This window comes from Propithecus coquereli, unplaced genomic scaffold, assembly GCF_000956105.1.
Source record: "Propithecus coquereli isolate 6110/MARCELLA unplaced genomic scaffold, Pcoq_1.0 Scaffold2, whole genome shotgun sequence".
NCBI lineage: Eukaryota > Metazoa > Chordata > Mammalia > Primates > Indriidae > Propithecus > Propithecus coquereli.
Genome location: NW_012144966.1, coordinates 9132177 through 9276355, shown reverse-complemented (window position 1 = coordinate 9276355; position 144179 = coordinate 9132177). Strand labels below are relative to the sequence as shown.

General features: G+C 42.1%; 1 protein-coding gene across 1 annotated transcript; it reads right to left on the bottom strand.

Annotated features, from left to right (window-relative positions):
* Positions 1-74081: 74081 nt before the first annotated feature.
* Positions 74082-136696, bottom strand: CDH17 (cadherin 17, LI cadherin (liver-intestine)). The gene is made up of 18 exons (XM_012643561.1): positions 136599-136696; positions 124927-124997; positions 119328-119426; positions 107703-107837; positions 106655-106793; positions 104569-104727; positions 104271-104470; positions 101828-101959; positions 101371-101521; positions 97160-97375; positions 93486-93562; positions 91364-91555; positions 86987-87231; positions 83859-83989; positions 81299-81538; positions 77089-77205; positions 76841-76954; positions 74082-74601 (listed from the first exon to the last, which is right to left on the bottom strand). Exons 2-18 carry the CDS (start codon positions 124975-124977, stop codon positions 74501-74503), a joined length of 2499 nt encoding a protein of 832 aa, XP_012499015.1. The 5' UTR covers positions 124978-124997; positions 136599-136696; the 3' UTR covers positions 74082-74500.
* Positions 136697-144179: the final 7483 nt, after the last annotated feature.

Sequence of the window (144179 nt, the reverse complement as noted above, 5' to 3'; positions counted from 1 at the left end):
CCTAGAGGTAGCAAAGGAGGGCGTTTCCACAAGGAGGGAGCTGGCAGCTGTGTGGAGCACCGCAGACGGGCCAAGCAAGGCCGTCACAGAGGAGCAGCCGCTGGATTTTGCCATGTGCAGATCGCTGGTGATCCAGGAAAGGCTAAGGCAGCCGTGGAGTGTTTGGGGACCGAAAATCAGCTGAAGAAGGCTGAGGAGACACAGTGAGATACGAAGCTGCAACAGACTATGGACAACGTCTTCCAAAAGTGTTGCATTATGTTATTTAATTGTCGTAATCACGATATGAGGGAGGTGTTGTTCTGCCCCGTACAAAGATCAGAAAATGGAGACTGAAGATCACAAGGTCGGTAGGGGCTGGAGGTGGCTTTTGATGCAGAGTTTGTGCTCTGAACCCCTATTTTCTTATTCCTCTCACTCCACTCCACTCTCTAATCCCACAGCTGCCCAGGGTAAGGATTAGCCATATAGGGACATCTCCAGAGGAAGAAAGAAAACAAGTTAAGGGCAATTTCTCTTTAGAATGGCAGTAGCCAGGCTCCCCGCCCCAACCAAGGGATGGTGTCATCTGTGCCAGTACGGGTGGAGGTTGTGCAATTGCCTTTCCAATCTTTCCTTTAGTAACTCCAAATTCAACCTGTCTGTCATCTCCTTATCTTAAACAAACTGCCCCAAAGTCTAAAAAGAACAACAGCTACATTCCAGAGGATTAGATTTTGCCTTGTGGAACACAGACATCCCAGCAGGGAAAATGACTGAGACTATAAGTGTCCAGCTTTATATGTAGCCTTGAAATAATAGCATTAGATCCTACCATGCCGTATTTTCCATCTAAGTTATCTCAAAAGAAAGGAAAGAGAGCCAGTCAGAAAGGTGCCCATAGGGAACAAGGTGTGGGCCAGGGACCCAAACATTACATCACATTCTGGAAGGAATTGCAGCCCCATTCTTTCTCTGTATAAACTGCTTCATGGGTTACATGAGGCTTATTTTATTTTATTTTTTTTTTATGAGAAGAGTCTTGCTCTGTCACCCAAGCTAGAGTGCTGTGGCATCAGCCTAGCTCACAGCAACCTCAAACTCCTGGGCTCAAGCGATCCTCCTTCCTCAGCCTCCCAAGTAGCTGAGACTACAGGCACATGTGACCATGCCCGGCTGATTTTTTCTATTTTTAGTAGAGACAGGGGTCTCCCTCTTGCTCAGGCTGGTCTCGAACTCCTGACCTCAAGCAATCCTCCTGCCTTGGCCTCCCAGAGTGCTAGGTTTACAGGCGTGAGACACCATGCCCAGCTGAGGCTTATTCTTCTTTTGTAAAAGGTGAGCTCAATAACCATGTCAGAGAAGTCTCACCTCCTACTCAAATATAAAATGAGGTCCAAAGACTTAATATCTGGTTTCAGACTTTTTTTTCCCTAAGCATGGGCTCCTTTTTTGAAACCAAAATTTACATGGAACACCAATAAATTTATGTCCATATGACGAGCATATGGATATATGCTCCCCACCTAAATTGAGGGGAGATTTGGAATACTTTTTACAAGTTCAAGTACAGAATCCAGCACCATTCCTCCTGGATGTAAATGAAGGTGCACTTACAGCGACTGTGGCTTCACACGTAAGACCCGCAGTCTCAGGTCAGGCAGGGGAGGCAACGCACCCCTGAGCCATAATGGTGGGGCCCAGTAGGGCCCAAGTGGCAAGGCCCATGGCCTGGCTTAGAGGGGAAAGCTTGTTCCAAAAGGTGCAGGGTCTGCTTAAGAGGAGAAATAGCCTCCTTTCATACAAAGCTGCATGGTTTCCAATAGAAACTAGTAACTAGTGCTCTCCTTGGCAAGGGTATTCTCCCACTCCCTCCCCCAAAATAGCTCTTTCTAACAGAAGGCTGAGCTGCAAGAGGGGTACCCAGTGCACCTGCACAGGCTCAGCGCCCTCCCAGCTCCACCTGCAAAGCTCAGAGAAGAGCCTCAGGGGTCCACAGCAATTTGAGGGCAAGTTACCAGAACAAGGGTCAGAACCTCATCCTCCCCATTTACAGATGTTGGGGGGCAGGAAGTGGGGCAGCAAGGCCCAGAGTAACACTTGAGGGCAAAGGGGGGGTTCTCTTAGGAGAGGAAGTGAGGTGGGGATGAGGGTGACACCCTGGGGGTCCTCTCTTGGCAGAGGGAAGGAGTTGGAGGGGCCTTCTCTGGGAAAGTACAGGAGAACACCTGAGCAAGAGCGCAGGCCAGCCTTTGTCCCACCTCTGGTCGACACTGTGACCTCCCTGCCCTTTTGCCTTTCAGAAAAGAGTCTCTACACTGTGGCTCTGCCTGTTTGGCCCAGAGGAGAGCAGTGAGGCCGGCTGCCCAGGGAGGGCACAAACTGCCTGCCCCAGTTGTCTCTGGGGAGGGCTCCAGAGGAGAGGGCACGGCACGGGCATCGCTCGGCCCACCCCTCCATAAGGAATCATAAGTAGACTCACCACTCGTTTGTGATGGCACAGAAGGCGACAGACACTTGGAGATAAAAAAGGAGGGGCCTTGCCACTCTGGGAGGGGCTTGGAGGAACTGTGGCTGAACTGTAGGATGGGAAGTCTTGAGCCTCGCTCATGTGGCCAAGGGGACTCTCGAATGCTCAGCAGCAGCCCGGAGGGTACAGTAGCACAGTGGTGAGGAACGGGACAGCACAGTGGTGGAGCCGGGGCTCTGGAGCTGGGCTGCCAGAATGCAGGTCCCAGCTCAGCCACTCATGGCTCTGTGACCTGGGACCAGCTCCTTGGCCTCTCTGTGCTTCATTCCTCATTGGTAAGAGGGGCATAAATCTACCTCACAGAGCCGGTGGGTATGAAATGGACTAAACATGCAAAGTGCTTAGGAGAGTGCCCAACAGGAGGAGCAGACACCACGCATCGCCTCGTGTCTCGATGCTGCGAAGCAAGTGCGATGCTAACCAGATTTTATGTCCCCCGACCACCGTACCCCCAAGCCACCACCTGGCTCCATCACAGTTCTTGCCTCCCGCCTAGTCTCCTACTGGATCCCCTAAAGAACCTTCGGGAAGCCCCAGAGCTCTGTGAAACAGTTTGAAAAGCTCTATACCAGATGGTCTTTTGTGTCCCTGTCTGGTTTAAGGGCCTGTGTAGTCAAGAATTCTTCCATAAAGTGTCTTAGTCTACACCACCCTTTTTAAAGAAAAAGTGTGTCTTCTTGGTCCCTCATGAAAAAAGTCATATTCAACAACCAGACCTAAGCCACAGGGTGTTTTCTAACCTTCCCTAGGTCGCTACTGAGTCCCCTCCTGGTTTGTCCTGAAGCCCCCAGATCCCTGCATGCCTCCAGCTGTCCTGAGCACCCTGCAGCGCCCCCAGACCTTTCTCCCTAGTTCCATTTCTTCAGATGTTCGGGGGTCTTATCCTCCTCCCCGGCTTGCAGTCACACTGGGGTAGAGGTCAGTCTAACCTTTATTAACCACCCCCAACCCGCTCCTTCATATCCTGCCCAGTGTCTGTTGAATGCCACCTTCCCAATGAAGCTGAACTGCCTACCCTATTTAAAATGCCAACCTCTGCTCCCGCCTCCAAAGGAAGTTTGAGCCTCGATGGGTTTTCCCTACATAGTGGCTGCTTCTTCAACCTTGAGGAAGTCTGTAGTGGTCCTCTTTGTTTCCATGAACATGAAAATGCCTCCAAAACCCTCCTGCCTTAACATAAGTGGATTCAGATCCTCTATTTCAAAACCCACTGAATAGGAGAAAAGACACTGTCCCTGAGGTTGCTGGGGTTGACTCTGAAGCCCACACGCCCCCTCCCAGAGCTGTGGTGTCTGCTTAGTGATGAAGGTCCTGAATTTCAGGAGTTCCCAATGCCGCCAGCTGCGCATGTGCATCACCTGGTCGTAGGTCTGAGGTGGGGGAAGCCTGGCCATCAGGATTTTTAAAACTCCCCTGGTAATCAAATGTGCAGCCACGATGAAGAAACACAGACCTAAACTGATTCAAAAGCACTGGCGTGACAAGTGTTCTTCTGAGACAGGCCTAGGCATTACGTTTTTAAAAGCACCACAGGTCCCTCTAATGCGCAGCCAGGTTGAGAGAATCCTTGTTTTGACCATTGGGTCTCAAAGCGGATCACCTGGGAACTCGTTAGAAATGCACATTCTCAGGCCCGCCCCAGGCCTACTGAATCAGACTTTGCTCCGTGGCATAACACAGGTGTAGCAGGGGCGACACACAGGTATGTATTTACTAACTGCAATGTTTTCTTGTCTAGGCTTTTCCATAAATAGAAAAATAGGTGGGCTGGATCTCGATTCCCCCTTCCTCCTTTTCTAGAGCAGGGCCCACGGTTTTTTTACTTTTTAGTTTTATAGAGATGCAAAACTGCCACTGGGAAAAGATAAAATTAATCATCAGTGACAGGTAAAGGGCTGTTTGGCAGAACACAGACGGGTTGCCCACCCGTAGGCGAGTGACTCGAGGGTTAGGGGAGACAGCATAAATGCAGAGATCTGTGGGCGTTGAGTGGGTTTCATGCTCATACCATTTTCCAACTCTGGAAAGCATCAGCTGCCAGGCCTGTCTAAACACTGGAGTACGTCTGGCATTTTTAAGTTTTTAGTGTCCAACTGATTTTCTTGGAGTCCAAGCCAGAACCTTCTGGTAACTAGGTAACAATTCCAAACCAAGGCTAACAAGAGACTCAGGCCAACGTGTAAAATCCCATTTTGGGTCTCTCTTTTGCATTACTATCTTTTGAGACTCTGTAGTGAAAGCTAGGGGAGGAAAATGAGGGGAGGAGGAGAGACAGAGACAGCGTGGAAAAGGTTCCGGTGACACCATAATCTCTGAAAGCCAAGTTGACCTTGAGCCCGTGTCCAGGAGAGTTGCTTCTAAGAGGTGGGCAGCGGGCAGAGGGGCCTGCACATGCCTTCCCTGCCGATGGTACATTTTTTAGGAAGACAAATCATAAGAGTGAATCCCCAGGATGTAATGGACCAAGCTGTGTTAAGGTGCATCCAAAATCTCATGTTTCACAAAATCGCAATTAAAGCCAAACCTGAAAATGACAACCCCTTAGGGATGCAAACATCTTCCTTGCAGACCCACTCAAAGACATTCTACAAAGCAGAGCTTCTTAAAAGGGCTTTTGGCACCAGGAGCTTGTGTTTTGACAAAGGAATATGCCTGGAAAACAATTCTTGGGCTCCTTTGATGCGTGGGGCAATCTGCCCCTCAGTGAGAAGTCTGTGAAGAAAACAAGAGACCGACAGAGCCCAGGTGGTCCTCACAGAGAAGCCTCCCCATCCCGATGGTGGGGAAACATCAGTCACCTGAGGAATTCATTAATGCGGGTTCCTGGGCCCCGCCTCAGTGAATCTGATTCAATAGGCCTAAGGTAGGATCTGAGCATCCACGTTTGAAGTTCCCAGCTGATGCTGGTGGTGTCTACAGACCTCCCTTTGAGAAGCACTAGTGTATGTGAATTCTACAGAGTTGGCCCCAAACATGTAAGGGGATCACCAGATTACTTGGTATTTCATTGTGTTTCTCATGTCATCTTGGGGATAAAACTGGGGAATCAACATGTACCATTGTCATCTTCATCATCATCAGTGTCTCTCTGGTTCTGGCATTTATTTTCCCTCTGTTGCAGGGCCTTTCCCCAGTCTTCCTGGAACCCTCGGGAGGATCCCTCATCTACCTGAGCAGCCCGCCACCTGAAGATCAGAGCCCTTGCTCTGCTCCCTGCGGGGATGCAGCCCTGGGAGCCACCATCACAGGTAAGGTGTCAGGTGTGGGCTGTCGCCTATCTCCCAACTGACGCTGGTGCCCCTTTAATGTTGGAGCACCGCTAACTCTTCTGATTCACACTGTTGACCCTGCTGTGCCCAGCAGGTGCCTGGCTCTGGCAAGGCCCACTGCTGGCTCTGGGGTGTCTCTGCAGAGGGAGCTGGAAATCCCTTCACCCACCTTTGTGACATTCACCCAGAGTAGAAGCACCTGGAGCAGCCAGGTGGCGCAGAGGCAGCAAGATCCCCTTGCGCCCAGTGCCCAAGGAGCCAGGGGCAGATCTCTCCTATGGAGACTTTGCTTTGGCAAAAAAATTACATGAAGGTGAAGGCAGCCCTTGGTCTGGAATGTTGCTGTGGATGCAGCGAAGAGCCAATCTGCTCTGCCTTACGAAGTTAAAGGAGAGGAGGGACATTGAGGGCAGCTCTGTTTGCTCTGTGCTGGGTGCTTACCCCCATTGATTCATTGGATTCTTGAAACCTGCCCAGGACAGAGCGCCTGTTGTTTCACATTCTTTCAACAGCTGATGCCGTTAGACTCTCATTTTGCCAGTCTGGTGGGTATAAGATGGAGGTTGTATTTGGTGTTTCTCTGATTGCTAGTTAAATTGAGCTCTTTTGGAAGACTTGGTTTTTAAACGTTTCCTTCTTCTCTGAAATAATGTCATGTTTTTACTGCTAGCCTATCATGGCTTTGCCGATCACTGACTTTTGTTTTTTTCTGGGCCAGTTAAGGAAAATGGAAGGGGGAGGGGTGAGAATGTTTCCAGACTTCAGGGAAAGAGAAAATTCGAAACGTTCTGAGGGAACAGCCCCACCAGCATGGTGAAGGGCTAGCGTCAGAGGGAGGCCTCTGCAGAAACTGGCTTTGGTGGATTTGACCCAGGACTTTGGAAGGTGAGGCCTGATGCCCAATTGTGTTCCTTGTTCAGTGGTGTCATTCCATTTGAGACAGAGTCTTACTCTGTCACCTGAGCTAGAGTGCCGTGGCATCAGCCTAGCTCACAGCAACCTCAAACTCCTGGGCTCAAGGGATCCTTCTGCCTCAGCCTCCTGAGTAGCTGGGACTACAAGCAGGCACCACCACACCTGGCTAAATTTTTTTTTTTTTTTTTTTAGTAGAGACAGGGTCTCGCTCTTGCTCCAGGCTCAGGCTGGTCTTGAACTCCTGACCTCAAACAATCCTCCCACCTCAGCCTCCCAGAGTGCTAGGATTACAGGTGTGAGCCACGGCACTGGCCCAGATCTCCCTTTACTTTTTTCTTCTTTTCTCCTCTACCCCGTCCTGACTGTGGGCAATCATAAGACTTCAGTGTGCTTTTCATCAGGAAAAGGTTGGAGAGTCTTGATTTGATATAAACATATATCACTGAAGCTGAAAGAGAGCACCTCTTGGTACCTCATTTTCCTCAGATGTAAGCCCCATCTTATGATATTGTTAAGAGGATCTGCACCAGATAATGCATATAAACTGATTAGCACAATGCCTCACACAGTATAAATATCAGATGCTGTTATTATTATTATTCAGACTCTTATCTGTCACCTCTCCCAGTAGAGACAGCACTAAGAAACAAAGATCTGATAATTCCCTTTGGAAACTTGGGCTGCGATATTTAGATGCCATTTTGGATTAGTCTCAGGTTCTTCCTGACACCGTATCTGTGGTATCTTTTCCAACATCAGTTCTCCAACTCTCCAACACCAGCTGGGTGCCCAACAAATCAGTTCAATCCTGACACTAATTCCTAAAGTTAACACCCGAACCCGCAGGTTAGTGGCTCAGTCCCACAAGACTGCCCCCTCTTCAGCTGCAAATGGGGTGCCTAAGCTACCCACATTTCTGCCTGTCTGACTGCAAATTCAGGGGTTCCCATGACTCTGCCTCAGTTTTGATAACTTCCTAGAATGACTCACAGAACTCAGGAAAGCACTTTGCTTACTAGTTAATTATAAAGGAATCAACTCAGGAGCAGCCAAATGGAAGACATGCATGGAACAAGGGATGGGAGAGGGAGCTTCTGTGCTAGAGGACTGCTGTTCGCTTTTGGGGGTGACCTTTCGCTCTGATGTTTCATACTTCTGGAGTTCTTTTGCTAATTCCTTCTCACCTGGGGCAGCTGTCACTTCTTATTTTTGGATTTTCTTTTGTTTAGATGGGGCTTCCTCCCTACTCCCACCCCTTGTAGAGGAGCGTCTGTAGCATATGTTGGGTAAGAACTTTTGTCTTTGCTTGTGGGTGCTTTGATGGCAATCTAGGTTCTGGACAGATGCCTTGGTGATGGTTATCCTTGGTGTGGTGGTTTTCTCAGTGGCTAGTCATTTGTAGGCTGTAGCCGTAGTGAGCTATGTCGCATCAGGACTCTTAACCGCCAGCTTTATCTTTGGTTCCTTAAGCGAGCTGGGTTTGTAATTCATTTCACTCACTCGGGATCTCAAAAACCTATTACTCTGTCCGAAGTCTCTTCTTGCTGGCACAGAGGGCAGGTTACTACTGGGGCATCAGCTTGCTTTCTTTTGCCCAAACACTAAACGGTTCCTCCAAATTTGGTGGAAGTCAGAACACAAGTGCCCTCTTGGCCCCCAATGTTGTATTTGTGCTCATATGGAAGCCTGCTCCGGCCACCCTACTTTCATCCCTGAGTCTGTACTTTGCGTGTTGAAGCATTTGTTTTGCCCTGTTCCTCACACCAGAGGACACAGCCCCATTCTTCTGTGCAGATCTGTTTTCTGTCTTCTACTCGTTATGCTTTCTCAGCTGTGCCTGCTTCGATTCTGCAAGGCTTAGCTGCTATTGCTTTGTTAACCTTCCTTAATGAAAAGGGAGAGCAGGAGTGGGAAAGAAAAAATAGTTTACCACAAAACGTCCGAGGACCCCAGTTTCTAGTAAGGACCCTTTTTCAATATGGGGACAGTGGCAAGCATCTCGGGGGGGCTTGCCATAAAGGTGACTTCTGAGCAATCAGGACAAATTTAAATTGAAAGAGTTAAAGGAAAAGAAACTTATTTCCTATTGTAATGCAGCTTGGTCTTAATATGAATTAGGAGATCTGGAAATTTGGCCAGAAAATGGTTCTCTAAATCGGCAGTCCCCAACCTTTTTGGCACTAGGGACCAGTTTCATGGAAGACAAGTTTTCCATGGACCGGGGAGTGGGAGGTGGTTTGGGGATGATTCAAGCACTTTACATTTACTGTGCACTTTATTTCTATTATTGTCACATTGTAATATATAGTGAAGTAATCATACCACTCACCATAATGCAGAATCAGTGGGAGCCCTGAGCTTGCTTTCCTGCAACTAGACAGTCCCACCTGGGGGTCATGGGAGACGGTGACACCCGAAGTGTGTTGCTTGTGTCCAGTCTACTCCGTAATCTCGTTTTGGTTGCTGTCACTGCAGAAAACTCTACTTCACAAAGATAGGATGTTGGAAATGGAAGCAGACTTTTCAGTGCTTTTGTGGCAATCTCAGGATATTCTGCCTTGACTTTAATCCAGAACATGTGCAGATTTGAAGTCGACTCAAACATACTTCTAAGGCCACCATCATTTGCAATCTCAAGCAGTCGATCCTCTTCTAGCATGGACAAAGTCGATTCACATGGCTTATTCACAAATGGGTCACGGGTCCATTCCTTCACAGTTCAGGGGTCTTTTGTGATTGGGAAGTAATGCTCAAACTCTTTCGAAAGCTGAGATAGGTGATCATTCACCAGCTGGGAGAAAGAAGGCCCCGGCTCAGTCTCTTTCAAAATCTCTGCTAATGTTTGAAACATGTCAAAAATCCCAAAGTTCACTTGTTGCCCCCATGATTCCAGTTTGGCTTTGAATGCAGCCACTTCATCTGCCAACTTGAACACAGTTGTCATTCTCCCCTGCAGTGACAGATTGAGTTCGTTGAGGAGGTTGAATATGTCACACAAGTAAGCAAGTTTTGTGACCCATTCTGTGTCTCTGAGATGTGCTGCCAATAGTGACTGTTTTTGTAAAAGAAATCTCTGGAGCAGCTCTTATAACTTAAAAACTCTGCCAGTGACCTGCCTTTAGAAAGCAGTCTCACTTCTGTGTGTAAGAGAAGACGTGTGTGGTCTGCGTCCATCTCCTCACAGAGCTGCGTGAACAGACGTGAGTTAAGGGCATGTACTTTAATGTGGTTGATAATTTTAATCACATCCTGCAAAATGTTGTTTAGTTCAGGTAGACATTTTTCGGCTAGCCAGCCTTTCTCTGTGGATGACACACTGCGTAGACTCACGTTCAGAAGTGACCTCCTTGACCTGAGTAGCAAAACCAGAAAGCTGTCCAGTCATGGCAGCCGCTCCATCATGCATATACCGACACAAAATGACCAGTTCAGTTTTCCTGGTATGTAATCATTCAAAGACTTGAATGGTTCTGCAGCTGTGGTGTTGGTTGGCAACAAAAGTGCATATAACATATCCTTATGCACATCCTCCTGAAAAACAGATTGCACAACAACAAGCATCGTTGCCTTGTTGTCAGCATTAGTAGACTTGTCAACCTGGGTTGTATATCACAGTGACTCATCAATCCTCTCTAACCATTGTGCCTCAATATTCTCTGCTATTTCATCAATTTGTCTAGTTATGGTGCTAGTTGAAAGAGGAACACATGCCACCTTTTGAACTGCAGCCTCTCCTAAAAGTTCATGGCAAATGTCCTTAGCAGCAGGCAGGATAAACTCTTCACGAACAGTAAAGAGCTTCTTAGCTTTAGCAATGTGGTTGGCCACTAAGAATGATGCTCTCAGTGCAGACACATTTGATGAAGTGGTGGCCTTCAATAATTGCTGCTGTTCTTCATGTTTTTTTTTTTCTTTTGAAAAACTCAAAAGGCTTGTCTTTTAATGCAGGGTGCTTGGTATCCACGTGCAAAGCAGTTCTGAAGGTTTCATGGCTTTGTTTGATAGCCGGTCACCACGTATCATACAAAGCAGCTTGGAGAATGTGAATCACCTGTTGCAGTGAATCAGTAATTTAAGTAGGACTCTTGGTATTTTCTTTTAAATGCAGCTTTCGTTTTGTTGGCAGTCTTAGAGTCTTCTGCTGTCTCGTCATTGGGTCTTTCCCCCTTTTCAAACAAGCTCTCCAATGATGTTTGTTTTTTACTCATTTTTTTTCTAGGGTTAGCTTGTGGGCTTAGCAAAACTGTGACTGAGACAAGTGCACGGTGTGGGAAAGAAGTATGGTAAAATAATGGGCGGGCCACAGATGGACTAAAATAAGTGTCGGATTCTGACTTAAAGCCTGCTACCAGATGCAGCTGTACAACTGAAGTGCATCAACTCACTTGCCACCAGATGCAGCTTGTCACTTGCCATTCAGATAGGGTTTTGATATGAGTCTGCAAGAAATTGATTTATTATGGTCTCTGTGCACTCAAACCTCTCTGCTAATGATACTCTGTATTTGCAGCCGCTCCCCAGTGCTAGCATCACCGCCTCAGCTCCACCTGAGATCATCAGGCATTAGATTCTCATAAGGAGCACAACGTAGATCCCTCGCATGCACAGTTTACAGTAGGGTTCACGCTCCTGTGAGAATCTAATGCTGCCACTGATCTGACAGGAGGTGGAGCTCAGGCGGTGATGCGAGCGATGGGGAGCAGCTGTAAATACAGATGAAGCTTTGCTCTCTTGCCCACCGCTCACCTTCTGCTGTGTGGCCCAGTTCCTAACAGGCCACAGACTGTTATTGGTCAGTGGCCCAGGGGTTGGGGACTGCAGCTCTAAATCATCATACCATAATGCAATGAGATTTGGTTTATAAGAGAGAGGGAAAGTGGGTGGAGGTCCCTTACGTACAAGCTTTTATGGCCCTTTATCAGGATCCTGACTTAAGGGATAGTTGCAGGATGTGCGTAGCTCCCATAACCTTCAGGCATCAGGAAGTCACACCTGATATTCTGGATGATCCCCTTCTGGCCTCCCTTCTAGATGGGCTGTGCCACCCCCAGAGCCTCCTCAGTCTCCCAGCTCTGTGGAGGGGGTTCCATTAGCTCCCTGGCACAGGATTCTACCCCAAGGTCAACGGACACTCCTCTCCCTTACTCAACTAGCACTAGCCTCTACCCTCCATGACTGGAGGAAGTGAGCCCTACCGGCACCACCAGGAGCAGGGCCCCATATCAGCCCCTGAAACCAAACCTGTGCCCACTGCAAGAGGTGGCTAACAGAGGCGGGGAATAAGTAGAGTGTATGTGCCTTTTTCTATGTCAGATTTGGCATACGCAAGGAAAAGTTTGGTTGGTTTTCTGAGGACCCAGAAAAATTTATTAAAGAGTTTGTTAAATTGACTATGTCTTTTGACTTAACCTGGCGGGACTTACAGACACTATTGTCTAATTGTACAGTAGAGGAAAAACAGAGAATCCTAGGCACTGTGCATGAACACGTGGATTGGGGAGCCGCTCAAAATCAAGGCCATGCAATCTGCCGTGTAGGGGGAGATGCCGTTCCTGACTTTGACCCCCAGTGGAATTATCAGAAAGGATCTATAGACTGTGGATACCAAAATCATATGATAACTTGTCTAATAGAAGGCATGAAAATGCATAGTGAAGCCAGTAAACTATGACGGACGTAGAGAGGTCACCCAGGGAAAAGATGAGAACCCTGCCCTATTTCAGGGTCACCTGGTTGAGGCTCTGTGTTAGAAAATATACTAACACAGACCCAGATTCCCTGGAGGGACGGGCCCTCTTAGGAATGCATTTTATCTCCCAATCCACCCCTGATATCAGAAGGAAGCTGCAAAAACAGCAATGGGCCCTTAGAATCCTGTGAATCAGCTTCTAGATATGGCCTTTGGAGTTTATAGCAATAGGGACAGGCAGCAAAAACCAAAAGAAATAATCAGAAGGCCCAATTGTTGGTGGCTGCCTTAAGCCCCTGCCACCTCAAGGTTACCCACCTTATGGAAATACAGCGGGGCTGGCGTCTGGGATGCCCAGATGAGAGCTCCTGTCTGGCAGGCCCTTGGGTCCCAATCAATGTGCCTTTTATAGGCAAGAGGGCCACTGGAGAAAGGACTGCCCCAAGCCCCAAAGGGAGCCTGGGCCACCCAAACCTATAGTGGCCAGGAGAACAGAGGATCGATGGGGCCTGAGGCCCCTATGGCTCCCCTTGGACATCTCACCATCTCCACACAGGAGCTTCGGGTAACCCTGGACGAGGCAGCAAGGAATATTAAATTCTTATTAGACACAGGGGCCGCCTTCTCAGTCCTGACCCATTTTTCAGGGTCATTGTCGTCTTCTTCCTGTACAGGAACTGGAATTGATGGACAGCCAAAGACTAAAAGGTTTGCCCATTCTTTAGATTGCTCCCTAGGGGCCACTCATTTCTCCACAGCCGTCTGCTTGTGCCTGAATGTCCAGTTCCTTTGGTCGGGAGACATTTACCTTTCAAGTTCCAGGTCACGGTTCAATTGGGTGAGCCTCATAAAAGAGCCAGCCCAGAGAGAATGTTGCTTTTGACTTTGAATTCTTCTCTACATACAGATGGGGAAGAATCTAGCCTTCCATCACAAATTGCCACCTGGGTGGACCCCTCCATTTGGAGCACCGAAGTTCCTGCAGGTTGTTAATGTGCTCCCAGTTCGGATTAGTTTAAAGTTTAATGTTAAGTATCCCTGGAAAAGTCCACACCCCTGAGACCTGAGGCTCAGAACGTTTTCAGCCCTTGATAGGCAAGTTTTGAAAACATGAGCTGCTATGGCCTTGCCAGTCTCCATGTGGTATTCCTATTGTGCCAGTAAAGAAACCAAATGGAGAATATAGGTTTGTCCAGACTTAAGGGCAGTGAATGAGGCTGCGATTCTGGGCCATCTGATAGTTCCCGACCCTTATTCAATACCGACCCGAGTACCTGAAGATGCCAGGTGGTTTCCAGTCTTAGATTTGAGAGATGCTTTCTCTTGCATTGCTTTACACCAGATTCTCAATATATTTTTATTTTCACATGGACTGATCCAGATACTCATGTGACATCCCAGCTTACGTAGACAGTTTTACCACAAGGATTTAGAGATAGTCCTTATTTGTTTGGAAATGCTTTGGTGAAAGAATTAAGAGAGTTACAGTTAGATAAGGGGACTCTTCACAGTGTGATGACCTATTGATATCCAGTCCCTCTGAGGAGGACTCTGACGAAAACACTATCCAGGGCCTAAATTTTTGGAGAAAGCAGGGATATCGAGTGTCTCCCCACAAGGCTCAGATCTCTATTCAAGAGGTTAAATATGTAGGACATGTGCTCACTCCGGGAGCCAGGACTTTAGCTTGGGAGTGAGGCTATATTGGTACTTCAGCCCCCTCAGACTAAAAAGCAGCTAAGAACCTTTTTAGGAATGGCAGGATTTTGTCAAATCTGGATTCCCAGGTTTGGCCTCATAGCAAAACCTCTGTATGAGGCTTTAAAGGAAACTGTTCATGAGCCTCTAACCTGGGACAGGACCTGCCCACAGGCCTTCCTTACCTTAGTCCCTAAATTAGGGACTGCCCCTGCTTTAGAACTGCCAAACTTAGAAAAGCCCTTCACCCTCTACGTGGCTGAAAGGCAAGGGAAAGCCTTGGGGGTCCTTACTCAAAGGCTGGGAAATAATCCTATGCCTGTGGCTTATTTCTCTAAACAGCTAGACCAGGTGGCAGCTGGGTGGCAGGGGCGCTTGCAAACTGTAGCCCCACTGCACTATGTAGAGGAAGCCAGTAAATTTACCCTAGGACAATAGCTGGAAGTAATAACTCTTCACCTGGTACAGGGAGTTTTAGAAGCTAAGGGACACCAGTGGTTAACAGGGGGATGTCTGCTTAGGTATCAAGCCGTTTTGCTCTACTCCCCAGATGTTACCCTTAAAGTGTGTCAGGTTTTAAACCCCCCATTTTTCTACTGGATTCTACCCTTCAGGAGAAAGGGCCACAACCCATTCATTCTTGTATTGAAATCACAAAACAGACTTATTCCAGTAGGCCTGACCTTAAAGATGAACCCCTGCTTAACCCCGATGTGGAATGGTTTACAGATGGAAGTAGCTTTGTCCATGAAGGAAAGAGAAAAGCAAAATGTTCTATGGTTCATTGGCAGGGAGTTTTTAAAGCTAGGACTTTACCTCCCCAGACTTCTGCCCGGAAGCCAGAGCTAATTGCTTTGATTAGAGCTCTCCAATTGGGAAAGGATTTGAGAGTCACTATCTTTACTGACTCCAAATATGGGTTTTGGTGCTGCGTGCCTATGTGGCCACATGGGAGGAAAGGGGATTGTTGACTTCTAAAGGCTCTCCTATAAAGCACCATTCTGAAATCTTAGAACTTCTAGAAGTAGTTTAACTCCCCAAAGAAATAGCTGTCATATATTGTAGAGGACACCGAAAGAGGGATACTTCCATTGTTAAAGGAAATGCCTGGTGGATAGGACAGCTAGAACTGCGGCCAAAGGGGAATTGCTACTGGAGGCTCCAGTGTTAATATTAGAGAAGACACACATGTCAGCACCGTCTTGTTATACAACTGAAGACATTAGATGGGCTGAACAAAAGGGCTTGCAAAGGGACTCCTCTAGATGGTTAATGGAAGAAAACAAACTTCTCCTCCCTGGAGAAGAACAATGGAAGATAATTAAGCACTTCTATGACTCACCACACCTGGGATGAGACTCCTTATTTAGGCTTATCTCCCAAATATTTCCAGGAAAAGGTTTGTTCCAGATAGTAAAGAGTGTCACTAAGGCCTGTGCACATAAACTCTGTGCATGTAATGACCCTGGAAGCCACCCTGTACCTCTCCAACCCGTACAACATTGAGGAACATACCTCTGGGGAGGACCGGCAAATGGATTTTACCCAAATGCCACCCTGCAAGGGACTAAAGTATTTGCTAGTGTTTATAGCTACCTTTATGGGCTGAATAAAGGCTTTTCCTACCAGGACAGAAAAGGCATTAGAAATGTCAAAATTCTTACATCATCCCACAGCCAAAGTGACCCAGCAGGTTTCCTTAGCCTTGGGACTTACCTATCATCTCCACTCCTGGAGGCCTAAATCCTCAGGTAAAGTGGAAAAAGTCAATCATGTCTTAAAAAGAACACTAGCACAACTTTATCAAGACACCTGTGGAAAACTGGGTTTCCCTTTTACCTATAACCCTCCTGCGAACCAGGATGGCCCCCAAAGGGACTTTGAGGGTTAGCCCATTTGAAATGACTTATAGGAGGCCTTTTTAAACTTCAGAACTCTTACTTGATGAAGCAGCACATAAGACCCTAACTCATGGTGTCAGTTTAGGCCACATTCAAATGGCCCTCTGAGAATATAGAAATAAAATGTTACCTTCCCCTATGAAGGAAGAGGTTAGTTTCCCTGTGCAACCAGGAGACCTAGTCTTATTGAAACCTCGAGAGAAGGATCCTGAGGACCAGCTACAACAAAAATGGAAGGGCCCCTATCCTGTATTACTAAGTACCCCCACTGCCGTCAAACTCCAAGGAGTTACTACCTGGGGACACCTGTTTAGGATAAAACCTGTCTCTTCTGAGCCCCCACAGGCACTGGCTGAAGGCACCATGACCTACAGGTGTGAACCTGTAGAAGACCTCAGATAGCTGTTCAAGAAGTCACTTTCTGAAGATAGACAAAAGGCTAAGTAACATCCTCATGCTAATATGAAATGCTCGTTTCCCTCTTTCTGGTGTTTGTTGGCACCTTCCTGATATTCTACCAGTTAGGCTTACTTCACTTCCCTACGGCTGGGACCAAGTCTCTTGTCGACAAGTGTAGTTCATCTCAAAGCTATATTCTTGCTGTTCCTAATTCTATGGATTCCATCTGCTCTGGCTAACTGTTTAATACTTGATAAGTACTTCAAACTTATCAGCAAAAGGACAAAATCTTTCATGTTGCTGTGTATGTTAAGAGGGACCAGTAAAAGATGGGTTCCAGTGTGGGCAGTATCAGCAAACCCTCCTGCCTCCTGTCTGCCGGCTGAGCAGAGGGTGGTTTGTGCCGTGCTAAGCACTACCTGTTGCACTTGTATTAATGCTTCTGGGCAAGTAGGAGAGAACATAAGAAAAACCTACAAACAGGCCATGTGGTTACACAGTCTTAATAACCCCACCCCACAAAACGTGAGATTAAGGGGTATCTACCATCAGTCACCTGGTTTTTACCTTCCTTGGAACCCCTAGTAGCTATCCTCCTTTTGTCGATCTTTGGCTCCTCTTTGTTTAACCTCCCCATAAAGTTCGTGTCTTCTAGGTTACAACAGTTTCATGTCAAGATGATGCTGGCACAAGGCTTTTGACTCACGCTACTTCTCAACCCAGAGAACGGAGATGTTCTGCCTTTGGGCCCATTAGATCAAGTGTCCAGAGATTTTTATTCCCAACAGGCAGGGACTACAATCCCTCCTCAGTCTTGAAGAAGCTACAGAAGACAGATCTTTGTCTTACCACAACCCTTTAAGATTAAGGAAATAAAATCTCTTGGAGCATGGGGGGCTGATAATGTAGGGATAGGGCAAAAAAGGAAGGTCGAGAGAGCCTAAGTGCAGTCATTTTGGCTGGTTCCAGACCTTAACCACCCTGAACAAGGAAGTCGCCAGCAAGTTGCCAGCCTGGGACCACCTAAGGATGGGTGAATTACTAAGCTGAGTGCCTTACAAACAGTTTGTGCTTACCTTTCTGTGACAGCAGTTTATGATTAACCTTTACAGCCTGACATTAAGACAATGCTGGTTACATACGGGGTTTTTGAACATTTAAAAACGTTACCATTGCCCCATACGGAGTCCCCTCCTGCTCAGGAGAGGACCCCTACTCAGTGTATGGAGTAGGATCTATTGTCTGTCTCTATCTCAATAAACCTTCTGCCACTAGTTGGCTTGCTCTTGAATTCTTTCCTCCGTGAAGCCAGGAACCCACTTGGCGAGTTCAGGGGGCTTTCCTCCCTTCACTGGGGCATGCCCTGCATCAATTTTGACCAGTCTACAGAGTCTGTGCAGTGATGGTTTTTGTATCCTCAGCTTTACCTTTTGATGACAGAAGGCTGAAAACTCCACCCTTGGATCATGCTAAGACCACCATTTTCTGAACATGCATCCCATAAAGTACCACAAAGCTCAATTGTTTCTCCTTTCATAAATACTCATGATTCCTCCTATAGTTTGTTAAATATGTACATTTGGCCACCATGCTCAGCATAAATTCCTGTTCCCATTGTCCCTCCCTTGAAGTGCATGCTCTCAGCTTCTGCCCAAGGCTACTGCTTCCCAGCCTATCAGAATGGCCACCCTGCAAGCTGTAACCCTTTATAAGAGGTACAACTCTCCTTTTCAAATTTATGAACCTCATCATTTCTTCAGTTGACAATAGATAGATCCTCTCTTTTTTTATACTAATAGAAGCTATGAACACTGTTCTGTATCTTCTTTTCTTCTCACAACATACCTTAGAGATCATTTCTTATTATTAATAGTACATTCTTTTTAATGATGCTGCCTGATATTCCATGCTATGAGAGTTCCATAAATTAAGTGGCCTGTTAGCAGTGGACGTTTAAATTTAAATTGTTTACCGACTTTGGTTACCATAAACCATGCTGTGACTGCCATCCTTGCACACTGTCTGGTGAAAGCATATCACAGTGGATCTTTGTCCCTAAGTGCCCAACATGGAACCTGGCTGGAAGGATGTGCTCAGTGAGTGTTGCACATTTGAATCATCAGATGCCCCATCATATGCCCCTTACGTAGAGGTGTTCTTCTCTCCAGACCTCTTTCCTTATGCAAGGAAAGGCAGCCAGGATGCTTAATGCCTAACCCTTGGGCTATACAAATATCAGAAAACAAATAATGTGACCTTTTCTTTCAGTCTATCTGTATTGGTACCCAGATTTGGATCTCTTTCCAGATTTGAGATATCTTTTCTTTCTGAGCCTGAGAAAGACTAAGGTCTCCTCTGTTGTTGTCAGACTTGAAGCTAAGTGACCTCAGGACATCTTGTGTTGTAGATGGCTAATGGAGCTTTGCTTTGCTCGCCTTTAATCACCACTGTTAAGGGACTGAAAGAAAGGCTCTGAGATGTCTTAAAGGTACTGAGTCAGAGGCAGAACTTACATGCTCATCTCTGGAGGCTTGGCTGAAAGTCTGAAATATGGTAGTGGTGAAAGTGCAGAGCCCTAAGTGTTCTGTGAGGTCAGCTCCCCGGCCTACCTTTTGCCTTCCCCATGGACCTAGGTACAGGACACAGAAACTTTGAGAACAATTTGGATCTTGCAGTCTTAAGTCAACTCATCAAATACTTATTAAGCTTGTATTATGTTCTGAAGATAGAGACAGAGTCATCTTCAAAAAGAAGATGAGAAAAATGATGAGTGCTGTGAACTAAAATAAAATCTTAAGCCTCCTCCAGCTGACTGAATGGACCCCCTCTTGGCCAAGGGGACCCCAAAATATTCTAAAGTTGAGTTGCTGGCCATGAGAAGGGAGGTCAGACAGGCCTTGTCATGATCCCTCTCCCTTCTTGGCGATACCTTTCCTAGCTCACTAACAGGCCTAAGGCTATGCAAGACAAAGCTTAAACCACACCTGCAGGTATATGTCTGGTGGCTTGCCTCTAATTAACAGACTTCCTTATCTTAACTTAAAATATGGCAAGCCTTTAGATAAAGTTCATTTCTTTAACCAATTACAAATTACAATTACAAATCAAAGAATTTTTAAACCCACCTATAACCTGTAATGCCCCTTTCCAGGCCAAGCCAATGTATGCCTTCCATGTATTGATTTGTGACTTTATGTGTAATTCCTGTCTCCCTGAAATGTATAAAACCAAACTGTAACCCAACCACAGCGAGACCACTTGCTCAAGGCTTCTTGGGTGTGGGTCTCTGGGCCATGGTCGCATATATTCAGCTCAGAATAAATCTCTTTAAATTATTTTACAGCATTTGGGTTCTTTTCCGTTGACAGTGTGAAAGGGTGTGAAATTCATATGCGGTGAGAAAGGTTTCTCAGATGAAGATTAGGATAGAAGGAAGTACAAAGTTCATTTTACTCTTTCTCTGACGAGAAAGAGGACACAGCACCAGAAATAAGGGAGGCGCTGGCCCTGAGACCAAATGACTCTGACTATTAGGGCAGGCTGGGGAGGGGTAAGGGGAGATTTATGATTGTAGCCCAATTAGCAGAAGACAGCTGAGAAACTGCTGTGTTGGCCTTTTCCATTTCTCATGTAGCAGATCAATAACAGGAATTGGTTTCTTCTTTCTTCTTGGCTATAGATTGATAACGGGAGGCATCTGGTGTTATCTCTCCTTGAGGAGGTGGAGAAGCTCACACTCTTGCTGTTCACTCAGGAACTCCTTAAGGCTGTTTAAACAAACTCAACAAAACTTTTTAGTCTGTAGGTGGTGAATTTTAATGACAGTCAATCAGATAGTCTACCCTTCCCTCCCTTCTCCTGGTGACTCTTTTCCCTTTGGAATGTGAATTGACCAGTCTGGCAAATGTTAAGGAGAATTTACATCTTTTTTTGTTTGCTCAGCTTCTTCTAATTGCAGGGTAAACACCTCTTTAGGAGAGATACTCATGTAACTAATCTTAGAGACAGAGTTTTTGCCTCTCTAAGAGGCTACAGGTTAGAGATTTATCTTTCCTGTCAGATTTATCTTTCCTATTAGCAAGACCGTCCTTTCACAGTGCTATCATGGAGAAATGCTCAGGCAGATATAGGAATACAGAAGAGGGGCCTAAAGGTTTAGAATTAGACCACGATCCAAGAAAATTTCCTGATGAAGGTGACATCTAAGCTGAGCCCTGAAGAATTGAGTGGCAGTTGGTTGAGGAATGGGTTTGGTCAGGTCATTATGATTCCAGGCAGAAACAGGCTCTATGGCACACGTGGGGCATGGCGAGCAGAGAGGAATGGCTTCGGTGAGCAGAGGGGGGGAGGGAAGATTGGACAGGGGGCAGGGCACGAAGGACCTGTGCACTGCCAAGGGAGCACCAACTTTGTTCTGAGAACCATGAGGACTTGACCGGGTTTAAGCAAGGAGCAGCATGCCTGGCACCTTGCTGGTGCTGGGAATACAAAACAACAACATGGGCAGTCTCTACCTTCATGCAACTTGTTTTCTATTAGAGATTGGGCAAGGAGAAGAAGGGGACGGTGACTCCCAGGCTTTCTACTCAGACGACTGAGTTGCTAGTAGTGCCATTTGTTGTGAGGGGGAAGACGACAGGAGAACGAACAGGTTTTGAAATGTGTTGTGTAAGTATTATCCTTGCAAGTACTATAAGCTCCATTTCCTTTCTCTCCACCTTCCTCAGTGTAGTCTGCTCCTCGGGTGCCCCAGCTCCTCACTGGTTGGCCAGTGCCTTCCTGCTTCCAGCACTCCTTCCCCTCCCTCACCCGCAGCCTGTCAGAACTTATCGACCGTGTGCCTTTCACTCGGTTACAGGGAACTTTCCTCCTCTCAACCTGCTGGGACAAGAATGCCTCTTTAATCTGAAAATACAAAATTCCAATAGCTAATGATAGCTTCATGTACTACCTGAAATTGGGATGAGGAATCACACAGACATAGGTTTGCATTCAAGTTCTGCTACTTCCCAGGTAGATGAGCAAGAGGCTTTTGTGGTCTCAGTATGCTCGTTTGTAAAGTGAGGATAATATGAGCACCAACTTCGTAGAGTTGTTATAAGAATAAAATTAAATATATATGGCATTTAGCATAGTTCCTGGAAGCGAATGAGAGTCAAATCAATCGTCACTGTTCCAGTTATGTGTATTTTTGTCCAGGTTCAAGCTGACCAAGTGAGATGGTCATTGAGCCTGACATTAGAGGCCTCTGGGGATAGGATTTCCCTAGCCTGCCTTAGCGTGCTTGCGTACTTGCCCTTGCAGTTTGGAAACCCACCCTCATGTCTGCCCAGCCCTCTCTCCCTGCCTCGTAAGCCTTGTTATCCCTCTGTGGGGGACATATGCTCAGCTGACTCCCTGAGAGTATTTGGCCTCACCCTCTCCAGGCTAAAACACTTTGCATTCCTTCTTGTTACCTTATAAAACCCATCATCTATTTCTGGGATAATGTCATCATTTTATTACTCTTCTTAGGAGTCAGAGTGAAGTTTTGAAGGTAACTAGGGGCTCAGGGACACCCAATTTTTAAAAGAAAGCAAAGTACTGCCTTATCATAAACTGGGACGGTGTCTTAAACTCCAGGCAGTGGTTCTCAAGGTGTGGTCCCAGACCAGCAACAACAGCATCGCCTGACAACTTACTAGAGATGCAAATTCGTAGGTCCTGCCCCTGACCTACTGAATCAGACACTCTGGGTGGGGCCCAGTGGCCTGTGTTTTAACAAGCCCTTCTGGGGATTCTGATGCTCATTAAATTTGGAGAGCTGCCGCTGTGTGCAAAGTGACAGTAAAAAGGACCAGAGCAATGGCCAAGGCCTGAGGCATAAAGGGGAATGCTCAGCCACCTCTTAAGCCCAAATCCAAATCTCAGGCTTTCATTACCCTCTAGTTGGTGGGGAAGGTTAGAAGCATCCCTACATGGTTCCTGTAGGAGAGAAAGAGACTGCTAGCCTCCCTCCTAAGCTGGCCTCACCACTGGGAAGAGAGAGAAAGCTGGGCTCATCTGTCTTGATCAGTTTATTGCAACATGCAGAGAGAGCCACTAACTCCTAGCAGCCTTGTCCCCTGGCAAACATGGCCCAAAATCGGTGTCTTAGAATCTGAGCAGGCAGATCAGCAGCTCCTGGGAGTTAGGAAGTAAGAGAGTGAGAGGAAAGGCTTCCTTCTCGGTAATGAGAGGGGTAAAAATTTCTATCCAGCCCCCTGGGAACTACAGCTCTTCTGGTTTCTCTCCCTCTCAACTTACTGTGGGAAATAAACTTCCCTTGTTGTTTTTAATTAATTTATTTATTTTTGGTGGGGTGAACTAAAGTGCCCAGATCATTGGGGGTTTTAAGATGTGTGTTGGGAATTATTAAGCAATAGATGTAAAATTTTCCCACATCAAATTTGGGCATATTTCCACAAGTAGAACTTTCCATAGCAAAACATCATCTGTTTTCAAATTACTCTAGAGGTCAAAGGCAATCAAAGTGTGGAAGACAGTTCAAAGCCACGAAGAGGGACCTAAATCTGTCCCACGGTGCAAGGCCAACCACTTCTGGGGCACCCAAGCTTTCCCCAGGTGTTGGGGGCCAGTCTGTGTCTGGGAGCAGTCAGGCTATAATAAAAGGCACTGATAAAAACACGGTGTTATGTCTTTGTTTTGCTTTTCACTGTGCTATGAAGCTAGAAGTTCTGCTTTTGCTCAGCTCTTTGTTTTGTCACGAATCAGTAATCTTCCAAGTCTGAGATAGTTCATTCTGAATAGTTGGAATCCTACATCTCTGCACCCTGGATTTCAGCAAAGAAAACCTGTATTAAGTACTTGGGGAGAAAAGTCATATGAAAAAATTTATAAATTTTATTTTATTATTATCAAGCCTTTTTTTCTTTTTTGCAAAATTATGCCTTTTTAAATTCAGCTCCCATTAGTCACGGGCTATTGGGACAGGTCACTGTTTGGTTTAGTGCTGTCGGCTAGAGAGTTGCAGGGTAATTTTTTCTCCAAATTTGTCACTAGAAGCACTCACTCCAACCTGACATCCTTGAAACCGTACAGCAGCCTCAGTGTTTCAAAACAGATTAATTATGAGAGAGCTTTGCATAAATCGGCTCTCTCCTGCATGGTGTCCTAGCTTCCTGCTTTGACATCTTACAGCTTCCTGCTTTGACATCTTACATCTGCCCCTATGCGAAGATACTGTGAAGGGCCCTGAGACACACAGGATGTGCAGGGGTTTGAATTTCATGTCCATTTTCAAAAATGATCCCAAAGCATCAAACCCCAAGCCCCAAACTGGTCTGCCACTGAACTTGACCAAGCCTCCTACCAGGGACCAAGCGGCCTCACAAGTCAGGTGGGCTCTGGGGCAAAGACCAGCACCAGGTTCCTGAACCTCATTCATTAAGCACTTGTGTGTACAGAACATTGTGTCAGGCTCCGCAGGAAACACCCAAAGAACACTGTGCCGTCCCCTGCAATGGGGAACTTGCACCAGGTCTGCAAGTTGAGATAAGCTTGCATTCAAACACAGGGAAGCACCACAAGACGATAGGAGACTGCATCTGGGTGGGGGGCTCATGCCTCCTAAGAGGGTGATCAGGGTGGAAACATGCTCTGAACGTCCTCTCTCATGATTTTTGGTTTGGAGTTCCCTAGGACCTGAGACGATATCAAGTTCAGACAGTATCTTACAGACAAGCAAACAAGCCCAGAAAGGAAGCAAATCTGCTGACAGAGTGGATTTGGCTCAGCTGAATCCCCCGCCCCCAGCCCCATCCAGTGGAAAAATTGTCTTTCGTGAAACCGGTCCCTGGTGCCAAAAAGGTTGGGGACAGCTGTTCTAAGTAACATAGTGTAACCGGCTCCATGAACAAATTTCAATGATCCTATTTGTTTTTTTAAATCCTCTCCCTCTCAAGTTTTAGATTCTCAGGCAAGTAGGGCTTGATAACCAGAACCCTGTAACTTTTAACTAACTACTTGACCTTTTTGAATTGTTTCCCAGAAATGACGGAATTTTTCCAAGACAAAGGAGTTAAGATTCCAAAGTCCAAGTCCACTGGACAGAATTTCTGAGGCCAAGACTCACCATGCCTTACTAACCTGCCCCAGTGAGCATAGCCCTCATTAATTTAAACACAACCTTCCCCAATGCATGTAGCCTGTCTTCTAAAAGCCTCTTCTGTTAGTTGAGATGAATTTGAGGCTACATCCCCTCTTCTCCCGACAGACATCTTTCCTATTAAATATTCTTTTCTTCCTTGGCAATCCTCATTGTCTCAATAATTGGCCACCAGACCTTGGCTGGACCTCTTTTGGGTTCAGTAACAGTAGCAGGCATTCAAAGTCCTGGTGCCTGAGCCCTACTCTCTTCTGTGCCCTGGGGACCTCGAGGTCAAATAGACCCTGTCCTCAAGAGCTAAGAGTCTAGAGTGGGAGGCAAGAAAGGAGTCCAGGTGACAACTTCACACTACAAGACAGCATGTATGGTGCTGAGGACGCCTGAGGTCAGTGGAGCACCTTGCTCCTTCTCCTGGGATATCAGGAACTGGGGATTTGGGCAAGCGCTCCCAGAGGGGGCATAAGTGAGCTGTGTCTTGAAACCCAACTAGATGTTAAAGGGGCAAGAGTAGGGGAAAGGGATTCAGATCAGTTAAGAGAAGCAACTAGTTGGAATTCAGGACAATTTCCAGGGTCATCAGAAGTTGGAAAAATAGTAATGAAAACAATCTGGATTTACTCAGGCGCTCACTCTTGGTTTCTGATAAATGATGTGCAGCTTACACGCTTCTCCCAAAGGCAAAAACTCAACAAAAAGCTAGAGGAGCTCACCATATACTTTACTAAAGCTTCTGCAGACTGGTATTTTGCACTCAGAAATGGTATTGGTAGTGGGGGTCCAAAATGGCATTACATCAAATGGGAACAGCCCGCTAGGTAATATTTGTTGAATGAACAAATCACTTCTCTGGAACTTCTTTTTTAAATTCAAATATTAATTGGTAATTTTTGTTGTTTGTTTTTGCTGACAACTGAAATGAGTGAGTGATATGAGTATCTCAATCAATCAAGGTTTATTGAGAACCTTGAGGGTACACCCAGGAAAAACACTAGTCACAGACACATCTGTGGCTGTTTTATTCCAAAGAAGTTCTCAGGAGGTTTAATATTTTCTTTAAAAGTGGGAGGAGAGCAATGAAGTGAGTAGTTACATTCTTGTAAGACCTTAATTAGTGCCCAGTAAATCTATATTTTACATAAGATAAGATGAACGTTTGAAGAAAATAAAAGGGAGTAAAGGAAGAAACAATTATGCAGACATATCAGGGTGGCTGGAGGAATGATTGATCTCATCTTGTCTCTGTTCTACACCTGAGAAGATAAGCTTGTAATCAACATTATCAGTGTGGAATCAAACAGACTTAATTTTGGGAGCTAGACCTAGATTGCAGACCTAAAGTTACAATTGACTTGTTCTTGTTTTATGGGAGGATGCACATTTGAAAGCTTTCAAGGCTAATAGAGAATTTACTTATGAGTGTTTTTGTGGGGGTAGTCATCAGGAAGTGCCTGAGGCCTTTTGCCTTTCCATAGGGATCTGGCTGATATATAATGTAGGGTTGTAAGTAACAGCTGTCCATCTGGGAAAAAGACACCATGTAGCGTGACTCAGCCTCCAGGCTTAATTTTCCCTTTGACAGAAGGAGTTTGGAGGTCCTGAGATTTTGTTTTTCTTTACATTGCTATAAACTAAAAAATCTAATATAAAAAGTAAAAATCACCTATGCTCCCAATACCCAGACATAACCACTGTTAACTATTGGTGCTTTGTAGTTGAGGTCATATAATTCAACTTTTGCGTTGTTTATTTAACTATACTGTAAGCATTCTCAAGGTAATTAAAAAACCATCATGGACATTATTGTAATGTCCACATAATTATAAATATAATCTATATAACATATTTGCTGATATACATTTTGTTCTTTCTATAATAAAAATTTGCTATTATAAATAGTATTTGCATGAAAGATATTGGGGATGAAGTGTCATGATTTTGGCAACTTACTTTCAAATATGGTAAAATGTTATCAATACTTGAACCTGTCATCAGGATGGCCCTGGTGGGAATGGCTCAACAATTTTAACAGTTTTTCTTTAGTCTTTTTATCCATAGGCACAACCATTCAAGGACAGCAGATGGCCAGGAAATAGCCACATGACCCCCTGCTAGATGCCAGAGGAAGTCTCGAGCCACACAAAACCATGCAGACCAGAGCAGATGACCTCCAGTTACCTTTAGCTCATTAACATATCATTATAATACTAAAAAACCCTCCCCTAGGAGAAAATCACCACCATTTTCTGTACATGTGATGTATGAAGAAGCATGTATATGAACTGCGTGTCTGAAATTCCACCCTGTGCAAGCTTACAAACCTCCACCGCCCGCTGTCTAACTCGAACTCCCACACCTCCCACTGCCTGGCAGAAGGTCTCCTTAGAGCCTGAGCTCCCCTCCTCCATTCTTTGGCCACTGAATAAAAGCTGAATGCCTTTCTAACTGAACGTTCATTCTTTGCAACTGACAAAGTAGGGAAAGGACATAGGTTATCATTGACAAATCTAGCTGGATGGTATGGAAATTTATTGTACTTTTCTTTCAACTTTTTTGTATAATATATTTGAAAATTTTCATGATAAAATATTGGAATTGATAGTGCAGTGATGAATCCTTTTGTACATAATTTTAAAAATTTAATCCTTTAATTTTGTGTTTAGGATGAATTCCTAAAATAGAACCATTGGGTGAAAAGGTATGAATATGTTTAAGGATCCTAACACACATTCCCAAATTGCCCTCCTGGAGTTTTGCAACAACAATGTGTGGGACTGTTTGTCTTGTTCCATCCATGCCATCACTGAATAATACTCATTTTGATTAATATTTGTTACGTTGGCAGGAAAAATAGTATGTCATTTCATTTCTTTGGTTACTGATATGTTTGAACCCATTTTTTTCATTTTTATCAGCTCTTTGTATTTCTTTCTTGAATCATAATCTTGACCCATTTTTTTCTATTGAAATCTTAGTGTTTTCTCATGTCCTTGAATGAGTTTTTTAATTTAATGTTTATTTTTTCTAGATAGCACATGAACATAACTTAATATTCAAAGATTTGTAATGTGAAATCATAGCCCCTGTTTCACCCCTCCCCATCACCAGAGAAGGTTTCTTTAAGGAGCTGTTTTTCTAGTGTTTTCTCTACACAATATACTTTCTTTTGCCCTTTTCAAATTTATTATGATATCATTTACTTATAATAAATTGTCCATATTTTAACTGCACAGTTTAAGTTTTTTTAGTTGTGGTAAAAACAAGTATAAAATTTACTCTCTTAGCCATTTTTAAGTGTACAGTTATGTTAACTATATTCACAATGTTGTGCAATAGATCTGTAGAACTTTTTCATCTCGCAAAAGTGAAATTCTATACCCATTGAACAATGACTCCCCATTTCCCCCTCATCCAAGCCCTGGCAACCATAATTCTACTTTCTATTCTTATGAGTTTGACTATTTTAGATACCGCATATAAGTAGAATCATACAGCATTTGTCTTTTTGTGACTGACTTATTTCACTTAACCTAATGTTCTCGTTTAATCTATGTTGTAGCATGTGACAAGATTTCCTTCATTAAGGCTGCATAATATTCCATTGTGAATATATATGTGTGTGTATGTATATGTGCATACACACACACACACACACACACACACACACACACATATTCTTTATCCATTCGTTTTTGATAGACGTTTGGGTTGCTTACATTTCTTGGCTATTATGGATAATGCTGCAATTAACATGTGCTAATCTTCAAGATTCCACTTTCAATTTTTTTGGAAATGTGCCCAGAAGTGGAATTACTTAATCACATGATAATTCTATTTTTAGTTTTTTGAGGAACTTTCAATACTAAGTAATATGCTTTTACAGATATTTCTTGCTCTTTTATTTTCAATTTTATAGACATTATCTATTGGCTTTATACTCTGGAAGATAAGCTTTGTTATACTTATCTGCCACCTCATTTTCCCCTTTCTACTGTCTTCCAAGTGTATTTATAGCCCAAGTTTTGGTTAAATTAGTATTTTGTGTTTTTATTTTTTACTATATAAGCATTATTTAATTTTCTTTCCTGTAGAAATTTTTGTTTTCCTGGAGTTCATAATTGTACTATTTTTGATTCCCTTAATTTTTTATGTATGTATCATTACTTTATAGCCAGATTCACTTATAAAACTGTAAAGTTCCCTTCAATGTGGTCAAACACATCAGGTAACCTATTAGTTGCACTTTTCCCTTAGAGACATCCTCTGTCCCCTTGCTCTATACCCTCTGGTTTGTTTCTTGGTCTGCTGCAGAGCTGATGTCTTAGAACTTACTCCCATCATCTTGGTGATTCTTTTCACTTCTTTCCTGTGTTGGATTCCCTATTTCCTGGGTATTAAATCTTAGCTTTCCTCAAGTCTGGTGATCCTTGGCTGCCTGTTTATATTTAAGAACGGAAGCTGTATGTTTACAAGGGGATTGAGAGTTGTCTTGGTCTGTTTTTTGCTGCTATAGGAGGATACCACAGACTGGGTAATTTACAAGGAATAGAAGTTTATTTGGCTCATGGTTCTGGAGGCTGAAAAGTCCAAGGGCATGGCACCAGCATCTGGGAGGACTTTGTGCTCTGTCATCCCATGACAGAAGAGCAGAAGGGCAAACCAGCTCAGGAGACAGAGAAAGGAAACTCATCCTTTTCTCAGGAGCCATTCCCAGGATAACTAACCTGTTCCTATGATAATGGTATTAATTCATTAACGAGGGCAGAGCCCTCATGACCTGATCACCTCTTAAAGTCCCCACTTGTTAACATTGTTACAATGCAGATTAAGTTTCAACATGAGTTGAACGGCAAGAATGAAAAGAATGATCACCTGTTATATCTCAGGTACTAGAGAGTCCATGGGGCTTGAAAGAGAAATAAGATTCAAAAGGAAACAAATACAAGCACACAATTATAAATCTAGAACTATTGATGTGACTATAAGGAGCAGTAGTGGCACAAAGGAAGGAGTAATCAGCTCTTCCCGGGCAGTCTTCCCTTCTAGAATATATGAATAGTGACGATGATAATGGCAGTAACAATAGCTAACCATTGTAAGTGCCTACCATGTACAGGTACTATTAAATCCCTATTTAAGACCAAAGTTTTCCTTTGGCTTTAAATTTTTTTAAATGGCCTTTTCTGAAATAGATGAATTTTATTACCTTGGGAAGAATGAGTCATATATTGGTAATGTTAGAAGAATCAGTATAGGTTGACAAGTGATATTTTGAATGTCTTTGTTTCTCCTTCAATCTCTATTCATCTTTTTAAAATAAGACAAAGATACAGCTTCATTAAAAGAAGTGTCCTTGTGCAGAGCAATATGTATAGTGTTTGTATAAAAGTGGATGTATGATGCCTATTTTTGTGTAAATTACATATTTGGCAAATATTTTTCTAAAAGGATACTCAATATAATGTAAACTAAAAATAAAATCCTAAGGCCTCTGCCAACTGAACAGACCCCCTCTTGGCCAAATTGTCTCCAGAGAAATCTTAAAACTGACTTCTCAGACATAAGGGAAGGGACTTGCCTTGCTATGCTCACTCCTTTTTGGAGTTTAGGCAAATTGCAGACAGGACCTAAGACCATGCAAGGCAAAGGTTAAATCACGACTTAAAAACCATAAAATTTTGTTAACTTTTTTTTCTTTTTAACCCAGTATGATGTGGCTCCCTTTCCAAACTGACTCTGGTATAGCATCTCATGACAGATAGCTGACCCTCTATCTTAATTCAAGCATTCCTTTCTAGTGACTCCGAGTTGTTGGAGAAAGCTTTACTTCTTTAACCAATTACAAATCAAAGAATCTCTGGACCCATCTATAACCTGTAAGCCCCCACTTTGATATGTCCCAGCTTTTCAAGCCAAACCAAGCCAAGCCAACCTTCCATGTATTGATTCATGATTTTTTACCGCAATTTCTATCTCCCTAAAATGTATAAAACCAAACTGCAGCCCAGCCACCTCAGGACCACTTACTCAAGGTTTCTTGGGTTTGTGGATCTCTGGGCCATGGTCACTCATATTGGCTCAGAGTAAACATCTTTAAATTGTTTTAGAGTTTGGGGCTTTTTCTGTTAACAATAGTGTGGCTACCTTCCAGAAAGGGATGGGCTATGCAGATATGTGTAAATCAGAGGGAGCTTTTAATAAGTTTTGCTGTCCTTCTGATCAGTTTGAACTTTTAACTGTGTACATTTATATTGCTTTTATAATTGCAAACTAGTTTAAAATAAAATAAAAATCTGATGGTACCAAAAATGTGATCCTAGCCTGACATTAGGGGAATAACTATACTGGAAAATACTCTATCAACGTGATTCTCCTCAGTGCCTCTTTCAGGACTGAAAGGCTCAAGTTGCAGGTCCAGAGCCCTAAGCACTGAGAGAATGTTGCCTAGGCTGGAGGGATGGGGTGGAGAGAAAACATGATGAAATATTATAAGAGCAGATTTTTGGAGCGCTTGGGAGTATTGATCTGCCTGTCAGCTCTCTGCCCCTCACTCCCTTCCAGCCTGTGGATGGCGAGTTGCCAGGAACAGAAGTTTATTTGCTGCCTCATCACTGTCACCTCTCTCTCCCTTCTTCTGGAGCAGTGGTCACAGCCTGGAATAGAGCCAGGGCTAGTGATCTCCAAGTTGGCTTTGGGGATGTAAACACGGTCTTGGATTGAAAAGAAAAATCAGGCAGAAATGAACCAATCTGACAGCAAAACCAGTTGGTCAAAACCAGTAAGTCAGAAACAATTAAAGTCAGGGTCTTGGCTACATCTATGAAAGCAGAAATCTCAGCAAGTGTCAAAACCAAGGAGAAGCGGCAACATGAGCACCCCAGAAGGTGTTTATGGAGTGTCTTCCATAATAGCGGTAACTATCAATAGCATTTTGCAGCATCAGTTAAGGGCCAGGCGCTGTGCTAAGGGTTCCATATGTGTTCATTCATAACATGTGTTCATTCATAAGCCTCCCAACAACTCTAAGAGGTTGACACTGTTCTAATCCCCCTTTCTATAGATGCAAAAACTGAGGCTTAGAGATACATAGTGATTTACCCGAAGTCATACAGCTAGTAGGTGTTGGCGATAGGATTTAAATCCTAGTAGCGTGGCTCTAGAGGCAGGAACTGTGCCAAGGTTAAGGATAAAATGCTCACTACAGAAACTACTTAAAACTAATAAATATGTAATTGTTAGCTGAAGAAGTCCAAAGAGAAGAAATACAGCTTTTAACTATGATACTTAGCCTTCACTGCAGAGTTAGGTAGAGCTTTCCTGATGGAGGGAAATGAACTGTGATCCAGCTATTGAGTTGTTGAGATAAAAGACTGGAAGAAGGGAGAGTCATGGAAAGAAGAGAGTTCCAAAAAGAGGAACTAGCATGTGCAAAGGTCCTGTGGCAAAAGAGAGAATGCTGAGTTTAAGAAAAGCCAACATAGCAAGCGCTGACTGTTTCAGGGGACTGCATGAGCCAATGATGGAACCTCTTGGAGGTTTGTAGAGATTGATTAAAACTTGGTAATTGTGATCACATCTAGGATTCAGGATAGAGAAGCGCTCTGACAGGAAGAATCCAGACTTCTAGTGGGGATTCAGTGTGATCATGGTAGCACCATCTAGCACTGTGCTTGCCGATGAACTGGTACATATTATGATAGTTTTGTCCTTCCTCTTCCATACCCTCATTCCTCTCTTCCACTACATTTCTGCTTCTGTGGCACAGCTGGAAGTGAACAACAATGCCCAGGTTGCACAAAGAACTGGCCACTGCAGTGGCCCTGGTTCCTCTGCATTCTTTGTAAAGAGGCCTCCCTCCCCGCTCCCTCCTCCCTCTGTCTAGAATGACTCACCACAATAAAGAGGCAGACGGCCCAAGTGCATTTGGCCAAGGCCAATAGCACATTATGTTGCAGGGTTTGTTGGCTTTCCCCACCCTGGACTTTCAAAAGCAATTCAAATAAGGGATGAACCAGGTGCCAGGTCCATTGATCTGTGCCTGCTAGAACTGAGGTGGTTGTCAGCCATGTCCCCATTTGGCACTACCCTTCCACACTCTGCCAGAAAGGCGTTGGAGAGCGTGTGATGGGAAGCTGGCTGTCTGGCTGGCCCATGCTTTATTTGTCTGGGTCACTGCGCAGTGGCATGGCCACCATCCACCATAGGATTGCCAAGCTCAGACTGTCCAACTTTGGAGTTTTAACTTGTTTTTCATTTCTGTGAGTAAAAGATTATTCACTTAATAACCAGACAGCAATTGGTTATTCAAGAACATCCTGTAATCATTACAGGGATTAGTCCTTGACCCTCAGAAAGAAAGGCAACAGACATTCAGAGAATGTTGATGATCCAGTTTAGGAACTGCTGTGAAAAGGAGGAACGTGTTAGCGATGTTTTGGAAGGTGCTTCCAAAACTCCCTCTGCACTGGACTGGCTTTGTAGAGTTTAGGGTTTATTACAGCAGAGCTGTTCCTTTACCTATATGTATCTTAAATATTTACAAACCACCCACCTGACATGGCCCAACCCTGCAGGTCCTGGGTTCCCAGGAGAAGAGGATGCCACCCTTGCAGTGGAGTGGGAACAGATGTTGACCATCAGTCACCTTGAGGGCACCTGCAAAGACCCTAACTGAGGTTTGCACAGGGCATGATGGCAGCACAGCAAAAGCCAGCCAGTGCTTATCGGAGGGGGAGGTCAGAGAAAGCTTCAGAAGGCTATCTGGTCTTTATACCCCTCTTGAAGAGGACCTTGGTAAGTCTCCCACTTGGAAGAGGGTTTGTTTACAATGATTTATGGCTCAAGGTCCCCTGTGTCTCTTTCTGTAGCTGTTATCACTGCTGTGTGTCCTAACCAGAGAGAGCCTTCTGCTTGGGCTCCTGGCTTAGCAGTAATGGTTACCATTATTGAATTCTTACCAGAAGCTAGCCATTGCCCTAAATAAGCCCTACCTCATTCAATTTTAGAACAAACTCAAAAGGCAACTGTTATTCTTATCGCTACTTTATAGAAGAGAAATCTGAGACTTGGAGGGATTAAGTGGATTGCCCAAAATGCCACAGTTAGAGACAGACCCAGGGTGGCAAAATGGGCAGTCTGATGGTGGAGACATTGTTCTAAACCAGGGGTCAACTATGGCCCATGGGCAAATCTGGGCCCACTGCTTGTTTTTGTAAATAAAGTTTTATTGGAACATAACCATGCCCATTTGTTTGCTATTGTCTATGGCTATTGTTATGCTGCAATGGCAGAGTTACGTAGTTATGACAGAGACCGTATGGCCCACAAAGCCTAAAATATTTACCATCTGATACTTTCCAGAAAAAGTTTGCTGACCCCTGCTCTCAAGTACTACACTATACAACCGCCCTTCCAACTGAGTCAGAGTCTCCCAGAGGGCACGGACTGCCGCATTCATCCCTGCCATCCCCTCAGCCTAACCTGGGAGATTCCACTATTGACAGTTACACTTTAATAGACTTTAAAATAATTAAATGGACTTAAACTGTATTTAAACAATCCTAAACCTTCTTCTAAAAATGTAAAAATCCAGGCAAAAATACTATTTACTGCAACCTTCACTAGCAGAGACAAGTCCCGGAGGTCAAGACTGATGGCTGTAACAGTGTAGCAAGGACAACTCTAAATTAAAGTGCTTGCTACATCTGTAGAAATCTCTTTTTCAAATGTGTTATTTCTGAGAGTAGCTCTGCAGTAAGCTGCCTGAAGGAAAAAAAGACAATATATCTTTCAGCACTTTGGAAACTGGAAAGTACACATAAGCAAAACCTCAAGGAGACGAGAATAAATAAGAAAAGCCTACACTAAATCCCTGGTGTCTTGCAGGCAGCCCGGGAAAAAGCAGCAAAGGAAGAGAGATGAAGTGGGTTCCCTTCTCCAGTAGCGGGGAGGGGATGTGGCCGGTGGGTTCTCAGACCCGGAAAGGGTTGCCCATGTCTGGCTGGGGCCTCAGAACCAGCTGAGACCACATACACCAACCCCCACTCGGTTTTACCCACAGGGTTTGCCCAATCTGGGGTCACGAGGGCTACAGTGGTGTGGGAGGAAGAACATTGGATGGGTATGGGAGAGCTGGGGTCACTCCCCAGCTGTTTGATCCCCTGGTGACTTCCAGGCCGTGTCACCTGGCCTGGAACCTGACACAGCAAGGGAGCGATGACTATGTCAGTGATGTGTGTTGGTCACAGTGGGATGAACAGTAGGAGTAAAGCCAGATAGCCCCGTATTTAAATCCCAGCTCTGCCTTCACTCGCTCCAGGGTCTTGTGAAAGTAATTTATAAATTACATTTAAAACTCTTTAAAGGAAGCGACTGCATCTTATTCATACGTGTATTCCCAGTACCTAGGAGATGACAGGTGCTCAATGTTGAATGTCAAATGAATAAATCTCTTTAAACCTTGGCCGTTACTGTGAACATTAAATGAGAAAATGAACGTCAAACCCAAGCATTTAGCAGGTGCTTTATAAGTATAAATGGAGACGAAAGTGGGAATAATGTTAGTGATGTAAAATCAGCTTTTTTGTGCCTCAATTTCCTTGACTATAAAATGGAATAATAATTGCTCGATAGGATCACGTTTGTAAGTAATTAGGATAGAATGAGTACAAAAGCATTTGTTCTTCCCGTGGAAGTTTTTGCCTATCTCTATTTCAGCACTTGTTATTTGCATGAAAATTACCTGTTTCCAATTGTTCTCCCACTCAGCAGTAGCTGGAAAATAGCAGATGCTCAGTAAATGGATGCAAGGTTAATCGCCTTTGTGATACACAGACAGTAGTAGAATCGTGAAAAATGACACGATACAAATATAACTTTCAATTTTGGATGTAGTGAACATTTTAGTAATGCTATAAAGAATCTTCATAAACAGAAATCAAGTGGCTTACAAATTATGCCTTTAATGCCAATACATAATTGTATTAATATTTTCCTGTCTTTGCCAATTTCTGGGGGGGTTTCCCAGCGACAGAGTCAGCATTTCAGATCAATGTGCCTTCTAGATTTTGGTTCATATCTTTCCTGAAGTGGAAAATAATTCGTGGGTATTTTCTGTCCAGGATTCTCACTTCTTCAATTTCATTTGAGCCATTTCATCTACATCGCTAACATTTCCAAGCTCGATTTCATACATAGCATCTGTTCACCGATCTTCCAGGTCATAAATAAAAGCGTTTCACTCACAGGTGCCTACTAAGCACCTCGGGGCAGTGAAGGCATTTTCATCTATCACCATCACCTCTTCTCACCTCCCACTAGTCATCAAGTCCCATGATGTATTTTTAGCTGAGTCAGTCATGAGCAAACGTTTCAAGAATCTTTATGAAACTCGAGATGCAGCTAATTTACTGCATTTGTAAATTTTGCTAAAAAAAAACCCCAAAGTAATGAAGTTCCTCTCAGCTACTGTAAAATGTGGACATTATGAAGGAATAGGACTTATACCCAGCCTCGTAGAAAATGACAAATATGCTCAGGTATTTATTAACACAGAGCCAGGGAGCACCCGGGCAACGCTTCTTGCCTCATTGTGGTCAGACAAGACAATCCATCAGACCATACCAAAGATCTTCATCTTTTTTCTTTCTATGGGACGTGAAACAAATGACTGCCGTACAGCCACATGCAAGTCCTGTTGCATTCTCTGCAGCGCCCTGCTTCTTACCCCCACCTGAAAGCACTTGCAAATGCAAGGGAGTAAGACTAGGCATTCGATTGGGAGAACCTGGAGACCACACCAGTCTTTAAGTTAGCCATTGGCAATATTGACATACTCTCGTAACAAGTTGATACTCATTAGTTATAATTGCTACAATCCATCTTCCTTCTGGTTGCAACACCCCAATGTGTTATAACTCTGTAAGAATCTTCAGGAAATGTTGAAATAATTGAATAGAACAGATAGGCACTGCTATGGTCTGAATGTTTGTGTCCCCCCAGATTTGTATGTTGGAATCCTAACCCCTAAATGATAGGATAATTGCTAATGCAGGTGGGGCTTTGGGAGGTGATTAGGTCATGAGGATGGAGCCCTCGTGAATGGGATTAGTGCTCTTGTAAAACGGGCCCGCAGGACTTCCTCACTTCTTCCACCGCGTGAGGACACAGGGAGAAGGTGCTGTCTAAGGACCAGGAAGAGACACCATGTCTGTTGGATCTTGGACTTCCCAGCCTCCAGAACTGTGAGAAACAAATTTCTGTTTTTACAAGCCATCCAATTTATGGTATTTTGTCATAGCAGCACAAACAGACTAAACTAGATGCCTGGAGTGTTCGGGCTGCAGCCAGGCCATTTCATATGGAAGGTGGATATTTATTTTCCTTGGTGAACATGACTGTTCTAACCCAGCATGTAGTTTAAATTAATGATTTAAAAATCTATCTGTTTTGCATTTTGTTACACAATCCAACCCCTCTAGTTGATTTAGTTTACGGATTTTTATTTGGAGTCTTAGGAGCATCATAATGAGTGAAATGGAGTTACAAATCTAACTTGCTCTATAACATGAGTTTGTAGGAAACAACCATAATTCTAAAATCCTATCAGCTCTTGCTATGCAATAGACCACCCCAAAATTTAGTGTATTCAAACAATAAATTTTATTATTTCTCAAATACTTATTACTGGCTGAGTGGTTCGGCTGGGCTGTCTGGCAGCTTGATGGTCTAAGACAGCTTCACTCAGCGTGTCTGGGATCTCAGCTGGGAATCATGGATTGCTGGGACAGCTGAGCCTGCCAAAGATAAACAGAGCTGGACGTTAATTAAAGGCAGTAAAAATAGATTTTATTCAAACTGTAGTCCCAGCTACTCGGGATGCCAAGGCAGGAGGATTGCTTGAGGTTAGGAGTTTGAGACCAGCCTGGGCAACATAGTGAAACCCCATCTCTGAAAAAACAAACAAGCAAAAAAATCCCCAAACTGCTGCAGCTGGGGCAAGAGATGGGCTGAAGCCGATATGCAGACGGTCCATCTGGTGTTTCAAAGGGAGAATGAGGGAGCTGGGAGGAGGAGCGAGTGGGGACTCAGCAAAGTGAGAGAGGTGAAAAATTATAAAATGCACTTAGGTGGTGTGTGTCTGCTAACTGGGCTTAGTCACGGAGACTGGGAGGCTGGGGCCCTTCACCTTCCGGAGGATTACATTCCAAAGGAATGGCCAGTAGATCCTTGAGAAAGAAGCTGCTGGGCTGTAGGCGATGCATATCCATCCGAAAGAGACAGAGGAAGGGTCCACAATTGTAAGCTCTTTTTAAAAATGTTCTAAGAAAGTGAGGTCAGGAGCTTGGCTCCAGGGGTTGGTTGGAACAAACTGTAAAATCTTTCGGCAGCCTTGAGCTTTCCCAGGCAGGAACTTAGGGCAGTGGTGGGGCTGTTAGAAGCTGTGCTAGCGTTTGGTTAAGTCTCTCAGTGCAGGGTTTTGACGAGTTGTTCCTGCCAGAAGTTTCTGCACTCCTCAGGCAGGCTCCTCTGCACGTGGCACCTCGTCCACAAGCAGGCTCATCCCAGGTGACAGAGAAAGCAAGCCCCAGCACACACGCACATGTTGAACCTCTGCTTGCTTCATGATTACTGATATCTCATTGGTCAAAGAAAGTCAGATGGCCAAGCCCAGATTCAAGGGGTGGGGAAACAGACCGCCTCTCTGGATGGAAGGAGAGCCAAGTCTCACTGCAGAGGGTGCGCATACGGGGCTGGGAGGAATCGCGCAGCCATCTTTGCAAATGATCTACCAGACATTCTGGTCCAGCACCAACCTGGCCTTTCTCCCAAGCTCTGTTCTCCAAGCAGGAAAAATAAAATTTACGCATATGGCTATTTCAGCTTAAAGCAAAGTGCAATCTGGTCATTTAAATAGTAGAATGAGTCTCTGGAATAAAAATGCTTTTAGCCTCTACTCTTCCTAATTCTCTGATGGTGTCTAGGGGTGGGAATGTGGCAGAGAACAGTCGGGTCTAATTTCTCTTGGTCTTTTTTTGTCTTGTACCCATCATGGTGTGGTTGAAGTGCCAAGCCATGACCTGGCTAGAGCTGCATCAGCCTGGGTGGAGAAGAGGCACCTCTTTCCAGTTGATCGGCCCAGACGTGCATACCTTTTAATTTCCCTCTGCCGAAAAAGCACCTTATTCTGATGTGCACAAAGACACTATGAATGTTAGCAGAGGCCCAGGAACAGTATTTTCTACCGTCTCCAGTGTCCCCTGGGGGTGTTCCTTAGCTGGTTAGGCCCTGTCCTCCTGGCCCTTGCAGTGGCAGCCTGTGTCTGGAGGGCTCAGCCACAGTCTGGCCTCCCCCGGCTTGCTGGGATCAGCCTCCCTCTGCTCTTGCAGGCCCCCAAGACTGCTCTGAGTCCTGGCTGTGATCCCTGACTAGGACCTTCCTGTGGGTCTGCCCTGAAGAGCTACTTGACGCTGCTGTCATAACCAGGTGCTTCTGGGTCCTGTCTGTGCCACGCCAGAACCACAAAATATTCTTGTGTGATTCCAAGTTAGGGCAACTGTGCCCCAGATTGTTTAGGGCAGGGAGGTTCGCCCCAGAGTCCCTTAAAAGCAAGTCTTCCCTGCCTTGGGTGCTCCCCTCAATCTATCCTGCGCCTTAGGCTGGAGCTCAGCTGTGGGGAATCAGGGACATACAGTTCTCGCCTTTTCCACCGGCGTCCCACAGTCCTGTTACTGCCTGGACGTGGGCAAGGCTTCCTCTGTCATCTTCCTTGCTCTCCCATTCCGTCTAAATCTCCACAGTGGGGAGGGCAATGCCCTCTTGGCTATCGACAAGTCGATCTGCTAAGAGCTAAAATTCTGATTTTTTTCTTTTATGTGTTAAAAGGGGTAAATTTCAAGATATGGAAATAATTTTTTTTCCGAAAAGTTATTTCTCAAGACCATAGCCTGGCTTGTAAGACCACTGTCCCGTTGCACAATTGCACTTAGCACGTCAGAAGCTGACTCTCACGTTCCTCTCCGCTTTCCTTTCGTAACAAGCACTAATCCCTGCCACCCTCTCCTGGGAGATGGATGGGACGGAGGAGCCCTACTCTGAGTGAAGTCTGCACCGGCAGCACCAGCATCGCCCGCAGCCTGTTAGAAATGCAAATCCCAGACTGCTGGGTCAGAATCTTTGGAAATTGGGCCCAGGAATCTGGATTTTAACAATTCCTCCAGGACATTTTGATGTCTACTAAAGTTTGAAAAGCACTGGACTAAGGTATAGGGCTTATACTATACTAAAAAATGCAAATAAGGGGGTTTAGTTTTAATTCAGCACTTCAGAGCGTCTCATGCTCTTCTCATGGAAGACTCTGGGTCATTTGGGATGAAATCACTACAGTAGTTAGTGAACTGTCCACTCAGTAAATGTGCCATTTCTCAATAATTGGTCCCAAACAGCAAATGCAATAAATAGTGGTGTTTTCTCTTTTCTGTGTTACGGTCTTCTTCAGGACAAAGGCCGATATAGGAAAAGGAGGCCAGACACTCCTGCGGATTTCTGTTATTCAGGCGAGATTACGCTCCCAAGATCACTCATTCGCCTCCTGTTCCATTTCACACATTGAGAAGCAGACATGGAAAAGGGGCAAGTGGTTGGTGCAGTGACTGACCCTTATCCATAGCTTTGGGACATCTGTGCGGGAAGGGTCAGGGCCCCACAACGCTGCTGTCCCAGGCCGGTGTGATTCTAGGCAAACCTAACAGGAAGCAGCTGAGCCAGCACCAGACCCGGGCTGTAAAGGGGACCCAGCCCACCAGGAGTGAATTCTGCATCCAGGTGCTACAGTGTGGAGTGGGACGCTAGAGGGCAGCAGAGGGTCAGAGGTCTGCGCAGACGGCTTGGGCGGTGGACCACCATTGGGGAGGGTGGAGGGCAAGGTCCGAAAAGAGGGCAGTGACAAAGAGCTGAGTATGACAGTCAAAACACAAGCGAGCCTCAGGAGCCGGTTGCTGAAGTATCATTCAACTCAGGGGAACGTGATAAAGACCAGAGCAAGAAACCCTGAGCTAAGAGAAGCCAGGACGATGTTGGAAATGCAGAGAGGATGAGACCAGAGTGAAGACCAGGTGGGAGACAGTGGGGCCACTCCTGTCCTGGGGATGGCTACGATCTGAGGGCGGGTCTCGGGGAAATGTGGCTCTAAGAGCATGCCTAGCTCCTCACAGGGCATCGTTCTAAATTTATGCCTGTCTCAGTTTTCTCTCTGGCAGTAGGCTCTGCTCCTACTGCAGACGCATCCATTTCACCAGAAGTCTACAGAAGGACTTGGTGACACAAAGCTCTTCAGCAGACCTGAAACAAAGGGTGCTCCATGCCAGTGCCAGACAGAGGGGTGGCTACTAACACAGGTCAAGATTGTCTTGTCTTCAGGGTCAAGATTAGGGGAGACTGTGGCTCTTTTGGTTCCTAGGTGCTTTCCAGAACTGTGCAGACTGGGAAGCCCAGGGAGATGGGAACCGGTGGGCCTTGCGGTGAGTGGTAGAAGGAGCCCAAAAAACACATCCTGTGTGGTTGTATGACTGTGCTATAGGGTGATGAGTTCTGCAGCTGTCTGTCACAGCTGTGTGGTCCTGGGCAGCATGGCCATTCTGAGTCTTATTACAGGGAAGATGGTAGTTCTTGTGCTGACCCTAAGGTGACAAAATCCCTAGAAGACACTCGTGTTTTCTCTCTTACACCTCTCAACAACTGCAGAATATGGTGGTAAGCAAGGAACCGTCATCTTACACATTAAAAAATAAAAACGAGAAAGACCCTACTTCTAAATATTACTGCCAGGAAGTCTCCTTACAAATGACAACCACTTCAGTGACAAGATACAGCCTGTTCCAGGAGAAAGTGCCTCCCTAGCCTGACAGCAGGCTGGATGTGCCTCTCCTGGTCCCATGTTTGATGGTGTCACAGGGTGGATGGGACGATAAACAAGGCCACAGGAGAGCGAAGCAGAGAGCTCTGACACTCAGCAGAAAAACCTACATCAGATGTTTATCTAATATTTTCATTTAGCTTTTCAGAGACATCTAGGCTCTATACACAGACCCTCAGAGCTACTGGCCAACTAAGGTAATGCAATAAGAAAAGTCGTTGGTCTCGGGGAAAAGTAACCAAACTAATTCTTTGAATACCATTAAGAAAACAACCATTAAAATTTTAAAAAGTTCTTCCAACTAGTAGTTTTGATGTCTGATTTAGTGTGAAGTTATCAGAACATGCAGCACCTACCAAATTCACCGTATTTTACTTAAATATAAAAGTCTCTGTACCCACACAGTAGAATGCTATTAATGTTTTAGTTATAGTAATGTATTTATGAACATGGGAAAACTCACTTGAATATTAATGAAGAAGAGCAAATGACAAAATAGTTTGTATTATATGAACCTTTCTGGGAGAAACAAGATATGAACTAGTACATTAATTAGGCAGGTGGGATTATGAGCGCTTCTTGTTTTCTTGTTAATACCTTTTGATTTTTGTGAAATAAGCATATATTCTTTTGTAAAGTTAAAAGGTCATTTTTTTGTATTCATAGCAGTGTCAGAGAAGGGGCCTCTGCCATAGAATTTTCTAGAATCATGACGCAGTCCAGAATTGTTTCACAGACCCAAGTCTGAGCAATTAGTGGGCATTTAGCTATGTGAAAAATTATTTCCGGAATAGCAGGAATACTTCTTGTAATCAGCCAGAAACTCAAGAATCCCTGAGCAGCATTTGAGAAAGAGAGATCTGTGTTTTGAGAGAACTCAAACATGAAGTATTCCCTCCAAGAAATGTCAACAAGATGGCACAGTGAGGATGCCTGGCAGCTGCCAGCCCAGCCTGTTTCTTGCCACTCTCTGGACACAACAGAGACTTGCCCTCGGAGAGTGTATTTGTCTTTTTGGTCTGTTTCTGCTTCACTGCGGCAGCTCACTCTCATTGTTTTTATGAGTTTTTTACAAGGCTCATAGAACAAATGTAGACATAGGAGTGACGACAGACTGGGCAAGGGACAACACAAGGGCACTGAGTGGGTTGAGCACCCTCTGGGTGCCAGATCAGGCCCCGGCGAGGCTTGTGTCTTTGCTAACGTTATTGGGTTTCACCCTCCTGTGACCCACGTAGAGCAGGGTAGCTTTTGCTTCCCATTCTGTGCTCAAAAACTGTAAAGATGGGAGTTTAAAATTTTTAATTAACTTAAAAAAACCCAACTTGTAAACTGCTGAGTGGAAAAGCCTAGAACTTGTCTTGGATGTGGTGTGAATCTGCCTTATAGGGATGTTGGGAGGATTAAATATTTCATGTAAAGCATTTAGCGTAGTGCCTGATATATAATGTCATAATAAATGCTAGCTGTTAGTAATTTGTTTCCTTAACATAAAATAAACCTGTTGATGTCCCAAATCCTGTTTATTTTGAACAGTTTAAAAGTTAAATTCCTGTTTTAGAGAGACCAAGAGAGAAAGTTCTCAATCATCAACTAATGCTTAATTCTATCCCCCAGGTATAAATGCCTTTCTGTTTCTAAGCTGGTCACCCTACTTGATTTTGTTCAGGGTCCGGAAGTTTGGGTAGCCCTCGCAATGCTACCTTACTGTGCCAGTCTTAACGTGGGTCTTTCCTGTACTAGGAACCAATGAGGTTCAATCTTAATGCTTTTGTTCCTTGTAATTTCCATTAGAGTCTTTATTCCTTTTGAGATCCGATGGTTGTACCCTGCTGGATTTTGGATGAGGTCGGCCCAGGGAAGTTTGCTCCAGAAAAGGACTATTGATTGGTATAAGAATGAAACCTCTGGAGACAACCAGGGAGGCTATAAAAAAAAAAAGTGCTACCAATTGCCAGCAGTGGCAATCCGTTCCAAAGATGGCTCCAAATGACAGCTTAGGCAGGAGATGGATGTGTTTTTTGTCTGCCAAGGTCTATTAGGAGAAAAATCTTCCCCATTCTCAATCCTTATGGTTCAGTCATTATGTGACCTGGGCTTGTCTAGAGTTCACCACAATTGTGATCACAGTTATTGGTGCTCAGGCAGGGAAACCCAAGTCTGGACTTTTCCTGGAACTATTAATATTGAGAAGCATTCCTTTTTTTTTTTCCATGGGGATTAACGATGAGGTTTGCATAAGTGTAGAGTTGTTGGTGGTAGCCTTTGCCTTTATAAGAAGTGATGGGGAAGAATCTCCCCAAGAAGGAAGCTGAGAAATGGAAAGATGGTTCCCTAAGAGTATCTTATAAGCCCCTGGGTCTAGTACTGTCAGAATCAAGCTGTGTCCTGGTCTTCACAGTTCCATGAGCCAATAAAAGTAAGTCTGAGTCTGTTTCTGTCACTTGACAACTGAAAGAGATCTGTCTTATGAAGTTTATTCAGCAATATTTGACTTCCTTCTTTTGTCCTGTCTTGAAATATTTTCCTTCTACTTTGAGGCAAATGATGCGAAGTCTTCAACAGTAGTGAACTGGCTCCTGAGAGCCTGTGGATCCCAGAAAGATTTTTTAACCTAATCCTTGGATAGTCAACAAATCAGGAAATATCAAAGATGTTCTCATCAGCACTGTCAAATTATTCCATTTAACCAAAAAAGAATCACATCAGAAGCATTGCTATCTCCACTGTGGAGCTTTCACATCAGTGCATTATGTGGTACTTTTAAGAATTCTTAGCTGACCCGGTGCCATTACCTTGAATGTGAAGATCTCCATAAAGCCATCTCTATTAGTTTCCTAGTGACCCAAGACAATAGAAATTTAATCTCTCGCAGTTCTGAAGCCTAGAAGTCTGAAATCAAGGTGTCAGCAGGGCCACATTCTGAAGGCTCTAGGAAAAAATTCTTCCTTCTTCCTAACTTCTGGTGGCTCCCAGGGATCCCTGGAATTCCTTTGCTTGTAGCTGCATCCCTCCAGTCTCTGTCTCCATCGTCATGTGGCTTTCTTTCCCTGGTGTGTGTCTTTCTGTCTTCACGTGGCCTTGTAATTGTAACTTGTCATTGGACTTAGGGCCCACCCTAATCCAGCATGGCCTCATCTTAACTTAGCTAATTATAGTTGCAAAGACCCGATCTCCAATAGGTCACATTCTGAGGTGCCAGGTAGACATAAATTTGGGAGGTACACTATTCAACCCAGTATTTCATCCAACGGAAGCTCTGTAGAACTGTCAGATACAACAGCCCAAGGTAAATCCCTTCCCATGAGATTGTTTCTCTACGTGTCATGGAAATTACAGATTAAAACTTCTAATAGAAATGCTTTGTTTTTAGAGTGAATAAAGAGCTCTTACAAACTGGGCCAGCAAAATGTAGGAAACATAAACTTCGTTATATCTGCATTTCTATTCAACCATACTAACTTCTGCTCAGCTGACAAATAGTTCTGCTTACAGATTGTGGGAGAAAAAAGATTATCCTGAGAGAAATTTTCATTCAATATGATTATTCATCATGGAAAAAAAATTGACACTCCAGTGAGAAACTACAATGCACTGAATAGAATGGTTATAATGGTTAAAACCAAAAAGATGGACAATGCCAAGTGCTGGCAAGAATGTGGAGCAACTTGAGCTTTCAAGCAGAGCTGGGGAAAGTATATAATGATACAACTTTCTTGGGAAAAAACTACTTAGCAGTATGTACTAAAGTTAAACATGCCTACTCTATGACTCAGCAATTCCACTGTAGGTATGCACCCAAAACAATGGATGTGTATGTCATAAAAAGACTTCTTTAAGACTGTTCATAGTAGCTTTATTGATGGTGGTTAAAACTATAAATGACTCAAATGTTTATCAACAAGAGAATGAAAAATCAATTGTGGTATAGTCATGTAATGGGATACTGTAAATCAGTAGTAAAAAAAAGAGACAGGAAAATATGAATGAATCTCAAAAACATTTAAATTGAGCAGAGAAAGACACAAAAGAGTATACGTACTATGTTTCTATTAATATTTACATGAAGTTCAAGAAAAGGAAAAATTTATATTGATACAAGTCAGAATTTCAGTTACCTCTTGGAGTGGGGCATATGGACTTGAAAGTGACATGAAAGAACTTTTTGGAGTAGTAGAAATGTTCTTTATCTTAACTTGGTGGTAGGTACGTGAGTGTATACATACATAAAAATTCATTCACCTGTATACTTAAGATTTACATCTATGTAGGTAAATAATACCTTAAAAAATAAAGATGTGATTCCTGTCTTCTTGGAGCTCCCTGATTGGTAAGGAAGATGAACATTAATAAGTAAGGACTCAACCATATCGTCAGAATTGTTATAAATGCACTGACAGAAAAGAATGGTGTGCTTTGAGAAAGAATAACAGAAGAATATAATTAGGGTTGGTGGAATTATTTTCTAAATAATTTCATGTTCCTATTTCTGTCTCAGATTTCTGTGATCTCAGATGATGTCAGTTATTTGCAGACATATTGGGTCATTTTTGAAATCCAACTGACCCCTGCCTGTTTCCTGGCTCCCAGGAACACTGGATTTGAGATACATGAGCATGTCTAACAGTGTGTCAGCACTTCACTCCAGGAGGCTTAAGAAACATGCAAACAACAACCTTATACCAGTTGTCAGTGGGCCATCTCCAACAAGCAGAGGTTAATTTAGAGAGAGAGGTCACTTGACTGAGGCCAGAATGTGCACCTTTGGAGGATACTGGATACAGGGTTTGCACTGTGTTGTTAAACATGCTCATTTATACTCAAAAATACAGTTAAGTTCTGCTGAATTATTCATGGAACAATAGCTTAAGACTTAACTCCCTCCAAGAGTGCCCATACTGGGGAGAAGGAAGTAGTCACTAATGACAGGAAGTTGTTAATTACATCAAGTGCTTAGGTAAAGAAAGAAAAAAGATCACAGAATGGAAATTTTAAAAGGGTGCCTCCTTATAAACAAGCAGAAAAAGAAACCTAAAATTCTTGAGAAGGACATATCCCTATAAAGGGTTTGGCTAAAAGAAAAAAAGAACTTAAAATACCTCAGATAGAAAGTCCCAGCAGATGAGCAAAGGTTTGGAAAAATCCTGTAGGCATAACAGATGAAGTCTGCCTAAAAGAAGGGACGCAGTCCAGAAATGCTAGTCTGGTTACTAATGTCTGGAATAAAAGCACTGTCAAACATCAGTCAAAAGTCTATTATCTGATAACTTCAATATCTCATCGCAGGGATGGAAAGTTGTGATGCCTTTCCTCACCCACCATAAGGGTAACAGCTGATACTCCTATAACAAAGGGCAGATTAATAACAGAAAAGCATAACAAATTTATTTAATCAAAGTTTAGGTGACACAGGAGCCTTCAGAAGTAAAGACCCAAAGATCCAAGGAAAACTGTCTATTTTTATGGTTAGGCTCGGTGAGGAATGAACAGCCATGGTGAAATGTGTCTGGACAAAAGGGTATGATGTAATGGCAATAGACCGAGGTGCAGGGAGGGCCCAGCAGGACCTGTGTTGATTCTTCTTGGCCTCTGTGTAGCATTCTTTCCTCCTGGGAATGGGGCAGGACCCTTCTGGAATGAGGGTCTTCAAGGGAGAAGGGAAAGAATGACCTTCTAGGGTATTTTTTCTTAATTTCAGAATATTATGGGGGTACACATGTTTTGGTCACATAATTTGCTTTTGTACAGTTTAAGTCAAAGTTATAAGTGCACCCTTCACCCAGGGAGCATGCACTGTACCCATTAGGTGTGAATTTACCCATCCCCTCCTCCCCCTCCCAGCTACTTGATTTCTGTTGAGTTTGACTTCCATGTGTGCACATTAAGTGTTGATGATTAGTTCCAATTTAGTATTGAGTACACGTGGTGTTTGTTTTTCCATTCTTGTGATACTTCACTTAGAAAAATGGTCTCCATTTCCATCCAGGTGACCTTCTAGGTTTTATAGCTGGCTTTGGGAGAAAGGAATTTCAGTTTCTATGTCCCAATTTGGGAAAGGAGCATTCTGGTTTCTGTGACTTACTTTCATGGGGAGGTAGGGTGGGGAAGAGAGTCAGGAGACCAAAGGATGGGAGGGGTTTCAATTTCCTTCAGTTCAAACTCAGCACACCAAAGCACCGTAATTTGGAGTGTCACTTTCCGAGCCCCAACATAATCTCAGCTGTTCTAGGATGGCTCTCTGCCCCTTTGAATTTGGTGATTAAATTCTGTGAATTTATCAAAATAATGTAATATATATTCAGTGTTTTTGAAATGGGTAGTGTCTTTTGTGGGATCTTTGTATATTTTTGAGAATATTGAAAAGGCCAAGAGAATTGTATGTCTAGGAGACACACATAGTATAAATTATTTATTAAGTAACAAATGTTCATTAACTGTGCCTAAATAGGCACCCCAAGGGGAAAGCTAACATGTGGCAAGAACTTTTGGGACTAAGAAAAATGTATTCTGGATGCTGCCTTGCCTACAATATGCTGCTTTTTTCCCCTACAGGCATGAGGTTTTGCTCTTAGTTAGACTAAGAAAGAGGATTCTTTCCTTTATAACCAACACTACTTGGCTAGTGTTATGAAAGTTCAGAATACTGATGAGAAATGTGGTTTCGCCATGTTGATCAACTTTAAAGGCCAGAGTGACCTGCCCCACCAGAACCATTAGAAGCAACATCTCTCTGTGGAATTTTTGTTTGTTGCTTGATTATGTTAAAAGATAAACTTAGGCACATTAAAATTTTAATGAGGTTATTTGAGTATTCAGTGATTCATGGATTGGGCAGCAGCAGATCACAAGTGGTTCAATGTTCCACCAGAGGGGGCACAAGGGGAAATTTTTATTAGGTGTTTGTAGAAGCAAAACAAAATATTTGGTTAAAGTGGAAAGTCCCTAGTTAATGGTTAGTTGGTAGATTCTGATTAACCTTGAGTTTCATTTTACTGTTCATGTTAATTGGGTTTTGGTTTGCTTATATAAGAACCCAAGGTGCTGGAGCCATCTCACCCCCCAACCGGGAAAGATGAAGAATATGTCATCTTAAGCACAGGCATTTGAGCCAGATGGCCTTGTTTGAAAAAACAATACCACATTCTATATTTTGGAATGTTCTAATGTGGAAACTACTCTCTAAGAATGGACTATGAAAAACAGTATTTTTGCTATTTTTAGAAGCAACCATCCTCTCTTTGAGTAATAAGCTTAATGCTCAGACTTATAATTCAGGGACTAACAGTGAACAAAAACTGTATCAGATTAATATTTTCAAAATATCTCCATTGCACCCATGACTTTTCTCTGCCAAAATGAATATTGAGGCCTATAAGCACATGGTTCCATGTGCTGGAGAGAGTTAGCAGATAAAAAGCAGTGGGGGCCGTGGAGATGGTGATTAAGGCACAGAGCTCGCCGACTGCCAGGCCCCGTTCTTCCAGCTGCGGGGTAACCTCTGAGAACATGTGCCAGGCCCCCTCCTCCCCAAATATAGCAACCATAGCAGGAGGCCATGGGGCTGCCGCGAGGACACCCATGACCAATACTGGTCCTAAGAGGGATTCTGTACAGTTGTGATTTGAAGGTTTTTGAGGTTTTTTTTTTTTTGTCCCCTCTGCTCTTTAAGTTTTGTCCCCACAGTTCTTGATATCGGGAACTGCCACATTTTTGGAACATCCTCACGATCACACATCTGGGTCTTGAGGCAGCCGAACCAGGTTAGAGAGGTTTCGATGGAAAAAGGTAAAAAGAGAATAATACTAATAGGTCTCATTTATCAAGCATTCACTACGTCATTGCCTTTAACCCTCACACCGCACTGATGGAACACAGGCAAACTCTTGGTTGCCCACCCAGCACCCATTTTGCCATTTCTTCTGTTGAAAGAAAAACTTCAGACAAATTAAATTTAACAGAGTTTATTTGAGCAAAGAATGACCCATGAGTAGGGCAGCCTTCAGAACCAGAGGAGAGTCAGAGAGCTCCACCCAGCACTGTGAGCAGGGAGCTTTTATAAGCCGAACGCAGAAGCGGAGAAGTCACCTGACTGGCTACAGCGAGGCATTTGCCGTAGTTGGGCGTGGTCTGCTCATTTGGCTGTTTGTGATTGGCCGAAATACAGCTGTTATGAACAGAAAATATAGCCCTAAATGTGGTTTCTGTTTCTTCATGTACTAAGATAGAGTGTGGCTTGTTACCCAGGAATTCAAAGTATGGAGACAGCCTCATGCTAATGGCCTCCTGTGTTAGCACTTCTATAACTGAATCCCGGTTTTGTTCTTCCCCAATGTAGCCTTGGGAAAACCAAATGCACCCCCTGCTCCAGCAATGGGCCTGATCCATTATCAGGATAATCCTGTCTCCATCCCAGTGGTTAGTTCAGGAATATGCACCCACCTCTCATCTGGAAAGTGAGAGGAGAATGTTCCTGGGGAACATCTTAAAAGTTTCCTTAATCTCTGCTTGGCACGGTGGCAGCCATGCAGCTAACAGTGTAGGCAGGGCCAGCATGAGGTTGGCAGAGCTGGGGGAGGGAAAGACCAGCTTCCTCAATGGCACAGCTGAGCTGCTGAACCAAACAGGTCTGAAACCAGAATTCTTCTAGACATCCTGTTATGTAAGAATAATCGATGTCCTTGAGTTCGAGTTGAATTGTTTTGCTACTCGCAGGCAAAAGTATCCTGATACACTGCTATTATTTTTCCCACTCGGAAATGGAGAGTCTGACAGCTAAGGGACTCATTCAAAGTTGCCGGCAAGTGAGTGAGCGAGCAGAGTTCAAAGCCGGGTCTCTCTGACTCTAATGCCAAGCTTCACCTGCTGACTAATCTGAAAATGGTCCATTCACACCAGCAAGGAGGGCCGTGGAACCCATGACCTAAATACTCTTGGGACATCAGAAGGAAGCTAGTCCAACTCCTCTCTGAATGTTCCTCATCAGATGGCACAGGAGTCTGAGGCAGGGCCCCCTAAGCAGCCAGAGTGGCCCAATATCCTGGCCTTTGGATGGTGGGGGAGGAGTGGTATGTGGAAGAGGCCCCCACAGGTCCCTTTAGAAGCACTAATGGGACCTTGACCAAGTTTACAATATTAACAGTAACATTTCACAGAGGTATTCCATGTACAAGAGGCTTTTTTGACACGTGATTTTAATTGTTCTGATTCTTTTAATAATGCTATTGAGGCATGAAGTAGCCTCCACTTTATAGATGAGGAAACTGAGGCTCCAAGATTATAGGTCTTACCCAACATCTCTCAGCTATGTGGTGGAGCTGGAACTTGATCCAAAGACTGGACAATTCTAAGTCCCATGCTCTTCCCATGTCACTGTGCTTATCTATGACTCTCATTCCTGCAGGTGGTGGCATGCTTGAGGCCACAGACTTAAAAATCATTTTTGGCAACACTTTGGGGAATGGTGGCTTGCATGGTTGATGCTATAACTCTCAGTGATTTAGAGGGAGGTCTAGACTCTCACACTTCTAAAGCGGAAGAAAGGAGGCAACTACCTTGAGAGTTAGTTCCCAAGCAATGTGTAGCCCTTGAGCCAAGAATTGTTATTGTCTGGAAACAGGAGAAGCCTTTTAAGGCGGGTTGGAAAACCTTAGGCAATGAGCCTCTTGCCCAAACGTTCTACAAGATTAGAATTCGGCAGAGCAGACAGACCTTTAGCTGAAAAGCCCTTTGCTCTCCACTAGTTCCCTTAGGCTGTGACAAAAGGCATGCCCAGTATCTCCCTTGGCAAGGAGACTGTGCTGAGAAAACCTCGTCGTAATTTAGTGGAGAAATTCAGGCTATGGGTTTCCTAATCTTACAATTATAGCTGAGGTCTCTGCTTGGTTGTTCATACAGATGATTATAAACTGGGTTGCCGCAAGCAAGTACAACACCTACCCAGAACTATTCTGTCGTCTTCACCAACAGCTGTGTGCCCTGCCAAGAGAGACTGGGATTCTGCGTGTGGCCCTGCCCTGGCATTGCCTTGGGATGGTCTGGTTTTTTAAAACATACCTTTAATCTTCACAAGCCTGTGACAGCAGGTATTATTATTCCCACTAAATTGATGAAGAGACGTAGGTCTGGGCTGACTTGCTCAAAGACACACACACAGCTAGTAAGTGGTAGAGAAGACACTGATTGTGTGAGAGTCAGTTTCGGTTGCAAGTATTAATGCATGCACTGCCTACCATGACCAGCCCATAGCAACAGTGTGGCAAGAGCAGGATTTCATGGCAGTTCTGGCTTATGGACCATCAACTGTGCATACATATTATGCTAGTGCTCGGTGGAATCAGGATTGGTGAGAGGCCTGGTCTTCGATGAGTTTCTAGTCTAGTGGAGACAGATGTTGTGGAAGAAACTTCTGTTTGAAATCTAACATGCGTTCTCCCTTCTTCTAAAATAACAGAATTTTTAACTGGGTACATGATTACCGAGCTAAACACTGCATTTTCTAGCTTCCCTTGCAGCTATGAGGGGCCCTGTAACAAAGTTCTGGACAATGGGATATAAGAGAAAGTGATCTGTGCCACTTACCATTGTGCCTTTACAAAGAAGTGATGTCCTCCAGCCTTTCCCCTTCTTTTCCTTCCTACTGCTTGGAATGCAGACATAATGGCAGGAGCTGGAGGTACCATTGAGAACCAAGAGGTGGAAGTCACATATTGAGGATGGTAGAGCAGCAGGATGGAAGGAACCTGAGCCCTGATGGTTATGGAGCTGCCCTAGCAGCCCTAGACCATGTCCCTGAAATCAGCTTGTCATGTAAATCACCATCATTTAGGTCTCTTTTTAAAAGAAGGCCACTCTCTAGCCCAGTGAATAGAGATGTGAACACAAATACCTGTAAATCAGTGTCTTAAGACTTGGTAGCCCCCATCTGTGTGATGGTAGGACCTAAGCACCAGAAGGTTCTTTACAAGTGCCCACGACCAATTTGCTACCATGTGCATTTGCTTCATTCTTCCTTTTCTCTTCCCTGTCATCCACACTGTCTCCCATGTGACAAGTCTTCCCATAGTCACAGCCCATCACAAGAAGGCCACCTGGGTCAAGAATGCTATCTCTGCTACATCCAAACCCTCCAGATCTCTAAGTGGAGAGAGGTGCAGAAGTTCTTTGCAAAGGCCAGAAGGGATTCTTGTGCCTCTGACCACTCGGTCTTACGGGCCATCAGGGCAGCTCTACCCAGAGCCCCTTTGGACACTGGTGTCAACTTCAGGTCCTCCCTCTTCACTGCAGGTCATACTCAGTCCATAGGGCCAGCCCTAAGAAAGGAACAGATACCAAATAGTCCTTTCTCCTCCTCCTCTTTTCCCTGCCCCCATCTAAGTCCTTCCTCCTCCACTGTTCACCAACCAAACACAGACATATGAAAAGAGACAAATAGACCCCAAGATGCACTGAGAGTGTGTGTAGGGGTAACACTGGCAGTAGGCAGCCAAAGTTGAGCCATATATACAGCCAAGCTGACTGTTGTGTGTGTGCACACACATGCATGTGGGTGCATGTTGAGCGGAGGGGGTCCTGTATTCGCTATACAAAGTGCCATGGGGATATGGAAGAGGGAGAAGTTTTTCAGGCAGAAGCAACCATGGAAGGCTTCCTGGAGGAAGCATTCTCTCTAGGTCCAGGCCAGTTACAGGGAGCTCAGAGATGGCTGCCAAGTTTTCATTCCCTCTGAACTCTTAGCAGGTAGCCAGAGGACAGAGCTGGCAGGAAAGCTGACGGATGAACCAAAGAGTCCATCATTCCTTTACCCAATTGTCTTAGTTCATTTGTCGAGGGTTCACAAAACTAAAGTGCCTAGAGGGGCCACGAAGGAAATGTCATGGGTGAAATGGAAAACTGAGGACACACGTCTTACCCAAGGGGACAGCAGATGCTCAGATGCTGCCTACTGTCGCCATGCAGGAATAGGGACCCAGGCTGGATTAAATCAGATTTGTCAAAGAAGATGACCAAGAAATCTAAATTTTTTTAATGTAAAAATACCACAGTTTTTTAAATGCTGATAACTGACTCAGACATTTAACAATCACTGGGCAGACCAGATTAAACTCATCTTTGGGCCATGTTTAGCTGCATCCTGACATTGAGAACATCTTTATTCCTGTACTCAATGTCTGCTAAATACTTGCCATGAGCAGGGCACCATGTTAGCTCCAGGCTACACCTGTGTGTTGGAGGGGAGAGGCACAAAAACAAGGTCACTGCCCCAAGGAAGTTATAACCCGTGAGGACAGGTGTAGCACAGACACATGCAATGGCAGGGAGGAGGGAATCACCTTTTATTTGGGGAAGTCAGGGATAGCACCTCCTCCATGAGGAGCAGAATTTCAGGAAGGACGAGGTGGTCAACAGCACCAAGGTGTGTCTGAGCAGCAGCTCCGAGTAAGGAGGAGACGCCTGGGGAAGGTTATTGACTTTGACAAATAGGAGGTCATAGGTCACCGAGGAGAGGGGATTCTGAGAGGATAATAGGACCAAGGAGGTGACAAATCCCCTCCAAGTGATAGTGCTTATTGGAGAGAACTGACCACTGTAGAAAGAAAGGAAGAAAGCTGGAGGGATGAGCAGGGGTAAGGACAGTCTGTGAGACTGTGGGAAAAGGGGACACAGGAAAGGGCGAGATGGATGATGCTGGAAAAGAACAGGGAGAGCAGAATCAAGGGGGAGGAAGGAGAGAATGGAGCCAAGGGTATGGGCCTCTGGGAAAGGAGGGAGTCATCCCTCCAAGGACGTCAGAAATCACAAGACAGTCCCAAATGGCCCCAATTTCTAAAAACAACAGAACAGAAAGCTGTGCTGGAAAGTTGTTTTAAAAAACAAACAAAAAAAGAAAACCTTTAAAACTGTTTCCATGGATGTTCATTTCAAGAATAAATCTTTTTGATTGCAGGAAACATCTTTAAGAAAATGAGAACTCAGTGAAAAGTTTTAAACAGGGTTGGAGTCAATACAAGTAAAAATGCATAAAATCCAACTTGGCGAAAGATGAAATCAAAAGTGGGATTAGCGTTAAGTGTATCTTGGGGAATGGAAAAAATGTTCCAAAAGTCCGTATTAATAGAGTGGGGTTATCTGTGGGGCAGAAAGATAGCCGGCGACTCTACAGTTATGAAACAAAAACAAAAGGATTAGACCACTGTAGATTATTTTAGGAAGGATTGGGAGAGTGTCTGTTACAGGGTTACCCCTTTCCATTAATTTTTAACCCCCCTACCAGGGTGAGAACTCAGTGTTCCTCTCCTGAGCTTGACTTCATTTTTCCATTACACTGGCTCTATATCTGCCTTGCACTGTTTCTCCTCAATGGATTCTTAGGGATCACCTAAAACTGCCTTGCCCTGGTGTGTTACTTACCCACTAAGTTGATTTCCAATACAAAGTGTCAGTGCTGTAATTTGTGCCACTTTTCCCACTCATAACCTCCAGTAGATTTCTATAATTGTTTCTAAGGTGACGTCATGAGCAGAAGGTGACTTAGAAAGAACACTTAGCATGCACTTATGTGCCAGGTGCAGCTTTACATGTCTTAATTAATCTCATGCGATCTTGACAGCATCCCTCTCCCTAATCCGTTACGTACCAATCATGTACCCTTAGGCATGGTTCATTCTTTCTCCAATTTCTTCATGATAAAATGCAATAAAAACAGTATGTCAGAACTGTGAAGACTAAATGAGTTTAACACAAAGTACTTGAAACAGTGTTCTCTATTCAGTAAGCTCTCAATAAATGTTTCTTATTTCTATTACTATTAGTGAGGGGTCATTATTACCTCTATTTTAGAAAATAAGAGGAAGTTGCACATTTAAATTACATCCCTAATGTCACCACAGCCAACTAGTAAGTAGTAAAGCTAGGTAACACCAGAACCTTTCTTTTACAGAAGACAGCAGTTAGAATGGCGAGCTAACAAAGCTCCATGCTTTGAGAAAGACAGGTAAGGCGGCATGGTTGTGTGGATTCCAATCTCATTGTTCCCTCCTTTTCAACTGGAAGTGGCAAGTGACTATGTCTTCATTTATGTACATGTCTAGCTGGCTTGCGTGGTTTTGGTTGGGCATTAGCTGTCCTGTGAAATTTTGTGAGTTCCCGTTTTTTCCAACTGGGTAGAACGTAAGCCATCTATGGACAAAAATCTCTGAACCTTGACCACAAATATCTGCTGAACAGGGAGTTCTTCTGCAGAACCCTGGTGGTTTATCATGTGAAAAGAAACATGGGTCATGGGATTTGCAAAATGAATCATGGAGATAAAGATTCCTTCATATGAAATATTGCCATAGGCTGCTGTTGGAAAAATATTGTGCTTAATTTACTTTTCGTGATCCTCTTAGGAGTTGGCTCTGTCTCAGTGTGTGTGCCTCCAAAAATATTGCAAGGCTCTTCATATTTATGCTAAAACTGGTGCTGAATGAAGTTCTGTTATGCTACATGGATCATTACAGCCAGGATTTAAATGTTGTGATGTGTAAGGACTTCCGGTATTGGCATAGTGTCTTTCCTTCCAAGTGGCCAAAAGAGATTCTGAGGCCTCTGCTTTGTTTCCTCTCAGCACTATCTTCACTAGATGGTTGTTATTATCTATTGATATTGAAACTCAGGTTCATTGATGCTAAGGGATGGTTCTAAGATTTTATAGCCAGTCAAGGGAAGAGCTAAATTGACGTTTTCCTTTTTGCCTTAGTTGACACCTTGGTTATGGGGATGTATAAATGTGTCATAGTCTTCTATTAAGATTGTGTATGGTTGCAAGTAAATGAAAACCCAGCTTAAAAGTCCTTAAAGAAATAGGGAGTTTTCTCACAGAATAACATAAAAAAGAAAAATCAAGAGGGAGGCCATTGTTGTCATTACTGATTTAGCAGCTCAATAATGTCTCTTACTGTCTCTTATTTTCTCTTCTGCAAGATGGCTGCTGATCATATGTCCCCTTTTATCAAGGTATTAATATTTCCCCCACCCTTAGCAGACATTTGCTTATGCTTATGTGCCAGATGGTGGCATATGGCTACCCTTATCTAGCTGAAAGGGAGGCTCAAAAAGTAAGCGAGGAAGAAGGGTTTAGGGAATAGGTAGTGGGTATGTCAACCCACAGTGTCATCACATCTGAATCTTGAAAAATTTTTTTTTACAATCCCTAAACAGTTGTTTACTGACTCAGATATTTCAGTCAAGTCAGTGAAAAAATATTTGGAGATTTGTTGAGAGATGTATACCAATATACAATTATATGCCAATATATTAATATAATTACCATCAACTGGGATTGTTTGGCTTTGTTTAGACAGTCTAATCCTGCTCAAATTTTCTATGATTTTGGTTCACTAATATGTTTAGATGAAACCTAAACCAAACCAGTGGTTTTCAATGGCATTCAGTGCATCAGTGCTAGGTTGGCTTTATTAAGAGTCACCTATCTATTCCCGAGTCAGTTTTGGTAATTTGAGTCTTTCAAAGAATATATCCACTTCATTTAGGTTTTCAAATTTGTTGGCACAAAGTTTTCTATAATAATCTCTTATCACTTAATGTTTATGGGATCTGTAGTGATGTCCCTTCTTTTGTTTCTAATATTAATAATTTGTGCAGATGCTCACTTGCTCTCTCGAGCTTGCACTCTCTCCATCGATCTAAAGGTTCATTGATATCTTTAAAGAACAGCTTTTACATAATTTGATTTTTAAATTGCTTTTTCATTTTTTAATGTATTACTTTCTGTTCATCTTTATTATTCCTCCAACTAACTTGGGGTTTAATTTACTCTTTTTCTTGTTCTTAAGATGAAAGCTTAGAATGCTCATTGATTTTAGGCCTTCTTCTTTTTTAATGTAAGCATATAGAGTTTTAAAATTCCCTTTAACAGCTACCTTAGCATTTTAATATGTTGTGTTTCTATTTTCATTTAGTTCAAAACATTTTCTAATTTTCTCATTTACTTTTTAGATACAGTAAAGAGTTAAGTGTGTGATTTAATCTGGGGATTTTCTGGATATCTTTCTGTTACTGATCTCTAGATTAATTGCATTGTAGTCAAAAAATACACTTTGTGTTATTTTGCTTCTTTTAAATATGTTGAGACTTGTTTTACAGCTCAACATATGTTCTATCTTGGTGAATGTTTTATGCACACTTGAATGTGTATTCTGTTGTTGGGTGAAGCATTCTGTAAGTGTCAATTAGGTCAAGTTGGGTGCTGGAGATGATCAAATCTTTACTGATTTTTGGCCTACTTCTATAAATTACTGAAAGAAGAATGTTAATCTTCAAATATAATTATCACTTTTTCTATTTTTCTGTTCTTGCCTCACATATTTTGAAGCTTTTAGATATACACACATTTAAGATTACTGTTTCTTCATGATGAATTGACCCTTTTATTACTATGAAATGTCCCTCTTTGTCTCTGGTAATATACCACTTTGTTCTGAATTCTACGTTGTCTGATATTAATATAGCCACTTCAGCTTTCATATACTTAGTGTTTGCATGACGTATAATTTTTAATCCTTTTACTTTTTACCATTTTTATATTCAAAGTTTTTTATAGACAGTGTACATTTGGGTCTTATATTTTAATCCAGTCTGATAATATTTTTAATTTTACTGTTTATATCACATAACTATCAATGTAATTGAGTTTAAATATACCATTTTATTAAATGTTTATTTGTTCCATCTATACTTTATTGCACTTTTTTGCCTTTTTTGGATGAAGATGATACTTTTTTGTATTCCATTTTATCTCTATAATAAACCATAATAATATTTATTAGCTATATCTTTGTATTTTTTTATTTCAGCATGTTATGGGGGTACAGATGATTAGGTTACGTATGATGCCCTTACCCTCCCTCCCCCCACGTCCGAGCTTCAAGTGTGTCCATTCCCCCAGGGGGTATATCTTTGTATTTTAAAAGTTTAATATAAGGTTTATAATATACGTTCTTCAACTTACAGTCTGCCTTCAAATAATAATATACCACTTTGTGCATAATATAAGATACTCTAAACAGTATACTTCCATTTCTTACATCTCATTCTTTGTTACTATTTTGTCATATATTTTATTGCTACATGTTATGAATTCCAAAATACATTATTTTTGCTTTAAATAGTCAACTATGTTTCAAAGAAAAATTTGAATCTCTAGTATTTATGTATTTACCATTTCCACTATTCTTTACTCCTTTGTTATATTAGGGTTCTCTAGAAAAACAGAACCAATAGGATATATATAGATTTATAGAAAGAGATTTATTATGAGGGTCTGACTCACACAATTATGGAGGCTAAAAAGTCTTATGATCTGCCATCTGCAAGCTGGAGGCCCAAGGAGCTGGTGGTGTGTAGTTCCAGTCCAAACTCAAAGTCCTGGGAACCACGGGAGCCAATGGTGTAAGTCCAAGTCCGAAGTCTGGAGGACCAGGAGCACTTATGTCAAAAGGCAGGAGAGGATGGATGGCCCAGCTCAAGCAGAGGCAGCAAATTCACCCTTTCTCTGCCCTTCTGTTCTATTCAGGCCCCCAGTGGGTTGGTCGATACCCACCCACATTGGTGAGGGCAATTTTCTTTACTCAGTCTACTGATTAAAATGCTGATTTCTTCTAGAACACCCTCAGAGACACATCCAGAGATAATGTTTTACCAGATATCTGGGCATCCCTCATCCCAGTCAAGTTGACACATAGAATCAATCATCACATTTGTGAAGATCCAAATTTTCATCTGTGTTTTCTCTTTTGCCCAAAGAACTTCCTTTTAACATTTCTTATAGAGAAGACTGCTGGTGACAAACTCCCTTGGCTCCTGTCTTAAAGTTTTATTTTACCTTTAATTTTGAAGGATATTTTTGCTGGATATAGAAATCTAGATTGATAGGTTTTATTTCAGCATTCCAAAAAAAAAAAAAAAAAAAAATTTCATTGTTTTCTGGCCAGTATGTTTTCTGATGTGAAGTCTGCATTTGATTCTTAACTGTTTGTGGTGTGTCTTTTTTCTCTGGCTACTTTTAAGGTTTAATTTCATCACTGTTTTCCATGATCTGATTACAGTGTACCTTGGTCTATTTTGAGCAGAGGGAGGGGTTGGAGGAGCTTATAGCACTCATCACTTTCAGAAAACTAACAGCCACTATTCAAATATTTTCTCTCTTAACTCCTTTTTCTAGGACTCCAATTACAAATGTTGGAGTGCTTGATATTATCCTATGGGTCATTGAGGCTCTGTTTATTTTTTTAAAAAACTTTACTTTTCAGAGCAGTTTTAGGTTCACAGGAAAACTAAGTGGAAAGTACAGAAAGTTACCATATACTTCCTGCCCTTCCTCTCCCCATGCACAGCCTCCCTCATTATCAATATATTGTACCAGAGTGGTACCCTCGTTACAACTGATTCATGCCCACTCCCCCATTCCAAATTCATAGTTTAAATTAAGGTTCGCTCTTGATATTATACATTCTATGAATTTTGACAAACGTACAGTGACATGTATCCATCATTATAGTATCACACAGAATGGTTTAACTGCCCTAAAAATCCTCTGTGCTCTGCCTGCTCATCCCTCCCTCTCCTGGAAACCACTGATCTTTTTTACTGTCTCCACAATTTTGCCTTTTTCAGGATGTCATACCATTGGAATCATACAGTATGTAGCCTTTTCAGATTGGTAACTTAGCAGTATGTACCTTATGTTCCTCTATGTCTTTTCATGGCTTTATAACTAATTTCTTTTTAGCACTGAATATTATATTTCATCATCTGGATGTACTACAGTTTATCCATTCACCTACTGTCCAAATTTTGGCAATTATGAATAAAGATGCTATAAGTATCTTTGCGTAGACACGTTTTGAACTCATTTGGGTAAATACCAAGGAATGTGCTTAATTGTATGGTATGAGTATTTTTAGTTCTATGAGAAACTGCCAAACTGTCTTTCAAAGTGGCTGTACCATTTTTCATTTCCACCAGCAATGAATGAGAGTTCCTGTTTCTCCACATCCTTGTCAGCATTTGGTGTTGTCAACGTTTTGGATTTTAGCCATTCTGATAGGTGTGTGGTGGTATCCCATTATTTTAATTTGCAATAATCTAATGATATATGATGAGCATCTTTTCATATGCTTATTTATAATCTTTATATCTTCTTTAAAGTATTTATTCAGGTCTTTTGTCCATTTTTTTAATCAGGTGGTTTTCTTACTGTTGAGTTCTAAGAGTTCTTTGTGTATTTTAGATTACTGTCCTTTGTCAGAAATGTCTCTTGCAAATATTTTCTCCCAGTCTGTGGCTTGTCTCCTCATTCTCTTGAACTGTTTAATTTAAAACTTTTTCTCTATGCTTCAGTTTGGATAGATTCTGTTGCCATCTTCAAGTTCATGAATATTATGTGGTGGCTTAACTGTTTATTAATACCACCCAGTGAACCTTTTCAGATACTGCGTTTTTCACTTCACAATTTCTATTTGAGTTCTTATTTATATCTGTTCTCCTCACTATATTTTTTCCTTTACTAAAATATAGTAATAATAGCTATTTTAACATCCTTGTCTGCTAGTTCCCTATGTCTGTCATTTCCGGGTCTGTTTCTATCGACTCCTCCGCATGTGTGGTATTTTTCTTTCTCAGCATACCTAGCAATTTTTAATTGGATGTTTACATTGTGAATGTTACCTTGTTCAGTGTCTGAATTTTATTGTATTCCTTTAAAGAGTGTTGGGTTTTATTTTGCAATCAGTTATTTACTAATCTATTTTATCCCTTTGAAGCCAGTTTAAAAGCTTTGCTAGGTCTAGAGTATTCTTTGCTCCAAGAATGGTACAGCCCTCTTCTGTGATGCGACTCCTCTCAGTTCTCCACTGAATGTTGTGAGTGATCGAAAGGGACTCATTAGTGTGATTGGTCAGAGCTCAAACCTCTCCCCTCCCCCGGTGTGAACTCGGGGATTATTCAGCTTACAACTCAGTGGTCATTCTGTGCCCAGATTTGTGGCATTTCATGTTTTATGCACATGCAGCGTAGTACTCAGCAAAAACTCAAGGGCAGCCCTGTACAAACTTTTGCAGTTTCTTTTCTTGTGTTACTCCGACTCTGTCCCACAGTTTCAGCCACCTCAGCCTACCCAAACTCTAACGTCCATCTCTTCACTTCAGCAAGTCTGCCACATGCTCTTTGGAGTCCCTTTCCCTGTGTCAGTGGTCCGTAAATTTCCTTTGGGCAGTGAGCTGGGAGTTCACATGGCTCACTTTTTCTGTTTCTCTTCTCTCAAGAATCAGTCATGTGCTGCCTGTAGTCCAATGTCTGAAAACAATTGCATGTATTTTGTCCAGTTTTCTAGTTGTTTATCATAGAAGGTTAAGTCCAGACCACCTTACTACTTCATCATAGGAAGATGAAGTTTTTCCATGTGATTTTTGATATGCAACCATGTTTGGGAACCACTGTTATTAACATTGTCATTATTCTTATCTATATTTTATCAACATTAGGAAGTTATTAATGGAATCACCTTCTCAGGTCCAATTTAAATATTTCTGATAACCGTATTAATAGTATATAATCTATTGTACAGGCAGTCTGCCAAGGACTTCATTTACGTCATTTCATTTAATCTACACAGATACTATTATTGGATCCATTTTATAAAAGAAAAATCCAAAGTTTAAAGATATTAAATAGTTTTTCCCTTTGTCATACTGCGAGTAGATGGTATACTAACACCAGATCTTGTGCTCTTAACCACTAGGGAGCTCACCAGATGGCACATAGATTACACAACTGCGGTCCATCAATATGCAAAGCAGGAAAACACATTTGCATGGAGTTAGGTTACTGGAGACTGCTCATGTTGAATAAAGATCTCAAAAGCAAAGTGGTATTAGCAAAAATTAAGACAACAGATTATCTTAATGTGCCATAAAATTTATAATCCCTCTAAGTTGGCATCCTTACCCCATCCTTAAATTTCACCCATGACAACTTCTACCTGAAAGTTAAGATCAGGGTGTTCTAGGATGGGGGAGGATCAAGAATGGAGAGATCCAGAAATCTGCTATCTCACTTGGTGATTTTAAAAAGCAGCAGTTTTTCATTTTGATGAAGCATCATAACACTGAGGTTAAATCAGTTGTGTCAAAATAGTCCCTAAATCAAAATAGCCACATCCAAATGTCCGTGTTAAGTCAATCCTGTTAAAATGTTTTTCTTTTTAAAGTAAAGAGAAAGTGACAAATCTCATTTTAAAAGATCACAATTTGAAGACTATTTTGTTTTGGCTGTTTGTCACCTATTTTGTATCCCCAGTCAGATTAGATTGGAATTTTCTAAGCAGACCTTGAAACAAAGTCATGAATTGGGAGATCGAAGGGTAAACTGAGTCTGAGAAGACATCCATTTCCTCAGCCCAGTCCTTTAGGCAAGGGTGTGTTCTGGGTCTATTCTTAAGCCCACAGGGCCGCCATTCATTGCTGTGAGGTGAGAGAATGGCTACAATGTGCTCTTCGGCAATAACATAGTGATACTTGAGATAAATAAAAGGAACCCACGTCTATTAATACATATTCCTAACATAGTAAATGATTGCAGGAATGTACTTGGATGCACATGGCTGTTGACAGGCCTTAGACTCTCACTGGCTATTAACCAAAAACATCAGTTTTTTTGCGATGTGAGCTTCTCCGTAGGGTAGCCCACAACATGGCAGCCGGCCTCCCCGAACAAGCAACTGAGTGAGGGAGAGAGGGCAGCCCAAGACATCATCTGTTTGTTTCCCAATATCAGAAGTGACATCCCATCACTTCTGCCAGATTCTATTCAGTAGGATGATATCACTAAATCCAGCCCACACTCATGGTAGGGGATTACAGAAGGGCATGAATGCCAGGATTTGGGGGCAGTCTTGGTGGCTGCTTCCTGAGTTAATCTTATATACAAGTTGCCACCCACACGATCACCCAGATTACCACTTTATTGTGAAATCAGTCTTGTTTTCGAGGGCTCTTGCTGCATAATACCTTTTAAACCACTCTTTCCTTCTTATAATTTTCTTCTCTAATTTTTGTCAATACTTTAGTCTGTAAGTTTTTGTCTTTTTTCTTTGGCCACTATTTTTATTTTTTCCTAGGACCATCTTACTCTGACAGACTTTAGAGTTCTGGAAGTACTTTATTCTTCAGCTTATTTGCATTATCAGCATTTATTCATGTATCAAGTGAACATTTACCAAGCATCTAACATGTATTGGATGCTCTGACATTGACCGCTCTAACTGGCAGAACCATGGAAAGATTAGATTCCTTTGAATCAGGGGTCCATGGTTTCTGTATTTTCACGTTATTGGCTCTAAGGGTGTACATACTGAAAACTACTTTTGACTCGACTTTGCTTTTACTAAATTTGAAATCACCTGTATAAAGCAGGGGTGGTGAAGAACAGACCATTCAGCTTTATTGTTTTCCATTTTGCTTTTGGAACATATAATGTAGTTTAAAAAGTTGGTAATGTTTGTCCTAAATTTCCTCAGCTGAAAGTGATTTAAGTTGAGTGATTTAATGATCGGAACATTTTGGCGCTTTTTCCAGAGCACCAAACCTCTTAATGTGGTTTATGAATTCTGCAGCACTCTGACTTTTCCCAGCTGTCAGGAGCCTTTAATAAGTCCTTCTGTAACTCCACAAATCTGGCCTCACAGAGACAGGTTTTCATTCCTTTTGTTTCCTTACAATATTTTCCAGCTGATCTTAGGGATCAGACTCCGATCGTGGTGAAAATACCAGAGACGAGAATGATCCAAGGAGGGCAGACACTGTGAACATTGATTTGCTAATCATTTGGTGGAAGAGTCCTGGAACCTAGAGTCTGGGAACACCCAAAAGTCCTTCTGCAGACCTGATGGGGTTGTGTTGAGAAAGATTATTGGAAAGGAAACTGGAAGAAGAAGCGCTGTAGTGATTGTCACTGTTACTTTCTGACTGCTGCTTAGGGATAGAAAACAAAAGTAATAGTAATTTTTGGATTAAGTAAATAACACATGAATCTGGAGAAAATGATCCTTAGCTAAATTCAGAGTACCCTAATTCAAGGAGCAAATATCATGCCAACCATTGAGATGACTCTTTGAACAAGGCTGCCATCGACAGAGCAAGCTCGCCACACACTACTGTACACTACCAGGGTGGATACTCACTCAGCCTCAACAAAGGTTCTCTTCCTTCCTTTTCTCTTGCCTTGCCTTCACCCCGAGCATTTTTCCACACTTCCTTTATATTTTAAACAAGATTTTATAAAAAGGTTATAAACATTACTAATGTTAAGCTGTATTAAAGAGTTGGACATGTGTCAAGGAGAAAGCCATTCAGGGCAGGGTTCCAGAAAACACATACCCAAATGACTTCATTTCTAGCTCTGTCACATGGTGTCCTTGGCTTAAATGCAGTGATTAATATTCCTTTCAAACTCTGGAATAGCTAGAAGCTTCTTAAAGCATTTGAGTTTGCAGCAAAGGGTTTTGTTTAAATTTTTAAATTGTTGTTCCACTATAGTAGGAAGTTATTTTTATCTCCTCCTTCTTTATTCTTATTCAATCCTGTCTAATTTGGGGTGAGGAGAGGCTTTCCAAATTAAGTCACAGATTGGTTCAAGCTAAAAAGAGATTTCTGCTCTTTAATAGTTTTGGACAAGTAGGACACAGATTTTGGTCTATATGGTTAACAGGCAACAACTTTGGGGTCATATGAATTGAGACAATTTGCTCTCCTAAAAAGAGCAGAGAACTGAACTTCTAGAAGGTCTTGGGATGCTTCAAGTTAATTCAGTATTTACCAAGCAGCTGTTTTATTGAAGATTCTTTGCAGGCAGCAGAGTTATGATAAAACATGATCTCCTGCCCTCAAGGAACTCGGAGTGTCTTCTTGAAGGAGGTGTGGGGTAGGAGGAGGAAAATGTGATTAAATAAAAAAAAAAATAAGACTTGATATTCTATAGAGAGATGTCTCTCTAGATAAGTAAGATAGAAAAATGCCTATTGAACATCAGTCAGGACATATAAAAAATGGTTAACAAGCCTTGACCTTTATTTACTTTCACAATGTATGGTATAGAAATCCATGAAATTCAAAGTTGTACAAGTACATTAATTCAGTGAGTGAATCAAATGATGTGTTCTATTATATCCCTGTGTGAGAAACAAAACAGAAACAGCTGACAGAACACAGTGTAATTGGTGGAGTCTATCTCTACTACTTTTTTTATTTGTATAAATTTATGGGCTACAGGTATAATTGTGTTATGTGGATATACTACATAGTGGTGAAGTCGGGGCTTTTGGGTTATCCATCACCGGAATCACATACATAGTACTCATCTATCTCTACTTCTAGAAACCTTGAAGACATTCTAAAATATGGCCTTTCTGGTCACTTTGTGCATGATGCAGAGTAAAAGTGAGGATTGCATCCGTAATTGTTCCCCCAGAATGTCCTCCTTCCTACACTGAAGAGCCATATGTGAGTTCAGTTTTAATGTCATGTTTGGTACCCGGGGGAGCCACCAACACCTGCTGGGGCTGGACAACTGGTCGTGGTCTTAGCTCCATGTTCCAGTAAGTAGAAGGAAGGGCCCAGGAGGTGAGAAAAGCTAAGGTGATTTCAGATACTGAAAATGAAGGTGCTTCAAACCTGCAGGAGATAGAAAACTGCTTTGTCCCTTCACAGACTAGTTCTTCTCCCCAGCTGGTTTTTCCTCCCTGGTCACCCCTAACAGATTTCCACCCACCCTGTTCGATTCTCACATCTCCTTGACAGTGTCAGCACACATCAATCTCTGCATTCTCTGAGCAGTTTGGCACTTAATTATTCTGTGCCAGATGTACATCTTGACTCTCTAATTAGATCCTAAGCTAAGCTATTTGTCCATTCACGTGTGAAGCACCTACTCTATGGCAGGCAAGATGATCCCTGTTGGGAAACAACAGTCAACAAGGTCCTGCCCCTAAAGATTCAAACCAATAGTGGGCGTAATTGCACATTATGAAAAGTCCTAGGATGGAAATTAACAAGGTGCTATAATGGAAAATAACAGGCAGAACATCTCAGAGGAGATAATCTTTACACTGAGACCTAAAGCAAGAAAGAAAGCCAGCCATGCAAAAGAGGCTTGAGGGTAGCACATTCTAGGCAGAGGCACGTGTAAGGGAACAGAAGTGGAGAGAGCTTGGCCTCCTTGAGGAAGTGGCAGATGGCCAGGGTGACTCGAAGTTGTTGATCAAGGGCAAGGAGGCAGGAGGTGAGGCCAGCAGGGAGGGAGGGACCCAATGTCACACTTCATTCATTCCACATTTGCTGCTCAGCCTAGGACTCTCTCCAATGGCTCCCCTGATGCCCAGCACAGACCTTTGCTCAGCAGATAGCAGATAGACTCTCAGTAGATACTTGAAGGTTGAGATGACTCATAGGACCGTCTTGCACCTACACTTCCAGAACCTCCCTACCCATCAGTCATCCCCCGAAATCCTTGTGGTTGGCCATGTCCAGCCTCACTCAGTCTCCTCCCAGAACATGACGGGTGGGCATGCCTTGTCCCCAACTCTCTCCTGAGAGGTGGGCAGCAGCACAGTTGACATCTGACATTTGAGAGCCATACTGCTGGTGACTCTTATCCTGGTTCTAATATCCACAAGCTGTGTGCTGTGGAGGGAGGTCAGTTCATCTCCTGAGCCTCAGCTTTCTTTCCATAAAATGGGTCTGTTAAGAGGATTTTCTCAGGGTTTCTGTGAGGATTAAATGGAATGATGCATGAAAAGCCTGGTGTGTGGTAAACTCAATACATTATTAGCCATTGTAGCTATGTTGTATTATTATTAGCATTATCAACCAAGGCCCCTAAAATACTCAAAATTTTCCAATTCCACCCTTCCCTTCTCTATTTGGAGAAACCTAAGCCTCAGCTGGGTGCCATTTCCTGGGGGGGTAGGTGTGGGTTCCCAGACAACTTCAGATGGCAGTGATGATTTGCTCCTCTCTGCCACTGCAGCAATTTATATGCTTCTCTTGGGTGACACCTTGTATTTACCACATAGCATGACAATTGCATGAGTCTGTCCGTCCTACTCAATTGTGAAGTCTTTGAGAACCAGCGCAATACCTTTGTGTAATAACTATTGATTCACATTTTTTCACACTTTAATATATCTGAAATTGAGGATGCAGCTTACTAATAATAGCATGTTGAGTTAATTGACAGTGCTCTTTTCTTTCTTAGTGTCATAATGAAACATATTAGAATAAATGGCACCTTCAATGAGATGAAATATGGTAACTTAAGGTACGGGCTTTAGAGGCAGACTGCTGGGGTCACTTATTTGGTATGTGACCTTGAGCAAGTACATACTTAACCTTTCTGTGGGGCGGTTTGTCATCTGAAGAACAGACATAATTGTCTTTACCTCATCCAGTTGTTACAAGGATTCAATGACTTAATATTAAGCATTTAGAATAGTGCCTGGCACATCGCAAACGCTGTGTTTATTGGCTATTGTTGTTTGTGCTCCCAGGGACCAGCTCAGTATCTGGCCATGGGGCTCAATGAAAATCTGATGCGTATAAAAGGGACTTTGAGAGCCGTGGGAGCACGTGCTGGTTAGTGACTGCCAAGCTCCAGTTTCTGTTATCTTTGGGATCACAGCATCACCTTCCCAGTCTGTGACAGAGCATGGTGGGGTCCGAGAGCCAGATGGGTTCCTCCCAACCTGGGGTCCTGCAACAGACGACCTTTGCTGTGGGGCCCTGGACCAGCCCGGCTCATGTGGTCTCAGAGCTGCACTTTGGCCTGAGACTCTTCCTGTTAATCCTCCTTCCTTGCCTCCCTGTGTTAACAGCCCTCACTCTCATTGAGGTCTGGGGCTCTCTGCACCTGCTCCTGTGCCCTCCTCTTTATTCTCCACAGGCCTTTCCCCCGTAGAGCTCTTTCCTGTCAAATTTGGCCATGGCCTCTGCTTCTTGGAAGGCCAAACTGACCCATTAGTGAGCCTTCTAGAGCACTCACTACCGCCCACATGGTCTAAACATTTTCCCAGTTTCCTGCTTAGACAGTGTGGTGCTGCCAGAGGGGAAGCCAGACTGAGAAGATGCAGGAACAGCCCAGGAAGAACTTAAACCCCATGGCAGAAGGCCTGCCTCAGTGCCAGCGTGTTTAGCACAGACCGTGGCAGGAAGTCAGCAAGTGTCCATCCGCTAGGCCACGCTTGCTTGCACGGAAATCCTTGTCCTCCCATCTCACAGGCCCCAGGAAGGCTGCCCGAGATCCCACTGCGAGAGCAGCACTCAGCAGGTAACCTCTAGCCAGGGCCTTCCCCTCCTGCCCCACAGCTGGCCTGGCCGCTTCCAGACCCTTTCCCTAGTTCTGTGTGTCCACCCAGAACCAAGGCCATGACTGACTTTGGTTGTGCCTGAGCAGAGCCACAGGAAATTCTGCTTTTGGGATCTTTTTTATAGTCAGGAGTCAAAGAGGCTCAGTTTGTCTTCTGCTACCCAAAATATATTCTATTTCCTCTCAGCCCTGTGCTTAATCCAAGAAAGTAACTAAAATTGCTGGGTAAACACATGTGCTATTTTTATTCCTACCTCCCATGTGCACACCCTCCTCTTCTTCCAAATGTAGCCTTCGAGTCCTGACTTACACATCCACATCCACCCAACTGTTGCAATGGAAAAATGGAAATGCTTTCCCTCCATCACAGGGATGCTTGCTTCCATAATCCACCTCTTCCCTCCACCTTCCTGCCACGTTGCCCATGTGGCCAGCTCTCCCAGGACAAGGAACATGTGGAAAAAAAGGGGCTTTGGTTTCTGGCCAAAGAAACCACTGACTGTTTGGAGACAAATAACACATGGAGCCCTCAAGTCTGACTTGTGTTTTAGCCGTTGTCGGTGTTATCACCCCTGGATTCCAGGGCAGCCCTTCCCCTTCAGAACTACCTGTCATCTCTGTAGGCCGTCTCCTTTGTCTTAAGGGCCCAGATGGCTTGCAAATGACTAACACATAGCAGATGCTCAGGAAATCGTTTTGCAATGTTGAATGGAGCTTGTATCATGCTGGTATGTAAAAATACAAACATGGAAAATCAATAAAATGGGAAGTAATGATATTATAAAAATATTCTTTGTTTTTACATCATCAATATTATTTTTATATTGCCATTTCTCCAAGCACATGCACAAGAGTCACTTTACATAAGCGTATATTTTACATGTATTTTCGAAAGCTGCAACCACGATGAAAAGTGAGGCATTGCCGCTCATCGCTCAGCTCCGGCCTACAAAGGAGGGCTGCTTTCCTGCGGGCAAGGACCACCTTTTCCTTCTTGGCTTCATGGTTGAGGTTCACAGGTTCTGACGTGGTGGCAGAGTGACCCATGCTGCTCTTAGTTGAAGGGTCTCTTCGCCTAAGGCATGGCTTTCCTAACAGCAGAGCCTCTTGCTTTCCCAAATTCCGGGTCACAGTCTGAGTGGACATCTGTGGAGGGTCTGGACAGGTTAGGGTTAAAAGAGCCCCAGAGGTTGAGAAGATAGGGAAGCCAATGTTGTTCTGAGGAAGGATCCTGATTCCGTCTTTGTGTAAGTCGGCTCAGGCCGCCAAAACCAAATACCACGGTGTGGATGGCTTAACAGACATTTATTTCTCACAGTTCTAGAGGCTAGAAGTCCTGGATCAATGTCCATCAGGGTCATTTCTGGGAGGCCTCTTTTCCTGGCTTGCAGACAGCCACCTCCTTGCTGTGTCCTCACGTGGCTGTTCCTCCATGCATATGTGAAGTGAGTATGCTCTGGTGTCTGCCTCTGTCTCTATGGACACCAGTTCTGTCAGATTAGGACTCTACTCTGGTGACCTCCTCAAAGCCATGTCTCCAAATACAGTCATATTAGGGCTCAGGGTTCAACACAGGAATTTGGGGGGACACAATTCAGTCCCTAGCAGACTCTAAAAAGAATCGTTCCACACCAGCCTGGTACTAACTTGGTCTTCCAGGGACCAAGGGTTTGCACCTGTGGTTGCATATTACAATCACCTGGGGAGATTCTTGTAAAAAATACTAAGGCTGGGGACTGTGCCCAAGCATGCTAATTCAATTGAGGGTGGAGCCCTGGAATGTGTATTCATGAAGATTCTTCCAGGTGATTCTAATAGGCATCCACTGAGAGCCCCTGTACTAGATGGCTGCTCGGCCAACGCCTGAACATGCTCCTTGGGGCTCAGCAAGAACGAGACAGGCTTTCATGAGGATAAAATTGGGATATGAGTGTGTATGGTGTTTGGGGAACACAAGTGCATTGTGTATACGTGTGTGGGTAAGACATCTTCACACATGTGCAAAATGTGCATTTATGTGTATACAATGTATGACATGAATACATGCAAAAATCAAAAATAGTCTTGAGGTAGTCTTCTTGAAGTAACTTTCTAGATTTGAATGCTACTTTTTTTGTTACTATTTTAAAACCTTTAAAATACTGATATTTTGAACAAATAGTATATAATTGCATTTACATGTGATATCTAGAATAATAAAATTCACAGAGACAGAAAGAATAGTGTTCCCGGGGACTGGGGGAAGAGGAGTGGGGGTTAGTGTTTAGTGGGTGCAGAGTTTGCTTTGTAAGGATGAAGTCCTGAAGATGGATGGTGGTGACAGTTGCATGACAGTGTGACTGTACTTAATGCCACTGTGCACTTGAAAATTGTTAAAATGGTTTTTCAAAGTTGATATTGTAAGATAGCATATCTTTTCTAAGTTTGCCAAGCTCCCATGATGAGTATAGCCTCACAAAGAACCCTGGAAGCAAACCCTTCATTTCTTGTGTTAGATACGTGGGAGGTAATCTCTGCTTTCTGCATGTGGATTATCGACACCATGGATCAATACCTCCATGTCTCTGCTCTTAATTTACTGCTCTGTAGAAGCCCCTGAGACTGTCTATATAGCTGCTCACAAGAGTCTCCGCCTGCATCCCCACCCACCCTGAGACCCTCTTCATCTCACAACTATTTCTTAGCCATCCAGAAATTCTTGGGAGCTTTGTCGTTCCCAGGCCTCATTCACCACTACTACTGCTCTGAGAATGTTCGAACAGAACACCAGGGTTTGTGTATAAGGAAAAGGAGGGTGTTGAGGGGGAGTTTAAGGGGTCTTTGAGGAGACTGTAAGTGAACACATAGGTTGAGTGTTACACCTTTTCCTCTAGTTCAAGCTTTGTCAAATATGTGGCACTTAAATGACAATAGATTAAGTGGCCAAAATGAGTCAGTTACTTCATTTATTTATTCTTCAAATAATTATGGAGGAGCCACTATGAGCCAGGACTTTTGCTCACACAACTGGCATCGAGAGATTCTGAGAAGTCCCAGACTGGTTGGGGAGATGGAACAGGCACTAATGGACCATGAGAAAGGCCACATGCAACGTACAAATATCTATTCTTTTGGTTGCAAGGGGAAGAAATTTATTGCGTCGTAAGCAAAAAAAAAAAAAAAAAAAGTATTAACTCATACGATGGAAAAGTCTAGGACAAGGTTGCCTTCAGACACAGCTAGATCTAGGTACTCAACATCATCAAAATGTTCTCACCTCCTGACCTTATGTGGTTCTCATTCTGGGGAAGGCTCATCTCTTATGGTAACCAGAATGCTCAGCTTACTTCCTACCAGTTTAGCAAATTCCACATAAAGAGAGCTCTTTTCTTAAAATTGCAACTAAAATTCTGGAAGTGAAACTCACTGAGATGTAGTACTCAACTCGAGAGCTGAAGGGTTGGAGAAAAACAGAGAGTTGGTTCTACCCAAACTATATAGACTGGATAGGGCCTTCCCAGTGGGAAATTCAACATTCTTACAAGAAGATCGAATGGACCCTGGCTGAGGAAACCATTTTCCTCACTAAAGTGTGGAAGTTAAGATGAGGCCGTGGTCTGTTCTCCTGTAGAAAATCAGAGGCTTCCCAGAGGGACCAGTATTTAAACTGGTCTTTAAGAATGGGTAGGCTCTGGTCATGGAAGGGTAAGAGGATTGAGAGTGAGGACCTACTCACGGAAGAAACAGCGTGAGCAATTCAAGTGCTAAGCAATGGTCCATGGTGGGAAAGTTCTGTATGATCAGCCTATTATCAGGTAACACCAGTTGGTCTAGAGAGGATAACATGGAGTTGAAGCAGGAGAGATTCCCCCGAGCCTACCTCAGCAGACCTGCCTCAGGACTGCCTCAGTCTTAGTGAAGATACGATTTCCAGAAAATAAGCAGGGCAAGCAATAATGCAATTTTAAGTGACCTAAATGTCACATCACAGTCATTCCTTAGTTAAAAACACACAGGTAAAATACCTAAAGAGCTGCTGATAAAGTTGTGCTATTTCTCAGCTTGGAGTATAATTTGTGAAGTAAATTTGCTTTTGGTGCTTTTGGAGTTTTTTGTTTGGTCTTTTAACATGAGCTGAGACAGAGGAGAACCTTCCCTACCGTGAGGATTCTGAAGAGCCCCGTGCGAAAAAAATAGTTTGAAGCCACAGTCCAATAGTATACAAGAAAGCAATCCTGAAGTCTTAAAACAGTTTAGGTATTTTACTTTTTTGCTTTTTAAGAAGAATAACAGATGATCACAAAAAAGATTATTTACAAAAAACACAAGCTCATGGCCTGCTTCAGCAGCCATTGTACGAGCATCCTTTCACAGTTGAGTTCTTGTTCATGGTTAAAATTTCTGAGGGGTTGTGTAATGTTGAATGCTCCCAAGGCTCAACTCAGGAGCCAGATGACAGTGTTTCAGGCCTGGGAATGCTTTAAAATCTCCAAGGTTCTCTTATTTAAATTTTAAAAATTCCTGAGGTATCTACCTGGAACACCTCAACCCACGATCACGTGAGCAGTGAGTTTATATTATTTGTAGACTCCTACTCTTGGGCTAATTCCACATGGGAGGCAATTTTAATAAACAGTGAATTAACCATTGTTAACTAGTTCTTCCTCTCAGCAAATGAAAAGAACCAGGAAAGCAGTCATGCTTGTAGCTCTGACTCGGGCAGGGCAAAGGCAATATATGTAACCTAAACATCTGTACCCGTAATATTCTGAAACAAAAAAATTAAAAAAACATAGAAACACAAGGAAAAAAAAAAAGAACCAGGAAGCAAAGCCAAAGAGAAACAAAAACAACCACAACCAATATTTATTCTTGATTTTGGTCACTACTCCTTTCACGCACGCCTCCTTATTTTCCTCCACACATTAAATATACAATAACCCAAACTTTATTAATATACAAATAAAACATGCGTAGCATGTAAGCATGGCAGGCGCTGAGTAAGCCCGGTCAGCTGGTTGCTTCCCGCGCCGAGGATGATGAAGGCGGCCTCTGCGGACACAGGCGACTGCGTCTGAGCAGCTCCCCTGGGTCTGTGCCGTTCCCAGGCTGACGAGCCTCGACCACAGAGCAGCACATGCCACGTTGATTAAAGGTTAGTGATATAGAAGCGTTTCTGTTCATATTGAAGGACAAGGCTGTTCTTTTTTTTCCTGAAACCCCACTTTGTTCTTTTCTCTGACAAATGTTCTAAATTCCGTGACTTACTAAGGGAGACATGGATGAAGGGACACAGGATAGAATTGGAAAAAGCATAAATGGAATCCAGGAAGTTCTGTGGTAGACAACTGCCATCCCTCCTTGATGAAGGAAAAAAGTGTACGGAATATTTAATCAGCCCATCTTTCCCCGAAACGGAAAAACACATGTATTTTGGGGTTTAGATAAGTAACTAAGGCTTTTGCAGAGAGGAAAAAATGTCGTGGGAAAATGAAAAAACATCTCTAATGTCTATAGCACATGAACTATCTAAGAGGAGTAAAATATTAAAGGGCAAGGGGAAACATCTGTAAGAAGTTATAGTGCACATTTTGGATGAAAAGTAACATAGGATTAGACAATTGTTATTGAAATAGCACTTGGTATATAAACTCAAACATTCCTTTTCAAATTCAGCTTCTCAGAGGTTTGGTTTCAGATGCTTGAGCACTTGGAGCATTATCTTTGCCTTTATTCTTCTTCATGCGGATAAACACAACTGCTAAAACTATACCTAAAAGAGAAAGCTCAGAGTCAAATGGATGGAATCTTAAAATGTACTGTCACATTCATTTATAAAGTAGTATCCTGGTAGGAAAAAATGACTCACATAACTTCATTTCTGTTTGGTTTAACAAAGTTTTGTTGTCCTGGTGAATAAGGGACTCCAGGCAGCGGCTTTCTTGGATAAGTAAACTTATCGCTTGTCCTGTCATCAGTATGTATGCATCAAGCTCCAAATCATATGTAACCTGGTGGCTCTCACTGGGTCTTATCTAGGAATGTAGGACCTAATGTCCCCACACTGTGTGAGTATCTGACAGTTCCTGAACTTTATATTAAATACATACTCTGTAAGTATTGATTCCAGCCTGTCTGTCTTTCCCTTCTTTAGAGGAAACAAACCCAACCAGAACAACCAGAAAGCTGTTGTCAGACCTAAAGCTGACTTTCACTGTGTCCACACCAAATATAACATTTTCTTCGGTCCCTTCCTCACAGCTCTAGCCCGTGTTGTTGAGTGACCTTGAGTAGACTACTTAATTTTTCTGGTTTCTTCCATCCCTAAACTTCTACAAAATTACACTGTGCATCTCAACACTAAATGTATTAATATATTCTCACTCAGAATCCACTATGAAAAAGGGATTTGTTTTACGGAAATTAACCTGTAAGTTTACAGGAGGAATCATGGCAGAAAAGACTGGATGTTCAGAAACCCATTAAGAATCCTGTAATCCCAATCCTACTTTGAAAAGAGTAAGGGTACAAAACTGTAAGATTCTATTACTTCTATATATCCCCCAAACTCATCCAACCTTTAACTTGTGGTAAGATTCTGGGATTTAATCCTTATGTTAGAAAATTGCTATTTGGTGCATAAACTCAAATCCTTTCAAGGTGGGAGGGCAAATATAATAAGAAAAGGCATAGGGATGGAGGGGAGGAACTTGGTAAACAAGAGGGACCTCAAAAGTCCAGCTCAATTAGTATGAAAGGTGTGCAGCAGGTCTCCAGGAGAAATAATGGTCACTGTGACAGCAGGTGGGTAGCGGCCCTGCCATAAGGAGTTTGGACCGCAGAGTTTAAGGAAATGAGATCCCTTTTAGACCCATGAATCAGAGTCTAATATGAAAGGTTGTGTCATGGGAGAAAAGACCAGATGCAGAGAGCATAATCAAGAATATTTAGAATAATCCCAGCCCTTCTTTTAAAAGAAAAAGGAGGTGAAACTGTAAACGCCTTCACTCAGGTACACATGAACTAATGAATTATTTCTAATATTTAGCTTGTGAGGACAAGAAGGTAATTACTATGCACGTTCAACATCCTTAATCGGAAAATTTGAAATCCGAAATGCTCCAAAATCCAAAACTTCTTTGGTGCTGACACGACACCACAAGTGGAAAATTCTACACCTGACCTCATATGACAGGTCACAGTTAAAACACAGTCAAAACTATTTCATGCACAAATTATTTAAAATATTGTATAAAATTACCTTCAGGCTATGTATATAAAGTATTTGTGAAACAAGTGAATTTTCTGTTGGATCCTATCTCCAAGATAATCTATCTCGTCATGTATAACGTTCTAAACTCTGAAAAAATCCAACATATTTCTGGTCCCAAGCATTTCGGATAAGGGATATGAAACCTTCAGTAGTTTGCAAGAAAAGACAGTGAGATCAGAGGACTCTGCTGTCTAGCCAAGCCAGGGTCCACGGTAGAGCCAGAGCCATGATACAGTGGGGTTATTCTGGGTAATAAGAATCAGCGTCCCCAGTCGTGAAAATATACAAAGAAGTTCTGCACTGTACACTTCAGGTATAGCAGCATCTCCACTGGAAGGCTAAGAACAATGGCAGACGACACCGTAAACTCCAACATAAGATTTGTATGTCTTGCCCCTCACCGTATCCCCCATCAAGCACAATGCCTGCCTTGTAGCAGAGGCACAGCTACTGAATTTTCTCCACCATGAAAGCTTGGTAAGTAGAGTTAAAACATAATTTATGCTCTAAAGCCTTCTATATTTCCCAAACTAACCAATATGGTGATGATAGGCAGAGGATGGCACTAAAGCAGTACCTCCCAACCAGGAAAGCCTCGTGTAGTGTATGGTATCCTTGGCTAGTGCCTTGCTTGCCCTTGGAGCAGCCACCAGAGCAGCACATGACAACAGGCCATGAGATGAGCTCATGTTTCTGAGGCCCAGGACAGGAATTCCTTCACTTGAGAAATCATACTCACCAATGATCAGAAAGGTGGTCAGCAGTATACCAACGGCCATGCCCACAGTGGGTATCCCAGGCTGGTGAGCTGCTGGCCGGAAACACCTGCCCTCCACACATGTGCAGAAAGTAACTGAAAAGGAGCACAGTAGTTGGTAGGATAAATTTTCAAGTGAATAGTAACAGAATCTCACACCCAAGACAAAAATTCCCTCAAACTGCCCATGGTGACAGACTATCTTAAGTTGCCTATAGCAAACTACCCACCTGGTAAAGAGACAGTGCCTTCCAAGGGTGGCTGACTCCCATCATTGATGCGGATTGGGACGTCGTACACTCTCTCCTCAAAGCTCGTGTGCCGGGTGGAGAGTTTAGCATGAGTGCCTGTCAGAGCAGGAAAACACACAACTTCAGATCCCTGGATCAGCAGGAGCCAAAGCTTACCCTTGCATCACATACTACGGTTGACTGGGAAGTGGCTAGATACGGGTTAAACTACCCAAAGTATCACCCATATCACTCTACATGTATCTTATCATAGTGTAAAAGAGGGCTAAAGTATCCTTTAAATTCTCAATTCATGATTTCTCTGTAGAAATGAATATAAACTGCAGTCAATGCTCATCATTTCCAGTAGTTGTGGTCTGTAAAGTTGTCCCAAACACTGAATTAGTAAATACTGAACAATTGTTCCTACGGAAAATATACGATTATGTCCTGTGAGCCTCTGGTCACAACATTTTCATCAACTGATTAATATATAATGTTGTCTTCTGTGTTTCTGTTTAAAGATACCTTGTTTAATATATAGTGGACTGATTAACATTTAACTCATGATTAACAGCAGTAGAATGCCTGCCTGAACAAAGTTTATCTAACACGTATTTTCTCTGTAAGGCTGCAGTCCCCAGCCCCTGGGTGGTGGACTGGAACCAGGTCGTGCACAGTAGGAGGTCAGCGAGGGAGCAAAGCTTCTTCTGTATTTACAGCTGCTCCCCATCACGCACATCACCACCTGAGCTCCAGCTCCTGTCAAATCAGTGGTGGCATTAGATTCTGCATTATGGTGAGTTGTATAATTATTTCATTATATATTACAATGTAATAATAATAAAGTTATTCCCACCCTCAGCTGGGAACAAGTGTGTCCAGTAACTCAAATTTTTGACCACTCCGCCAGTGTCCACGAATGCACAAGCTGCACTGTCAAATAGTTGAACCTGTAAATACGAAATCTGCAAATAATGAGGATTGATTACGTAGTGACTGGAGTGTACCTGGGACAGAGCATCTGCTGCTTGTTAGCTATGTGACATTGGTAAGTGATAACATCTGTAGGCCTCTGAATCCCTTTGAATCCTGAAATAAGGGGATGCATCATATTCTACCTGATCTTCAGGTATTTACCTTCTTTCCTTTTTTTTAAAATGGAGAATTAAGAGTACAGAATAACACTAAGCTTCAAATTACTAAAGTCAGTTTGTCTTGTTACAACTCATTCATATACCCTCTACATTCACGTATCTGACAAGAAATTTTCCAGAATTTGGGGAGATTTTCATATTTAAAGATTATCATGGCCCTGGAGAACAGGCACCAGAGTCACCATCCCTCCAAAAACAACTCAAAGAACATATAAAATACATGAAACCATGGTTTTAAAGACATTGGACAATGAAGGATAGTGATTCCTGAAAGGGGAAAAAAAAACCACCATTGTGTCAGCTCACTACCCAGAGTGATCATCCAGGTCTCAGCACAGGAAGGGAGAGCCCAGTGATGTCTGTGGGTTGAGGCCATGGAGCCAGGAGTAAAGGGAAATCAAGGCCACTAGAATTTGCATAATACCAGAGAAAGTGTGTGTGCTGCATACAGAGAGTGCAATAGGGGCCCCTCACAAGAGATTTAGAGAGAACAGAGTTCACAAAGGGCCAGGAATTGTTCCTGCTCCCAAGAGCCAGGGTGGAAAAATCTCATGGAGCATCACGTAGAGTACACAGAGGGTTTTGCCTCAGAAGTTTGGAAAAATTAGCCCTAGAATAAATGCTGCCCTAGTCCTGCCTAACAAAACCTAAAAACATGTGAAAGGATCAAACTATTTCCAAATAATTACACTTCAAACTAAAGCTCAAGAATATTTCAAAGAATACAAAAAAATCAGCATCTAAATGTCTGCCATTTCATAAAAAAAACTGCTAGATATGAAAGAAAAGATAAAAATATGACCCAAAATGAGAAAAATCAATCGGAAGTCACTATGGCAGCTATAGCCCTATGAAATGTATTTCTTAAATAATGACATTTGAAATTACTCCTTAATCCATGGGCTGCAGCATGGATATTGTGTTAGCAGCATGAAAACAATATTAATCTCCTTGTACATTTCCATCAGAGCTCTTGGGTGACCAGGTACATTGTCAATGAACAGTAGTAATTTCAAAGAAACCTTTTTTTCTGAGCAGTAGGTCTCAACAGTAGGCTTAAAATATTCACTAAACCATTCTATAAACAGATGAGCTGTCTGTCATCCCAGGCTTTGTTGTCCCATTTATAGAGCACAGGCAGAGTAGATTTAGCATCATTCATAAGGGCCCTAGGATTTTTGGATGGTGGCTTCAGCTTAGTCATCAACTGCATTAGCCCCTGGCAGAGTCAGCCTGTCCCTTAAATCTTTGAAGCTAGGCATTAACATTTCCTCTTTATCTAAGGAAGTCCAAGATGGCATCACCTTCCAATATAAGGCTGTTTCATTCACACTGAAAAATTGTTGAGTGCAGCCACCTTCATCAATGATTTTAGTTAGATCTTCTGGAAAACTTACTGCAGCTTCTACATTAGTACTTGCTGCCTCACCTTGTACTTTTATGTTATGGAGACAACTTTCTTTAAACCTCATGAACCCAGCCTTTGCTACTTCACAGTTTTCTTTTGAAGCTTCCTAACCTCTCTTAGACTTCATAGAATTGAAGAGAAGAGAATTAGGGCCTTGCTCTGGATTTAGGCTTTGGTTTAGGGGAATATTGTGGCTTGTTTGATCTTCTATCCAGACCACTCAAACTTTCTCCCTTTCTTATTCTTCTGTTCACTGGAGTAGCACTTTTAATTTACTTCAAGAACTTTGCCTTTACATTCACCACTTGGCTGTTTGATGAAATGCTACTTTCAGCCCGTTTTGGCTTTATCATGTCTAGCTTTTGATTTAAAGTGAGAGATGTATGACTGACTCTTCCTTGAATGCTTAGAGGCCATGGTAGGGTTATTAATTGGCCCAATTTCAATATTGTGTTCAGGGTATAGGGAGGGCCAAGGAAAGGAGGAGAGGCCTGGTCAGTGGAGTGGTCAGAGCACACCCAACATTCAACATGAAGTTTGCCATCTTATATGGGTGAAGGTGACTAGGCTAGGAGCTGGACGCAGGGGCTTGCAGAGTGGGTATCAGTGGTAAAGTCTAACTAAAGAGGGTTGATAACCACAGACAAGAACCAGCTTCAACTAGCTTGTCAGCTCTCTGCCACCTTACATGAACTTCGTGTAATTATAATATCACATTGTGGTTTTAAAGTTTCTCTACCCTTAAAATCACCATGACAGTGCTAAACCATCAATATAAAGTACAAAAATGGGAGGGAACCCAACTCTAGGAATTATTGCCATAATTCTTAGTAAAAGCCAACCCATTAGCCTGGAATAATTTTCTTCTCAATTAGCAAGACTTCAAAAGACCAAAAACCCCGTCCTCCCCATAGACTTGCTCTTTTCAAGCCTGCCCCTGTCTCTTAAAAGAGCGTACTTTTGCTTTCAAAAAAGCTGCTTGCTTGGCTTATGTGGTGTGTCCTGAAATTCTTTTCCCGATGATCACCAAGAACCTGAAAGAACCTCCACTCAGGATGGTGACAATTATGCTAAGTGAAAGCCAGACCCAAGACACATACACATGTACTATTCTATTTAGAGAAAATTATTGAAAAGGAAAACTAATAAATAGTGACAGAAAACAGGTCAGTGGTTGCCTGAGGAGAGGGGACAGGCAGGGAGGGAAGTAGAGATGAGAACAGGACGTGAAAAGATTTTTGAGGGTGGTAGCAATGTTCATTACCGTGATTGTGCTGAGGGCTTCCGTGGTATTTACATATGTCAATTCTCAAAGTTGTACACTTTGAATAATATTGTACATCAATTATATTTCAATAAATTGTTTAAAAATTATAAAATCGGTTGTTTCTCAGCTGTCACTGGAAATTTTGCAAAGGATGCTCGGTTGTCCCCCTATCCACCTACACCAAGGGAGATGCTGCGTGGTCAGTCTTTTCTCCCTTGCAAGCCTGAATCCTGCTCCTCCAGAGACCTCCGAGTATGAATTTCCTTCCTGGAGCATGGAAGAAAGCTCTGTGGGGGGTACTGCAAACCCACCAAGTAAAATAAAAACTTAATTTCATCATCCATCGTTATTTTTCTCCCTGTGCTTTTGAAAACTCACCATTGATTTTGGAAACTTCCCAGTCCGCCTGTAAGCTTTCACTGCCAAGGGAAAATGTAAATTGGGGACCCCGAAATGGCTGCCAATCATCATCAGTGGCCTCGAAAATGAGACTTCCGGGTGCACTGAGGGGGTAGCACAAGAACAAGCCGGTGTACTCCTTGGCTAGCCGTGGGGGGTTGTCGTTCACGTCCAGAAGCGTCAGGTGGAAATCCGACACGGCGCTCAAGGAGGAGCCACCTACAAAATTGAATGATTGAAACATGGTATCAGCTCACTCATTTTCCTCTTAAGAAGGACATTTCCCTTTCTTAAAGAAAAAAATAAAATTCAAGCAGTTAGAGAGACTGAGGTGTACTAGAAAGACAAACTTTCAGAATCAAAGACCTAGTTTCATTACTGGTTAAAAAAATCTTAATAACTAAGGTCTATGTGCTAATATTTCACATATATTGCTTCAATACTGATGCACATATATGATAAGAAAACTGAGCTCAGAGAAGTTGTGACTTGCCCAAGGTCACACAGCCAGGGAGCAGGGGCGGTTTTCAATCCAAGGTCTGACTCTAGCTCTGGCACCCTCACCTGTTCCTTACCATGCCTTGCTTCAGGCCTGTTAAGTTTTCTAAGCCTCATTTCTTCAGCTGTGAGACACCTATGGCTCTGTGAGGATCACGTGTGTAAGTGAATGTTCTAGAAAATAGTAAAGGGCTGAAATGAACATTATTTACCATGCTACGGTGGTACAAAACATGGGCTCCGCAGCATGACTGGATGGTAGCTGTGTGGTCTTGGGCAAGTTACTTAATTCCTCAGTGCCCTTGTTTCCTCATCCATGAAATATGGTCAATAGCAGTTCCTACCTCATAGCATTGCATGAGAAGTTTCTACACTAAGTGCTTAGTGTGGGGCTGTCAGTGCGACTCCAACACTGACTGCTGTCAACTTTCTCCCTGGCCTCAATCACAGATATTGCTTCTACAATTTCTGACTCTGACCTAATCTGATTCCTGTAAAACTTGTTTTCTTGCTCCTGCTTCGTTTCCAGTAAACCCTGTTTTCTTGCTTTTCTTCTCAACTGGTGCTTATGTCCAGGACTACACTTAACCAAAGAAGAAAAAGCCACTGTGTTCTTAAAGTCATTTTATCTATTTATATCATTTCAGTGCCAAACTCTAAAAATGGAACAGGGTTTTGGACCCTGGTTTTGATTTGTGAAACTTCTAAAATGTGAGAAATTCCTAGCACACGTGCAAAGTGAGGTATTGATGATACCATGCAGGGGAGTGTATGGCATAAAGGCTCAGCTGGAAACTTCCTGCTGATTATCTGGGAGCATTTATTTAATAAATCAAGAGCTAAATATAAACATGATAGTGGAATGGGCTTAACTTGAGGCAAGAGACAGAGGACCCATCCACTCACACGCAACCGTTCCCAAGTTGGCACACGGTCCTGCAATTCTACTCACTTTGGTTGAATTTGACTGAAGTACTTTTGTTTTCCTTAATAGTTTCATATGCAGGGACTATTTTTATGGTTCCCTTCTCTGTTCCCATTTCAGCTCCCAACCCCAGGCCTCACATTTTGAAAGGTTTTTTTTTTTGGTCTAAAACTATATTTATTTAGTAATAACTTGTATAATTTGGTGGTGGGGAGGACTGGGCAGATAAATTTACTAGCTAGTCACAGCCTCTGATCAGCATAATATCAACAGAATTCCTGCTGTACATTTTTAAATTCCATTTAAATGCAAAGAAACTCAACGATTTAATTACCAGCCTTATCACTGGGTAAAAATATTCCTGTAAGTTAATTTTTCTTTTAAAAATTCTCTGGAATTCCACATTTGAAGCCAGCAGGCAATATACAACTGAACTAAATGAGATGCAAAGATTATACAGAGATGGTTCAAACCACCTGGGCTTATCTGTACAATACAGTCTTCCCTTTTGAAAGTTTTCCCTATTTCATCAAAACACAGATACCCAGGTTTACCCAAATTTACTGAATCAGAATCCCCAGGGGTAGACTCCTAGTCTCTATATCGAACAAGCTCCCCAGGTGACTCTGACACATATCAAAGTGGAGAATGCTGCATAGAACATTCTCTGCTTCAAAAAGGAGGAAGCCTGACAAGCTGCAATTTTAGGCTGAAGGAGCGAGTAGTGGTCTTGGTCAACAAGGCAGTGGTTTGACTGTGCTCCGAGCTGCCAGGAGAAACACACAACTGCTTTGGAAGAAGGGAAGTAGTTCAGCCAGGGACACAAAAACCTTCTAGAAGAGGCTGTAGCCCCCATAGGAAATCACAGAGTGAGCAGCATCCCTGAAGCCTGGCCAGCCTCCAGGTACAACCCCACGTGGATGAAGCCCTGCTCAGGGCACAGGTGGTTCTCATCTTGAACAAAAGCAGGAAGGTGTGAGCGCTCCCCTACGCTCTGGTCTTTGGTGCCTTTCTCCTCTTTCCACTGTAAGGTGATTATATTTGACCCTGTCAAGTTTGTCCCATTTCTAGCGATATATACCTGATAATCTATTTTCTTTTTTTTCTTTTGCTTACCTACTTCAGTGGCCACCACTTTTACCCGATACACACTTTCAGTTTCCCTGTCCAGTGGAGCCGCACTAAAGATCTCACCAGTGACAGGGTCAATGTTAAGCCAACCTCTCGTGTCGCCTCTCAGTGAATACCTTCATAAAGTGAAAAGAGCAAAAGAAAACCCACGTTACTTTGCATGAAAGTGTGAAGATAGCTAATGCATCACTACACTGTTACATCAGCAGCATCATTTGTATATTTACAACATAGTTAAAGGATCATCTCACATTATTAATACTTCATTTGCATGTTTTCTGTCTTCAAAGGGGGGACTCACTCATTCTTACAACTGGTAGTGTTTGTGCTCTGAAGACCAATGTTACACTTTTCTGAAAATTGAAGAATTCCAATGAAAGCAATCTGGAAGTATCTTTTAAAAACTCTTAGCAAACCAGCCCTCTAAGAAAACTCAAACACCCAGTAGTGGAGATTGGGTGAAATGGATTAATGCTCATAGGCTGCTGGTGAGATAGTGAATTCCTCACTCAGCAAACATCTATTGAGTGCTGGGCAATACTAGCCAGTCGGCCAAGGGAGGAGGTCACACAAAGGGGCTCCCGAGTCAGTGGAGGAGAGAGGCACAGGAACAAATGATTCCAGTAAAATATGGTAAATACAACAAAAGGGGACCTGTGGAATCCAAGAGAAGTTTATGGGAATCAGAGAAGTCTTTCTGAAGCGGTAGAAGTTAACAAAGGCAAGAGGAGGATGCTTCAGCAGAAGAAAGTGTATGAACTAAGCACCAAGGGCCAAGGAACGTGAGGTCAGGTGTTTCAGCGGTGCTGGGATATAAATGGGAAGCTGTGGCAGCAAAAGATGAGGCCACAGAGCTTTACAGAGCAGATCATGGGAAACCCTGGGCAGCCATCAAATGGCGTTAAGTGGGAAAGTGACCCAGTTGTATCTGTGTTTTTAATGGAAGCTGTGGGTAGGTGTGTGAAAGATGAATTTGAGAGAGATGAGACTAGAACCCCAGGAACACCAATGGGCACAGCCCTTTGGAAAGCAACACATCATAGTCACAGGGATGCTCGTACCTATAGACCAAATAATTCCACTCCTAGAAATTTTGCCGAAATAAAAAAATAGAAGTTTAAAAAGAATTATATGCATACATATATTCAAAACATTTTCTATAATAAACGCTTTAAAAAACCTACATATCCAAGAATAAGAGAATGATATAAAAATTATGCATGAGTTAATTGCCTTCTCACAATATTTTTTTTTTTTTTTTTTGGTATATTCTGTATGCCAAGCACTGTGTTAGGCTGTGTGTGTGGGTAACAAATAAGAAATCCTATATACCTGGGATTTCATCCCAAAAGAGATGGGAACCCTTTGGAGGGCTCTGAAAGAGGAGTCAGACAATCTGATTTACTTTCCTAAAGGATCACTCTGACTGCAGTGAATAGACTCAGGGTGGAGCAGGGAGGGTAGGGGCAAGGAAGAATCCAGAAGAGAAATGGTGGTACCTGGGACGACATTGGAAGTAGTGTGAAGCATTTAGATTCCGGGTGTATTTCAATGAAAATCTATAATATTTGCTGATGGATTAGATTAGGATCCATTGGGTGCTAATGGATTGTAAGGTTGTGGAGCTGGAGAATTAAATTGCTCAGGCCAAAAGTTTGGCGTCATCCTTGCTTCTGAACTGACTTATTGCCAGCACCTGAACTATTAATTCTTCCTCATTCCTGAGACACTTTCTTGCTTGTCTTCCTGAACTGTATCTAGCAGGATACCTAATCTCCCTTGCTAACTTCATCTTATTGACCTCAACTTGATAGTACATATGTTATATCTTTTCCTTGTTTCATCAGAGAAAATTCTCTTAAATGCTTTTGTTTTTCTACTTAGAAACTTTTTATTCACCTGTCTTTGACCAATGATTTTTATAGCATTTTCATGAAGAAGGTAGAAGCATTTATTAAATAAATGGCTGTAAAAATTTAAACATTTTGAGTCTCCTTATAATTTGTGACTCTTGAGTCTATCTATATTAAACTATAGAGTATAACCCTGCTGGTCTTTCCTTTATGCAACTAGAGAAGCAGTTAGAGAGTAAAACAGTAGATGGTAACTTTATTCCTTGACAGACAAACAGAAAAGATTTTAGAACTGATTCCAAGTGCCTAAATGGCAGCTCAGTGGGGGGCAACATTCCCCTCAAATGTTTAGGGAGACTTAAAACAATGCATGTAGTTGTGACAATTCTTTAAGTCATGTTGAAATATTTCTTATGCCATAGACAGTGGGCATGTTGTGTGTTGTACAATAGAAGCAAAAGATCTGAGTTCAAATCCTATCTATGTGCTTATCAGCTATATAATCTTGAAGATTTTATAGCTATTATACAGATATATACACATACATATATATCTTGAGGAAATTAATCATCATTGTACATTTTTAAGACAAATCTTTTTGGGTATTATTGCACTGAAAAAAAGATTGAGAATTGCTAAAATGGAAATATTTATACATTTTGCTTAGCCACCTCATTCTGAGCACTAGCATCTCCTTGGGTGTAGTCTGGAATGATTCTTGCTACCCCAAACCAGCTCTCTGGAGAGCTGAGGAACCTATGCACCCAACATCCAGAAGATTCCCTTGATCCTATAAGGTAGGCTTGTCTGTTGAGTTGGGGTTTTGTTTCATTCTCTCCAACCAGAACTTCAGTACATGTGAGGGGCTGGAACCTTTCCCCAAGCCCCAGCCCACAAAACTGGTTAACTGGTTCAGACACAGGGCCTGCTGCGGCTTGCCAGTCTCTGGGAGGTGAATGCCACCTCTTGAACCCACCAGCTCTCCCAGGTGAGACCCACAGCAAGTGTGCTGGATGGAGCCTGACGCCGCTTCGCACTTCTCTGAGCCTGGATTCACATTGATGAACCACCATCCCTTGGAATGCCCCACGGGGTACTGACACCTGCCTCAACCAAGGCCAAGTTCACCACGGCTGACTGCTCCTTAGGGCACAACCCTGGGGGCAGTGCAGGCCAGTTTCTCCAGCCCTCCCAGCTCCTCCTCCCCACTGGCCTTGGTTGCAGCACAGAGCTAGGCCTCTCCAACACTGTGCTCCTTACCTGACGTCCAGGCCTTCTGGATCCTTGGCAGTTACGTTGCCCACTTTTGTGCCTATAGCCACATCCTCACTCACTCTTGCTTGGAATACATATTCGGAAAATAGAGGTGCTTCATTCACATCTGTCACAATAAGTGTGAACTTGGCAAAAGAGCTCGCGTTGTATTCCACACCAGAAACCAGAGGCTCAGGATTTTCTGCTTTGAATATAATGTTGGAAATAGCTGCTGTTTCAAAGTCAAGAGGCTGTGTGGGGGAAAAAGGAGAAAATTAATTTGGGAATGATTAGCTCCCTTAAAAGACATATCCCATGTGCTTCTTAAGCTCTGATATGTTTAATAAATGACATTGGGAAAACTGGATATCCACGTCAGGAGAATGAAATTAGACCCTTATATCTCACGTCATATATGAAAATCAACTCAAACTAGATTAAAGACTTCAACGTGAAATCTGAAACTGTAGCACTACTATAAGAAAACATAGGGGAAAAGCTCCATGACATTGATGTCAGCAATGATCTTTTGGATGTGACCCCAAAAGCACAGCCAACAAAAGCAAAAATAGACAAATGGGATTGCATCAAACTAGAAGCTTCTGCATAGCAAAGGAAACAACAGAGAAACAATTTACAGATTGAGAGAAAATATTTGCAAACCACACATCTGATATAACATGTAATAAACACGAACAACCCAATAGCAAGAAAACAACCTGATTAAAAAATAGGCAAAGGACCAGAATAGACATTTCTCAAAAGAAGACATACACATAGCAAACAGGTATATGAAAAAATGCTCAACATCACAAGTCATCAGGAAAATGCAAATTAAAACCATAATAAAATAACCCCTCACACCCGCTAGAATGGCTATTATCAAAAAGATGAAAAATAACATGTAATGGTGAATATGTGGAGAAAAGGGAACCTTTGCACACTGAGGGTGGGAATGTGAATTAGTACAGCCATTTTGGCAAACAGAGGAGGTGCCTCAAAAAATTAAGAACAACACTACCATATTGTCTAGCACTCCCACTACTGGATATGTATCCAAAGGAAATGAAATCTTTGATGTATGTTGAAGAGATACCTGCACTCCCATGTTCACTGCAGCACTATTCACAATAGCCAAGATATGGAAACAACCTAAGTGTCCAACAACAGATATATGGATAAATAAAATGTAGTGTGTATGCATACAATGGAATGCTATTCAGCTTTAAAAAGAAAGGAAATCCTGTCATTTGCCACAACATGGATGAACCTAGAGAACATTATGTTAAGCGAAATAACAAACACCACATGATCTAACTTATAGGTGGAATCTAAAATAGTTGAACTCACAGTAGCAGAGAGTAGAATGGTGGTTACGGGGTGGCGAGGGGAGGATTGGGGAGATGTTGGTCAATGTACACAAAATTTCAGAAAGAAAGCGTTTAAGAGATCTATTGTACAACATGGTGACTATGGTTAATAACAATATATTGTATACTTGAAAATTGCTGAGAGTAGATTTTTTACTTTCACCACAAAAACAATGATAAATATGTGAGGTAATGTATATGTTAATTAACTGTATTTAGCCATTCCACAATGTATACATATTTCAAAACATGCTATTCGCCAAAAATATACATAATTACAAACCAATTACAAAGGTTTCATACAGAGCAGTTGTCAATCCAGTGTCAGCAAAAACTTTCTTCCCAGAATGATGACAGAGCCATGAAAAAGTCTTTATGGCAGGACTTATCAGAGCTTGTGATATGCTAATGTGCACTGTGACTCTCCTAGGAAAGGAAATGGAATGTAGCACGCCTCAAACGTACTTAACCACGGGACACTTCATTCAGCAGAAACAGTGATTTTTTTCAACGAAGACAGTTCTCAGAAATCAGCTTGGGAAATTCTTACGCAGAGATTTCCATTCTGCGTGGAAAATGATCTCCCAGGGGCCTCAGGACCCAAACCCCAAAATCAAAGACTTTAAATTCATGGAGGGTGGGAGGGGTGAGCAGAGATGATGGATGACCTGCTCTTGTTCCAGGCCAGATGGAACCAGGAATGAGCATCGAAAAACCAATTTGGGTTTAGTTAGAGGAAGAATTTAACAGTTAGGGCTACCCACGATGGAAAGAGTTGCTTCAAAAACCGCTAAGTTCCCAACTCTGGAAGTTTTCAAGCATGGGCTTAAACAACACGTGATCCGCTAGCGTAGAAAGGACGTAAATATCTTAAGTAAGTGATTCCACATGATTTTTAAGGTCCCTCTCAAGGTACAGAACCCATGTTTCCATGGGGGAAAAGTTCTAATTCTGAAGAACCCAATGAAGAGTAGAACAGCCCCTAAAGTAGGGCTTCTCAACTAAGGGCTTCAAGAGGTCTCTGAACCCCTGGGAACTATATGCATATGTTTTTGTTTGTTTGTTTTATAAGGGGAGGGCATGTAGCTTTTATGAGATTCTTAAAGGGACCCAGAACCCCCAAAATATGAAGGAACCAAAGCCAAAAGGTATATTACAGACTATGAAAACTGCACTATTTTATTCACTTTCCAGGCCTGGAGGACCCAGGACCTCTTGGGGAGCTGTCTTTTAATTTATATCAGTTTCTCGCCCATTAAACAGAAATGGCAACATCCCATTCATGAAGAGAAAAACCGAGGCATGATTGCATTGGCTCAGCCTGCCCTTCCCCAACATCTGAAAAAATTCTCCCCCTCCATCATGCTCAGTGCTGCCCTCTCCATATGGGCTTCCCTGATCCAGCATGCTTTCTGGACCACCCACTGCAAACCCTGAAAACTGCCCTTTCCTTTATCCTTTCTTTCTGTGGTTCTTTCTCTCCACGTAGACAGCCACAAGCAAAACGGAAAGCTGTAATGGCACCTTTCCCAAATGTGAGACTCTCACAGGAGGCTAATGCTTTGAGCTGGTCCCAAAAAGACCCTTCCCCAGAGCTGGAATATGTGCTAACCATGGGATCAGAATTGCGAGACTCTGTCCCACGGCTTTCTTAGGCACCAGCACTGTTTCTCTGTGCTTCTGTCCATTTTCTGTGAAATTATTCTATTTCATTTTCATTTTTAGCCTCTACTTTCAACATTCCTTTACTCTGGCTCCAAACAGTCCTGCAGAGGCTTCTTTGGCAGCCTCCAGCACAAGGCACCGCGAGCCTCAGACGTGGCGACGCTCGCAGATTCCCTCCTGCTGCAGCGCCGACCCTTCTGAACCCAGGGCTTCACTCTCTACCCAGGAAAGTATCTTAACTTTAAGCAGATTGGATGACAGCAAGGACTGCTTCCAACTGAGTCATCTGAGATGGGGTGGCCGCGGAGAAAAAGATTTAGGTGTACACAGCAGGGGACAGGAGAGATTGGGGAAGGGTGGGGGGAATCTTGTACACAGAAATAGGAACTAATATAATGAAGATCTGGCTCCAGATTACCCAGTCCTTACAGGCAGAGAGAGAGTGAGAACATGTAAGATGAGAGCAAAGCAGGGTGGAGGGAGAATGGAAAGATAAACTTGTCTATGCAAGCTTGAAAGGAGACCCACCGATTTCCAGTCATTATTCAAGAAGTGTCTCCACCTGGCACATGTGAATAAAGGGGTTTCAGCCTCAAGGTCCCATCGGCACATCCAGCTCAACTCCCCACATCTGCGAAGGGGGAAGTGAGGCCCCGGCTGCCATCCCCACAAGGCTGCCAGATTTAGCTAATGTGAATATAGAATATCTAGTTAAATTTCAATTTCAGATGAACAATTTTTTAGTATAAGTAAGTATATCCCAAATATTGCATGAAACATACTTATGCTAAAAAATTGTTCATCCTATATTTTTCTTTTTTTGTTTTCTTTTCTTTTTTGAGACAGAGTCTCGCTCTGTCGCCCAGGCTAGAGTGCAGTGGCATCATCGTAGCTCACGGCAACTTCAAACTCCTGGGCTCAAGCCATCTTCCTGCCTCAGCCTCCCAAGTAGCTGAGACTATAGGCACATGCCACCATGCCCGGCTAATTTTTGTATTTTTAGTAGAGACAGGGTCTCACTCTTGCTCAGGTTGGTCTCGAACTCCTGGCGTCATGTAATCCTCCCACCTCGGCCTCCCGGAGTGCTAGGAATCCAGGCAGTATTTTACATATTTTATGTGGCAACATTACCTCCCTGCAAAAGTTACTTGGCCTACCATGGACAGACCCAGGACTAGAATCCCGGTTTTCTGCCTGTCAAGAGGACAGGAAGGACGAAGAGTGCTCCAGGAGTCCATCACACGTCTGAGAGGTCACTGCTAACATGTCACCTCTGCTTATAGATCTTCATACTGTCATTAGTAAATTAATCCACAAAAAGACAAATTCCATTAGATGGGCTATTTACCTTTTTGACTGTGACATATCCAGCGTTGGTGTGGGGATCTGTGTCAACCCCCAGTTGTCCCTCACTGTCTCCCTCTGTGATACGGTACAGGATTTTAGAACTTCCTGTGAGTGGCTCATCAGCATCAGTGGCCTGGATGGTTAAGATGATGGACCCAATGTTTGTGTCTTCAGGGATGGTCAGGTTTCCATACTAAGGAGGAAATGGGGAAAGGAAACGGTGAGAACGTCCACTGTCATCGAGCATCACTGTCAAAGGACAAACTTGCCTCTTTGGTTTCAGAATGGACACAAGTCATAGTTTGCATTAATATTTATGGGGCATGTTTTCCCTATTGATGACTACGTTGCAGTTGATTTTAACATCAGTCATACTCGTGAACTGATACCCATCATACCAAGGGACACAACATCTCGGACGGGTACTGGTAGGACTCTAAGACAGAATCCTCCTCCCCTATCCAATGTTCAATAACTATAATTATTATTATAGTAGTAATGATATAAATAAATAGCTGCAATGGATTGAGTACCTATAAAGTGGCAGGCACTTTATATACACTATTTTGACTCTTAAATCAACCAAGGAATAGAGATTAATTAAAAGCTTGAACTTTGGAGTCAAACAGCCTGTATATGAACCCTAGGCTTGCCGCTTATTAGTTGGGTGACTTGAAACAAGTCACTTACCTTACTAAGTGTTCATCATCTGTCTAATGAAGATAATAATAATAGAACCTACTTCATGTTTGCCATGGGGATTAAGGAAGATAATGTATGTAAAGCTCCCAAATGCCTGGCACATAGTAGGTGCTCAGTAGAGCAACACAACATGGTACTGAGTAGCTATATTACCATCTCCATTTACAGAGAAGCAAAGGATTGGAGAGGTTAAACCCACCCGTGATCACATAGCTACTGAGTCACAGAACTGGGATGAGAAACCATGTCTGCCAACTCCAAAGCCTGCGCTCTTGGTTGCTGGCCCAGCCCATCTCCCACTCCCCTAGAAACCCCCAGACCATCTCTTGGCATCATGATCTCAGAGGTGGCAGCAAGCAGGGTCTGGGAGGGACCACAGTGATGAAAGCAGCAGATTCACTCTCTCTGTAGCCAGATTTGTATTTAAGCTCTGAGACTCCCAAAGCAGGATTCTTATCCTCAATCTAAAAAACACTATCTGGGAGGTGAAATAGGAAGAAATCACAATATTCGGAAAGGATAAAATGCCCAAGAGCATGGGTGCTGAGAAGAAATGGGTTCTCTACTTCATGCTTGCTTAACCTCAGCGCCTGTTACACAGGGTACGCCGAGTCCCACTTCTTCCCACCTCGAGCCCCTTCATAAATCAATTCTCTTCTTTGTCACAGCCTCATCTCTATTTTGATTTATGAACATCATCGCAGGGCTCTGGGCTGCCTCATAACTTACTTAAACTTGACATAACAGTCTCTTCAAATGGGCTTCTCTCTCCTTCAGAGTAAACAGAGACATCCTTCGTAAGGGAGCAGTGATCAAGCCATCACCAAGTCTGAAGCCCATACCGACAAAAACCAGGAATCTGCATTTTTCTTAAGGTTCTAAATTGATTTTTTCCTTTTCATCCAGTTCTAATTTTTGCAAATGTCTTGAGTGCATTTTTCTTTGGCATAAGCCAGAGATTCACTTTTTTCTTCTTTCTCTTACCCAATTATTACAAAGTGAGTTTAAACTGTCAAGATTCGAAATATTAAGTTTTTGACTAAAAATACTTGTTTGAACCTAGCAGTACTCTATTTATTGTCCTAATCCACACAAAATATATAATGATAAACTGCAAGCAGCTATTCAACTCCTTTCAGTTTGACAGAGATTGTGGTTGTAGCTTTTAAGCAGCCCTTGGAATAAATGAGCCGTTGGCAGGAGTTTATAAACAGACATCCCTGGATAACTGTAACAGTGAATGTTATTGTTCCCTGAAGGCTTCCACTGAAGATGGTGTCTGGGTTTGTTTTTGGTGCATTGACCAAGGCTACCTGTTAAGTCTGACACTTTTCCCAACTACTGTCTGTGTCTTTATCCCAGAAGTAGGGGTCAAGTAATATGAACAAAGTAAAGAAAAAACAAACAGGAAAACTACTCACATCTGATTTTTCAAAGATGGGGATCTGATCATTGATATCAATAATGTTGATTTGCACAGCACAGAGGGTCTTGAAATCTGAAAACCAAAGTTATATATCATATTAATTGTCACTGAAAATCATGCATTAAAATCAGAAATCTGCAAGAAAATAATTGGCAAGTGAAGTGACAGCCTTAGCCACAATTTTGCAATTGACATACAAGTTATGTGGAGAGAGGGTTCTCCGCTCCCCTCTGCACCCACAAGCAGGTCATCAGGTAGGGTGGAGAGAGCTGAAGACAGATCTAAGTTTTTCTGGACTTCCTGTTGCTCTCCACCTGCCCCATCCTAGGGGAGGTCTGTTCCATGAGCAGCATGGCTCATTTTGTGAAGCAGCTTCTCTTTCTCTAACCAGCAAAACTTAAGTAGTCTTTAAAGCCCAGTGTAAAATTATCCTTCCAGATAGCCTTCCCAGTGGCTATGTTTCCTTCTCTGAACACATCTGTCCTATACCTGCTCTGCCCTCTATGGTGGGGAGATTCAGGGGTGCCTGCTCCCTCCTCTCCAAGCAAGGGAAGAAGTGGTACAATGAGCGTCCTCCAAAGGCTGTGTCTGTCCAGCCTGCAGGAAGCAAGGCAGGGACAGACATAGCTCAAGGAACCCTGGAGAAATGGCTCAGGCTTTCACAGGTGGGTTTGACAATTCGAAGACCTAGTCAGAGACAGTAGCTTCAATTAGATCCAAGAGGAGCACTGAATGAAGGTGGGGAGAAGGCCAGAACAAGAAACAAAATGACAGGCTCTTTGTTGGGGCTACCATCTTTCTAACCACAATGAACTGTATCATAGGATGGTTAAGACTCTAGGCTCTGGAATCTCACTGTTCAGACTCTGGCTCTGCCACTTATCAGATATGTGAGAGCTTGGGTGTGTCACTCCATGTCTCTGGGCCTCAGTCAGTTTATCTATAAAATGTGGATAATAACAGAACCAGGTTTCTCATCGTAACGCAAATTGTGAGCAGTCTCTATGCACCAGGCACAGTAAAGTGCTTTACCCGCATCGCTCATTTCATCTTCACAACTTCATGGTGTGTAGGTACTGTTATCATTCCCATTCATTAATAACAAATGAGGAAGCAGGGGACAGAGATGTTAAGTAACCTAACCAAGGTCATACACCTAACTAGTGGTGGAACCAGGATTCAAATCCATGTACTCCCTTTGCCCTCTGTGTCCACTGTCCACTCCTCTGTCCATACTCTGTGTCCCAGGGGCTGACCTCATGCAATGCATCAGTGGACGTCTTGCCCTTGGGTAACAGTTGGGTTCTGCCAATGAGAGGGCTGGCAGAAGCCTGCAAAAAGGGCAGGAGGTGAGCAGTTGGGGGTGTGATGCTCCCATTGCCAAAAGCCCTCTTCTCTAGTGGCAGGCACAGACGGGCCTTGCTCCTTCAGGGGATGTTCCCTTCCCTGGCTGCTTTGGGGTTTAGAACAGAAAAGGCTGCGTCCTGTGCTTCACAACCACCTCCTGTTGGTTTCCCTTAACCTTGCCCACAACCTTTACAAATAATCCCTTCTTAAAACTCTTCAAGGGGCCCTCTGTTTCCTTCTGTGATCCTAATACACCCAGGCAGTCCAACTCTACAGCTTGTGCTCAACGCACTGAACACACGCCAGGCACGTAATCTATTCACAATCTAATTACAAGCAAGTACATATTGATTGAAGTTGAGGCTGGTCCCCAGAACATTTGTAGACAACAAGAATGGCTGAAGATTAGGGTGGTCCCAGGCCCAGAACTCACTGCCTCACTGCTCTGCACAGACCTCATTTGGGCCAGCAGTGGGCCTTCTGGGTGACAAGCCCTCCCTGGTTTTATGTAAAACTATGTTAATTATAGGCTAGTTTCTAATTTTCTATAGTGCACAATTGAATGTTTAAGTCTATCAACACACATATTTATATATAAATATACTTAATCTGGTCCACACGTTCCAGGTTACGTGTATTCATGCACGTAAACAATTCCTAATCTGATTTCTACTTTATACTCATATCTTCAAACTGCTTCAGGTCCCTATGCATCTGCACATGAGATTCCCACTCCTCTGTAAGCCCTACATGAGTTTATAACTTATCATATTCATTCTTCAAAGCTCAGCTCAGCAACACCTCTTCCAGAAAACCGTACCTGTTCTCTCCCTCCACTGAGCCACTCATTTCCTCCACGGGTTACCTTGTATAGTTTCTTGCAGTTTATTGATTCATGTGTCCGTCTCCTCTACCAGAATGAGCTCTCCTTGAGGACAGACTCTGGGGCTTATTCATCTGTAAAGTATCCCCAGTACCTGCCATGGTGTCTCAAATAGGCAAATGCTCAATAGCTGCTAAAAGAATGGACAGCTAATAGTGTGAATTTGCTAGTTCATCATGGAGGAGGGGGGTTTATTATACTTACTTCTGCTTTAATCTCTTAACATAATGCTAGAAAATATTAGGCCCTCAATATTTGCCTAATTACTGGGAAACCCAGGTTTCAAACATTCTACAATGAGGCCTGCAAAACCCAGGTCCCCCCTAGTTTGTCAACATCCGTGTGAAGGAGTCAATGTGAAGCACAGTGTGAAATGACGCCCATTTCTTCTCCATATCTACGTAACCTGAGCCTCCCAGTACAATTACTGAATGATTTGGTAATCTAAGATTCAGTGCGAGTTAACTCAAATGATTCTTAACCTTCTAGGAGTCTGAGTACCCTGGAAATTAGTCTCTCTCTGGATAGGTGTATTTTTGTGTGTCTGTGCAGATTTTTTAAGAACATGTGCATTCAATTGAGAATGCGTAGTTTTTATCAGATTCTCAAAGCATGTCATGACCAGACAGAGATTAACAACTACTTGATCTGAAATTATATGAAGATTAGGGAAGAATGTCTCCTAATAATTGTCAAATGGCCACCTGGAAGCTGATAGGAGAAGATAGAATTTCCTAAAACATGCATTTCTCCTCCTCTTTCATACAGACTCTTGCTTTGAGTTTGAAAGCAGGAATTGGGAAACACAGTTTTCCTGGGCATGGTCATGGTCTGCAGAATGTCCCTGCTAGACCCTCCAACAACAGGGATAGCGACTGGTGACGGCCTCACTGCTGTGCTGCGAAATCCATCACTGCATTTGCACCGAGGCCTCACTTCCCACAGGCTCCTGGTGGCCGGTGACTAAGCAAAGCTCATTCTCAGAGATTGTGAACTCCTTTGACCAACTTTGGGCTCCCCGACAGCCTTATGGAACCTTCCTTAGACTGTTCAGCAGTGTAGGACATCCCCACCAGCCTTCCTTCCCCTCTCTCCTTCACTCAGGGTCAGGCTTGTGCTGTGCTCTGATGGCTCTCCCAGCCTTCTCTCTGCCTCTCTCCATTTTCTCTCACAGGCATCCTCCTAATGAAATCCTTGTACATTTAATTTATCTTTAGCATCTGCTTCTCAGAGGACCTGGACTTACACGACAATGTTGCCTGAGCTGCAACTCCAGCCTTTGAACCCAGGCTGTCTCTGTGTTGCATGTTTCATAAAAGCAGCAAAGGATGTTTACGTGGCATCATTCTGTAATATACCCAGGCATTAGAGCAGCCTAACAAATTAAAACTAGAAGTAAAACAATTATGTGTACTCAAGACAGCAGGTGTGACACTAACCTTTGTCGGACACCTCTACCGTTAAGTTGTACTGAGGAGTATCTTGCTTTTTCAAGGATCTTTTAGCTAATTGGAACACTCCCGAATATGTTTGGACCAAGAAGAGTCCGTCCATGGGAATTTGGGGAGTTTGCGCCACAATTCTGTACTCTAAAATACTGTTGACAGTATTTTCTTCATCCATGTCATGGGCAGTAAGAGTCCCGATACTGCTACCTGCAGAGAAGAAAAGAAGGAAATCCAACAGGCTCTATGTTATCTATTAAACTTTTACCTTAATCACCTCTTTAAATACACTATCTCCAAATATAGTCACATTCTGAGATACTGGGGGTTAGAGCTTCACCAGATAAATCTGGGGGAGACAGATTCAGCCCATGACAAATAGTGTTCCCCAAAATTCATGCCTACCAGAGACTCATCACGGGAACTTATTTGGAAATAAGACCCTTGCGGATGTAACTAGCTAAGGATCTTGAGATGAAATCTCACCCTAAATCCAGTTGTACGTGTTCTTACAAGAAGGGAAGACACAGAGACACACACAGCAGAGTAGATGACAGAAGGAGGAGGTTAGAAATTGGAGTGATGCTCCTACGAGTAGCCAAGGAATGCCTGGAGCCAGCAAAAATCTACCCTAGAGACTCTGGAGGGGGCACAGCCCTGCTGGCACCTGAATTTCAGACTCCTGGCCTCCAGACTACAAGAGGATACATTTCTGTTGTTTTAAACCACCAAGTTTGGCCGGGCACGGTGGCTCACGCCTATAATCCTGGCACTCTGGGAGGCCGAGGCGGGTGGATCGCTCAAGGTCAGGAGTCCGAGACCACCCTGAACAAGAGACCCCGTCTCTACTAAAAATAGAAAGAAATTATCTGGACAACTAAAAATATATATATAGAAAAAATTAGCCAGGCATGGTGGCACATGCCTGTAGTCCCAGCTACTCGGGAGGCTGAGGCAGTAGGATCGCTTGAGCCCAGGAGTTTGAGGTTGCTGTGAGCTAGGCTGATGCCACAGCACTCTAGCCTGGGCAACAGAGCCAGACTCTCTCTCAAAAAAAATAAAAATAAAAAAAAAAACTACCAAGTTTGTGGTGACTTGTTATGGCAGCCCCAGGACACCAACATGCATGGCAATGGGATAACCAAACAAAGAGAAGCCAACCCTGGGTTGCTTCTAAGTAACTTTATGGAACAATTGCAGAGACTGAGATATTGCACCCCAGAGATAACGCAGGGCAAAGAACAGGCACGATCCTCTCTGCCTCGCTGCAGTTCACAGCCCTAAGTATGTATTCCTGTGAGCGTTCAGTGCAGGGAGCTCCACAAGTCAGTGGCTGTGACTCAGCGTTCCATCCAGCACTGAGCAAGTTCTGACAGGTTCTAGATCTTACTCTGTGAAATCGGAGTTGTGGTGTGGTTTCTTTGTACACAGCAAGAATCCCACCGAGGGGCTAAAACTTGAGTTCATACTGTTTGTGCAATTAGTTTACAGCCCTTCCTCCCCATATCGGTTTGCATCCACTCACCTATCTGGAACTGTAGAGGTGTTTTCTGTTTGGGGTGGGAGGAGGGGAAGGGAAGTGCCTATGCTATGTCCACAGCGGAGCTGGACACATGAAGATGTGACTCAGGGGCTGGGTGCAGGGATGATAGTGAGCAACAGGACAGAAGAGAATATGCGTCTAGTGCAGTGTCAGCCACTTACTTTACAATCCACACAACCAAGTAACTTTCGTGGCATGTGTGTGCCCCTGCAAGCAAAGTGTCTGTGGGTTGGCATAAAAGAGCATCTTGCTAAATTCTGTGATTCTTTGGTGTCTAAGCATCCCTTGGCTTTTTGGACCTTTCCACTCAGCAAGTGAGCACAACACAAAGGACACTGTTCTCTCACTCCACAGAGAATGTCCTGGTTAGAGGCCCCATGAGGACTGTGGGTACCAGGGGACATCCCTCGGTGGGAGTGGAGGACTTTGTGCAGGAGCCAGAGGTGAAAGGAGAACCACATCTCTGAGTGACTGAGGCTGGGAGCTAGTGGCAGCCCAGATTGATTCAGCAGTACATACAGCATCTCCTGGGGGCATCCAGAAATACTCCAGGGAGGTGGGGCTTTTATGAGGGGCTATATTTCCAGTATGAATATGTAGGACTGGATTGGAAGTGGGATACGAGAATCAATGTTGATATTGCTAAGACTTGGGGACACAAGTCCTACAAGATACTGGCTAATACAAGATAGCAAAGAGGAAAACATAAATATACCAAGGAATGATTTAGCATTTTATTGAAGTTTTATTTGTTAATGTTTCCATCTATGCATGTGCTGTCAGCTTAGCTAGACAGGAAGCCCCACAGGGCAGGGTCATCATCTCGCTGCTTCTTCAGGCTACATATATAGAATATACTCAGTTGATTTATAAGAACCCTTGGTCCATTAAAAACTTCGTGAAATATATTTATGAAGTAAATTCTCACTTTTAGAGAGGGAAATAGCATGCTGATCCCTGAATAATTTATTCTACCACAATGACTTCCTCACCAGTCTGAGAAAATGAGTACTATTCTCTTCCCAAATGAGGGAGGTGACCCCTAAAAATGGTTCCCAGTAATTCCCATCTCCTGATATTCATGCTTTCCCATACCCCCTCCCTTTGAGTGTGGGCTGGGCCCACTGACTTGCTTCCAATGAATAGAACATGGCAAAAATGATGGGACATCACTTCCAAGATTAGGTTATAGGACAACTGTGACTTCCATCTTGTCTTTTCTTGCTCTCTCTCTCTCAGAGCTCTCGCTCTGAATTAGAGGCACCCAGCTGAACTGCACTCAGATTCATGATTCACAGAAACTGTGAGATAATACACATTTGTTGTTTTAAGCGCTAAGTTTTAGGGCAATTTTTTACGCAGCAATAAATAACGCTATATTAAATGTTTGGCCCAATGCAAAGAGACTTCAGGTATTATCTATATAAAGGTCTTCAAAGGTTTTCTGCCTTTATTCAGCATCACAGACTACCCCAGATTTCCAAAAAGGGTGATGCCACAAGTGTTTGTTGGCTACTGTTACATATTCCACTGTTACAAAATTGTCACTGTGAGAAGATTCTTTATTATGATTAACTGAAATCCTTCAAGCTGTCATTTAACTCTTCCTGGTGTGGCAAAAGTTAGAATAAATGAAACAGAGAGGACCTGAGCTGAATACATGGACTATAGATAGCCTACACATGACATCTGACACCAAAAAGAATGAGCATAGCGCAAACAAGCCACTCGAGCAGCACCCACCAAGCCACCAGAAAGGCATCCACTGTGTCAAAGGTGTGTAGGAAGACGAGTAGAGAGATCAAAAGAAAATGATGAGAATGTCTACAAAGCATATAAGAATCTGCCCAGAAGGGAAGCAAAGCCCTGGAAATGATACCCGTCAGAGGCTGCTAAACTTGTAAGCTTCTGAAACGTACACAGCAATAGGGACCGAAACATTTCAAGGAAAGCCAGCCTGCTCAGTCAATGGTTTCAACACCAACGGAAGAAACAGACAAGGGTTGTCCCCAAACCAGGGAAGTCATTAAACTCCCAGAAATCATAATGTTCTTACAAGTACTTGTTCCCATACAAAACTAAAGCTATCATGAGACACAGTGAAAGAAAACATAGTAAGTAAAGACCAAAAGGACAAAAATAGATGGGACTCAGACTTCATCTACCAGCCTTTTGAATTATGATCAGCTTCCTAGAGAAGGAGGCTCAAGGATCAAAGTCAACTTCCATTGGTATTGCTTATTTATTGCAGGGTATCTGACTTTGGGTGTAAATGTTTATTTAAATTATTTAGCAAATTTGATGAAATTGTATCTCTTTTAATGAGCTTATTAGAGGTCAAATAATTTATGGGAAAATCTTGCAAATGAAATATCCCTGTGCATGTACACAGGATACTGATGTAAGCAGTTACGGTACTGGTGATAGTAGCAGTAACAGTGATAGTAATGGTGGTGGTCATTATAAAAGCTCCCATTTAAGAATACTTCCCAGATATTGCCTGATCCAAACCCGAGGTGCATTTAACCTCTATGCTGCGCTACAGACATGGATTATTGATTCCCAATTATCTGCCCACTTTACCCACCAGAGAGGAGAAAGGGATTCCAGAGTTTGCATAGGGAAGACAGTTACACAGCATTGAACAGCTCTCATTTCTTACCCAGTAGTTCATTCTCCTGGACCTCAAATACAGTCACTACAGATGGACATGCAGGCGGGTTATCATTAATGTCTTTAACTTTTACATGAATTTCCAGAGGGTATGAAAGTGGTTTTCCGTTCTCATCCTTTGCAAGCGCATAAAAAACATACTACAACAGGAAGGTCAGAGTTAAGACAAGACTTTCTCACCACCCCCTTTATAAGACAGAGAAAATTGCTGTTTCATTTCTATTTCATTTACCCACTTATCTTCAATTGGCTTAGGAAAAAATGAGATGGGTAAGAATTGTGGGAAAATTACCGAATTATAATGTCTTTGAAAGCCAATAATATGCTGGGGTCTGGAATGCAGATTTTTTTTTTTTTTTTTTTAAGTAAAATCGATTTTGCTCTCAACTGTAGATGGACATAGGACTTTATCTTGTTGCCTGTGAAACTCGTCCCATTTTACTCACTGAATCCTTTTCTTCCCGGTCCAAGGGCTGAGTCACATAAACATTTCCTTCCTGGTCAATTGAAAATGGGAATGTTGGCGGCTTCTCTTTTTCAGATAAGGAATACTGTGCACCTGGATCATTCCACTGCACCTACAGGGCCCAAAGTGAATTGTGAGGAAAGATCCATTTAGACAGAGAGAGCTCGAAAGGAAATTAACAATTTTCTGGTTCTCAATTTGAAATTTCTGACAACCTTGTTTGTATGTCTGTGGTTTCTTATAACAACTCAATTACATTTTTCATTTTCAATCTAAAATGAGCCCTTTTTTCCCCCATCAAGTTATATTGCTCATAAAAAAGCACACCAGGGAATTTTTCTTCTCTAAGGCAATTCTTTGTTGAACCCTCTAAAGGGTTTGTGGGTTGTTTTCTTTTAGAAGTCTGACTGTGAAAGCCGCATATTCGTGAAACATGAATTTAAGAAACGAAATGTACTTTGTAGCTGCCATTATCTGAAGACTAAGCCATGATGTATGAAGCTTCTAAAATTCACCAATGAAGATGAATAAGAGCAACAGCAGCCACTGGAGACTCTTCTCCACGCTATTATTTAAGTAAGACAAATGACACCTAAATAAGGCACATTCCTCCCCTAAATATTTAGTCTGAAAGACTTCAGGGATAAGAATAACTGCCAACTCCTAGGGTTGTTTTGTAAACAACCCGTAAAAAAATTAATAAACTCACTAGTAAGACCAGTCTCCTTGCTATATAGACAAGGCCTGACCTCTTAGATATTCTAATAGTAATAATATATTTATTGAGGGTTTACCACATGCTACATGTAAACATTTTTATGTATTGTCTCATTTAATCCTCAAACAGGCCTACGAAGTAGAGGCTACTGTTATCCTCATTTTAGAAATGGGGAAACAAAGGCACAAAAAATTGAAGTGACTTGCCCAAGGTCCTACAGCTAGTTGAAATTTCCACACTAAACAATTCTCTTCGACCAGCCTGGGAAGGTTATCAAGGACATAACTTTGTCCCTTGCTAGTCATTTAACTATCACCCACTGTCCATGCCAAAGACTACCTTCCTGATTCTAAAGTGAGCTCCCTTGTGTCCTAAAAACTTGGCCTGTTATCTTTTTTCTTCAGCTGCACCTCTCCGCTCTCCTGAGTTTCAGAACGTACAGGCCTGGAAATTGGGTGTGGGGCACCCAGAATTTCCTTTCTTTGACAACCCCAAGAGCAACTGAGCATATTGGTTATTTTTAGCATTTTCAAATCCCTGTGGGATAACTTGAATAATTGCTAGGAATACTTTCATCTTGGCCCCAAGTCTGAAAATCTCATGGTAATGAATGCTAACATGCTTTCTTAGCTGAGAAAGTGCAATTCCTCTTGCTTTCATTCTTTTTTTCTTTTTTTCCTGAAGATGAAGTTCATTAATTCAACATTCAATAAATAAGACTCCCTTTAGGTTAGACAATAGATATGGTAGGATGGGCCATTCCAGGGTCCCTTAAAAACAATAGTATCCTTTTAAAAAAATTTTTAGGGTAACTACAGACTAGTACTTCTTCATAACATTAATATCTTTTATCTACTTTCACAGATACTACACCTCAGTTAATCTTCATAACACTGAGAGGTGTTATTATCCCCATTTTACTGACGATAAATTGGGGCTCAGACTAGTTAAATGACTTGGTTCATGATCAGTCATTAAAGTAATGGAGCTAGAACATGGTTTTAGTTGTCTGCTTCTAAATCCAGGGATTGCCCATTGACCCACAGCTTTCATGTCAAGGAACCTCCTGGGCTTCTAGAAAAGATCAGATCTGGATGGAGTCTAGCCTGGATTTCCAGGAGCTAAGGTAGAGGGGGCTCAGGGAGCCCATAGAAGTCAGGAGAAGCATTTGAATAGAGGCGAGAGGCACACACTGGAGATGGAACAGTGTGGCGAAAGGGTGTCTCCAAGGGTAAAGGTTGCCTACTAGGACACTCTTACCCTTGGCAGTCCTGTCTCTATCCCTTAAGCCTCTGACAGGATGAGTCTATTGGGTAAAGATTTTTCCCACAAGCATAAGAAGCATCTTTTCAAAAATATTTGCAACTTCAAATTCAAACCATGTACATACACACCATGTGTGCACCATGTACAACCACTGTAGGGCAGCCATTCCCTGCACTGCTGACAGGGAAGAACATGACTGCTACTTTTAAGGTGAGGGTGAGTGAAGTCCTCTCTGAAAGCTCAAATATATATCTGAACCCAAGCTTTCTGCCCATGATGGCCAAGTCCAGAGACTTGGGGCCAGAGACTATTCAATGTGCTTTACAATTAGGCTATGAAAAAATGTATCTAAGGAATGTATCAGTGGAGACCATGAGGGTGGGGCTCTAGAAAGTGAGGCCATTTATCCAATAGGCTCCAGGTGTTACTGGGGCACTACCTGAGTGATTTTGATGGGGTGAGGGTCCGTGGAGTTTTCTACTATCTCCACAGGTTCTGGTGCTTTCCAAATATTCTCTGTCACCGTAACATCCACTGACGTGGAATCACTGAAGGAATTCTCAGTCTGGCCTCCCATGTCCTTCACTGAGACCACCAAACTGTAGGAAGGGTTCTTAGCAGGATCCAATTCCTGAGACCCTGTGGGAAGTTGGTGAGAAGAAAAGAGACACTTTCAGAGACACATCTAAGTCCCTTTTCCTGACCGAGACAGTCCTAGAGGTCACCCGTCGACATACCTTCTCGGGTGAGTGAGATTGCCCCTGTTTTGTTGTTGATCTGAAAGTACATGACATTGTTGATCTTGGGCAGCTGGATGACAATTTCATAAAAAAGCTGGCCATTGAGAGTGGCTGGATCATCCAGGTCTGTAGCATTGACATACATGAAGGGCTTTCCTGTTGTACCCAGGGAAAAAAATAAAAGATATTAGTTGAAACTCAAACCAACCATAGCCTCTTTTGCCTTCTAAGAAGCAGAGATAGAATGAAGAAGGTGTGAAAATTCATATTAGTGGGGAAATAAATCTTTATTCTGCTCTTCTCCCCTAGGATAGGATTTCTTAAAGTGTGGGCCGGGAACCTCTAGGGGTCCCAGAAACTGTTTCAAGATATCCATAAAGTTAAAAACCGTGTAGTGTGAAAGAGCCATTCAAAGTGCAAAATAATTTAATGGCGTTTAGTGTAAAGGAATACAAAATATATCATGGATATGGTTTCAGATTTCACACTGCAACTAATCTTTAAGAAACCACCACTTGTTGAGTTTTGGTACAGTATCACAAAATGTCCACAGTTATCTGAAAATGTTATTAAAATATTCATCTCTTTAACTACATGTCTGTATGAGGCTAATTTTTCTTCATATACCACAACTAAAATATCATATGGCAACAGAATGAATGTAGAAATAGACATGAGAATCCAGTTGTTTTCTATTAATTCAGACATTAAGAGATTTGTAAAAATTAAAACAATGCCATTTTTCCCACTAAATTATTTTTACCTTGAAAGTATAGTTATTTTTCATTAAAATGTTTTAGTGTTAATTGAGTTACTAAATATTTTTTAATTTCTCAGTTTTAATTTTTAATACAGTAAATATTGATAGAACCAGTGACATACTGGAGTCAGCTCATGGGAGCCAATAGTTGAATTTTCAGAACTTCTGTGAGTCCTTAAAAATGGTAAAGATGGTAAATTATATATGTATGTTTTACCTCAATAAAAAAGATTTTTAAAAGAAAAGAAATTTTGTGAGTCAATTTTTAACATCATTGGTAGTTGGACAGAGGCCATTGTGGGAGTTATTTATGCTATGGAAATCGGCAAATGCTAACAAATCAGGGATTTGCTTCCTCCATCCTCCAGAGAAACAGCTGTTAAACATTTACCAGGACCCCACTGGACAGAACCCACCTGTCTAAACGTTCTTTGGGGACCTTAGTATCAGAGTCTGTTAGTGAGTCTTCGGTGTGCAATCTAAGGGACAAGGACAGTGAAATTGCTCCATATAATAAAGTGGAAGGAAATTATTCCCTGAATTATTAGAAGTGAGCATCAAAGACTAAGAGAAGATTAAGTAATATAAAGGGAAGCTCAATGATGAGTTGATGGAAATGGCCAGGAGTCTTTCTGAGAACCCAGAAGTCTAATACTCATTGTTGTTTTATGCGCACTTATGATGTGATGTTCCTCTGAGGTGCCTGCTGCATACTTATGCCTTGATGAAGGGCTTCTGTACAAATGGAGAGTAGAAGGTCAATGCAGCAGAGAAAAGGGATAAGCTGGAAGGTGGATGTAATAGAAGAAAAAACTGGGAACAAGCAATGACTATGATAATGTAAGTTCCTGAAAGCGTATGGGAGAGTAAGCTCACCTTTCCAGAATGTTCTAGATTGTTCTATAGTGCTAAGGTATTTTTAAAGCTCACCCTAGGAAACTGTTTCTCAACTGAGGGTGATTTTGCCCAGTTGGATATTTGGTGATGTCTGGGGACATTTTTATTGTCACAACTTGGGGGAGGGCTGTTCCTAGCATCTAGTGGATAGAGGTCTGAGATGCTGCTAATCGTCCTGCAGGAACAGAACAGCCTCTGACATAAAAAGAACTATCAGGCCCAAGATGTCAATACCAAGTGCCAAGGTCGAGAAATCATGTTCTAGAATAATAAGAATAAGAAAACAACTCCCAGAATATCAGTGTGAAGTTTAAATAAGATGATAAGTGTGTAATGAGTGATTGCTGTAGCTGTTAGCCAAATCCGTCCCTGCCATCTGATGCCCTTCCATCTTTCCATAAACATCTCCTGGCTCTGGCCTGTTACCTGGGCGAGAGTTCTGCCTTACTGAGCCTTCATACTTTGACTGGAGAAACGTGGGCCGGTTGTCGTTGATGTCCTTCACTTCTATGGTGATCGGGACGGGGCCCTCAACTATAGCTCCCTGAGCATCCAGGGCTGCAACCTGACGTTGAGGAAAAGGAAATGACCTTGGTGAGACTGGACTTCACATCACACGCCCAAAAGTCACTCGAAGGAAATTAGAGCTCAAAGAACCAATGGCCTGGTGACTGTAGGGGAGAAGAAACCCACAAAAGCCCAAAATGGGAGCTGCTAAAACAGGGGCCCTATCAGTTCAGCCTGGCTAGTCATGACCGTGACTTTCCAGCAGTGGGGTATGCTGGACCCCCGACATGCTTCTGTTCCTAAATGACTGGAGTGGGTGAAATGAGAGCACTTTCACCCTCGAGGCTACGGAAGTGCGATGTCATCTTACGGAGCCGTTATGGTGGTCAGCCTGCAGAGCCTGCAGCAGAAGGTACTAGACAGAAAGCTTTTGGCTTGCTCATTTTTTCAGTTAGCTCTCTGCTATTCCTAGGTATTCAGATACCAACTGTGAAAACTAAGGGGGAAAAAGAGGGAGAAGGGTCTATTTAGTCAGCCTTTGTCCACTGGTTCCTTCTGCCTCTTACCAGGACCACAGGGGCTCCACCCCAGCACTGATGCTGCCTTCGTTGTGGGTCCAGATCTCACGCAATAGCCACAGGCAGATACCAGTGAAGCATCAGAAAACTGCTGGCTTGGTTTTGATTCAGGTGCCTGAGCATGGCCTTACTTGGAGGAGTAATAATATCTGAGAGCCCTGGCAATGTAAATTGGATTTCTTTGGTTAAAAATCCTAAGGAAAAGAGTCCCTTTGCCATGCTCCTCTGTAACTGGTTAAAAAAGACATATGAGGTTCACAAAGTAAGCCATTAATGTTAGGAGAGCTATAGCAGGATTCTAAGCAAGGGATGAGGTGCCAATGATACTTCTAGAACAAAGGGTGCTCAGAGAGATTGGAGTTAGGTCCCTTTGTCTGGTCTCAGTTCACCTGGAGATTGTAAATAGATCTTGTTTCCCTGTCCAGGGGTTTGATGAGATACAGAAGTCCATCTGGTTCTATCTTGAATGTGTTGTTTGTCTCCCCAGTTAGTTCAAAGGACACAGCAGGAGGATTGACCTTAAACTGTGAAAAAACAAAAAAATAGATTAGGTTGGAAGGAAAAACTATGTTGTGGAATTTGTAGAAAGTCCCCAATTTCAGGTAAAGTGTTCATTTGTACAATCACTAAATAAGAAATCCTTAGCTTTTAAAGTGGTACATTCTGAAAGTTTGCTTGTACATTAACTATGTAATGTGCAAAATATATTTTCCTCAAGAAACAATGTATAATTTAATTCAATATATTGACAAAAGCCATTGATGCTTTAAATTGTAGCTGGGGTTACAGGAGATTTTTCTGGGAATATCTGAAAGCTATGGTATTACTAGCTTCTAAGAAACATTGAAAAGGGATGCTTTATTGCTAGGATAAAAAGATGTCAGTACTTCTAAAAATTGTGACAAAGATAAATAGACATGTTAATATTAAGGAAAACAATTTATAAGTGACTTCAACTTGATAAAATGCTATATGATAATCTCTTAATTATTAATATTTTAGAAGTGAAGAAAATATCAACCATGATATTTTATACATAAAGGACTTTTAAGACCATAAAAATAGACAATTCACATAAATCTAAGAAGACACAGAAGTTATTCAACTTCATTAAGTTTTAATATGTTAATATATTTTATTAACAAATTAAAAAACAATGCCAATGTTATTAAGGATACAAAGAAACATCATTGATAGAAACAAATTAATATAATCCTTTTAGAAATAACTTGAAGTATAAAATGTTTATAGCCTTTGATAGCAAACATTACTATACAGAATTTATCTTAAAAAAATTTTTTTAAACAATAAACTACATGCTTATAGTATAAGTAGCTTTATTTATAATACTGGTAAAGTTGAAAACTCCTAAATGGCCAGAGAAAAAGGACAGTGAAATTATTATAGCATATAAGCTTGATAGAATACTAATTGTTAAAATGTTTATTCTACAAATTATGAAGACACATAAGAAACAATGATATGATGCAAAATAACAAAAGTAAATTTAAGAGTAGATCTAGACTATGATTGCAATGGTACCAAAAGTGTCCATATCAGTAGGCAAGAAATGCAATTTTTAATAAAAATATGAGAACAGTTGATGTGTTAACCAGGTAAGATTACGGGTAAAGAATTTTTTGTGCTTGTTTGCTTGTTGATATTATATTGTTTATATAATAAATGAAAGTGTTGCTATCTTGTATTTTAAGAAAAAGGCCCAGACATAAGAGAGAAAGGTGGAGTAAGAACCTGCACAAAACTGCTCCTCCACAAAAGCAATGGGAACACTGGCAAAAATAGTAAATAGCAGCTTTGTCAGAACCTGGGAAATTAACCAAATGCTTGTAAAATCCAAGAAATGTTAATTTCTTAAAAATTGCTAAATATCAGTAAGAACCAAGCTTTGTGATCTTTTAAGATGCCCTAATCCCACTGTCTTTTCCTAAGATCTGAAGTACTCTTGAAAACCAAGAGCCTCACAACCACAGTACCACTGAGGGGGCAAGAAGGGTTTAGAATTTCCCAAAAGCCACATCAGCAGAGAACTATCATTATCTGACCCATCTAACATTTCCCTGGGAACATCTACTCATGGGGCTTGTATTTATTTGACCTGACTCAGAACTCACTCACTACCAACAATTGTTCCCCTGTGGCTTTTGTTGAAAACAATCATCAGCAATTGTTTAACATTGCAGCTGCCCGAGGCAAGCAAATAAGAAGCTGACCAAAACACTTAAAAGGAAAAGCTGGGAAATGAGATGTCCATAGGGGGCTTTGAAAATCACTGGTATATTCCTGGCAATCTAGAAAGCCATATTCATGAGCGGGGCCATGTACATGCCTGGGAAAGGCCTGAGAAGGCCCTAATCCCTCACCTCTGGCTGACCTGGAGGCTCTGCACAAGCAGAAAGTGAAGGCTAAGGCAGAGTTGTAAACTGCCTGCCACACTGTTGAAGGAGTGCCCCAACAGGCACATAGTGCCCCTTTGTAAAGGCTAGGAGACTTACTGATGCAAGGCTTTTAAGGAAATCTCTGTCCAGTCATTGGCTGAACACTAAGCTAACTGAGCAGAGACTTCAGTGACTGCAAATGACAAAGAATATAGACTTTACAGAATTAGTAAACAAAGTCACTAAACAAACAGCAACAGCAACAAACTCTGGGAAAAGGAAGAGATGATTTCCAGAATTGCCACATTATTTAAAATGTTTAGTTTTCAACAAATTATTTTGAAACATACAAATAAATAAGCAAGTCCCATATATAGGAGAAGAAAGCAGTCTGTAGAAACTGTCTCTGAGGGACCTTAGATGTTGAATTTACTATGTAAAGATTTTTAAATCATCTATCTTATGTAGGTTCAAAAACTAAAGAAAACTATCTCTAAAGAACTAAATAAAAGTATAAAAACAATGTCTCACCAAACAGAGAATATAGATAAAGACATAGAAATTTTATTATTTTAAAAAGTAAGAACTCTGGAATTGACAAGTACAATAACTGGAGTGAAAAATTCATTAGAGGGGACTCAAAAGAAGATTTGAGATAGCAGAAGAATCAGTAAACTTGAAAAAAGATCAATTGAGATTTTCCGCCCAAAAGTGCAGGAAAAAAGTGAATGAATAAAAATAAAGAGATTCCAAGAAACCAGTGAAATACCATCAAGCAAAAAAGCACATGCATTGTAATAGTACCAGAAGGAAAGAGTAAAAGGGGAAGAAATATTATTTGAAGACAGAATGACCAGAAACTTCCCAAATTTGAGAACGGCACTAATCTATACATCCAAGCAGCTCAATGAATTCGAAATAAAATAAACTCAAAGAAATCCAAACCTAGACACATCATAATCAAACATTTAAAAGACAAAGAGAAAATCTTGAAAGCAGCAGCAAACAATCTTCAAAGTGCATAGGTTCAGCACATACAAGGGATGTTCAATAAAACTAACAGCTGATTTTTCATGGAGGGAAGAAGGCAGTGGAATGACACATTCAAAGTGCTGAAAGAAAAAGAGTGCCAAGTAAAAATTGTAAATCCAACAAAACTATTCTTCAAAATGAGGATGAAATTAAGTCCTACTATTATCAGACAAAACACACTTTAAGAAAAAATGGTTAGAGGCAAAAAAGGACATTCTATGATGATACAGGGGTCAACCCATCAAGAAACCATAACAATTATGAATACATATGCACCTAACAATAGACCTCAAAATACACAAAGGAAAAACAGAATTGAAGAGAAAATACATAATTCAACAGTAATAGTTGAAGATTTCAAGACTTCACTTTCAATAATGTATAAAACAAATAGAAAGAAAATAAGAAAACAGAAGACTTAACACTATAAACAAACTAGAAGTTAACAAACTCCATCCAACAAAAGCCAATCACATGGAACATTCTCCAGGCTAGATTGTATGTTAGTCCATAAACAAGTCTCATTTAATTTAAAAGGACTGAAGTTATACAAAATATTTCACAATGGAGTAAAATTAAAAATCAATAGGAAAAAAAATTGGGAAAAATCACAAATATGTGGAAATGACAACACATTCTAATAACAGGTCAAAGAAGAAATCAAAAAGGAAATTAGAAAATACTTTGAGATAAATGAAAAATAAACCACAACATATCAAATTTTATGTGATGCAGATAAAGCATTTCTTAGAGGGAAATCCATAGCTGTAAGTGCTTATATTTAAAAAGAAGAAATACCTCAAATCGATAACCTAATCTTCTACTTTAATAAACTAGAAAAAGAAGAATAGCCCCAAAGCAGAAAAAAATAATAAAGATTAGAGTGGAAATTAATGAGATTATAAAGACAAAGGAGAAAAAAAATCAATAAAACCAAAAGTTTACTCTTTGAAAAGATCAACAAAATTGACAAATTTTTAGCTGCAGTGACCAAGAAAAATGAGACAAGATTCAAATAACTAAAATCAGGAATGTAAGAGGGCACATAGCTGCCAACATTATAGAAATAAAAAGTATTAAAGAGAATATTGTGAGCAATTTCACAATCAAAACATGTCCTCACAAAAGCTGTACGTGAATGAATGTCCACAGCAGCATTATTCATTATACCCATAAGTGGGAAAAAAACCAATGTCCATCAATTAATACATGGATATTCAAAATGTGGTATATTTATACACGGGAATGTTATTCAGCCGTAAAAAAGGATGAAGTTCTGATGCATGTTACAATATGGATAAACACTGAAAACATTATAGTACATGAAAGAAGCCATGCACAAGACATCACATGTTGTATGATTCCATTTATATGAAATGTGTAAAATAGGGAAATCTATAGAGACCGAAAGCAGATTAGTGGTTGCCAGGGGCCAAAGGGAGGTGGTCTGGGGAATGACTGCTAATGAGCATGGGATTTCTTTTGGGGCTGATAAAAATGCTGTAGGAATTAGATAGCGGTGATAGTTGCATATCTTTGTGATATACTAAACACTACTGAATTGTACATTTTAAAAGCATGAATGAGGTATGTGAGCTACATCTCATTATAAGTAAAAAGGAAAAAAAGACCTGTCTCACATTTATATCATACTGTCTTGTGATCTAGAAGCCCCTAGAGCGTACTGAGCTGGCTAGTTGAAAACCCTCAATGAAAGAAGTCTATGGTTGTTTAGTTCATTTTATTTTGGAGGGTATATTCACAACACAAGGATCCTGACCACCTGTCATCTGTCATTTTCTTTCTCATGCACACCTCCACGCTTTTTCCCATTCAGTAGGCAAGAAATGCAATTTTTAATAAAAATATGAGAACAGTTGATGTGTTAACCAGGTAAGATTACGGGTAAAGAATTTTTTGTGCTTGTTGTTTGCTTGTTGATATTATATTGTTTATATAATAAATGAAAGTGTTGCTATCTTGTATTTTAAGAAAAAGGCCCAGACATAAGAGAGAAAGGTGGAGTAAGAACCTGCACAAAACTGCTCCTCCACAAAAGCAATGGGAACACTGGCAAAAATAGTAAATAGCAGCTTTGTCAGAACCTGGGAAATTAACCAAATGCTTGTAAAATCCAAGAAATGTTAATTTCTTAAAAATTGCTAAATATCAGTAAGAACCAAGCTTTGTGATCTTTTAAGATGCCCTAATCCCACTGTCTTTTCCTAAGATCTGAAGTACTCTTGAAAACCAAGAGCCTCACAACCACAGTACCACTGAGGGGGCAAGAAGGGTTTAGAATTTCCCAAAAGCCACATCAGCAGAGAACTATCATTATCTGACCCATCTAACATTTCCCTGGGAACATCTACTCATGGGGCTTGTATTTATTTGACCTGACTCAGAACTCACTCACTACCAACAATTGTTCCCCTGTGGCTTTTGTTGAAAACAATCATCAGCAATTGTTTAACATTGCAGCTGCCCGAGGCGAGCAAATAAGAAGCTGACCAAAACACTTAAAAGGAAAAGCTGGGAAATGAGATGTCCATAGGGGGCTTTGAAAATCATTGGTATATTCCTGGCAATCTAGAAAGCCATATTCATGAGCGGGGCCATGTACATGCCTGGGAAAGGCCTGAGAAGGCCCTAATCCCTCACCTCTGGCTGACCTGGAGGCTCTGCACAAGCAGAAAGTGAAGGCTAAGGCAGAGTTGTAAACTGCCTGCCACATTGTTGAAGGAGTGCCCCAACAGGCACATAGTGCCCCTTTGTAAAGGCTAGGAGACTTACTGATGCAAGGCTTTTAAGGAAATCTCTGTCCAGTCATTGGCTGAACACTAAGCTAACTGAGCAGAGACTTCAGTGACTGCAAATGACAAAGAATATAGACTTTACAGAATTAGTAAACAAAGTCACTAAACAAACAGCAACAGCAACAAACTCTGGGAAAAGGAAGAGATGATTTCCAGAATTGCCACATTATTTAAAATGTTTAGTTTTCAACAAATTATTTTGAAACATACAAATAAATAAGCAAGTCCCATATATAGGAGAAGAAAGCAGTCTGTAGAAACTGTCTCTGAGGGACCTCAGATGTTGAATTTACTATGTAAAGATTTTTAAATCATCTATCTTATGTAGGTTCAAAAACTAAAGAAAACTATCTCTAAAGAACTAAATAGAAGTATAAAAACAATGTCTCACCAAACAGAGAATATAGATAAAGACATAGAAATTTTATTATTTTAAAAAGTAAGAACTCTGGAATTGACAAGTACAATAACTGGAGTGAAAAATTCATTAGAGGGGACTCAAAAGAAGATTTGAGATAGCAGAAGAATCAGTAAACTTGAAAAAAGATCAATTGAGATTATCCGCCCAAAAGTGCAGGAAAAAAGTGAATGAATAAAAATAAAGAGATTCCAAGAAACCAGTGAAATACCATCAAGCAAAAAAGCACATGCATTGTAATAGTACCAGAAGGAAAGAGTAAAAGGGGAAGAAATATTATTTGAAGACAGAATGACCAGAAACTTCCCAAATTTGAGAACGGCACTAATCTATACATCCAAGCAGCTCAATGAATTCGAAATAAAATAAACTCAAAGAAATCCAAACCTAGACACATCATAATCAAACATTTAAAAGACAAAGAGAAAATCTTGAAAGCAGCAGCAAACAATCTTCAAAGTGCATAGGTTCAGCACATACAAGGGATGTTCAATAAAACTAACAGCTGATTTTTCATGGAGGGCAGAAGGCAGTGGAATGACACATTCAAAGTGCTGAAAGAAAAAGAGTGCCAAGTAAAAATTGTAAATCCAACAAAACTATTCTTCAAAATGAGGATGAAATTAAGTCCTACTATTATCAGACAAAACACACTTTAAGAAAAAATGGTTAGAGGCAAAAAAGGACATTCTATGATGATACAGGAGTCAACCCATCAAGAAACCATAACAATTATGAATACATATGCACCTAACAATAGACCTCAAAATACACAAAGGAAAAACAGAATTGAAGAGAAAATATATAATTCAACAGTAATAGTTGAAGATTTCAAGACTTCACTTTCAATAATGTATAAAACAAATAGAAAGAAAATAAGAAAACAGAAGACTTAACACTATAAACAAACTAGAAGTTAACAAACTCCATCCAACAAAAGCCAATCACATGGAACATTCTCCAGGCTAGATTGTATGTTAGTCCATAAACAAGTCTCATTTAATTTAAAAGGACTGAAGTTATACAAAATATTTCACAATGGAGTAAAATTAAAAATCAATAGGAAAAAAAATTGGGAAAAATCACAAATATGTGGAAATGACAACACATTCTAATAACAGGTCAAAGAAGAAATCAAAAAGGAAATTAGAAAATACTTTGAGATAAATGAAAAATAAACCACAACATATCAAATTTTATGTGATGCAGATAAAGCATTTCTTAGAGGGAAATCCATAGCTGTAAGTGCTTATATTTAAAAAGAAGAAATACCTCAAATCGATAACCTAATCTTCTACTTTAATAAACTAGAAAAAGAAGAATAGCCCCAAAGCAGAAAAAAATAATAAAGATTAGAGTGGAAATTAATGAGATTATAAAGACAAAGGAGAAAAAAAATCAATAAAACCAAAAGTTTACTCTTTGAAAAGATCAACAAAATTGACAAATTTTTAGCTGCAGTGACCAAGAAAAATGAGACAAGATTCGAATAACTAAAATCAGGAATGTAAGAGGGCACATCGCTGCCAACATTATAGAAATAAAAAGTATTAAAGAGAATATTGTGAGCAATTTCACAATCAAAACATGTCCTCAGAGAAGCTGTACGTGAATGAATGTCCACAGCAGCATTATTCATTATACCCATAAGTGGGAAAAAAACCAATGTCCATCGATTAATACATGGATATTCAGAATGTGGTATATTTATACACGGGAATATTATTCAGCCGTAAAAAAGGATGAAGTTCTGATGCATGTTACAATATGGATAAACACTGAAAACATTATAGTACATGAAAGAAGCCATGCACAAGACGTCACATGTTGTATGATTCCATTTATATGAAATGTGTAAAATAGGGAAATCTATAGAGACCGAAAGCAGATTAGTGGTTGCCAGGGGCCAAAGGGAGGTGGTCTGGGGAATGACTGCTAATGAGCATGGGATTTCTTTTGGGGCTGATAAAAATGCTGTAGGAATTAGATAGCGGTGATAGTTGCATATCTTTGTGATATACTAAACACTACTGAATTGTACATTTTAAAAGCATGAATGAGGTATGTGAGCTACATCTCATTATAAGTAAAAAGGAAAAAAAGACCTGTCTCACATTTATATCATACTGTCTTGTGATCTAGAAGCCCCTAGAGCATACTGAGCTGGCTAGTTGAAAACCCTCAATGAAAGAAGTCTATGGTTGTTTAGTTCATTTTATTTTGGAGGGTATATTCACAACACAAGGATCCTGACCACCTGTCATCTGTCATTTTCTTTCTCATGCACACCTCCACGCTTTTTCCCATCCTGTACTCAGTGCCTGCTTCCTGTCTGTGAGCATTTGCTTATCCTTGAATATTCAGCTTAGGGGTTAGTAAAACCTCTCCTGTTCACCCACTATCATCCCCATTTAAAATTGATCACTATTTTTTTTTTTTTATTTCAGGGTATTGTGAGGGTACAAACGTTATGGTTACACTTTATGTCTTTGCCTCACCCAAGTGCGGGTTAAAGGCATGCCCTTCCCCCCTATAGTGCTCCCTGTGTCCTTTAATTGTGGATTAACCCCCCCTAAATCCCCCTAATCCCTGGAGAGTATTTCTGCCATGTGATCACCCTAGCGTTGATCAGTTAGTACCAATTTGATGGCGAGTACTGGTGGAGCCCGTTCTTCCGCTCTTGTGGTGCCCCACTTTGGATAATGGGCTTAAGTTTAATCCAGGAAAGTATAAGAGGTTCTAGATCACTGTCGTTTCTTATGATTGAGTAATATTCCATGGTAAACATATACCAAATTTTAATAATCCACTCATGGATTGACAGGCACTTGGGTTGTTTCCACATCCTTGCAATAGTGAATCGTGCTGCCATAAACATTCGGGTACAGATGTCTTTATCATAGAATGTCTTGTGCTCTTTTGGGTAGATGCCTAAAAGTGCTATTGCTGGATCAAATGGTATTTCTATTTTTAGCTCTCTGAGGTATCTCCAGATTCTTTTCCACAGAGGTTGCACTAATTTGCAGTCCCACCAGCAGTGTAAGAGTGTTCCTGTCTCTCCGCATCCTTGCCAGCATTTGATGTTTTGGGATTTTTTGATAGAGGCCAATCTCACTGGGGTTAGGTGATATCTCATTGTGGTTTTGATTTGCATTTCTCTAATGATTAGAGATGTTGAGCAAAAATTGATCACTCTTTAAGTGTTCTCACCACAAAAAAATCGTGTGTGTGAGGAAATGCTTACACAGCTCAATTTAATCATCCCACAATGTGTATATATTTCAAAATAACATGTACATGATAAATACATGATTTTATTCCATTTAAGAAATCAACACAAATAAAATTGGTCACTGTCTTCACATGCCCTTTGCCCCTTCCGCATCCCACCAGACTCCCATCAGAACCTTCAACACATGTGGTCGTCTGCTTGTTAGTTTCTCCTACGAACTGGGAGCTCACTGGGGCAGGGACAGTGCCCAGGTCATCCCATAGCCCCAGTACTCAGCAGAGCACCTTGTATACAGCAGTCACTCCGTATATGGTTAATAAAAGAAAATGAATGTGTGCCTAGAACACTAAGTTGCTACCAATTTGAGAAGCGTAATACACAAATAAAAAAAAATTTTAAATGCCAAAGAATCTACAACCAAGTGCTCCCTGGCAGGGCACAGAAAGTAAGGAGGATTCAATTCATCTCTTGTGCAAGTCCTGCCCGTAGACTCCTGACCAGTTCCCTGCGTCCTCCCCGTCCTCCTAGAGTTTACAGGCAGAGTGATCTTTTCTGAATGGAAATTGACTCAGACCCATTGCTTCTGGGAGAGAACCTAAGAGCCTTAGAAGTCAGGACCTTCCCTGTCTCCGCAGCCTCCTCTCCCCCTTCTCCTCCTGGCTCTGTCCTCCCTAGCCATAGGGCCTTCTGCCAGTCCTAGGAACATGCCCTGTCCTCTCCCCTCACAGGGAAGCTGTCCCTGCTGTGCCTTTGCTGGGCTCTCTTCCCTCCCTTCCTCACCAAGTGAAGTCCGGCCAGCCTCCACCTCTCAACACATTTGCCGCTTCCTGAGTGCCTGACTTCCCTGACGGGAGAGGCCAAGGCCCCTTGTGACACCGACACAGCAGGGCTGCACAGAGCTGCACGCACACCCTGGCCGGCTCCTGTGCTGGGGCCCTTTGCACTAAGCTGGTACCAAATGAAGGAGCAGAGTGACGATTTTCAGCCTCTGCTCTGTAGAAGGGAAGCATCCAACATGATACGGTCATCCCTGGGCATCTGTGAGGAATCGTTCCAAGACCTCTGCAGATACCAAGATCCACAGATGCTGAAGGCCCTTATATAAAATGGTGTTCTATCGTCACATAACCTACACACATCCTCCTGTGTGCTTTAAACCATCTTTAGACTACTTATAATACCTAATACCATGTAAATGCTATGGAAGTAGTTGTCATACTGTATTTTGTGTTATTTTTGTTGTATCATTATTTTTTTTTATTTTTGTGTGAATATTGTCAGTCCTTAGTTGGTTAATTCATGGATGTGGCACCTACAGATACAGAGAACCAACTGCAAATATGCTGCAGTTAATGGAAGACACTTGCCTTCAAAAACAGTTTAGCAACCCTCTGCTACTTCCCTGTGACACGGGGCGGGGAGGAGTCCTGGATACTCACAGAGGCTGAACAAAGCATCCTCCACCCATCCCAGGGCCACACGGCTTCCTAAGCAGATGTCTGGTAAATACAGTAGTATGTTTTTCTCCTTCTCCATTATGTTTCCAGGATTACCTCTGTGCTCTTAGTAGCTGAAGTCCCTTCCCTCACTCCCACCTGCAGGCCACCCCCTGCCCACCAATCTGATGCCTTTCACAGTCACCTAACTAAACAAGACAACCGCTTGCCAGCATGCCTTGGTGATGGCCAGGCCTGGGCTCAGAGGCACAGTGAGGAAAAGGCAGCCTCTGGTCAGAGGCCATTCCAGCGCTGACTCTAGAGAAGCCACGTCTTCAAATGCTTTAAGCGGAAAGTGCATCGAACAGACAGTTCCCATGGTCAGATGGCCATTCCCCTCTCCAGGGACCGGCTCCCTTTCCACTCTAGACAAGAAGTGGTGCCTACAGGACCCAGCTCCCTGCGGAAGGGATGGGAACACTCGCCCCAGAGACAATTGAGGAAATGCAATGAGAATGTCAAGTGTAACTCTTAACAATACTGAGGCCACCATGTCTCTGTTTACCTTCGCTTTTGCAATCGTTTTTGATAATAGATGGCCATGCCTCTATTTTATTTCAGCTGTACAGTAGATAAAAGAAAGCATATGGAATCGAGGTGACAGTGGGCAAGGGCAGCCTTTACCTGGAATATGATTTGACTCGGTTCCTGGCCTTCAAAAATAGAAAACGTCATGGGCTTTAGGGGTCCGCTAAACTTCCCCTCTTGGCCATATCCAGTTGTCTGTTCACAAAGAAAGATAAAATTAGTATCTACTAATATTATGAATGTGTGTCACCTGTTGATTTGATTAGGGATTCGAGAACCAACATATGAAACACAGGATTCTATCACGCCTGAAAACAATGTGAACTCTGGTCAACACAAACAGAAAGGGGTTCAATGTTTGTTGAAGCTCAACCATGTCAAAGTAGCTTGTGTGAGCTTTGCATTGTGTTTCCTATTTAACCTTCAGAGCAATTCCCCTGTGAGAAGCACATTAATATCCCCATGAGGATGTTAGGTTAACACGGCACACACTCTCAGATCTGACTGAGCGAAAGTTTGTGGTCTTGCACAGAGCCACTCTGCCTTCTAACTTCTACATGATTTTACACCAGCTTCATAAAACACCTCCCTCCACGCCTATTATTTAATGAGGACATTCCTGGCAGATTTCCAGCACTCTGGAGTTCAGAGTCACCTCAAGGACAATTGCATTTATAAGGGGGAAAAAAGAACACACGGATGTGTTTAGTACAATGCTTGTATGTTACGTAGTTACACGGCAAATTTGGGGAAAATTTGAATCTGAATTTGAACTGTAACTTTAAGAAAAGCTTACTATTTTAACATTTCATTAGCTCTTTTCATTCATTTAGAAATATGACAAAAACATAAAATGTTTACTTCAAGCTCCTTATTTCAAGGAGCCCTACAACAGTTCTAAACTCTAACCCAAAAGCCAAGCAGCCTCTGCAGACACCCACATCCAGGCTGGAATAGCAGTCAGCACAGCTGGGATGGTAAGAATGGCTCACACTTGCTAAGTGGTAAGCATGGCTTCGACAGTAAGAATAGTTCACACCTGCTAAGTTAGTACCTGTGGAGCTCTGTCCTAAACACATTTAATCCTGATGACAGCCCTACAAGGGGAAATTACTATCATCAGTCCCATTTTACAGGTGATGAGACTAACACATAGGGAGGTTAAGTATAGTTTGCCCAGGTAGTAGCTAAAAGCAGAATTTGAAGTTGTGACTCTAGAACCAATTCTCTCAGCCACTACGTGCCAGTACCCACTACAGGGCACAAAAGTGGCCCAGACAACCTGGAGGGAAAGCCGGCTTCATTGGGGATGTGCACAAGGGTGTGACCCCCCCCATTCCCACCTCCAGATAATGGGACACATCACCATAGTCCTCACTACATTGGCCCCTCTGACGGGAGATGTGAGGTGGAGCAGAGCAGGTGACTGCAGGAAGGGACAGCTGCCATACGCCCACCTAAGGGCACCCCATAGGACCAGGCATTGAGGGCCTCATACCCATGATGGTCTTTCCTCCTTCCTGGGTGGTTCTTTGGGTCTCCCATTTGTTGTAGAAATCAGGGGTGGAATAGGTTAGAATCAGAAGCATATGGTAAGCCAGTGGTTTTTGGAGCTAGACAAATAATACCAAAGAAGAAGAAGAGTTGGGGACAGGGGAGAGAATTCATTTTCCTCTTCTTTAGGAAGAGCAGGCACACTCTTGCCGTGGAAACTGCTGCTCTCTGGGAATAACCCAAAAGCAATCAGTGTGCCAGTGATAGGGGAGAAGGTCTTATACTGTATCCCTCGGTGTGTTGAGTCTTGACTAAGTTGATACTGGATGTTTGGTAAACGAGCAGTAACAAACGAGAATGCAGAAGGCTTTGAAATGTGGTCTTCTCTCTCTGTGACAAGTCCTTGGGTTGGCTGCCCTAGGCCACTGCCAACTCCTCTCCTTTGCTGCCCCCCACCAGAGAGGCTGGGAAGCCAAGTGGTCTCTTTCCCAGCCTCCCTTGCAGCTAGGAAGGTGGCCAAAGGACCCAGTTCTGGCTCGTGAAGCAAGAAGGGAAGCCTGCTGGGGTTCTGGTCAAGCTTTTGTTTTACTGGTGAAATAGGACAGATGTGGCTGGCACCACCCTTCCCCATGGTTCTTGCTGAGACAATGGACCTTGTGTCTGCAGCTGGGGCAGCCGTCATGAACCATGAGAGGACAAACCAGTGCAAAATATGGAACAGCAAAGAGAAAGAAGCCTAAGTTTCTGATAACACCACGAACCTGCTAAACCTGCCCTGGATTGCCCACTTCAGGTTTCTTGTTATTTGAGGAAAATAAACCCCTATTTAGTTAGCTCTAACATCAAATTTCCTTCTATTTGTAGATAAATGGCATTCTTAACTCATAATAATTTTACAGATTTGTGGCCCATCCCTTCCTTTCTAAGTGTATCTTCCTCTGGGAGCTCTTCTTCCTTTCCACCCCTTTTCCACATCTTTTCAAGCTTCATTAACTCCTCTGGAAGGTGGGATGCAAACACTGGGTACCGACATCCAGGTGCCCCCATGGTGGGTCCGAGATAAGGGCAGCACTTTCCATGGAGCTACTGCTTGATGGCGAACTACCTTCATCAGTGTTGGGCTCATGTTGGCAAGCACTCAGCCCTTCAGCTAGTCACACTGGTGAAAACCACATCAGCCAGGCAAACCTCACAAACGGGGCCATGTGGACAAGCTGGCTCACCTGTCGGGAAAGGAGACTCAGGTCTCAGTTCCAGGGTTCAAAGTTGCATCTTCGTATCAGGGCAACACGTCTCTCTTCCTGCCTCTTTATGTGGCTATTGGGGCTATAAAGATTTCCAAGTGCATGTGTACCCTATGAGTCATCGAGCCACATCCCTGGAACCAGGATGGATGGTGTGGTGGAAACTTGTGAAAGGACAAGGGGTGGTGGGTTTATGCAGGAGTTGGAGGAATAGCACCCACCATCTTGCACATAGAGGTGAAAGGAAGAGAAGAGAATGGAACTGATGGTTTTTAGTCATTTTTAGCATCTCCCATGTGGCAGTGATTGGACTAGACCCTTCACATACATCATTTCTTCTGATTGATGCTATCGAAGTATCTCCAGAGAAGTCCCATAGCAGAGGCAAAATGCTCACAGATAGTTAGTGCCACCTTGGGACTGGAGCCAGTTCTGTTGGACCACCAAGCCCCAACTCTTACCCACGCTGCTACACTGCTTTCCGGGCCAAATGACACATGCAGTGTGGCCAGGTCCGCCTGCCCAGTAGCTGCCATCAAGAGTTCAATGCAGGGATTGTGTAGTATTTGTACCAAACTCTTCTTCCTTCTGGAAGTCCCAGGCAAAACTCTAAAACAAGTGGCTCCTCCCTGGTTTCCTCCACTGCCCCATCCAGTACCCTCTTCCCAAACCCTGATCACTGACTCATGCTCCCTTCAGTGCCCTGGAAATACATCTACGCTGTGTTTCCAACCCTCTTGTGAAACAATGTCTTAGAAAAGAATGGAAGAGCCACTCACAGTATAGAATAAATGACTGGCAATTGTTTTAAATTAGTGCTTCTGCTGAATAAAGCTTCGTGTAGAAGACAAGAAGCTCCAAGTAAACTTCCAGTCTTCACAGGCAAGAGCTTGGAGGTAGAGAGTAGGTGGGGGCAGGAGAGAGAAATGTCTCCATCCTGGTGCCCCTGAAATCTGAGCCCCTGGCTTCACCCAGGGACAGCTGTGCTTGCGGCTATCTCCTGGGCAAGGCACTTGCTGCCAGCGATGGTTGGGCAGTATTTCTTACTCTAGGTAGAAATCCCACTGGGGTGAGAGTAAAGAGAAAGAAACCTTATTTCCACCTTTCATCCAGGAAGAAAAATGATGCATGTCGCCTTCTCAAACAAGAAGCAAATAAGCCTACTAATATCAAATTGTTGTGATAGAATCCTAAGACCTTATTATTGTTTCCTAATATGTCCATAGTCACATATATAATTTCTACCCTGTTGCCGGCATTGTGCTAGGTACTGAATCTGCAAAGATGACTAAAACACAGTCCCTTCTTCATGGAGGTTAGGGTCCATATGGATGTAAACACTATATATTTAAAATGCTGTAGTAATAATAATAGCTAATATTTATTGAGTGCTTAGACTGTGCTGGTCACTGATCCAAGTGCTCTATAAATGCATTATCTCATTTAATTGCCACAACATCCCATCAGACAAGTACTATTATTAGACCCAGTTTACAGGGCAGAAAACTGAGGTTCGATGCTTAGATAACAGACCCAAGTTCCTATCACTGACAAGTGGCAGCACCAAGTTTGAAACCAGGTCTGGCTTTGCCACCAGGCTGTGATAATGTCGGTAGCAAAGGACGTCTGAGAGGAAGAGGAGAGATGTCATATGGGAATATTTGACCCAGGTGGGGCTGAGCCCCTAGGCTGTGAGGATACATGATGCTCATAAAGTTTGAACTGCAGTTTTCCCTGCAGGAGGAAGGCTCTAGTAGTTTTACAAGTTTGACTCTATTTCACTTTATAAGTATTTTGAACTGTGTGGGCTCCAGGGTTCAGGTCTCTCTGGGACTTGAAATTTGGGGTATTATTTTTGGGTCACAGAAGAAAGGGAACAAGATCTAGAAGCTTCCTTATTTAAAAAAAAAAAAAGTAGATGCTTCCCCATAATCTTGCTTTATCAATATTTTGTGGCAACTTTCATGAACCTCAGGAGCCTCCTGGGTAAAACAAGTCTGGCACCCGCTGTGCAACCAAGATCGAGGGCTAGGACCCTCAAGTTCCCAAAGCCTGTCAGTCAACAGGGTTCACTCAACAAATGGCTAAAGACAAATGTAACCTGAAAACTCTACACTTTTTATCAGAAGAAAAGTACGGAGCAGGGGCATGATCAAAAATGCTTTTCTTAGTTAATACCAATTTGATGGTGAGTACAAATGGATCCCGTTCTTCTGCTCTTGTGGTGCCCCACTTTGGATAATGGGCTCAAGTTTAATCCAGGAAAGTGTAAGTGGTGCTAGATCACTGTCATTTCTTATGATTGAGTAATATTTCATTGTAAACATATACCAAATTTTGATAATCCACTCATGGATTGACGGGCACTTGGATTGTTTCCACATTCTTGCAATAGTGAATTGTGCTGCCATAAACACAAGGAGTGCAATGCGCACTACCCGAAGGATGGACATATTTGAAACACGGACTTGGGGGAGGGGAACCAAGGGCAACACACGTAACCTAAACATCTGTACCCCATAATATGCTGAAATAAAAAAAAAATGCTCTTCTTGATGTTTTGGTGGTAATTTTTCATGGCCAAAGTAAAAAAAAAAAAAAAAAAGTCAAGATTAAGGGACACAGACCAATACCTGTGTCAGTGTAATTCTTTCCAGGCTCCCTGAGCTGTACATGAATAGATGGATTTGTTTTCAACCTTGCCCATTATGTGGCATTAGCTTTTAAGAGCTAAGGAGACAGCACATCCCCCAGTTGAAGGTCAGACATATGATTTATAGCCATTTCATTGAAAATATTACATTGGGACAAACTATGCGTCCATTCTATACAACTTAATTTTAGTAGGCCATCTTTTTTCTTGTTTTGAGTAATAATATTCTTTCCCTCATATGGGATAGAAAGATGGCAGAAAATATTCTAGTAAATAAATAGAAAAGAATGCCCTTTTCTCTTACCAAATAAAGTGTAAGAAGACACAAAGAGCAAAGACGGGCTTGAGGCATCATGGAATTCTTTATTCAAAGTCCTGTGAATAAACCAGAGATAAAAGTGATTAGTCTCTAGTCTGTTAAAATCACATTTTTCGACCAGTAAGAATCATTGGACAATAATCTACTTATAAACCTAGTAAAATGGGATCCCTAAAGTTTCCCCTGTATGGAATATCCTGGTCTTCTAGAAGCTTCATGACACCTCATCCATAGCAATATCCAAGTCAACATCTTGAAACATGCTTGCCATAATTCCATTCCTTTAACTCTTTCACTCTATTATAATATTCTTCACTTAAGAGTCTTAAATAGGTCGGGCGCTGTGGCTCACGCCTGTAATCCTAGCACTCTGGGAGGCCTAGGCGGGAGGATTGCTCGAGGTCAGGAGTTCGAGACTAGCCTGAGCAACCGCAAGACCCCGTCTCTACTAAAAATAGCAAGAAATTAGCTGGCAACTAAAAATATATAGAAAAAACTAGCCGGGCATGGTGGCACATGCCTGTAGTCCCAGCTACTCTGGAGGCTGAGGCAGGAGGATCGCTTGAGCCTAGGAGTTGGAGGTTGCTGTGAGCGAGGCTGACGCCATGGCACTCTAGCCAAGGCAACAGAGTGAGACTCTGTCTCAAAAAAAAAAAAAAAAAAAATTTTCATGGTTCTGATTCAAAGCTGCAAACAGATGAGATTCTTCAAGTGGAAAGAATCCAAGAATGCTCACAAACCTTCCTTCAGAGACCTCACCAGGCGTTTGTTTGGTCTTCCAAATATTGTTATTACCTATGCAATATACCCTTAAAAAAATGAAATGTATTTTTGGGTTTGTTTGTTTGTTTTTAAGAGATAGTGTCTCCCTGTGTCACCCAGGCTGGAGGGCAGTGGTACGATCACAGCTCACTGCAGCCTTGAACTCCTGGGCTCAAGCGATGCTCCCACCTTTGCCTCCCAAAGCACTGGGTATTACAGATGTGAGCCACCATGCCCTGGTCAAAAAAATGTACTCCTTGTTACTCCAAAAGAGACCAAATAAGAATCCAAACTCTGCCCTCATTCTTTTTGAGATTAGTTTGCTTTTTCTCCTTAAAGCTTCACATTTCACAGAAATTATAACTTTCACCCTGAGACATGCGTAACTAACTAATTTTAAAATGTGAGATAAATTTTCCACATAATACTGAACTGCCAAAAAACAAACCAACAACTATAAAAAAAGAAAATACCGTGGAAATCAAAAACGTATTCATTTCACTAAAATTCCAGTCATTTTATTATTTCCTGTGATTATGGATGATCTTGGTTTACTTCATCTTTTTTTATTTTCTAAAGTTTTTCTACCTTGAACATGCTGAACTAGTATCAGCATGGAAAAATGGTCATTAAAATTTTAAACATTCTAAAAATTTAGACGCTAAGAATTTTAAATGCCTTACATTTGGATCACTTATATTCCAACTTTAAAAAGGGGAAAATGCTATCCCATTTTAGCCTCACCAATGTCCTAGGGAATAAAGAAAGAAACGAGCATTTATTAAGCATCCTCTAGGAGGTAGATTTGTGGAGAGGTCTTTATTATAAAAACAGAACAACAGTGTAGCGCAGTAGGTGGGCTCGGAGTCGGAGGGCCGGGACTGGAAGCCCAGCTCTGCTCTCTGCTAGCTGTGTGGTCATGGTTGTATTATTTTATTTCCCGGTGCCTCAGTTTCCTCCCATGGAAAATACATAGCAACTCCTCAATAATAAACATGTGTTCTCATGATTTTCTCACAGACATCATGACTTAGAAATGTTCTTCTCATTTGGTAGATGAGGAAATTGAGGTTCAAAGTCAAGCGTTTTACCTAAAGACACACAGCTAGGAAGTGACATTGCCTTGCCTCCACGCAGATCTGTCTATCCCAAGGTTTAAAACATCTCTTGACTCTTTCTACCAGACCCCATATAGCATGATAGCTACATAAACACAGATGTAGCCATAAATAGCTAGAGATGTAGATATACAAATGCTATCTAAATTAAGCAACTTGCCCTAAGTTTCACAGCTATTTTAAGGAAAAGCTAGGAATAAAACTCTTTAGGACTCTTAGATTCATAAAGTTTTTGAATGTTTAAAAATCAGTTTTTGCAACAGAATTAATTCGGCTGACACATCTAAACATTGTTTTAGAATTAACTCATTATATTAATAGTTAAACACCATTGAGACAGTTTTCTACTGCTTTAGACTGATTATTTGGTTTGGAAACAGAAATAAGTAACAACCCTCAGGTTCTGGCATATTGCAAGATGAAATATATGTTAATGAATAAATCGATATTCTTAAGTCTAACTGGTTTTTTAATATAAGCGAAATGCACATGATCAGTTATCAACACAATATTTGCTTAATAGAGGTAAAAATACAGTCAGTAATGATACATTCAGGGATCTGTCTCCTCAAACTCCCCAGTGTTCAAGATTTTCAAATGCTGCTCCCAACTCTGCCAGCCTTATCTCCCACACCCCTCCCACGCCCAGTCATGACAGCCACCTGGATGGACTTTGCACCCTGAACTTTTCTGTATCCAAGGTCTGGCACTGGCTGCTGTCCCTGCCTGTCACCAGGCCTGGCCCAGAGAAAATGGACAATGGATATTTGCTTAAGGAAGTTGGATTGAGATTATCTTTCCTCATCTCTGCTTCCACTGCTCATATTTTACCATCTAGATCCAACTCATTCATTCATTTAAAAAGCATTGAGCTGAACTTCTGTTATGTGCCAGACACCACAGTAAGAACTGGGACATGAAAACAAGGTGTACGGGTCTGCCTGCATGAAGCTAGAACCTAAACCCTACTTCCTTCATGGCATTTTCCTTGATTTCCAGAAGGTTCTTCCTCTCGAAACCTCTCCTGACCACCTTTCATCTTTTATTATTCATTTACCTGATCACATAACTGCCTCTATCAGAGACCTTATTTTAAAATTGTTATTTTTTTTTAACCCCTCAGGGCTCTTCATACTATGCCTTGCATATATTAAGCCCTTAACAGATGTTGGTTAAATTCTAAAAAACTTGTGATTATCTAAAATGGGTATCCTATTAATTTATGCTCATCTATAAGAGCTTTCAGAACAAACATAACACATTAAAAGAAACTAATTTCAAATTTAAAGCTTTATTTTGATGCAAAGTTATACATTTTTATTGTTGATGAAATGGGTTGTTTCTCTTTTAAATACACTAACAGATTTCTGCTCAGTAAATAGCTCAGAACTGGTTGAAATATTCTCTTTCCTTGAATTGATTTTTTTTATCACTTTTAATCTTCCAAAGATATATAAGTTGAATGATAAAAAAAAAGCAAATAAAAATAAAATGAATGCCTTATTTTAGTCAGATGCCCAGACAGGCCACTGTCTGGGATGTTTTAATGAGATCTAAAAGGTAAAAGTAGAAACACGCTTATCCTTTGACATTCACGTTTAGTCTTAACCTTCACAGAAGGGTTTCCAGTGCAAAACAGAAGTAACTGCCTTCCACTCCCATGCATAGGGTGCCCCGATTTGAGGACAAACCTACCATACCATGCAGTTGTTAGGAGCACAGACCAGGAAGTTAGACTGGCTGGCTCGGGTCCTGGCTCCACCACTGACTTGTGATTCTGTTTACTCATCTGTAAAGCAGGGATAATAATAATATCTACCTTTGAGACTTATAAGATTCAATGAGTTAACATTTGGAATGGTGTTGGTCAAATAAAAATTCATTCTTTCATCCAAGTTTGTTTAGTCAGAACTTTCAGCATTGTCCAACAGGACATTTCCTTTCACAATTCCCATCTTCTGGAGGACTACTAATAACAATATTCGAGAAACAGCCTCCACAGCAATGTCCTCAGGACCAAGTGAGTCAGTGAGGCAGAGTCTTTACCTGAATGATTCAAGGCAAACTACGCTAATGCCGGGATTATGTCAGAAGAGGACTTTGGCCTCTCAAACAAGTCTTGCTTATATTTCCTTACATGGACGTAATGCCACTAATGAATATCATAACCTGGACCACGATGCTGCTGACAGGAAACCATTGTTTATCGTTGAAACTGCCTAAAACCACCAAGCCATGCACATGGTGGGTTTCCTCACGAACACTATTTGGAAAAGGATTGGAGTGGATTTCCAGATAATTCAGTGACATTTTATCTGAACTACTGACAATAGTTGGTCCAACCATCCGCTTGGAATTTTTCCTATTTGTCAAGGTTTCCCTTAGGCACAAGGACTAAATTCAGACAGTTTCTATGGCAACTATCTGAGAGGCCAAGCCCACCCTTAGCAACATAAGTCAAAGGTTTTCAATTTAAAAAAGAAAAGGAGAAGCTTGGAAAAGAAGACCTCAGTCCATAAAATTGGATGCACCTCACCTAGCAGACATCACCACCACCACTTGTTTTAACCACAGACCAGGCCTCCGCCTGCACAGGGGGATGGGGGCTGCCCCTGGCCTTCATCTCTGGGGGTGGTGTCTTCATCGATTCACCACAGCCCAGAAGACTTGGAAATGCCTCCACATCCTGAATCTGTGCTAGCCAGGATAACAACACGAAGGCAGCTGGCATTTGCTGAAAACAATTTGCCGCACACACACTAAGACTTTTATGTGAATTATCTTTTTTTTCCCCTTGAGATAGAGCCTCGCTCTATCCCCTGGGCAAGAGTGCAGCGGCATCAGCCTAGCTCACAGCAACTTCAAACTCCGGGCTCAAGTGATCCTACTGTCTCAGCCTTCCAAGTAGCTGAGGCTACAGGTGCATGCCACCACATCCAGCTAATTTTTTCTTTCTTTTTTTTTTCTTTTTTTTTTTTTTTTTTTTAGTAGAGATGGGCTCCTACTCTTGCTCAGGGCTCAGGCTGGTCTCAAACTCTTGAGCTCAAGAAATCCTCCTGCCCGGATCCACACCTTTCACCTCTCACAAAAATCAACTCACGCTGCGTAACAGACTTAAACCTAAGGAGTGAAACTATTAGAATTCTAGAGGAAGATGTTGGAAATACTCTTCTAGACATTGGCCTAGGCAAAGAATTTATGAAGAAGACCCCAAAGGCAATCACAGCAACAACCAAAATAAATAAATGGGACCTGATCAAATTAAAAGGCTTCTGCACAGCCAAAGAAACGGTCACAAGAGCAAACAGACAACCTACAGAATGGGAGAAAATTTTTGCATGCTACAAATCCGATAAAGGGCTGATAACCAGAATCTACTTAGAACTCGGGAAAATCAACAAGAAAAAAATCAAACGAGCCTATCAAAAAGTGGACAAAGGACATGAACAGAAACTTTTCAAAAGAAGACAGAATAATGGTCAAAAAACATATGAAAAAATGCTCAACATCTCTAATCATCAGGGCAATGCAAATCAAAACCACAATGAGATATCACTTATCTCCAGTGAGACTGGCCTTTATCAAAAAGTCCCAAAACAATAAATGTTGGCGTGGATGCGGAGAGATAGGAACACTCATACACTGCTGGCAGGACTGCAAACTAGTGCAACCTCTGTGGAAAGCAATATGGAGATACCTTAAAGATATACAAGTAGAAGTACCATTCGATCCAGCAATCCCATTACTGGGCATCTACCCAAAAGAACAAATGATACTCTGTAAGAAAGACACCTGCACCCGAATGTTTATAGCAGCACAATTCACAATTGCAAAGATGTGGAAACAACCCAAGTGTCCACCAATACATGAGTGGATTAATAAACTGTGGTATATGTATACCATGGAGTACTATTCAGCTTTAAGAAACAATGGTGATATAGCACCTCTTGTATACTCCTGGATAGAGTTGGAACACATTCTACTAAGTGAGGTATCCCAAGAATGGAAAGACAAGCACCACATGTACTCACCATCAAATTGGTGTTAACTGATCAACACATAAGTGCACATATAAGAATAACATCTACTGGATGTTGGGCAGGGGGGAGGGGAGAGGGGGGAGGAGGGAGGAGGGGACGGGTATTTGCATATACAAAGAGTGCAATGCGCACCACCCGAAGGATGGACATATTTGAAACTCGGACTTGGGGGGGGGGGCAAGGGCAACGTACATAACCTAAACATCTGTACCCCCATAATATGCTGAAATAAAAAAAAAAAAAGAAATCCTCCTGCCCTAGCCTCCCAGAGTGCTAGGATTACAGGCATGAGCCACCGCGCCCAGCCAATAGGAATTATCTTACAGATTTCTCAGAAGAACCCTAGAAAGCAAATACCATTATAATCCACCTCTTACAAATTGAAAATCAAAAGGTGAAGGTCACAGAAGTTAAGAGGCTTGCCCAAGGTCACTCTCTCTGAAAGCACAAACATCCTGATAATGACACACCAAGTATCATTTAATGTAACACGTATGTTTCCAAAAATTTGGAAAAGACTCCCCCCTCCCATGACAGACACACACGCGCGCGCGCGCGCGCACACACACACACACACACACACACACACACACACACACACTTCCCAGCTGCTCTTCCTTGCTGACATGATCTCCACCCGTCCCACCCGTAGGAAAAGGCTGCATCAGCCTGGGAGGATTTGTTCCTATAGCAAATATATTTCTGTCACATTGTCTCTCCTCTTTTCCCCTCCCATTTTTAAATCAAGTGTTATGAGTTAAATTGGGCCCTCTCCCCCACAAAAAAAATTCATATGCAGTCCTCACTCCCAAGTAGCTCAGAATGTGACGGTATTGGGAGTCTTTGCAGAGGTAATGAAGTTAAAGGGAGGTCATTAGGGCGGGCCCTAATCCAATATGACTGGTGTCATAAACACAGAAAATTTGGAGATGGAATCATATATACAGAGAGAATGCCATGTGAACATGAAGAAGGCCATCTACGAGCCAAGGAGAGAGGCCTGGAAGGGATCCTTCCCAACCCTGCCAACACCTTGATTTTGGACTTTCAGCCTCCAGAACTGTGAGACAATAAATTTCTGTTGTTTAAGCCACATTCTGTGGTATTTGGTTGTGGCAGTCCTAGCAAACTCATACATCAAGGAACTCTGGTTTTGACCAAGTTAGGTGCTGCCATCCCAGGACAGGTGGCCTCGAAAGGGACTTTACTCTGTCATTATACACACATTGCCCTCAGCATCCCAGTGGCCCTCTTGAAGCTTGATTGATTCTCCCGTGGGGCTTCAATGCCTCCAAGAGGATTTAAGACATTTTTAGACATTCTTGTCATTTTCCCATTTATCTGAGTAAACACTGGGAATTTCTAGGTCCCAGATCTTCAAACCTGCTGGTAACTCCGCACACAAGCATTGATTTTTCCCTCCTTGCAAAAAAGCTTAGTGATAGGAGAATTTTAAATACAGTCAGTCATTTCTTGTTCTTTTTGTTTAAAAAAAAGAAAAGCATTAAGTGTTTTGAATTAAAATAACTCACCTAGCTCTAAGGTTGAGCCATGCAGCTCCTAAGAACAAAGCGGTGTGGAAGGAAAGGACTGCAACATTTGTTTTCAAATATCACAAGGCAGTGTGGGCAGGGAAGGTTGTGACTAGAATTCGTAACACCACCAGGACCAAACAACACCAAACACCTGTGTGCCGTTTGTTTTTCCTCTGCACTGTATATTGCTAAGAGCAGCATAAATTATTAACATAAGGCCAGGCAAGACGGGAATAACAAGCAGATGAAAAGCTCACTCACACCATCACTCATCAAGTAACGTTCGGGTCTGCTCCGCCCATCTCTTTGGTCCGGCTCACAAACCTCTGGCACCAATCGCATCACTTAAGGTTTGGAGAACACAGGAGGATCTGGCCCATTTGCACTTTTGACAAATTAAGGGCCTGATTAAAGTGATCATTAATAAGCTAGAAGCAAACAGGCAGGAGTAAAATCTGGGCCGCTGCCTCCCACTGCAGATGGATTACTCCACCTGGCAGACGAGGCGGCTGGCTGTTTGTTTTAGAGCTGAGAGAGAGGAGGGGCGGGAGAGAGGCGTACCTCACACACATACACATAGAAACACAGGCGTTTTCTGTCTCACTAAACTTTGCAATATAGATATGCCAATCTTTCAGTATGTGACAATCTGGATTTACATATATACAAAATCAGGAGTGATTATTTGTTTCATCAATAGGCTCGCTATAGGGTAACTGGGCTCATGGGAGAATAGATGGCAGCCCAGGAGAACTTATAATGGTTTAAATGTATATGATCAATTATAATATAATTACTAGCATAATTATTGTTACTAAAGAAAATAATAATGAGTTCTAAGGAATATTTTGAGAAATGTGGTCATGCTCATTCCCGGTTGGCTTGTGTTCCGCCCAGCACTCCCGCAGGCTGAGCGAGGGATGTGGCATCTGGGGACAAGGGGCCTCTCCCCAGAGTCTCACAGGACGCCCCAGCCCCAAACAGACGGTGGCCCAGGGTAGTCAGAGGGAAGGGAGCCACCAGCCTGGGGAAACAGATGGCTATCTCGCCAGGTGCTTCCCTGACATCTTAAGCAGGTGGACAAGTAAGGACTTCAACACTGAGTCCCCGGAGGTGTGCAGGTCTCTACCTCAGAAAGCCTAGGAGGGAGGCAAGGAAGGACTTTCTTTCCTCCGTATCCAACAGAGCAACACGTCAAAGGTCTTCCCTGGACTAAAGAGGTTGGGAATCAACTACTCCTCATGAAAGGCGGCTTAACGATTTTTGACAAAGTGTTTCCTCCTGTATCACACAACATTTCTTTATGTATTATAAAGTGTACAGATGAGCATTTTGTCAAGGTAATAAAGTAACACATTGTGGCCTTAGAAATTCAGTAGGAAGTAAATCTAAATTAGATTTCATCCCATAGGATTTAGACATTGAAGAATTTTTTTTAAAAAACTTGCTGTAATACTAGTTCATTTACAAGATGACCTGAGGCAAGAATTTCAATGACAAAAATGTGCAGTCATGCTTAAGTATGGCAGGTTAATTTTCTGATTTCTGTAATTAAATCATAACTGACAACTGGGATGGGTAGGACAGTAAGGGAAAATGAATTTAATTCTACTTAATAAAGGGTGCCATACCTTTACAAAATCTCATTCATGAATTGGTTTTATTATAATTGATTTTTTTTGAATTGTAAATGTTCAATAAATGTAAGCTAAGTTAAGCACTTTAGACAACTTATTTCATTTAAACAACAATTCTGCAATGTGGATCCTGAGCGGGAAACTAAGCTGAGACAGGTTGAAGAAAGAGTGTCCGTCTGAATACAGAGACCAGGCACAGAACCACTCGGCTAGACAATCTCTGTGTGAGCAAGGTATGTTCATCTTTAGTTTACATATTAAAAGCACAAATCTACCTTTTCAATTCTCTTTGTCCATTACTAAAGAACTACAAGTCCTAATAATTTTAAAATAATAAAAATACAGTAAAAGATGATTGATTCAGAATATCATGGATGAGAGAATTTCATGTCAGTCTTACAGAATATTTTAAGAGAAATTAATTTTTCTCTTAAAACTAAGACTAAGCTATATACAACAACCAAGTATAGCTTAGTCTATTATGTACTGCTTAAGTAAAAAATCAATTCTAGTATAATTAATACCTCAGCTTGTGTTCCACCCAGCACGCTGGGTGAATGTCTGCTTTTATTAAATATTTCTTACACCTAAGTAAACATTCCTGTTTGTTCTCACAAATAACAAATATATAGATAGATATTCCTCAAACAAAATTCAGCATGTCTGTCCTTGTTTAGATAATTAATGCGTAAGCTACAGAATGACTAGCCTCATTTTAAATGTGACACCAGGGATTTCTGAATGAATTCAATTTTGTGAAAAACTCTCTACCCACGTAAACCAGCACCCATACAAGTACTATTTGTGGCCCTTGGAAAAACAGCAAGACAATCCCCAGATTTCCTGCTCAGAGTTATCTCTCAACATGGAAGTGGAGGCATACTCTCTCCTTTCCAGAAATTTCCTTGGACAATGAAACAAGAGGCTGAGTTGCTACCAGGATATATTTTGCCTTCTGTAGTAGAAGGGAGGAGGTGCCGGAAATGTAACCTTCACCTTGAACAGCAATGACTATTTTCCGGGGTCATTTCAGTGAGTTTCAGAGGATGCCACACCTACGCCCCACCTGAAGACTTTGATGGGAACCATTAGAGGGGTTTTTAAATGCTTCTTATAAAAAAATAGCAAAATCCAATAATTTTATCATTCTCTTCTTATATTTTTGGATCCCACTTCCTTAGCATAGAATTAGTTGCTCACTTGTACAATGGCAGATGTTGTTTTTGTGGTATTACTGTGTTGTTTTTCTTTTTCCTAGAGAATGAAACAGCAACTTCTTAGTTTGACCTGAGTCACCTACTTGAACTTTCTCACGGAAAAGAGAGCTAACAGTCCCTGAATGTCTACCATGTGCCAAGCAATGTAGTAAGCTCGGTACCTACTTAACCTAATTACTTCTCACAACTACCGAGTTAGGTAAGTATCTTCCTTTTATGGACGGGAAACGTTAGATTCAGGAAGTTAAAGCACCCTGCTCAGTGCCTGCCGGCTGGGAAATGAAGAAGAAGGCCTCACCCATCTGGCCAACCCTGAAGACTCATACGCCATACAACCTATAATCTACTATAAATCCTCCTTCGGTGAAGGACCCATTTTGTTTCCTGGTAAAAGCTGAATATTGTCCATTTTCCTTTCATCTAAACATGTGCTTTCTTCTTCTTTCAAACAATGCCTCACTTGCTATTTAAGTTTTGAAAGAAAAATAAACACAAGAAAATATCAGAGAATGCTCTGCCCTTCCAATCTCCTGCTTGGCCTCCCCTACCACAGAGGGCATCTGTCCCCATAAAGTCACCCATAATAAAAAAAAAAAATTAAAAAAAGGCAGAGTCAAGGACTGCACCTCTGAGGATACCAATAAGCTGTACATGACTGAACATCTCAAGATAATCACTCATGCACAGGTGGTACCTCCACTACCAAGGCCGAAAGCAGCCCAGAAGCTGCCCGACACGCACATCAGCCTTCCTGTCCCAACTGTGAAGGCAGGTCGGTCTCTCTGTCTAAAGTTCTTATTCCAGTACTTTTACAAAAGGCTTCTTTCCTCCTCTGCATCCCAGACAGTCCTAAGAATCCCAAATCCAATCTTGTTCTCTGAGAAGTAGACAGAATGCTCGGTTTTTGCAGACCACATCTGAGAGATGACATGCTTTGTAAGAATACAATTCCACCCCCAATTTCTAGAATACAAGAGCCCCCGAGCATCTTAAGGCCAGGCACTTTCATACTTAATCACAAAGAATGGATGTAATACTTGTTTAAACATCATTCAGTCTTCCTTTTAATTCTGCTGCCAAGCTTGATTCAGCCAAAGCTATTTCAATAAGTGAATTTATAAAATATAGACTAATGGAAAGAAACCACGACAGAAAGAAATTGTGCTCCGCATGCAAAACTCGTCACACCAGGAACAAACTCCCCTTCCCCACAGTGCTACATAGCTCACTTCAAGGAATAAATTTGTCCAGCAACGTCTTAAGTCTCCCCACCCGCCCCCTGCAATCTATTTTGTCATTCTAGAAGAAATACGTTTTACTGACCCAGTTAAGACATGTCAGCTCTTACCTTTCTGTAAGTAACAAAATGGTGGTTAAAAGCTATTTTCTTCCATTCGGTGGTTCAGACTCTTGCTGCGGCTTGAGTGTCTCCCCAGGGAACACTCCTGTGCTGCTCTGCCCCAAGCCTCTCCCTTCACCTCCAGTCAAACATTAACCATTAACATTTTTATTGATCTTCGGGAACTCCCGCTATCATAAAATGTATCATTACACTCACTCCAGGAAAGAAATGAATTTGTACCAAAAGAAGTTTAATTTATAATCTGATATGTCTCAAGACAGGTTGCTAAATTTTTTTAATGTAGATGAGTAAATTAGAAGACAAGCAGTTAGAGTGGAAAAGGTTTGTGTGTATTCAATTATCTCTAGAGTGTGAGCCCCATGGCATCAAAGACAGAGTTCTTTTTCTCCTTTTTTTTTTTCAGCCCCCTCCACAAATGAGGTCAAAGACAGTTCTATTCATATTTTACATCCTCAACCCTTAGTGTAGCGTCTGCACAGGAGACTCAATCTGCAGATATTTGTGTAGATATCATCTCAGACACAAAAGACAGCAGAGGGTTCCAAGTCTATGACCCGGTTCATTGATAACCAGCCCCAAGCAACCAGTCATAGTAAATGACTCAGGAGACGTGACAGAGACGCAATCTGGCTGTGCCTGCTTCTAAATTCAAGGGTCCCTTTCAAAGTCTGCATGCAATAACCAATAGTAAACTTTCCCCAAAATGCAAATCAAGTCCTCCCCTCGACCCCACACACACAATTTAGGGAATGGATTTGCCTAAAAGCAAGCTATTTTTTTTCCCACTCAAAATGAGGTTTCCAATTAACCAATAAAAGCCAATATGCCCAGACTCAAGGCAAGGCCTCTTTTAGACTGAAGTCTGAGTCCCGTACTTCAGTCTCTCTGCAAAGCCTCACTGAAGATGAGCTTTGATGTCATTTTTATGTCTGATGTGTCCCACTTCGCCCCATTTGTGTGGACTTTCTGATGTTCATTTCTGGGCTTCATCTGCAGGTGTGCATCTGGCGCAGGGGAAGCACAAGAGCCCAGGCCACTCTCTAGAAGGGCTCCCTCTTTCCCAGATCCCAGGAGGGTGCCCTCGTGAGCACTCTAAGCCACTGGTGGGAAGAAACCTCCTTTATCTTGGGGACCCTGAAAGCGAAACCATCTGGTTGCACGCCAGCGGTCAGCATCCTTGGTAGACCAGCGGGTTTAGCAAGGCCCTTTCTTCCTCTGTCTCACAGCCAACATCACTATGTTTAGGAAAATGAGGTTAGTGAGGCTAAGCACTTCTCACATTCTTAACACCTCTGCCCTCCCATCAGCTGAATAAAATGACCTTGATCTACAAAAGCAAATAGCTTCCACTTGCCACATGTTTCACTTCCTGGAATCAATGTCAAGTATCTCTTCACGGGGCATTGCTCTGAAAGAAGTTTGCTGCTTCTGTGGAAACATTTTATATAAATACACACACACACACACACACACACACACATACATACATGTGCACATGTGTATCTTTATAAGTTTTTTTTAAAAAAGAAAGTTCATATGTGTATCATTTTTAGTCATTATTGTTTTTCAGCAGCATTATACAACTATGTTCATGGCATACTGGTGTATCGGTTAAAATGTTTTCTTATTTAATCTTTATATCTATGAAGTAGATTACAGTGTACAGATAGAAATTGGAGGCCCAGAGAGGTTCTGCCTTTTGCCCAAAGTCACATGGCCTGTGACTACAGAATCAGGACTCCAACTCCAGTCTGTTTGATTCAAAGCCCAACCTATTCACTACAACTATGGACTCAGATTACTTTCCTTCCAGCTCCATGTGAGTAATAAAAATTCCATAGGAAGAAATTCCTCTGTGTGTGTCCATTCCTGTTGGGAGATGGCCAAGTTCCTACACTGGGCTTTGCTGTACATGTTATGCTACCTCTAGCCTCTAGCTTCCAACTCAGAGATTTGGGTTGATTAAACTCTGAAAAGGCCAAAACCATCCATCAAAGAAATTAACAGGTGATTGCATCTCTGAATTATAGAGCTTTTTCTGTACTCTCCAGGATAACAGGTTAACATGGTTCTGAGAGCTGCGTATACATGTGTTACATCTACATCACTTATACATCCTTCCAGATTAAATCCAAAGATTAAGAGCATGCATGTTTCAGGGTGAACATCACTGCATCTTAGGGACGCATTTTCATGCAAAAGTGAAACATTGCTAGTTCAGCAGTTTAATACTGATTTAGTAATAAGAATAATAGGAATAAGAAAATGTAATTGATAAAGATTACTGATTCCACTTTTCAAAGCAAAGGAGATATGATTTATGCGATAGAAACAAGTGAACAATTAAAAGGACCTGGGCTGGCCAGGTGTGGTGTCTCACACCTATAAACCTAGCACTCTGGGAGACTGAGGCAGGAGGATCATTTGAGCTCAGGAGTTCAAGACCAGCCTGAATAAGAGTGAGACCCCGTCTCTACAAAAAATAGAAAAAATTAGCCAGGCATGGTGGCGAGCACCTGTAGTCCCAGCTACTCGGGAGGCTGAGGCAGGAGGATTGCTTGAGCCCAAGAGTTTGAGGTTCTGTGAGCTAGGCTGGCGCCACAGCACTCTAGCCCAGGTGACAGAGTGAGACTGTGTCTCAAAATAAAAAAAATAAGAAGACCTGGGCAGATGCTTTTGACTAACAGCTTCATAATGATGAAAACATGTTAGCACTTTTGTCTATAATAATATGTTAACCATTTCTCCAATATTAGCCCTAGAAAATAAATAAGTAATTTATGGACAACGCTAGTTAGGAATAAAGAATAGATAACCTCCCAGGTAAAAACTTCATGAAAACTTAGAATTGTTCTAAAAATTCCGAGTATGTTACATTTCTACTATTTTTATTCTTTAAAACTCAAAGTAAATGGAATCTGAGTGCTAAATTTTTCTGTTTTTCATGCACTTCATTTTAATATGTTTCTTCTTTGTGTTATATATCCCATATTTTAAGAATATTTTATCATGAGTCTATCGAACACACAAGCCTGACCTAGCAGTGTGTAATAATATTTTTAATTAATAGCTGTCTTGCTCTTGTTAACTTAATGTTGGTAGAAACCTTGTCTTCCATTGGCACTCAATAAATACTTCTTAGAACTGAATTCCTTTCAGTTATTTAATTTAATAATTCCACATAGTCAGGATTGCCTACAGGCTCAACCAGGGCTGACGGAAACCCAGATAAGCAAATGATTTTACCCCCTCAAACCAATATTTTTCAGTTTTTGTTCCACACTTATTTAGTGGAATGATGTGAAACTAACTTTCTGCTCATCGGTGTTTTAGGCTGAAGCAAAATCTTCCCTAATTATAATACTTGCACTGGCCAGGACAGAGTCTGTTTTCTGATAAACTTAAGCAAAACAGCTCCCAGTTTCATGTAGCTCTTATACTTGTCTCTGGGTTTGTTGGGGTTTGGGGTTTTTTTCTGTTTGTTTGTTTGGTGGCTTTCTGTTGTTGTATTTTATTTGCTTTTCGGTTATTATCCAAACCAGAACACTGTAGTCAATTATTACAGGATTTAAAACTTAGATAACAAAATGAATCACTAGTTCCAAGGAAGAAACATTAAATCATACATAATGCTGTTTCAAAAACTTAGCTAGCAGCCACCTTGTGTTCTTCCAAAAAATATTTAATGAAGACAGTTTGAGGTTAGTAAGGATTCCCCCCACACACAGATACACACCCTGCCCCCGCTATCTACTCAGACAGAATAGGCCCAATTTGCAGCTGTTTATTCCAGGGATATTTAACTTCCTCTATAGATAGTTGCTCCAAGCAACTACCCAGTAGGTAAGGGCCTTAATCTGGCTCCGGTTACCGTTGCCATGAAACTGCTAGAGAATCACATGAACGGAATGGCTAGTAAGTGTTCACATCATCAGCTGTATTGTACATATGCCTTCTAGTGCTTTCTAAACGAGATAGTTTATTAAAACTGGGCCTCACACCTTCAAATCCTGGTCCAGTAGGTCCAGGGTACATCCCTAGGATCGACATTTTTAAAGCACTCTGGATTCCTGACATGGGTGATCACGTAGACCCTTCTGTGAGAAACACCAGCTTAGTGATTCAGTGTTTTATCTTCCAGTTAATATTCTTTAGCAAGGCTTGTCCTTAACTGAGATTAATTTCCCCGACACGTAGGACCCATTTCCGCAGGAACGTCTCAGACAATGGTGCGGTTGGTCTGATGTTGAACGTGCAGGCTGGATCTGGCAACACAAACATTCACATCTTTCCTTGGATGTTTTTTTCTCATAGTCAGCTGAACTTTTTATTTGATCTTGGATTTTCTTTAAATTCCAAGAAATGGCAATAATCTTGTAGGTTTTCTGAGGCCTATCTCTGTCTCTCTTATCAGAGTGCACCAAACAAGGCTTTGCTCACATCCAGCTCACGCTCAGATCTCTGCATCTGGCTGCCACCTCCACTGCTCCACAGGGACTACTACCCTGGCCAAGGTGACCCGCGACACCGTGGTAATCGGGTGGACACTCTCCAGGCCGCACCTCACCAGACCTCTCACAGCATTCGACACCATCAGTAGCTCTCCCCGAATTTCCCTTTGCCCCTGGCTTCCTCACCGGTACTCTCGCCTGGTTTTTCTTCTACCTCTTGAGCCAGTCCCTGACAGTCCCAAGTGTGGGCTCATCTGACTCCTTGGGTCCAATCCCAGACTATCTTGCTTTGTCACTCACTCTGGGAGGTCGGATCTGCTCCTATCTGTGCGCCAACGTCTCGTGTCTGTCTCTCCAGCCCAGATCTCTCCTATGGTCAAAGCTCTTGTCTTCTATATCCAACTACTATTGTACAGCTCCACCCACATGTCCCATATGCACAATAAACTCCACATACCCAAAGTGAACCTCACTATTTCAATTCCTGCAAAACATGCTCTTCCTGGGACACCACCGCTTCGTGTCAGTGCTGTCACTCATCACAGCTGAGCCAGACAGTGCACTGTGACTGATGATGAATTCCTGTCATGGGCACAAATAGGAGCCTGGTATGCACATGCCTGGCTATAACCCACCTCACCGAGGCCTCTGTGACTTGGACACCAGGGCTTAGTAAATACTGATTTCCCTTCTCTGCCTGTGGGTCTCTCACTAGACACCAAAATGGGATTGTCTCTGGAAATTTTGCCCTTAAGAAGTATTTCCTGGGAAAGGACAGTCTTTTCAACAAACAGGGAAATGGAATCCACATGCAAATTAATGAAATTGGACCTTGACCTCATACCGTTCAGAAAAATTAACTAAAATGTATCGAAGACAAAAAAGTAAGAGCTGAAACTATAAAATTCTTGGAAGAAAGCCAGGATGAATGTTTACGACCTTCGCTTTGGAAATGGTTTCTTAGATATGACACTAAAAACACAAATGACAATTTTTAAAAAACAGATAAACTGAATTCCATCAAAATTAAGAATATGATTCAAAAAACACTATTAAAAAGTGAAAGACAACTCAGAATGGAAGAAAATATTTGTAAATAAAATATCTGAGACAGGAATTATACTTAGAATATATAAAGAACCCTCACAACTCAATAATAGACAAATAACCCAATCAAAAAATGGACAAGGGATCTGAGTAGACATTTAAAAAACAAACAAGATATACAAATGACCAACAAGGACGTGAAAAGATGCTCAATATTATTAGACATAAGCAAAATACAAATCAAAACTACAACAAGATATGTTTCGTCCCCACCAGGATAATTACAGTAAAAAAGACATAATACCAAGTGTTGAAGAGAATGTGACAAGTCAGAATCCTTACAGACTTCTGGTGGGAATATGAAATAATACAACCACTTTGGAAAACAGTCTGGAAATCCTCTCACAAACTTTAACGTAGAGTTACCATTTGACTCAGTCATTTCACTCCCAGGTATACAGCTAAGAGAAATAAAAACGTATGTCACAAAAATAATGTCTCACAAAAACTTGTACATGAATGTTCACAGCAGTATTCATAATGGCCAAAATGTAGAAACAACCCAAATGTCCATCAACTGATAAAATGTGGTTTATCCACACAATGGAATATTATTCAGCCATAAAAAGGAACAAAATACCAATACATGCTAAAATATGGATGAACCTTGAAAACATCATGCTAAGTGAAAGAAGCCAGACAAAAAAGGGCCAAATACTGTATAATTCCATTCACATGAAATGTGCAGAATAGGCAAGTCCACAGAGACAGAAAGTAGATTTAGTGGTTGCCTGGAGTTGGGGGATGGGAGGGCATTGGGGGCTGAGAGCTAAAGGATGCGGTGTTTCTTTTGTGAGTAATGAAAATTTTCTAGAATTTATTGTGGTGGTGGTTGTACAACTCTGCAAATACGCTGAAAACTATTGAATTGTGCACTTTAAGTGTGCAAACTGTGCGGTGGTATGTGAATTTTATCTCGATAAAGCTGTTCCAACAAAGGGAAGTATTCCCTACAACCAATCCTACCTCGACATAAATATACAAGACAAACGCTAAACATTTTTAGTCACCTCAGTCTGATCACTTCAGATCACTGGTCTTCTATTATCATAAATGTCTTAGGGTCTTTTTTTATTTTATTTATTTTCCTTTAAATATATGCATCTTACTAATCTTATCTATTATTTGATCTCTTTTATGTTTTACTTTTTAAAAATCGGAATAAAACATTTCTATACATGAAGATTGTCTTTGCCCTGAACAAAGAAGGTAAAAAAAAAAACCAAGGTGACCACAGTGGCCTTTCTGTCTCTCTCACAGTGGTTCAGCTCAGCAGCTCAACCCCAGATCAGCCCCACGACCTCACTGCCTGCCGAAAAGAGAAGAGTGTTTTCTTTTACGTGACTAAACCGAGTAACTCAGGAGACAAGGAGGACGAATATTCCTTCCTCTGGTCTTCCCGCCCAGCATAACATTAAGCCTAGTCCCAAGAACCACCCAGGAGAATTTCTGGGAAAAGCCCTGTTATCTTAAAACTGGAATTTTCCAGTTTGCTAAATGAGGAAACACAGAAACTGAATCTCACATCTGTGGATCTACTTACTCCCCTGCCTGGGGCGGTCCACAGGAGCAGCCACAATGCAGGAGGCAGGGAGACCGGAACCCCCCCCCAGACCCCCTGCCTCACTCACGCAGTCCCGCTGAGCCCACGCGCTCCGGGTTCAAACCTGATTAGACTCACCAGCTTCTCCAAGAGGCAGGGCTACAAAGGGATTTTTTTATTCCCAGATATTCTCAATTGTGCTCCCCTAAGCATGAGAAACAAAGAGAATTGACTAGAACCAAGCCTGTATCCACCCAGATCTACAAGATAGAAGTGGCTATACCTGACGGCAATCGTTTGTAAGAGTCCCCTTGGCTCCAACACGCAGGCGAGGTTGAAAACTGCCAGTGTAATGTCCCCCTGCTGGGCGCTGTTAATTGCTCTGTATCTATTATCTCATTTAATCTTCACAACAACACTGGAAGGTAGTTATTGCTTTACAAATAAAGAAATTGAGGAACAAAG

Excerpts from the sequence above, each read along its gene's own strand:
- CDH17 (XM_012643561.1), bottom strand. The coding sequence starts at position 124,977 with ATGATGCCTCAAGCCCGTCTTTGCTCTTTGTGTCTTCTTACACTTTAT. Across the intron at positions 101,522-101,827 it reads ACCGGGAAGAAAAGGATTCA|TATGTTTTTTATGCGCTTGC; the intron begins GTGAGTAAAATG and ends TTCCTGTTGTAG. Across the intron at positions 81,539-83,858 it reads AGTGGTGGCCACTGAAGTAG|GTGGCTCCTCCTTGAGCGCC; the intron begins GTAAGCAAAAGA and ends TCAATTTTGTAG.